The sequence below is a fragment of the Phascolarctos cinereus genome, unplaced genomic scaffold, assembly GCF_003287225.1.
Source record: "Phascolarctos cinereus isolate Bilbo 61053 unplaced genomic scaffold, phaCin_HiC Scaffold_7;HRSCAF=346, whole genome shotgun sequence".
In the NCBI taxonomy this organism is placed as follows: Eukaryota; Metazoa; Chordata; class Mammalia; order Diprotodontia; family Phascolarctidae; genus Phascolarctos; species Phascolarctos cinereus.
Window position 1 is genome coordinate 19,524,476 of NW_027556180.1, and position 144,179 is coordinate 19,668,654.

The window sequence follows — 144,179 nt, forward strand, 5'->3', positions numbered from 1 at the left end:
GGTTGGTCTGTGTTTAAATGGGGAATAATTTATATGTGATTTTGGCATTCAATTTCACCCCTGCTGGTCCGGAGACTCATTACAAGGTAGTAGTGATTGCTAATCAAGATGTCTAGGCTCCATTCCCCCTCCAACAAGCCTCCTCTTCCCCTCCTACCACTCCAGTATTTTACCCAATTTCTAGCTGATATCAGCATGTATCATGTCTGGCCATAAGTAATAAAACATTAGGGAGGGTTGCGTGGTCTTTTAAAACATAAATGAAGAGTTGTAAATCAACCAGAGTGGTGTTCCTTGTCTGGATTCTCCAATTATAATATCTCACCATGATGGGGGATGTTTGAACCATTTATAGTTGACTTTTAATTTATTTGCGTGAGATTATTAAAATGTCCAGTATTTAGAACCAGATTTCACCTCCTTTGTATATGAAAGTTTCAATACACATGCCTTGAACATCCATTTTGACACCTACTGTTGGAGAAGAGAAATAATGATCAACAGGTAAGAGGTAACTGTCTACACTGCAAAAGGTTTGCAGCTAGAACAGGGAGTTATTGGACAGAGATAAACCAAGGCACAGGTAAAACAAATGATTTAGAGCAGAATTATGTTGGGATGTTGTTTGTTTTCCACTTGAAATGACCAAGAAAGCGTATTTAGTAAAAAAATAAAAAGGTTAGTATGATGCACAAATATGAACACATTGAACTGAAACTATTTTTCATTAATCTATTTCTTAGGTAGAATAATAGCATTCATTTATTATTGTAAGGTGTGTGTTACCCCAGTTAAGATATGTATAGCTACATGAGTTATCTAAATGTATCTTGTGGGTAGATGTTGATAGATATCTCTAGAACATTGACCATTCTGCTCCAGTGGAGACTTTGATTTCTAACTGAAGGGGAGTAGCAGAAGGGTTCATAAGGATGGCTGCCCTCTTTTCCTTGGAGAGAAAAGTTAATGGACTAGGATTTATATATCTCTTTATATTCATATGTAGATGTATCTATATCTCTTCCCTCCTAAATATTGCTTGTATAGGGGCATGATTTCGTGTTAGATTCAAACAAACTGCTTTCCTGGTTGCTGTTACTTAAGAGGGAAAGGCCAACCCCAAACTTAGACCTGTCATCCTAACTCCTTCCCACAAAATGCTAGTTACACAAAAGACCATCACAAATAGTGAATAGTGAGTAAACCTACAAGCAGATACAAAAGTAGATGGCAAACAGAAATCAGGTGGGTTATTCACGGAACGAATGAGCTCTTCCACTGGAAGGGAGATAACTCAGCTCAACTAAGAAGGAGGATTTGATATTGTCCAAAGACAAAATCGCCAAAGTCACTTATGGAGACAAGGTGGAAATTAGGGATATGTTGAAATCTTCTCTCTCTTCCTGGTTTGCTTCCTGAAGGGTCTGGAATGACGCGCATCTCTCTCAAAGCAGGAATGAAGCCTGTCTTTCCTCTCTGACGCCTTTGCACCAGCTCTTCCTCCTCATGCAGATAATACAGGATTGGATCCTCATCCTCTCTTCCACAACAGTAGGACTCACGCCGAAGCAACGCCTTGTAAAATGTCTCAGCTTTTAAAACCCAGTTATGTTTGTTTTTGTTTGTTCACTTAGATTTGTGATTCTATGTGGGGGAATTTCTACCGTAGGAACTCTCATTATTAATGCTGATCACAGGATGATTTGATCTAGGACTGAGGAGCCCAGAAGCCATCATGCCTTCTTCTTTTACTTTTATATGTCTGGAAAACTGAGGCCGAGAAAAATGCCCAGGGCCACACAGATATTTACAGAGGTGAGATTCAAATTCACGTCTTCTAACTCTAAATTCAATGTGCTTCTCACTGTCCCACGCTGCCTCTGCAACTCAGATATAACTTATAGTATTAGAGTGTAATACTTGTGGAGATGGCCTGGAGGAATTGAGAAATAAGGGACTTGTCCATGGTCACACAACCTGTTTATGTCAGAAAAGGACTTGAATCCAGGTTTTCCTGACTAAAGCTGGCCCTTTATCCTCTGTGCCACTTGGCTCTTTGGTGGGCATTTATGCTTTATATATAATATAGTAATATAATAAATATCATATTAATAGAATATTAATTACATTAATGACATAATAATGCTATATATTATATAAGGGCTATGTGTCTGAGGAACAGTCTTGCTAAGTTTGGAGTGTCTCATAAGCTGCTTAGCAGAAGGGTGTTCATGGTTTTGGCCTTTAGCATCTACTAAGTTATTTTTTGTTGTTCAGTCATTTTTCAGTTGTGTCTGATTTTTTGTGACCCCATTTTGGGTTCTCTTGGCAAAGATACTGGAGTGGTTTGCCATTTCCTTCTCCAGCTCATTTTGCAGATGAGGAAACTGAGGCAAACAGTAAGTGACTTGCCCAAGGTCACACAGTTGGTACGTGACTCAGGCTAGATTTGAACTCAGGAAGATAAGTCTTCCTGACTCTAGGCCTGGCACTCTATCCACTGCACCACCTAGCTGTCCCCTACTAAATTATAGAGTGGTTATATTTTGTGGAAGCATAAGGACTACTCACATCAAGGAAATTCCATTCCTTTGAAGAATTAAAGAGGGTATCTTGCCAATAGAGGTATAATGGGTGTAATGGATAGAAAATGAAGTTGGAATCAGAAAGACCTGGGTTCAAATCCTGACTCTGACACTTGTTGGCTGGGTGGTTCTGGGCAAATCACCTAACCTTAAAAAACTTTCTAAGAATGTCAGTTTCCCAACACAGTGTCATTCTATACTGGTAGAGGTTAGGGGATCTTAACCTTATTTGCAGCATCAACTCCTAGGCTAGTCTGGGGAAGCCTGTAGACTTCTCCTCAGAATAAGATTTTTAAATAATTGAAGATAATGCTGAATTCCATTTAGAGGAAAATATAGATGTGATTCTTCTCCCACCCAAGGTCATTGACCCTCTGAAATCAAGGGTTCAATAGACCCCAGGTTAATAACTCCCAGTCAAGGCAGTTTCTTCTCTGAGAGCTTGATGAAATGCTGGGGAGACCCTGAGATGACTTTACTTTTATCTACTGCCGAGTCAACTTTCATAGGCATTTATTAGGGGGGCCCATCTCTGCCCTGGGCTTAATTAAACACCTGTCTGCTCTGCTCCCAGCACTGGGCCTTCCAAGATGAGAAATAACAGTCTTTACCATCAAGGAAGCTGCAAGTGGGCAAGCCCTCTTCTTATAATTACATGTTTAATATGTACTTATAAGTGTTTATCTAAAGGAAACTCAGAGGGAACGCTTTACAAAGCAAACTCTTTTCCTTTGTTTCTCAAAATCTATAACATTATACCTACGAATTACCTGGTACTCTGTTGGTACCTAGAGAGAGTATGAGAATCTGAGGCTAAGAGTCAACTCTTCGTGTGAATATTTTATGGAAGATAAAAATGTTTTATTGATGCCCTATGTTTTTATATCATAGACATTCCTGAGCTGCTTCTGCCTCCCCAACAAAACCATGTAACAAAAAAGTTAATAAAAGCTAAGTAATAAAATAGTCAGATAATAACACCGTATATAATAACCTTGCCTGGCAAAGTCTACAATACTCTGCTGTAGTAACCTTCCACAGTTCTGCTGAGAGAAAAGAGATCTATTTCTAAAATAAAAATTTCTTTGCTATCTTGTATTTTTACATGACCGTTATTTTCAAATATAGCTCTTCTTCCTTGTCCCCCAGTCATCATCATCTTCATCATCATCATCATCTTCTTCTTCTTCCTCTTCTTTTTCTTCTTCCTCTTCTTCCTCTTCTTCTTCTTCCTCTTCTTCCTCTTCTTCCTCTTCTTCCTCTTCTTCTTTCTCTTCTTCTTCTTCTTCTTCTCCTTCTTCTTCTTCTTCTTCTTCTTCTTCTTCTTCTTCTTCTTCTTCTTCCCTCCTCTTCTTCCTCTTCTTCTTCCTCTTCTAAATTCTCTACCTCCCTATTACCCCCTCCTGATTATTGAGAATCATAGACATATGTGGTCATGCAAAATCATGCAAAACATATTTCCATCTTAGCCGTGTTGCAAAAAAAGCAAGAAAAATAAAGTAAAAAAAATCATATTTTAATTTGCAGTCAGAGTTTATTAGTTCTCTGTCTGGATGTGGATAGCATTTTTTATCATGAGTCCTTGGGAATTGTCAATGAACATTTGTTATTGTGTTTGATGCTGGACATCCATCCAGAGACAAAAAATGAAATAGTGCCTTCCTGCAAAGGGTGAGCATTCTATCAGGAGAAATATGTATGTACATAAAGAGATGCCCTCACAATACATCCAAGGTATCCATGGGGCCACAATTATAATGTTCCACACGTACAGTATCCTGCTGCCCATATACCATCCCTTACCTCTTCAAGGAAGGAAGAAAGATGCATTTTCTCATCTTTTCTTTCGACACACATTTGGTCCTCCTAACTACCAAGGGTCCCTTTTGGTCATTTCCAGGTACAATATTGTAGTGTTTGTGTGTACTGTTTCGATGGTTCTGCTTTCTGCAATTATAAGTCTTCTCATGCTTCTCTGCATTTCTCATCTGTATGATTTGTTCTGGTGCAGTGATATTCCATTGCACTCATGGATAATTCAGATGGTGAGCTATTTCATTATCTTTCCCCTGGACCATGACAAGCTTTTCAGGTATTCAGAGTTGGGCTTTCTTTTAGCAAATATTTAATTTATATTAGTATAGTCATTTTCTAGATTATTCCTCTTGGTTCTGCTTATTTTACTCTTTTAGTTTATAAAAATAGTCCTATGTTTCTCTTATAACCCATGGTACCTGTCAGACATGGAGAAATAAAAGCATGATGCAGGATAGATTTCTGCTGGCAGAAGGGAATCTCCTGGCTTACTACCTTGAGAAAGAGTACCAGAATAGCTGAATGGGGGCAGGCTGTACAGGGCTCCTTCAGGCCAGCCTTTAGAGTAGATTATGGCTTGAGGAATGTTTTTTTCTTGGACAGCTGAGAAAAGAAAGGGATTGCCTTAACTCCCTTCCCCTCTTTTCCTTTGTTCCAAATGGCAAGAATTGACTCCAGTTTTACTGCTGTTTAAGTATGTCCAAAAGTTCTTGTTTAACTAATCCCTTAATGCCAACTTATTCTAGATAAAAATATGGCTGATCCTAACTGCTGGAGAAGTAGATATTTGTTCTTTGTAGGTAGGAAGTAGCAAAAGGGGAGGCATAATAACTGGGTATGGAATGAGTTAGGTGGATTGTCAGCAGATCTGGAGTGGGCTTGAGTGATGTGATGGAAAATTTTTTTATAAATAACTCAAATCAGGGGGAAAAGCTAGACTTGGGGTTCTTGAGTCAGTGGCCATTGCTATTGGGAAGGAAGTTGGGCTGGGCAGGTCACGAGTCCTTCTTTGTCACCCCTTCCCCAGCAATGCACAATGTAGAGGACTTTCTCTGCACTAGTAGAATCAAAAGTAGTAACTGGATTATTTCTTAAAATAATTATTGATAATTTTTACATTATCTTCATTTACAAATACATTCCTCCTCTCTCCCTTATTGGATGAACCATTCCTCTTTACACAGTGAGTAGGAAGTACCCAATGGGAATGAAAAGAGAGCCTTTGGACCATTTGGTAATGCCTATATTCCAAGGGTGGAGGCCAGAGAAGGGAGTGAATGCCTCTTTCTTTAGTTTTCCTCTTCAACTGCAAAGTCCAGAGAACACAGAGGCTACATTCTTGTCCCTCATACACCTCATTTCTTACTGCACAATAAATGCTATTTATAGAAGACTTACAAAAAGACAATGGTCATAGGTCAAGAGCTGGATGGGATCTTGGAGGCCATCCTCATTTTACAAATGAGGAAACCAAGGCAGACAGAAGTTAAGTGACTTACCCAGGGTCTCACAGCTAGGAAGGCAGGATTTTAACTCAGGTCTTTCTGACTCTAGGGCCAACACTCTATCCACTGCACCATACTGCCTCTCGATAGAATAAGAGCTGAAAGATAAGAAATCATAGAAGGGTGGTTGTTAATGAGGTCTCAGATGCACCTAAGTAAGTGCAAACAGATTTTTACAAGCTGTCTTTGTGTCAGTCAAGGGAGGATTGTAGGAGGTAAAGCCGAAGGGAGATTTAGGCTCATCTAGTCCAACTTCCTTCTTCACTGTCCCCTCCTTCTTTTGTGGATGAGGAAATTAGGACCTTGAAAGGTGAAGTTACTTGTACTAGGAAGTAAGGAACAAAGACAAGATTTAAACCCAGCTCCCCCAACTTCAAATCCTGAGCTTTTTCTGGGAGTCCCCTTTATTTCATACAAAAAGACAATGGAGTTTTAACATCTCAAGTTGGAGCTCTGTATGGAGTGACTTGGGAGAGAATCTTCTTATTTTAGCTTTAAATAGGAGTTGATAAGACATTCACAATTATTGTTTTTAAAACAGGAAATGAAATCAGAGGTCTATTCAGAATAATAGTTCAGGGACCATGAATAACATTTTGAGAATGGCTGAGTCACACCAAGCATTCGAGGCCCAGGAAGCCTCCTTGCCAGGTCTACTGCTTTGCTCTACTCTGCCAGGGAGAGCTTCCTGTTCATTTTCTCAAGCAAGCTTGTTTTCGACCTCAGCCTTTGAGCCAAGCTCAGTCGGGCTGGAAACAGGCCTGTGTTGGCCTGTGGACTGACACTCCGGGGGCCCTCATTACCATCTGCAAACAGGGGCTGCAATCACAGCTGCTCAGAATGGAAATCACAAAGTAGCAGAGGTGTTTTGACATTTGGAATTAAAAATAACCCCTGCTCTGAATGCTTCCCATAGCCAGGATCAGGCTGACTGAAAGCCAACAGTCAAGCACAGAGGGAGCAAAACAGTCTCTCACAAAGTGCCAATTTCCAACCCTGTGGATGTTTTGCTGATTTCAAAAAAAGTATATTACCACAGGACTGATGCAGACTGATTTCCATCTCATTTGGCATTTGATAAAAATCACAAAATCTGAAAACTGGAATGAGCTTTTGAGTCCATCTAGGCGAGGGGTGTCAAACTGAAGTAGAAATGAGAAAGTCATGAAACAGTACAGAAAAGTTAGAAAAATCACTCAGTTAACATTCAGTAACACTTTGAAAAATCACATTGTAACATTATTCCATTGTATTTTTATTAATTTTGTGAAATATTTCCTGATTTCATTTGTCTCAGGCTTTCCTCTCCTGTGGCCTTGAGGCCACATGTGGCCCTCTAGGTCCTCAAGTGCAGCACTTTGACTGCATCCTGTGGTTTCAAGGCCACAAGCTCCCCACCCCTGCTCTGGAGTATCCCCCCACAATGTTGCCTGAGGGCCTCATGTTTTGACACCTCCAATCTAGTACGACCCATATTTTAACAAGTATTCCCCTTAAGACATACCTGACTTTACTCAAAGGCCTGCTCAAGTACCCTATTCCATGTTGGGAAAGTTTTAGGCAGTTTACTCTCATATTGTCTAAATATGCTTCTTTTCAACTCCCTCCCGTGGCTCCTACTTTTGCCTTTTGGAGCCAAGTGAAATCAGTCAGTCAATAGTTGGTCAATAAACATTTATTAAGCCTCAGTGCTGGGGATACAAAGAGAGGAAAAAGACAATCCCTGCCCTCAAAGAGCTCACAGTCTGAAAGAGACAACAAAGAAGCAAATATGTGCAAAGAGGATAAACAGAAAATCATTAATAGAGGGAAAGCACTGAAATTAAGAGGGGTTCCTGTAGAAGACAGGATTTTAGTTGGGTTAAAGGAAGCCAGAGAAGTCAGGAGTCAGAGCAGAGGAGGGGGAATGTTCCAGGTGTGAGGTGTAGCCAGAGAAAATGACCAGAGCCAAGAGAGGGAGCGTCTTGTTCTTGGAACAGCCAGGAGGTCAGTGTCACTGAATCAAAAATAGATGGAGAAGAGTAAGACATAGGAAAACTGGAAAGATAGAAGGGGGTTAGCATTTATTGAGTGTCTATTATGTACCAGGCACCGATATAAAGACAAAAAAGTGACATAGTCCTTGCCCTCCAGAAGCTTCCATTCTAGGAGGAGACATGTACATGTAATCGGGAGAGGCCAAAGGGAGACTTGAGTAAAAGCATGGGTAGCTTGTGGAAGGAGGCTTAGGCTCATTAGGTTTGGCCCCAGAGGGTAACAATAGTTATGTCTACCTGGCCATCCCCCACCCTGAACCCCTAATTGGCAGCTTCTCCTACAAGAATTCCAGTTGTCTTGGGATCTCTGCGTGCCTTCTCAACTGAATTTGTCTTAAATTTGAATTTGAGGGTATATTTTGAGAAGTTTGACCAGGGGCCAGTATGGTAACTATGGTCATGGCAATCCCAAAAAAGTCTATAGCAATGTCTGGATAAACACTCATTAGGTGGGATTTTTTTTCTTTTTCCTTTTTTTTTTTTTGTAAGGCAATGGGGTTAAGTGACTTGCCCAGGGTCACATAGCTAGTGAGTGTTATGTGTCTGAGGAAGGATTTGAACACAGGTACTCCTGACTCCAGGGCCAATGCTTTATCCACTGTACTACCTAACTTCCCCAAACAACTGAGTTTCTATTTCTTTCTTTCTTTTCCTTTTTTTTTTTTGTGAGGCAGTTGGGGTTAAGTGACTTACCTAGGGTCACACAGCTAATAAGTATCATGTGTCTGAGGCTGGATTTGAACTCAGGTCCTCCTAACTCCAGTACCAGTGCTCTATCCACTGTACCACCTCATTAAGTGGGATTTAAAGAGGTATGCATTGGACGAGCTGGCTTTTGAGGTCCCTTCCAATTCAGAGATTCTGGGGTTCTATGAGCCTATCCAGGAATAGGAGAGTAAAAATTCTGTTAATAAAGGCTCTAATTTCAGGTAGAAGGGATCAGTTTTCTCTAGCCTCAGCAGATGACAATTGGCATATGTCTTGTTGGGGAAAAGGATCACCCCTAAGACAAGTATGATTTGAGCCATTTGTGGCTTCATAGACCATATGTGATGCTTTAACTTGGAATCACAAACCAATACTGGATGCTATGAAGTGGACTTTCCCTTTGGCTCAGTCTGTTTTAGAAGTCAAGCTTCTAGGGAATTGTATTTGCTTTATCTCCTGGGCCAATTCTATTCAAAGCCCAAAGACTCCTCAGTAGGGCTGGGCTCCATGTGTTGAGATGAGCTTAGGAAAAAGGAGTTGTGCTGGGTATGGTGGTGTAAACCTCTGGTACCTGCTTCTGGGAAGGCTGAGGTTGGTCGAGTTCAGAAATTCTGAGATGCCATAGGGTTAAAGCTAATCTATCAGGTGTCCACACTAAGTCAGGAATCAATATGGTGAGCACACTGAGAGTGAAGAGGTCTAGGGGTTTTGGGGTGCTGGGACCCCAAGATCGTGGTACCGGGCCCTGCCTGAAAGAATTCAACTCAAATCTTCTTCAGCCAGAGGAAAGGTTTATTGGTGGTAAAACATATAGGCCGGGTGATGCCTGTAAGGACTAGCGGGCATGAGAGGTTCTCAGCCTTTAGAGCGTGAGATTCTCAGCATCCAATGAGAGCCAAGGTGGATCTTAAATACTAAAGTAACTTTGGGTGGCCAGAGAAGGGGGTTGGGAAATGGGTCTAGGTAAGAATTCTAATTGGGGAGGTCAGAGAGATTGAATAGACAATGGGAATAGATAATGGAGGAACAGGAAGGCAGAAGTTTGAAAGGCATCTGCACAAAATCAAGGTGGGGCTAGGACTTTCAAAAGGAGATAAAGGAAGGCCTTTCTGGGGCCTATAGACAAGAGCCAGATTCTATTCAGGGCAAGGGTTGAAGGTGCATCTGAATAAGATCTAAAGGTAAGCTAGGTCTTTCAAGGGAGATGAGGGTCTGGGGCCTGTGCATCAGATTCCCTTTGGGGCAAAGGGTGAAGATCTTGGTTTGGGCCCCACCCTCATCAAGAGTATGTGTGGCACCAGGCTGCCTAAGGAGGGGTAAACTGGCCTAGATCAGAAGAAGGGGAGTAGGTCAAAGCTTCAGCAGTAATCATTATTGGTATGGAGCCCATAAATGGTTACTGCTCTCCCAATTGGGAGAAATAGAAAGACCCAGTCTCAATAAAAAAACAGAACAAAAACAAAAAGATTATTCTTCTCCAAGGTGTCAGTGTGAGGGAGGATTAGAAAAGAGAGATTGGGAGCTCTCACCTTGATGCCTTATACTAGCATACTGACAGCAGGAAGGCTCATGTAGGAAAAGCACAAGATGAATATCATTTGTGGTGCAAACTACAATACAAATTCCTTCTCCTGACTGCTCTCTTTGTGAGAAGGATGACAGATAGGTGTGACAAACACAATAGCGTCCAGTGAAAGGCCATTGGAAAAAAAAGGAAACAGATTTAAGAGGTGAGTGCTTCCTTTGGGAATATAAAGAAGGAATCCATTAGTCTCACAAAGTGTATCACAACAATGAGCAACAATACTTCGTCACCTCTCTTTTGAAATCCAGAGGTTAACAGTCTCCCAAGGAGAAAACTGGCAAAGGGTAATGATGACACTTTTCTGTGCTGCCTTAAGGATTACAATCATCTCCTCTGGACAAATATATGAAGTGTATGGTACCATTATTATTATCAACATTTTTCACAGTAGGAAGCTGAGACCCAAGGAGGTTAGGTGATTTATCCACAGTCATACAGCTGGGATGGGTCAGTGCCAAGAGTCAAGCTACATTTACATGATTCCAAATTCAGTCTTCACTTCATTATCTGATTAAAAATGGAACATATTAAGCCATTTTGTGAAAGATTAGATTAGATCTTTCCCTGCAAGAGTAGGACTCTCTGGACTCTCAGAAGTTCAATATTATTATTCAATATTATATCAGTTTAGTCAGATTGCACCCACCCTTGAGTTATAAGTGGAATTGATTTGAATGTAAGCGCTTTCTAAATATGGACTGCTTCCTTCTTTGTATTCCCATTGCCAGTGCCTAGCACAGTGCTGGGCACACACTAAATGCTTCATAAATGCTTGTTAATTGATGGCTGCCAGTTCTGGCTACTTAGCAAGTTAACCACATGCTTAGCAGCCTGGAACTAGTTACAGAATGTCCAGGCATGCTCCAGTGCCTCTAAGAAACATCATAACATGGCAGCACAGCTCCACAGATGTTGAGATGCTGTCCAAGGTGCTCCATGCCTGCACCAGTCTCATTTATACCAGGATTTTGTGATAATGTTTCCCAAAATTGTCTGTCAATTAAACCATATGTTAATTGCAACAGATGATCTGGCTATTTTGAGGAATACTATTGGTGTGATTGGTGTGTATGTGTGCACCTGTGTGTGTGTGTGTGTGTGTGTGTGTGTGTGTGTGTGTGTGTGTGTGTGTAGCATTCTTTTGTAAGGTGAATAATCACCCCTGAACATAGTGGCTTGCTAGGTCTAGGTTTTCATGGATTGATTAAATTTTTGGGTGAATGCTATAGTGTGGAAAGTCACTTATACAGATTAAAGGGATAGGAATGGTCAAGTCTGAACTAGCAAAAAGCCTGAAATATGTAATTAGCATAAAAAGTCAAGATTTATGGTTTTCAGGTATCGGTTGCACAGACATATCCCCATTAATGCAAACAATAAATTACCCTGAAGGGGTCACGTGTACTCAAATTTTCATCATTCAAAGTTACAATTATGTAAAACAGGATAAAAACAAAACCGTGGTTCCAGCCCAATGGAAATACACAGTGGGCATTCGAATAATGGGACCACCTCAGGGGATTAATTATTTGCACTTGTAAAGACCTAGAAGTAATGGCAACTTAATGACAGTGCCATTGAGTAGAAGTCTTTTGAACACCCAGTAAGATGAAGAAAATAAGTGGATCCCATGAAAGTGCTAAAGGATACTAACAATTGGTTAATTTCCTTAGGTGGCTTAACTATCTTTCTCATAATCTTGCTTTCACCTTTCCCAGATCACTTTTTAATCTACTTAGCACACCCTCTTTCTCAGCTGTTGTAAAGATAAACTTGAGTTTAGCCCCTGTGCTAATTAGCCCAGTTTCCACAGGGGTGGTGTGGGGTGGTGGGGAGGTGGGTTAATTAATAGGACTGTCCCTACTCTCCTTCATGTGAATGAACTTTAACTTCATGGGATTCATTTATTATGTCAAAAAACAGTGTCAGGAGTTATAAATAATGGCATCACCTATCTTTGAACTTGCATATATTTTGAAGTATTTGTTTAAAAGTTAAAATGACCTGATCTAGTGGTTGCCTAAGGAACCCCCAAATTCCTGGAGTTTAGGAGATATTGCTCCTGATTACATAAAATTAGAAGTTTTTGTATGAACAAAACCAGTGCAGCTGAAAGGAGAAGGGAAACAGTTAACTGGAGAAGAAAAAATCTTTGCAGCAAGTTTCTCTGATTAAGGTCTCATTTTCAAAACATATAAGGAACTGATTGATTCAAATTTATGAAAAAGAGCCATTCCTCAATTTATAAATAATCAAAGGATATGAAAGGCAGTTTTCAAAGGAAGAAATGTAAGCTATCAATAGCCATATGAAAAAGTGCTCTAAATCACTAATAATTAGAGAAAGGAAAATTAAAGAAACCCTTTAGATTAGAAAAGATGATAAAAAGAACAATGAAAACTATTCGAGAGGCTTGGGAAAATAGGTACATTAATGTACTTTTGGGGGAGCTTTGAATTGGTCCAGGCTTTCTGGAAAGTAATTTGGAACCCTGTTCTAAACTTTGCATAGTCTTTGATCCTGCAATATTCCTACTAGTCCTATTTCTCAAAGAGATCAAAGAAAGAGGAAAAGGCCTCTGTACAAAAAGATACAAAATATTGTACTTACATACAAAAATATTCATAATAGCTCTTCTCGTAGTGGAAAAGAACTGGAAACAGAGGCAGCTGGGTGATGCAGTGGATAGAACTCTGGGCCTAGAGTCAGGATGACCTGGGTTCAAATCCAGCCTCAGACACTTACTAGCTGTATAATCCTGGGCAAATCATTTAAAACTCTATCTGCCTCAAGTTTCCTCAACTGTTAAATGGAGCAATAAGACCACCTGCCTTGAAGGATTATTGTGAGAATCAAATGAGATAATATTTGTAAAAATCACTTAGCACAATACCTGGCTCATAGTAGGCATAATATAAATGCTTGTTCCCTACCCCACCCCCAACTAAGAGGGTACCTATCCACTGGGAATGGCTGAATAAATTATGGTGTATGCATGTACTGGAATACTGTTATATCTTAAGAAATGAAGAAAAGAATGGATTTAAAGAAACTTTGAAAGACTTTATGAACTGATACAGAATGAAGTGAATAGACCAGGAAAGCAATTTTTGCTATAACATCAAAATTATAAACGATTTCAAAAGATTTAAGAACTCTGATCAATGTAATGACTTACCATGACTCCAGAGTACTGAAAAGGAAGTCTTCTGTCCACCTCCTGACAGAGAGGGGATGGACTCCAAGTGTGGAATGAAACATGCATTTTTGGACATAGACAATGTGGGAATTAATTTTGATTGACTAGCTATAATTGTTACAAGACTTGTCTCTTACTTTTTCAATGAGGAGAAATGAAAGGGAAAGAAAATCAATGCTTGTTAATTGAAAATTAAATGTTTAATTTATTTATAAAGGATTATATATATAATATAATGTAAAATATTATATTATATACAAACAAATAAAGGATTAATTTAATTAATCCTTTAGTCCCACCAAGTCCATCAGAATAATAACAAGTGTTTCACCTCTGATTAGTGGCCACCTCCGCCACATAGTGGCCTGTGGGAACGTTGGCCTGTTATTTAACATTTGTGACCTCAATTTTGTCATCCTGTGCAATGGAGCAGATAATACTTGCCCAATTCAGAGAGATATTGTTATGGCCATATGAGATAATGTGTTTGAATGTGCTTTGTAAAAAGTTAAGCATGGCAGCATGGATCCTGGGCAAATCACTAAACTGATTGGTCTAGGCAGCTCTCTAAAATTCAAATAGAAGAGAATATACCAACCTACACTGCTAGAGGGAGTTTCCTCCTCTAATTGGTACATACACCATAACTCCAGTTTCTAAAGTCAATAACATATAGTACTAAATAAAACTTCTTCATTTGATGGAAGAACTGACTTAGTTAGCCATGCCCAACCAATATAAAGGGAAGCAAAGACCCCAGGGCTACATCAAGCCCACCAGAGCAGGTGCTCAACCAAAGTTAGTTGAGAATGCAATGGTATTAGGTTGATCACTTTCAAATGGAATGTAGGCAGAGACTACTGTATTTCCTTTTTCTTTTGGTATTCCCAACCTCTCTGATAGAATCTGGTGCATACAAGACACTTAATAAAATAAATAGAATTGAATCAAAATAATATTGAAACCTTGTCCAATACATGTTAAAGGATAATGTTGACAATTTCTCTTCCTGTATGGATCCATTCAGTGCAAACCAACCTTTGTTTGGTGTTGCCCTCCTGGCTTCCCCATTTTGGGGTCATATTTCTCAGCTGAGTTGAGAGGGGGTTATTTGCCTGTATTTTCTCTGTGAAGGTAAATAACACAGCTGTTGCTTTTAATAAAAGCTTTCTCTCTCGCACTGCTGAATATTTACCGATAAACAAAACAGCGCCTTCTGGACTTCATGGGGCAGCATTATAGTAACAAGGTGGAAATTTGTTTTCTTAAAAATGGCTTGACCCAGCTTCTTTTCTGTAAGAGATCTCTTGTATTTTTGGATGTATTTGTATTTTTGGCTCCTTTGTATGCAACAGGGCTCTGAAATTGGAGGTTGGTCTTATAATAGAAACACTGAAGCTGACAAATCTTTGGGGCAGCAAATGCAATCAGAGTGGTCTAGGCCCCAAGGTCATCTTTCCTTCTGACTTCAGACAAACTGTTTTTTTTAATTTGCTGCCTTTCTGACCTTCTAGCAACCAGTTTTTGAAATCATTTTCTGGTGTTCTCACCTTTTTTTCCCATCAAGAAAGAAAACTGACCTCCCCAAAGGTGTTAGAAAGGACATATTCAGTGATTCTAATCTAGGATTTCCAATATGTGATTTACATCCTTGCCTCCTCCCCTCCCCCCTCCCCCAGCCGGTGCTTCTACCTCATTTCTTTGTTTCTCTTGACCAGAGGCTTTCATTATAACAGGGAAAAGAGATGAATTTAAAGAATTCCATTGCATGATATTGTGGTCTTCAGGCACTAGCGAATAGAAGCCCCACAATAGTTTTCAGGGGGTAACTCAAACATGTTGGTATGTGGGGGTGTCTATGTAGCCAGTGCTAATGGTGCCTTTGCATGCTACTCAGCAGGGAGATTGAAATCCTAAGGGTGACAGCAAGAGATGGGATGCAGAAAGGAAATTGTGAGCCAAGGTGCTGGCAGAAGGTAGTAGAACATCCTAAATTGTTGTTTGCCCTTCATTCTTGAAGAGGACCGTGGCATCAGGAAGGTGATGCCATGGCTTGCAAGTGAATTGGATTTAAGTGAGGCAGGGCTGTGCAAAGTCACCAGCCTCAACTTTCTCCTCTGGAGCCATTGGGGTCCAATGGCAGCATATAGATCAGGAAGACTGGAGATGGCCCCAGATGTGGGGAGACCTTGGTCTTTTTAAGCTAAGGTCTTTCCCAGGTCTCAGTTTGACTGAAGCAACACCATTCAGTGATTAAGGGTAGGTAAGAAATGAGGCAAAGAATGGCCTCTTTTACCTAGTCAAAAAAATTTCCATTTGGGAGGGGAAGACCCTCAGGGATTCTGGCCAAAACAGAAACAATTGCTATTTACCCTCACTCTGAGCCATCAGAGCCCAAACAATAACCAAATGAGTCTTAGTCTGGGACCTATTGTTGGTCAATCAATGAGAGGCAGATTGATTTGGGTTTAAGGCATAAACCCCAAGGTATCTTGTATATAGAATGTCCTAAATATTAGTGAAGTGGAATCAGTCATTCAACAAGCGTTTACTTAGTGCCTACTGCAGGCTAGGCACCAGGGATACAAAGACAAAAAAAGAGACAATGTTTGCCCTCGAGGAGCTTCCATTCTATTGAAGGAGACAGCATGTGCACACAGAATAAATACAACACAAATACAAGATGGTTAGGGAGGCAGTGAGGTATGGTGTGTCCCAAAAGTCTTAGTGCACCTTTAAGCTTTAGTAGCTTAATTTCATGGAAAGTGGCCTTCATCCAGGGCTGCCCTCCTGGCCTCCCCCTTTCAGCTTTAGTGTCTTCAAACTTCACTAAGACTTTTTGGGACACACTGATAATGAAACCAGAAAGAAGTTGTGGCCAGCTTGTTAAGGGCTTTAAAAGCCAAACAGAGAAGTTTATATTTTATCCTAGTGGCAACTCAGATCCGCTAGTGAGAACATGACTAATGTGGAAATATGTTGGACATGATTGTACGTGGATAACGTATATCAGATTGCTTGCTGTCTTGGGGAGGGGGAGGGATTGGAGGAAGAGAGGAAAATTTGGAACTCAAAATTTTACAGAAATGAATGTTGAAAACTATTGTTACATGTAATTGGAAAAAAATAAAAATACCATTAAGACAAATCCTCTGGTGGGAACTGAAGAGGTCTAGAGGTTTTGGGGTGCTGCTGGAACCCCAAGATCGTGGTACCGGACCCTGTCTGAAAGAATTCAACTCAAATCTTCTTCAGCCAGAGGAAAAGTTTATTAGTGATAAAACACTTAGGGCCAGGTGACACCCATAAGGACGAGCAGGCATGAGAGGTTCTCCGCCTTTTGAGCTTGAGATTCTTAGCCCCGAATGAGGGCCAGGGTAGGTCTTATATACTTTGGGTGACCAGGGAAGGGTCTGGGAAAATGGTCTGGGAAAATGGTCTGGGAAAAGGGTCTGGGTGAGAATTCCCAGAGACTGGAATGTCTAAGAGATTGAATAGACAACAGGAATAGATAATGAAGGAACTGAAAAGTATCTGAATGAAATTAAAAGGTAGGCTAAGGCTTTTAAAGGGAGATGAGGGGCTGGGGCCTGTAGACAAAAAGGGGAGCCAAATTCCCTTTAGGGCAAGGGACCAAGACCTTGGCTTGGGCCACACCCCATCAGAACCATCAGCATTTCGCATCCGGTGTTTATCAGTCCTAATTAAGAGGCACATTGATTCTCATGTGGGTTTAAACTAGGCTGACTCCTTATCACTGAAGGCCTAGTCTCACCCTACCCTCTCTCATCATTCAAATTGCAGTAAAGGCTCTTTATGGTTGATGGAACTGGATTTCAATTAGAAGAAATTATATTGTTGTTTGCTGTTCAGTCCTGTCTGACTCTTGGTGACCCCCTTTTTTTTTGCAAAGATACTGGAGTGGTTTGCCATTTCTTCTCCAGCTTATTTTACAGATGAAGAAACAGATAAATAGGGTTAAGTGACTTTCCCAGGGTCACACAGCTAGTAAGTATCTGAGGCTGGATTTAAACTCTTGTCTTCCTGACTCCAGGCCCAGCTCTCTAACCACTGCATCACCTAGCTGCCCTTTAGAGTGGCATAACAGATAGAGTGTGGACTGAGAAAGACCTGGGTTCAGATTCTTCCTCAGATGCTTACTGTGGGACCTTGAGTAAGTGGCTGGGCACTTAAATTTAGTTTCCTCATCTATAAAATGGGGATAAAGGTAGTACCTTCATCACAGAGCTGTTGTAAGGATCAAATAAGATAACATATGTAAAGTGTTTTGCAAAGGGCTCTCTAATTAAGAACTATTGATATTTTTACCACCAGGAGGAGAATCTAGTGACAAGGCCACCTACCCATCCTCTTTCCCCCTGCTCTGCCCCGGGCCCCTCTTCTCCCCACACCTTTTGTCTTTGTTCTCCCTTCCCCATTTACCCTGCCTTTCTCTACTCCTTTCCTTTGTCCTGCCCCAGGTAGTCCCTTCCTCCCACCCTTTTTCTGCCTTCATTCATCCCTTCCATACAAAATTCAGTTACAAGTTAGGCTGGATGGCCTCTGGCATGGGATAGGGACAAAGGTGCTGGATTTGTGGAGCTTGGATCAGATTCTGTCAGTAACTATGACCTTTGTAACCATGACCAAACCACTATGTCTCTTTAGGCCTTACTTTCCTCATCTGTAAAATGAAGAGGTAGGACCAGGTAACCTCTGAGATCTCTTCCAGGTCTAAATCTAAGATCCTATGCTATTTTGGGACAGAGGGTCCAATCCGGTTCCTCTATTAATCACTTTACTGAAGTAGCCACCTGCTCACAAAATCTTCCTTGGCTGAGGAATGTAACATATTTTGGACAAGAGCCCAGAGGCAATATTCACTCAGTTGCTGCTCTGCCTGTCTCCTTAGCCTAAGTGTTATTAGATTGGCTTCCTACTGAGCAGGAGTAAAAAAGTCTCTGAGGACTTAATTGTGTATGTAAAGCATTTGGGGAAGGTCTATTTAGTTCCCTGATGTTTTCAAAGGGGATGAAATGAGCTTTAAATCCCACTTCTTCAAGAGACAGACCCATGGAATATCACTGTTGGAGGGACACTTGAGTTAGCATATCTACCTCGAGCTAGTCATTTTCCATGCAAGAGGAAATGATGTACCTGAGACAGTATATGCACTGCAGCTTCCTCCATGCACCTGTCCTCAGGGATACCAGATTCGAGGATGTTGTCTGATGAAAGAGCATCAAAGATGAAGGAGGTGATTCCCAGAAAATGGATGGGCATCTTTTTTTAAAATATAAATTTATTTATTTTTACTTTTCAATATTTACTTCCACAAGATTGAGTTCCAAATTTTCAACCCATCTCCCCCCTCCCCCCATCCCAAGATGGCATGCATTCTGAATATCCCTTCCCCTAGTCTGTCCTCTCTTCTATCTCTCCCCCTCTTCTCTTATCCCCTTCCCCTTCTATTTTCCTGTAGGGCAGGATAGACTTCTGTACCTCATTTCCTGTATTTCTTATTTCCCAATAGCGTGTGAAAACATTTTTTTAAACATATGTTTTTAAAACTTTAGGTTTCAATGTTTCTCCCTTCCTACCTCCCCACCCACCCTCATTGAAAAGGCAAGCAACTCAATATAGGTTATACATGTGCAATTATGCAAAACAGGTTCATAGTAGACATGTTGTGAAAAACTAACTCTATTTCCCTTAATCTTATCCTGCCCTCCCATTTATTCTATTCTTTCTTTTGACCCTGTCCCTCCTCAGAATTATTTGCTTCTGATTATCCCCTTTCCCAATCAGCCTTCCTCTCTATCATCCCCCTGCTGTCTTGTCCCCTTCTCCCCCTATTTTCCTGTAGGGTAAGACAGATTTCCATACCCAATTGAATGTGTATGTTATTCCCTCCTTAAGCCAAATCCTATGAGAATAAGATTCACTCATTCCCTCTCACCTTCCCCTGTTTCCCCTCCACTGTAAGAGACTTTTCTTTTGTTTTTTTTGTGAGATAATTTACCCCATTCTACCTCTCCCTTTCTTCTTCTCTGAGTATAATCCTCTCTCATCCCTTAATTTTATTCTCCAGATATGACCCCTTAACCTTCAACTCACCCTGTGCCCTCTATCTATCTCTATATACATACATATAATTTTTTCCCTCCAACTACCCTAATGCTAACAAAAGTCTCATGAGTTATATCTTTCCATGCAGGAATATAAACAGTCCAACCTTAATAAGTCTCTTATGATTTCTCTTTCCTGTTTACCTCTTCATGTTCCACTGGAGTCCTGTATTTGAAAGTCAAATTTTCTATTCAGCTCTGGTCTTTTCATCAAGAATGCTTGAAAGTCCTCTATTTCACTGAATGACCATTTTTTCCCCTGAAGGATTATACTCAGTTTTGCTGGGTAGGTGATTCTTGGTTGTAATCCTGTCTCCTTTGCCCTGGAATATTATATTCCATGCCCTGCGTCCTTTAATGTAGAAGCTGCTAAATCTTGTGTTATCCTGATTGTGTTTCCACAGTACTTGAATTGTTTCCTTCTGGCAGCTTGTAATATTTTCTCCTTGACCTGGGAACTCTGGAATTTGGCTAATATTCCTAGGAGTTTTCCTTTGGGTCTCTTTCAGGAGGAGATCGGTAGATTTTTTCAATTTCTATTTTGCCCTCTGGTTCTAAAACATCAGGGCAGTTTTCCTTGATAATTTCTTGAAAGATGATGTCTAGGCTCTTTTTTTGATCATGGCTTTCAGATAGTCCAATAATTTTTAAATTCTCTCTCCTGGATCTATTTTCCAGGTCAGTTGTTTTTCCAATGAGATATTTCACATTGTTTTCTAATTTTTCATTCTTTTGGATTTGTTTTACAGTGTCTTGATTTCTCATAAAGTCACTAGCTTCCAATTGCTCTATTCTAATTTTTAAGGAAGTATTTTCTTCAGTAATCTTTTGGACTTCCTTTTCCATTTGGCCAATTTTTTCTTTTTAGGGCATTTTTCTCCTCATTGGCTTTTTGGACCTCTTTTGCCATTTGGGTTAGGCTATTTTTTAAGGTGTTATTTTCTTCAGTATTTTTTTGGGTCTCCTTTAGCAAGCTGTTGTTTTTCATGATTTTCTTGCATCACTCTCATTTCTCTTCCCAGTTTTTCCTCTACTTCCCTTACTTGCTTCTCAAAATCCCTTTTGAGCTCTTCCAAGGCCTGGGACTGATTCATATTTTTCTTGGAGGCTTTGGATGTAGGAGCTTTGACTTTGTTGTCTTCTTCTGGTTGTATATTTTGATCTTCTTTGTCACCAAAGTAAGATAATATAGTCTGACTCTTTTTGCTGCTTGCTCATGATCCTGGCCAATTACTTGAGTTTTAAACTCTTTGTTAAGGTAAGAGTCTGCTTCCAATGTGGAGAATGTACTGTCCCAAGCTTCAGGGGTTTGTACAGCTGTTTTCAGAGATACTTGTAGGGACCTGTAAATTTTCAGTTCTTCCAAGGTGGTATGATAAGGGGTGGGGTGTTTACTCCTTTCCCTGCCTGTGACCACAAGTACTCCTTTCTGTCCTGTAACTGTGAGGAGGGGTTCTTCTCCACAGCCACTACAGGCTTCACCAAGCCAGAGCTCCTCCTCATCCCAGGACCGCCACCTAGAACTGTGGCCCAGATCCAAGCAAGGGCAAAGCAAGAGATTCCTGCCTCAGCACTGGCAAAGAGATCCCCTCAATTCCTCTCTGATCAGCCACTGGATTCCCCCTCAGTCTATGGGCCAGAAGCTCAGGAGGCAGCTGCCCCCCCCGCCCAGGGCCATGCTCTTGGGGAATGGATCTGAGACCCTGTGTTCCTCTCTCAGCACTGCAGAAACAGACTTTTCCCACTGACCTTCTAAGTTGTCTTTGGCATTTGTGGATTGAGGCATCTGGAAACCACCACAGCTGCCCGAGATTCGGTCCCCTGAGGGCTGTTTCAGGTTTGCTGCAGCCTGTGCACCCACACCGAACTGCGCTCCTCTACCAACCCAGCATGATATACCTTTTTGATCAATCATCCAGGTTGTTTTGGGCTGGAAATTTGTTTCACTCTGTCTTTTTGTGGGTTCTACTGCTTTAGAATTTGTTTAGAGCCATTTTTTATAAGTATTTGGAGGGGTTTGGGGGAGAGCTCAAGCAAGTCACTGAATTCACGCTGCTGTCTTGGCTGCCCTCCAGAAAATGGATGTGCATCTTAACTGGACAACTCGAACTCTCCCTTTGTTTCTCCATTGGGTTTGGTTTCTTGGTATAAATAATGACTCATGTAATGCTTCAAAGCTTGGGAAGAAGTAAATAAACCTCACAACAACCCTGGGAGGTAAGTCATGTGGATGTTAGCAGAGAAGGTAAGTGATTTATCTCTAAGGCTTACTATGTAGGACCTTGGGCAAGTCAACTAACCTTCATCAACCTCAGCTACCTATTTGTCAAACTGGGATGGAATGAGACAATCTATGTAAAGTTCATTGTAAGCCTTAAAGTTCTCAATGGCCACAATTACGTGACAGGGGCAGGATTGGAACCCACGTTTTTCTGACTCCAACTCCAGTACTCTCTGCACTCTACCACATTGCTCCTTAATAGCCTATAAAGAAAATTTCAACTTGTGATTAAAATAATAATGGACATTTATATAGTGCTTTAAGGTTTGCAAAATGTTACACTTGTTATCTCATTTGATTCTCACGATAGCTCTGTGAAATACATACTCTTAGTATCTTGATTTTACAGGTAGGGAAACTGAGGCAAAGAGTGGTTAAATGACTTGCCCAGGGTCACAGTGCTAACATCTGAGGCAAATCTTCCTGACTCCATGTATAACATTCTATCCACTGCATTGCCTAGCTTCTGAGACATTGATTCATTCATTCATTACCCTCCCTGCATGCCCCCCCCCCCACCATAATACACATATTTAGCACCTACTTTGTGTCTGGAATTGTACTAGGCTCTATTAAAACAATTAAAAAGAGTTGGGCTCTGTGTTTAGCTCTGCTGCTGAGTATAGTTATTGATACTCAATTTTTCTGCCTTTTGAAGAGTGATATTCTATATCATGGGGGAGCTTATTGTGGCTCAGAAATTATGCCTTGACAAGGGCTTTGAGCTCTTTGTTTCAATGGGGGCGGTTCCTGACCTGTGAATGAAAGTCATCCACATGCAGAGTGATTTGTTGTAATATTTAGGAGACTGCATGGGGGCTGGGGCAATTGAGCAAAGGAACCCATGCAGATCTCAAATTGCTAATCACCGCTTTCACCTTGCAGATCCTCTTTTGTGGGTCATAAAGACAAGGGCATCCAAGAATTAATTTCAGGACCTGGAAAAGAGGAGACTTAAGGAGGAGACCTGGTTTCAAGTATTTTAAGTCACATGTGAGAGAGATAGTATGGTGTAGTAGGTAGACAGCTGGCTAGAAAGCCAGGGAAACCTGAGTTCAAGTCCTGACAAAATCTGGGTTCAAGTCTTGACACATTCTAGCTATGTAAACTTAAGCAAGTCATGTGCTACCATTTGGAGCAAAACACAATAATAATTCTTGAAAGGAAATGATATTGAAGATTTTTCTAGTAAGATTATATCAGTACTCTAGACAACTCTTTAAGTTAGGTTTTTAGTTCCTTGAGGGCAAGGCCTGCCTTTTGCCTCTTTTTGTATCCCCAGTATTTAGCACAGTGCCTGGTGCATAGCAGGTGCTTAATAAATATTGAATAATTGATATTGGCTGTAAGTTGCAGAAAAAGGGCTGACTTGCATTGTTAGTGGGAACTGGGAGTTCCCTTTGCCAATGAAATCACAGGGTCAGACCCTTTCTATCCCCTGACAGGCAAAGGAGGGATTACACTTTCTGTGCTTGACCCCAGAGCTAGAAACAACAGGTGGAAGTCACAAGAAAGCCAATTTAAGCTTGATTGGAAGAAAAACCTTGCTAACCATTCAAGTGTCCATAAGTAGGACAGAAGCTCATGCATTAGAAGGTCATCAGTTCCCTTTTCCTGAGGTCTTCGTGTCCAGGCCAATTACTGGGGACATTAAAAATGAGGATTCTTGTTCAGGTTCAGGGGGTTGGATTGGCCTTTGAGTTTCTGTGATTCTGTAAAAAGCAGCCCCATGAGGAGGAGTGAGGATTGGCCATTTGTACCAAGCAAGTCTGCCATGTTGATTTCCTATGGCAGTGGCAGCTCAATGGATTATGGGTGCTATTTCATTCTGACAAAGCTTCTCCCCGGAGGGAACACACCATAATTCACCCCTGAGTCCATCCATGAGCAGTGCCAAATGCCTGACAGGCAGGTAACAAAACACAGAAGGGGAAGGAGTGTCAGCAGAACCCAGTGACAGCCAGCACAGCTTCCTAATTACTCTCACTAGTGACAAAAGCTATTCATCAATCTGGAAAGAAAGTGGTTTTAAAAGTCAGAAATTTATATGCCCACCTTGCAGAGGTTGTAATTTTTGGGGCAGTGGTTTAAAGGGACATAAACTCAGGGAAAAATGAATCTGATCCCTGAGTAACTTTATGCACATCACCTGTGTCTCCAATAGCACCTTCCTGCCTTCTTTGACTTAACTCCCCCCCTGCCCTCAGTCTACAGCCATATGTATGCAATAGCTATGAAAAAGAGTCAATAACCACGGCCACCCCTGACAATGAAAGGAAAATATCCACAGGTCTGTTAAATCATCAAGGTCAGGTTAATCTTATTTTTTCTTTTCTATTTGAAATGAGATGTTTCTGGATGTTATCCATCTTTCTTATCTAATAAGCACTCCTAATATGCTTAATTCAGGAAGTTGAACCAAATATCTTTTGAGATGGTGGTCAGTCAGTCAGTAACCAAACATTTATGTGGTACTTACTGTATACCCAGCAGCATAGTGCTAAGCACTGAGGATATAGAAAAAGACAAAAACAAAGTTCCTGTCCTCAAGTAGGTCACATTTGAATGCAGGAGATACCATGGAAAAACTTTGTGCAAGATATAAACAGAATACATAGCAAGTGATCTCAGGGGAGAGGCACTAGTGCTGGTGGGGGTGGCCTTCTGAATAAATGGATTTAAACAGAGTCTTAAAGAATGCAGGGATTCTAGAAGGCAGAGGGTGAGGAAGAAGAACATTCCAGGCATGTGGGACAGCCAGTGAAGAGACGTAGAGTTCTGGATGCCATATTTTAGGAAGAACATTGATATAATTGATTGATTGGCCAGGGTAGCGAAGGGTACAAAATTCACGGTATATGAGGGTCAGTTAAAAAAACTGGAGATGGTCAGCCTGGACAAGAGAAGGTTTAGAGGTGACATCCATGGGAGTTGTCTTTGAAGGACTTTTCCCTGTATGAGAGAGTAATGCTTGTGCTTGGCCCTATTAGAGGCAAAGGGCAGAAGTGCCAGGCAGGAAAAATTAGGCTTGATGTCCAGAAAAATCTGCCTAACATTTAGAAATATTCAGAAGAGGCATAGGCTGCCTTAGGAGGTAATTTATTTGCCCCTTATTGAGAGTCTTCAAGAAAAGACTACTTTGGGAATGTGTTATATGTTCAGGGAAGAGGTGGTCTAGGTAGCCATGGAAGTCTCTTCTCTGTGATTCTGAGATGCCACTGAGGAAGTTAAAAGTTAAAAGTTAAAAGTCTAGCTTGTCTTTGTCAACTTAAATGTCTTCTATTCCCAAGGTTCTTTAGAATGGAAAAAAACCCAACTTTTAGAGGCGGGAGGTGGCTTATCCTATTGACAAGTCAACAAACATTTATTAAAGGCCTACTACGTGCTAGGAACCATGCTCAGTGCTGAGGAGACAAAGAAAGGGAAAAACATTCCCCTTCACAGTTTCATGGGGGAGACAGCATACAAATAACTAGGCACAAACAAGATAGCTAGCTAGAGTGATAGATCAATAGATAGACAGGATAAATTTGGGGCAATCTCAGAGGGAAGGCACTATGATTAAGGAAAATGATCCTTAGACTATGGGGGCCTTCAACACTAGAAGCACCCTTACTGCTAAGAGTCAAGAGTCATAGGTTTCTGGGTGATCTGCCAGTAGTTTCTGTCCCTTGCTTGACATTTAATTTGATATTAAAATAGTTTGGATTGTGCCATCATGTAGACACTTTGAAGCTCAGCAGTGAACCTTACACACACTAGATTGAAGTATAGGCTTGAGGTCAGTGGATGGTGCTGCCATCCATTGGTGTCCTTAGGGAGGGCCCCTGTATATCTTCCATTTCTTTCTCTGGGTCACATTGCTTGAGATTCTATCATTACAGATTCATCCCTTTAGATAAGAAGCTCTTAAGATGAGGTCTATGAACTTAAACAATTGGTAACTACATTTCAATCTAATTGTTTTCCTTTATAATCCTATGTTTTTATTTCAGGCATTTAAAACATTCTGAGAAGGATAGTTGGACTGCCAAGGGGTCTCTGGCACCAAAAAAGGGTAAGATCCCCTGCTCTAGATTATCCTTTCCTCTTCCTAATTCCCTCTTTTAAAATGTCTATGACACCAGGGAGATTGACATAGGAAGGCATTTACACCTTAGTGCAAATGAGTCTATCAGATTGCTTTGCTTAAGAATAAAGTAGTCAACTTCAGAAGACCATGAAGATGCTGGATGGCAGGGTAGAGTGAGAGAAAGGAAAAAAGGAAGGAGAAAGCTTCTTGGTAACTTCCGTGTTCTCTTCTCCATATGTACATCAGAATGTATTTTTCAACTCTGTGCAAATGAATGGTCCTCAGGTCAGCCCTCAACTCCTCAAATAGTATTATGTGATTTGAGTGGACCACAAGATTCAGAGCTGGAAGGAATGGAAGCTGAAACCCTGAAAGATGAAATTATTTGTCCAGGGTCACATAATTAGCAAATAGCAAAACCGAGATTGGAACCCAGGGCATCTGAGCCAATGCTCATCCCACTATGGCTGCATTGCTGTCCTAGAGTTCAGCTGCCTTAGGAATTAAATAGGATTTTGTGCGCCACTATGTAAACCTGGCCACTTGGAATCAGTCAGTCAGTATTTACATGCCTACTATGTGTCACGTACTGTGCTTGGCTGGGGTTACAAAGCCATGAATGAAACACAAGGTATCTCAAAGGTCTTAAACTATTAAAAGCTTAACACTTCCCTAAGATTTTTGGGGTACCTGTGTTGCCAGTCCTCAAGGATCATATGTTCTATGACTGGGAGACAACATGAACATATGTGAGTATATACAATGTAGGTACAAGTAGTTTGTAGGGGACAGGGAGAGGTAAAATTTGGAGGCAACTGGTAAAAGTTTCATAGGAGGTGATGATGACAATGACATTGAGTTTTTTTAATAGGAAAATCCATTCTGAGGTTCGAACAACTGACTTAGAAGTGAATTTTTGATACATAATTTATGGGAAACTCTTTGTAGCCAGATATGATTATGGTAACTAAAAAGTTAAATATTTATTATTTTATATTTTAAATTTTAATAGAATCACAATTTTCCTTCCTTCCTTCCTTCCTTCCTTCCTTCCTTCCTTCCTTCCTTCCTTCCTTCCTTCCTTCCTTCCTTCCTTCCTTCCTTCCTTCCTTCTCTTCTTCTGTCTGTCTGTCTCTCCTCTCCCTTTCTCTCCCTCTCTTCTCTTCTCTCTCCCTCCCCCCCTCCCTCCCAGTGATTTTATTAGAGTAGGTAACTCCTAAGGAAGAAATCTCCTCACTCAGCAATATTCTGCAGCTCATAGTCTTAGGGAGTTGCACTCTCAGGGGCACTGGGAGGTTGCCACAGTCATTATATAGCAGAGGAAAGATTTGAACCCAGGTCATCTTGGCTCTGAGGACATCTCTATTTATTGCACATTGCTGACTTTCGTTCCAGACCATATTAGCTGTTAAACCAAACCAAACCACCCCAGTGGTAGTCATTTCCATATTTGCTGAGTCCTTTTATTTTTTTCCCCATGAATTTGAATGTGATTTTCCCCTCACAGATCACTCATTATGTCTTACAACTGAAACAAAGTAGGCACAAATGTACTAGAAATAGTTTTCCTCCTGGAGACATTAAAATGAAAAGTTAATTAAATGTCCTTACATCACAATTTAAATGTTCTTTTAATAATAACTGAGCCATGTGAATATATAAGAAAATGTTCAGGTCTAAAATCAACTCATGTGAGGACCTTTTCAAAGCACCACAGTTACAACTGACAGCATCCCTTGGACATGATTTTATTGTTGGTCAGTCATTTTCAGTCATGTCTGACTCTTTGTGACCCATTTGGGCTTTTCTTGGCAGAGATACTGGAGTGGTCTGCCATTTCCTTCTCCAGCACATTTTACAAATAAGGAAACTGAAGCAAACAGGGTTAAATAATTTGCCCAGTTTGCCATTTCCTGTTCCAAATCATTTTGCAGGTGAGGAAACTGAGGCAAGCAGGGTTAGGTGGCTTGCCACACAGCTAGTAAGTGTCTGAGGCTGGATTTGAACTCAGTAAGATGGGTCTTCCTGACTCCAGGCCTGGCACTCTATCCTATCCACTGTGCTACCTAGCTGCCCTAGACATGATTAGTTTTTAATTTCTTATTCATTTAATTAATTGAAATATTGAAGGGTTTGATCTATAAAATTAGGAGTGTTGCAGAGGCCTGGTGCCCTTCTGAAACAAATCTTTACTGTAAGATTGTGGTCCTTACACTACATGGACTTACTGAAGGGTCCACATTTCCCCACATTCCCCCAGCATTGACATTTTGAGCTTATTTAGCTCCAACAATATAATGCAGTACGACTCTAGAATAGAATAGAATAGAATAGAATAGAATAGAATAGAATAGCTTTGTTACATAGTAGCATCTCAGTGAAACTCTTATGAATAGTCAGCACCATGGACAACAGACATTAATCAATCCAATCTAACACATTGCCTACTGATAGTAAGCCACCTCTCTGCTTTTGGGCCTGTTCTTATCTTTCTAGGAATATGATATTTTCAGTCTCTTGGCTTATGCCCCCATTCTATTGGCCACATTTGTTTTTCCTTTGTGCTATTTCATTTATCGCTTTTTCTCACTGGTTATGATTAAAAAGTTTAGTTAGTTTAAAAGACACATGGGAAAACCAGAAGCATTAACTACATATAACTTAGTCCTAGATCCGGCCTCCATCCTTCATTCGGTTGGCATCTATTTTTCCTAGTCGCAGCTTCTGCAGCTGATGTCTGGATCCTGGGTCCATCGGACATCAGTGTCTGCTCATAAAGGTCTCCCAGCCATATCATGGCTGTAAGGAGATACTGTCCAATCTCAAAATAAGTACTGCATCTGAGGTCTGGAAATCCCATTTTGCTCTTCCTGGGGATCATCTGCTGCCTTCCCTTCCACTTTTGGCTTTAGAGCATTCTTTTGCTTGTATTGTGGCCTGTGGAGACTACTTGCCTCCATGACTCCAACACTCAGCTGTCCTTGGATGGTAAAGGTTGATGCTTAAAGATTCCTTAGGCTAGTATGGCCTGGAGTACAGCAGAAAAGAGACTGGCAAGGCTTATCTTTGGAAAACCTGCTCCAATCCTATGTTTGGTATCACCACTTTCATTCTGTCATGCTCACCAGCCTAGGAGCTTAGGAGGCCAAAGAAATGAATGTCAGTGTATTGGCAAGAGGGCCAAAATGCCATATGCATATGTATATATGTACATGTATGCATATATACACATATACACACATATGTAGGTATGTGTGTTTACATTATATGTGTATATAGATACACACACATATATGTATATAATTTCAGTCCTTTCCATCAAAGTATCCACATGGAAGGCATTCAACTTAATTCAATTCAATACACATTTATTAATGTCTGTTATGTGTAAGACACTATGCTAGACCCCCACAAATCCATTGATTTATAGAGATGTTTCTATGACTAATAATATACAAATTCATTTCAAAGTCATTAAAATTAGAGATTTTCCCATTTTGAATTTTTGGATACTAATAATGCAACTATAGTCATGCAAGAAGTCTGAAAGAGACGCCCCTGTGTTTGAAAAGGAACCAATAATCCAGGCATTAAAATTCTTTAGTATTTTAATCAATCAATTAATAGCGTTTATTAAACATTTGCCTTGTGCCTGGGTGGGAATACAAATATAATGGATGTAACCATCCTTAGTCACAAGTAACTTACATTCTAATGGAGAAGACAACACGTAAAAGGAAGCTGAAAAGGGGAAGGGGGAGGAATGATAGAAAAGTCCAGAGAGTCAATGGCACACTCTGGAGAGGCATGAAGACATGGTTGGCCTGGGGCTGAGTATCCTTCTTAAAATGGTGGTTCTAGGAGGAACCAGCCAATCAGAGGGAGGCCATGGGGCAGAGGGTTCTTTTATTGGGTGAAAAGAGTAATTCTGTGGTGGAGATGAGGAAGGAAAACATCCTGATATGGGGAAGTGGTCAGGGAAAAGTCCCAAAGATGGGAGATGGAATGCTTTTATGTGAGGAACAGAGACAAGGCCATTTGGGCTAGATTGAAGAGTAAGGAGAGGGAGTAGTGTTCACTAATGTTGGAAAGATAGGCTGGGGCCAACCTTAATTTGAAGGACTCTGAGGGTCAGCAATTTGCCTGAGGTCATTCAGAAAGCTGATGGCCAAATCCGAAATAAGTTCCTGAATTTCTGCTTTCCAAGTGTTTGATTAGGTTGTCTTGAACTACCTGCTGGTTCTGGGGCAATATATGCTTGATATCCAGCCAAATTGAATCTGGTTTTCCCTTTTAACTCAAATGGCAGGCTTTTGGACTGGGTGATGTGGAGCTAAATTTACATCTTGTTAAGTGTGGGGGCCTTCCAGGTGATAAACAACCCGGGTTTGGTGACAAAGCAATTCTCTGCTTTTTCCCCATGCATCACCTAGAACAAAAATCCTCTGAATTGTTTTTCTGCCAGGAATGTTGTGAAATCTGGTAAGTTATATTTATATGTACATATGCAATTTTATTCCCTTCCTACCCATGGCCTTTGTCTTGTCCTCTGTCTCATAGTCTGTGTCAGGGTGGTCTTTTCAGTGAAAGCACGGTGGTTTTGGAGGCAGTATTGCTGTTGTGGTTGTTGAGATGTTTTCAGTTGTGCCCAAGTCTCGGTGATCCCATTTTGGGGTTTTCTTGGCAAAGGTACTGGAGTGGTTTGCCATTTCTTTCTCCAGCTCATTTTATAGATGAATAACTGAAGCAAATAGGGTTAAGTGACTTACCCAGGGTCACACAGCCAGTAAGTGTCTGAAGCCAGATTTGAACTTCTTTCTGATTCCAAGCCCAGTGCTCTAGCCACTGCACCACTTATCTTCCCTTTGGAGTCAGAGTACCTGGTTTTAAATGTTAGTTCCATCATTTTGTCACTTCAGCTTTTGAGGTCTCAGTTTACTTATTTGTAAAAGAAAGGAGTTCAAATTGGTGACCTCTCACATACTCCTTAGCTCTAGATCTGTGATTCTATGGTCCTATGAGTAAACCTGGCCCTTATACCTTATGAGCAAAGATGAACAAAGAAAATACATGTGGTGATTGTTGAGTACTTTGTTAGAATTAGACTATTTTCTTCTGTCTGTGACTGTAGTAAGGTGGGCATAGGCACACACCTGTGGTCTCCTGACTTTTCTGGCCGTGGAGCCTGAGGGGATGTCTCTACCCAAGATCTGCCTTAAGGAACACTACTCCAATGTATATATCATTGGATAGTTGGTTATTTGAATGCTAATTAGCACCCCCCTCCCATAACAGGATGGCTCTTTTTATTTAAGGAAATTATTGGTCAGAAGTAGATGTGGAACAGGCTACCCTATCCATTCACTGTGAATTTGGAATTCTCTATTCTAGCCATAGTACAGGGATTCTGGGTTCTTGAATGGGAGCTCCCATCTGGAATAGTGTGAACTCATCCTCTAGGCAAACTCTCAAAGTCCTTGCCTTCATTTAAAGTTCAGTTAGTTAGTCCTTTATTTTTCAACTCTACTCAACTAAATCCTATTCAGTAAACCTCTATTAAGGACCTTCTATGTGTAAAGTACTTTTATTGGTGCCAGGAATATAAAAATGAAACTATCCCTGCTCTCAAGGAGCTTATACTCTACTTTGAGGAAAAAAAAGTATTGCAGAGAAGTAGATACAATACACATATAGGGTGGGGAGTTTGAGTAAATCAGTCAAATCACCCCATCACACTTACAGTAAATGATAAGATGCTCTGGTACCTTAACCAGATGGAAACAATCAATCAGTATCAGTCATAGGCTTTAGTTTCAATCAGTAAATTAGTCATTGTCTTTAGAATAAATGTAAAAAGTCCTTGGGAACTGGGGTGTTATTGCACAGAGAAATCATGTTCAGATTGGCTGAGGAAACTTGGTTATGACCTAGTGATCATCTTTTAAATAACAAGCTGACTGAGAACAAAGTTATTCTAGAGATTGGAGTAATTCCAGCCACCCAGTAAAAACCCCAGGGGAGAAAGGTTAGGGGGTGAAGAGAAGATGCTTCAGGGTAGCCTTAGCCCAAGCCTCTTCCCTGCCCTCTACTGGCCAAAGGAGGATCTTTTCAAGCTTCAAAGGATGTGGACTTCCATCTCCCCATCAGCATTCTAACATCATCCCCTGGGATACCAGTGGTTGGTGGCCAGGTCTGTTATCAAGAAGTAAGAACAGGCTGGCTGGAGATTCCCAACCCTCCAAAGAGCCCCTCAAAGAAGGTAACCATGTTTAAGGGGGATTTCTCAAGCATACCACGAAAGGGAGAAATAGACTTCCAGCAGCTAATCACTGTGAACTACCTCTTTGCCACATGTGCTCTCTAAACCTGAGCCCCTTTCCCTGAATTCAGTATATCCTGGTGGGAGAGTGTGTCATGGACTTTTTGGGGGATAGTTTATACCAACTGCCCTTATTGTACCACGTTGGTAAATAACACCTTGTAAAAGGTACTAAGTTGGATTGCCTAAATTGCTATTCGATTGATTGATATTTGAGAGAACACACCTGAATGGGTGCTCAGGCCAATAACATTAGGTTAGGAGACCTCCAACTCTTCAGGGCTACCCCTAGACACTGAGGGGGTATAGTAGCTCTGGAGAACCAACTCATGAGTTTACACTGAGCAGGAGTTGAGATAAATAGATCCAGAGCATATGTTATATATACAAAGTACTTTATATGGGGTAAAGGACATTAGCAGCAGGGGTGAGATAAGGGAAGGTTTCCTGTAAGAGGGAACACATGGGCTGAGCCTTGAAGGGAGCAAAAAGGTTTGAAGGAGTGGGAGTGAGAATATATTGGACATGAGGGACAGGCATGGAGGCAGGAAAGATGGAATGGTGTGTGAGGGGAACAGTAATCAGGCCATTTTTTTTCTATCTTGGAGAGTTCATGAGGGAGAGTAAGAGGAAATCAGCCTAGAAAGGTAATTTGGAAGAGGACCGTGACAGGTTTTCAATGCCAATCAGAGAAATTTCCATTTTCTCTTAGAGGTAATAGTAAGTACTGAAACTTCTTGAACAGGGACATTCCAACATCAGACCTCTTGGCAGCTTTGTGGAAATAGATTCATGAAAGAATCTGAGACTAGAAATGGAAGATTATTTAGGAAGTTGTTCTAATAGCCCACGTGAGAGGAGGTGGTGGTGGCCATTTGAACGCAGGTGGTGGCTATTTGAGCAGAGAGGAGGATGCTCATTCTAAAAAGTGTTTTGCAAATCTTTAGAACACATTCTCGCTCTGTTCAGTTCTTTCTTTCTCTAAGAAAATGGTGATTTGGCTGTGTGAAAATAATGGTGAATCTTGTGGTCATTTGCACAAAATGTTTACTATTTTTTGGGAAGCCCAGTATGGAGATCTGGACTTTGAGTCAGTAAGACCCGGGTTCAAGTCTCGCTGCAGACAGGAACTGGCTTTGTGATCCTTGGCAAATCCCTTAAACCTCTCAGAGCCCCCAAGTCACTCTCGCAACATTATAAATTGCAGAATGGTTGTAGAACTATTGTAATGTGAACCAGTAGAAGGAGTTTCCTTATCCAGAGTTCCCTACCCCAATAAAATCACAGATCTAGACTAAAAAAGTATGCATACTTGGTAAATTTCCTTTTCCAATGCAGAACACACTTTGTTTGATCTTCAGTTTGCTGTTCCAGAGAAAGGAAAAAGAACACATGTACTAGCAAACTGGGATCGTTAATGTTAGCTCACATTTATGCACTGCTTTGCAGTATATAAAACATTTGTGAGCTTTGTAAAAGTGAGCTATTATTATTAATGGTCCCCAACTGCTCACTGCTGCTGAAGCCCAGAAATCCACCTTTTGCAGATTCACAAAATCTCAGAATGTCAGAATTGGAGCTGTTCTGACAATCTCGTGTATAAAGTATCCAGCAAGAGAAGACCTTTAGTAAGTAAAGAGGAACTCATAATCTTTTGAGGAAGCCCATTCCATTGTGAGATAGCTAAAACTGTAGGGGAATTTGTCCTTATGTTGAAAAGAGACCTGCCTTTTTGCAGCTTTATTCTTTGAGGTTGTATGACCTTGAAACAAGCAACATCGTGCTCTCCGGAGAATCCAAATTGAAAGTAATTAAAAGGACAACAGAAGGATGTTTGATGGACATAAGTAGGTTGTAGGATATTACTAATGATGATGTATATACACAAAGGAAATATGTGGTGCCATAGAAAGAGTTCTGGATTTTGTTTCAGGGGACCTGGAGACAAATCCCAACTCATTTACTGTCTTTAGACAAATCACTTGACACTTTGGGTCTCAGTTTCCTTGCCTTCAACATGAGGTGGTTGGATTAAACATCAAAAGTTCTTTGTAGGTCTAACTGTATGCTCACATTATCCTATAAAGATTGTAAGTTATATCAAGGACACTTGAAAAGAAAATTGACCAGACATATAGCAAAGATAAAAGAGAACAGATAATCTGAGTGCTATATTGGTATCTTTAAGACATTAAGGTCTCTAGTAGGTTGGATATCTCCTTTATAGTGGCTTGATAGGACATAGAAAAGACTAATGTGGGTTGAGGAGACATGAAATGGTAATGATCTGTTAGCATGGGTGGAAGGGGACCCATACTCATGAGATTACAATTCTATTTAAATATTATTATTATGACCAATAATAGAAGGCTGTCTACCAGTTTTACTAAAAAGTGGATTGTCATGAGAGAATTTGTTAAAGTCACTTGGAAATTGCTTTCAGATGCTCGTTAGTAAGGAAGAGTTGACACGGTAAAAGCTATGATTTCCCAATTACCGTCAGCATGTGTGGCTTCAGAAAAACAATGGAACAAAGTGGTGATTCAGCAATAGTGTTTGACGTGTGATTTTCTTATCAATGCAGTCATGTAGAATAGGGTCATCAGATCATAGATTTATAGTTGGAATGGACTTTAGAGATCATTTATTCTAAACTACTCATTTTAGGATTGAGGAAACTGAGACCCAGTGAGATTGAGACTTGCCCATTATCACACAGATTAGAATTTGAACCCAGGTCCTTCCTCAGACTCCAAATCCAGCATGATTTTTACATATCACACATAGTTTTTTCTGCAGGTCAGCACTGGTGATATGCCACATGGTATACCCATCATGTGTCTTTCTAGTGTTTAGCTAATCCAACCTCTTCATTTTAGAGATGATGGGATTCTTCTTCACTTATGATTTGTACTAGACAGCCTCTGAGCTCCCTTCCAAATCTGGGATTATGTGTTACCATGGTCCTCTTAAATATACAGCAGGCCAAGCCCCAAGGTTCGGGAACTATTTGGATCAATCTATAGCCTTGTCAGCTCCTGGTTGGACCATGTATGTCCTATGGATGTCAAGGTCCCCCATTGCATCCTGGGCCATCTCCAGTTGTCCTGATCTATATCTGGCCACTGGACCCAGATGGCTCTGGAGGAGAAAGTGAGACTGGTGACCTTGCACAGCCCTCCCTCACTTAAATCCAATCCGCTTGCATGTCATGGCATCACCTCCATGCTGTCATGGTCCTTTTTGGGAATGAAGGACAAACAGCACCTGTAATCAGGGCAAAGGAGACCCAGGTGACTGTCACAGATTGCAATGTTTCCTCTGTTCTAACATCAGTACATTATAGCTAAGGAGTCATTGGCATTGTGGATAGACTGGCTTTGAAATCAGGATCAGACGGGTTTGCATCCTGCCTCTGACATATCCTGGCTGTCTGTCCCTGGACAAATCTTTTAGCCTCTCAGTGACCTAGGCAGCCATCTAAGATGATAAGTTGTGAAGGAGGTGCTGCCCTGCGTTGGTAAAAGGAGTTTCTCCATCTGACAGTGCTCTATCCTAAGGAAATCACAGGACTAGTTCCATACCTTTACTATAACTAGGTACATTTGCTACATTTGCTGTGAATGTGAACAGGGCTTCTCTTCCTTATATCCTAAAAAGACCATTATAAAAGATAAGAGAAGGGTAGAAACCCTCATTTCAGGGAGATGAGAAAGGGGCAGAAGGACAAGCCATTATGAGCCTGAAACTCAAGGTCAGAGAAAGCCTGACGACACAGTGTTGGACATTACTGTCTATCACAGGGTTACCACTTAGGTACAAGTCTGGCTGTGGTGCTATTGAGTAGGGCTGAGCCTACAGGCAAAAAAAAAAGTCAGCAGATCCAGGGTGTAGGTACTGAGAGGCAGGAGGGCCAGTAGAAACTCAGTGATTGGGAAGATGTACATTCAGCATTCAATTTCCCGTCATATTTCTTTCTCCTTGTAAAGCAATCCTTCTCATTCTTCCATTTCTTTCCTTCTCAGAACACCCACCTTCCCTGATTCCATTGTTTGTATTCATTATAAGCTCACTGAGAGCAGGAGCTATGTCATATCTTCCTACTCTCAAAGGCCTTGGACATTTCATTTTCAGTCCAAACTTATGATTTCATTGATGTTGGGAAATCCTGGGGTGGGCAGTCCCTCCACTGACACCGACTGGCAATTTATCTGTAATCTATCATCTAGGAGAGTCTTCCGGGGACACTGAGAATGAAAGTAGTATATGGTTTTGAATGCAGGGCTTCCTTCTCTCCCTCTGTCTTGGATTAGGCACTGTTCCACACACGCACATGCTGGCCGCTCCATTGCTGTATTTTTTCCAATGGCTTTCCCCCATGTCTGGAATGCCCTTCCTTCTCACCTCCACCTTTTAGAATCCATGGTTTCCTTTAGGACCCAGTGTTTCCTCCAACTGCTAGTATGTCCCATCTACCTTGTACTCATTTTGTGTATGTTATATAAGCATGTGGTACGTCCCACATTAAAATATGAGCTCCTGGAGGGCAGGGGTGGGGTTTCACCTTTCTTTGTCTCTCTGGTACATGGTAAGTGCTTAATAAATGCTTATTGTTGATAAGTTGGCTCCTTCCAGCCCAGCACTCTCTCCACTATCCGATGCCCCTGACACCCAATGCTACACTACCTTACACTTAATAAGTATTTACTGAGTTGGATTGAATTGGTGGAGAGACCATTGTTCTGGAAGTCAGATGACCTGGGTTCAAATCCTAGCTCTGCTATTCAGTGCTTTTGTTAACCTAGAGTGAGTTTACTTTAAGCCTGAGTTTTTTTTATCTGTAAGATAAAAGGGTAAGATTAGATGATCTCTAAGGTCCTTTCTACTTCAAATTGTGTGATCCTATGAATTCAGTCCATTTCCATGAGGAGGGATTTTTCCCCTGCTCAGAAAACATATGCACCTGTTTGGCAAAATGCAGTCACTCAGGAGTGAGGGAGAGGATTTGGAAAAATAAAGGTAAAAAATGAATAAAGAAGAAAAAAAAAGGAAAAAATTCAATTCAATCTCTTCCCCTGCCATCCCCAAATACAATGACTCTAAAGTTGTGTGATGTTGCTACAGAATTCCAACATGGGAGGGCTGGCTGTCACATGAAAAGGCATGGGTGGTAAAGGGAAAGAATACTGGCTTTGGGATCAGGAGACCTCAGTACAATACCCCTTTCAGTCAAGTAACCAAACCTCTCTGGTCCTCAGTTTCTTCATCTTTAAAATGAGCAGTTTATAGCCTTGTTTCTGACCTTCGAAGCTATGATCCTTGGTACAGAACCCTTATAGATCTGGAGTCTAGAAGTCCAGGGATGATTGATTGTACTTTTATGGAAGAAGCTTCGCAAAGGGCAATATGAACATAGGATGAGTACGTTTTCATAGTAATAGCTATTCTATTACTTTTCATTCAGACATTTGTCCAGAGAATTCATTATTCCTGTATCACACATGGCAGGGCTCTTCTGGGCTCCCTTGCAAGAAACCAGTAAAAGTGTTTCTAAATTGCTGAGAGAATAATAATAATTATTAATTATAATAACTAATACTGAAATAACTTTAAAGTTTACAAAGCACTTAACATGTACTGACTTATTTAATCCTCACAACAGTCCTGTGAAGATTGGTGCTTTGTTCTCTTTATTTTATAGTTTTGGAAACTGAGGCTGAGCAAGGTTAAGTTGTTTGTCCAGGACCACACAACTATTAAGTGTCTAAGGCAGGATATGAATTCCCAAGTCCAATTCTTCAGTGGATCAAATTTGAAAACCCCCATGAGATTGGTGGCTCTGTTTTTTTTTTTTTTGTTTACCAACATAGAAATTATCTTTTACTTCAGGCGTCTGTTTGGCTGAATAGTGTGTGTGTGTGTGTGTGTGTGTGTGTGTGTGTGTGTGTGTGTGTGTGTGAGAGAGAGAGAGAGAGAGAGAGAGAGAGAGAGAGAGAGAGAGAGAGAGAAGGAGAGAAGGAATATTTCTGGGTTATCTTCCTTCTCACTTCTTATCTGCTCCATCTGGTTCCCCTAGGTGATGCTGCTCCTACTTGGGTTCCTCCAGTCTAGGCTGAACTGAACATCTGGAGTAAAATCCGACTTTTTTTGGACCCTGGCCACAAATCTATGTGTTGCTCAGAGTCACAAATACTGGCTCATGCTTCAGAGAAATCTTGAGCTGCTTTCCATGCACTGGGGAGATGATTTCCTTAGCAAATAGTCATATTTGTAGGTAGCTTTCATACTCCCTGTGTGTTGTGAAGCAGGATTTTGCATGGAATCACCCCCTAGAGCAGGATGTTGCCTTTTGTAGGTTCAATTCATATCTTGGGTCACTGGCCACTGAATACAGAGGGAAGATCAATAATCACAGTGAACTTTGTTGGTAAGTGTAAGAAGGGTCATAGGCTCGTAGGACTGGAGATGGGAGGGGCCTCAGCAGGCATATGGTTCAACTCTCTCATTTTACAGTTGAGGAAACTGAGACCCAAGGAAGTTAAAGAACTTGCTCCAGGTCACATAGGTAGGAAACAAAAGAGATTCCTTCCTTCCATTCTTCTTTCCTTCCTTCCCTCTCTCCCTCCCTCCTTCCATCTTTCTTGCCTTCCTTCTTTCCCTTCTCCCTACCTCTTACCCCCCACAAAAGTTCTCTTTCTACTGTGCCGTACAGCTTCCTTGGCCACTTGCTAGCCAAGTGACCTTACCCAATTCACTCAGGCTCCTTCAGCCTCAGCCTCCTCATTTGCAAAATGAAGGAGTTGTACTAGATGACGTTTAATATCTTTTCCAGCCCTCAATATATGATTCTTTGAAGTCACTGTGACTTGCTGGGTCTCAGTTTCCCTCTTTGTAACATGAGATGCTAGGACCAGATGAATCAATTCCAATACATTCAATTTAATTCAATTCAAGAAATATATATTAAGTACCTACGGTGCCTGACATAGTAGGTGCTTAATAAATGCTTATTGATTGATTGACTGATAGGCACTGTGCTAAGAGATGGGGATGCAAGACAAAAACCACAGATGATTTGACAGTATATAGGGAGATATAGCCTACACATGAATAGAAATATGACACACAGTAGTATTATGAGTAAGAGTTCACTTACAATGCAGATCAGATAAAGTCTAATGCCTTGAGGTAAGATATGGATTCTGAGAGTAGCAAAGTATTTTAGGCATGGGAGTTGGCTTGTACAGATTCACGAAGGTGTGAGATGGCATGTTGGATTTGGTCAACGTAGAATGCGGGGAGGAAAGAAATACCTCAATGCTCTAGAGTTAGGGAGATTGGAGCCAGATGATGGGGGCTTAAATGCCCGGGCAAATATCTACTATAACTTGGAAGAATGATCTCTAATATTCCTTTAATATCTAATAGTGGTAGCTTCTCCTCCTCTTTCTCCTTCTCCTCCTCCTCCTCCTTCCTCTTCTTCTCTCCTCTGTCCCCTTTTCTTTCTTCACTATCTATTCTTTGCCCCTCCCCCCAAATGCCACCATAGACTATTTTACAATCTAGCAGGTCTACCAGAGGGGAAGAGAATAAAGGAGAAAAGAGCATTAATTCAAGTTAATGAAAATCTATGAAGTTTGACTCCAGCATATTAAAGAAGGAATCTTAAAAGAAACTGTCCCTTCTTTCAAGGCTTTCTCAGAGAACTCTCTACTCTCTGATGTAAAAGGTTTCCCACACTCACTGTACCACAATATTTCCATCTAGTATGTATTCTCTGATGCCCAATAAGGTGGAACTTGATAATCACTCCTTTCCCATAGTAATTACATTCATAGGGTTTGTCTCCAGCATTAATTCTTTGATGTTCAATAAGAAGTGAAATCTGATTGAAGGCTTTGCCCATATTAATTACACTTGTAAGCTTTCTCTCCTGTGAGACTTTTCTGATGTTGAATAAGGAGAATATTGTGTGAAAGTCTTTCCAAATACATTACATTTATAGGGTTTCTTTTCATTCTTTCTAGCACAAATTCTCTGATTTGAAGACATGAAATCTGATAGAATGATTTCCCACATCTATTATGATCAAAGGATTTCTTCCGATGTGAATTCTCTGATGTTCAGCAAGAGAGGACTTGTCAATGAAGTCGTGGGTTTTCTTATGCCATGAAGTTCTCTAATGTTTAATTAGTTCTACTTTTCGTATTGATTGTATTTATGGCATCTCACTCATGTAGGAATTCTCTGTAGTACACCAGGAATTGAGCTTAGGTGAAAGCTTGTTACTATGCAAACTAAAGTAAATTGACCCAGTCCCTGACCTAGAATGTCCAATCTAATCATGAATCACATTTTGGTGTTGGTGACACAATTGCAGCCACATAGGCTCACATTGGCACCTAAGCCACAATTCTAGAGAGCTCTCTAATACCATCTCTGTTCATGAAAATCATACTCATCCTTGAAGGCTAAGCTAAAGTATCAGCTCCTCTATGAAGCCTGTCCTGATCACCGCAGCTAAATGTGATTCTTCCTGTCTCTGAATTCCTGTTAATTTTACTATATGTGTCTTTCATTTGGTACTTAGCATCCATTGCTTTGTAAATAGAGTTTTGTGGGTATGCTTCATTCCTGTTACTAGTTTTAAGATCTTGGGTTTATAAAATGCCTACTATGTATAAGGTGCTGCACTAAATGGTGAGGATACGAAGGGAAAGCAACTGGAGCTCTACTTGCTTCTGATTGGTGACATTTGCCTGTGTCTACCCATATCCACACTCACCATGCTGCCTACTGCTCCCACCCTCTTCATGCCACGTAGCCACCTGTATACCCTTCCAGACCCCATTGCCTCCACCTTTCCTCTTTTTATAATGGCAGCAGCAGCTACCATTTATATAATACCTACTATGTGTCAAACACTGTGCAACGTGCTTTATAATTGTCTCATTTGATGCTCACAACAACCCTGGGAGGTAGGTGCTATTATCACCCTCATTTTACAGATGAGGAAACTGAGGCAAACAGCGGTTAAGTGACTTGCTCAGGTTCACACAGCTAGGAAATGTCTGATGCTGTATTTGAACTCAGATCTTCTTGAGTCCAGGTCCAATTCTCCATCCACTGAGCCACCTGGCTGCCTAAAAACAACTGCATCAACAGTGCACTTTCTGAAAAGGCCATGCCAATAAATTGTTGTATGACTCCTACCCCATCCTGGACACTTCGATGTGTTGTCTTCTCTTATTAGAATGGAAACTCCTTGAGTGTAGGGACTTTCTTCCTTTATGCATTTTTAGTTCCAGTATTTAGCACAGTGCCTAGCACATAGTAAGTGCTTTTTCATTTCATTTACTCATTCAAAGGCAGGGATTGAGAATTATAAATCTTTCTCACCCATTGTACCTAGGATTATAGATCTAGATCTGCAAAGGACCCCAGAAGCCATGTAGTCCAATCCTGTCATTTTATAGGTGAGGAAAGGCTTAGGCAAGATTAAGTAGCTTCCCTAAGGCCACACAAGTAGTAAGCATCAGAGCAAAGATTTGAACTCAGTACCTCAAACTCCAGTGCCAGTGCTTATACCACACTGCCTCCTAGTGGTGTCTTGCACACAGTGGAAACCCAATAAATGTTGGCTGGATGACCCAATGACTGAATGGAGACTGCTCATATCTTTTTCCTTCATACATTCTATTCTTTGCTTCTTTTACCTGACCTCTATTTTTTACTTAAGGCTGCCGCAGATAATGAAAACTTTATGAAGTACTAAAGGGCTCCACTAGCTAGCTCTCTCATTTTATGAAAGGTAACAGAGAGACACAATTGTTTCTCAAAAGCACTTTACTGAAGCATGTCCCTATTGGCAGCCCTGGTCTAGAATCTCACATCCAATCAGATTGTTGTTGCTCAGATATGCCAACGGGCACACCTTCTACCCGGTGTAACCGAGAGGGTCTCCAGAGAATCCAGGCTCCTTTACTTGGGTAGATACATCAGATGTAGTTGAAAATGTTCAGTCAGGACAAAAACTACTAGGAGGTTTTTAGCCTTGAAGCATATTTGTGAGAATGTGTGATGTGGTATGATAGGAAATTTCTCTTGTGGCTTTTAGAAGGAAAAAAAACAAAAGAAAACAGACAAATCCCCAGATTGTTGTATGCTATAAAAAATGTTTTCAGCCTGTCTTGGTTCTGTCCAACTTCGCAAATTTTTGTGGAGTTTAGTCTATGAATCATGCAGTTGGAAGGGCCCACGGAGGTCACTTGACCACCAGGACCAAGCATCCCCTCTAGCATATCCCTGATAAGTGAGCATCTGGTCTCCACTTGATCTCGAGGGATGGGGAAAATTGCTGCCTCCCTGGGCAGCCAGCCCACTGTACTTTTGGATGACTCCTCATTAGTAGCAAGTGCTTCCTTCCATCAGATTGAAATCTGATGCCCTGAAAGTTCCACTCCTTGCTTCTAATTCTGCGTCTGAGTCTAGTTTATCTCTCAAATGATGGTCCTTCAGATAACTGAAGATAGCTCTCACATTCCCACTGAGTCTTACATTGATTCCAGATATTCTCATCATTCTGGTTCCTGCATATCATCAATGTCCTTTCTAAAATGTGATACCCAGAGTTGGATGTGATGTTCCAGATGTGGTCTGGCCAGGGCAGAGTGCAGGGGTGAGGGTTGGAGGGGAAGACTATATTCTCCCTTTTTCAGTTAATTCAACAACCATTTATGAAAGGCCACCTACATGCAAGGCTCTGTGACAGTCTGGGGACAAAGATTAAAAGAACAAGACAGTGTAATATATGTACTTTCTGTTCAGGGGAATGTGGCATGGATGCAGATAAGCATGATTAGTATGAGGGATGTGATGGGGACAAAGGAGAGATCTAGGGAAATTGCTCAAGGAGAATAGAGAGGAATGGAACATTTTCCATTTGGGGGAACCCAGGAAGGTTTCGCTGAGCTGAGTCTTGTCTTCCCCCATGAGAGGGAAGTAAAAGATAGGCATAGGAGATAGCTTACATGGATGCATGGAGGTGATGGGTAGGAGGTGATAGTTGAGTTTGGAGACCAGTTTGGTTGCAATGTGAATGATTAAATGGGCATCAAATGAAATCAGCCTGGAAAGGAAGTTAGATCTAGTTTGTGGATGACCTTAAATGCTGGGCTAAAAGGTTTGAATTTTAATGTACCTAGGTAGCATAACAGAATGCTAAACTTGACATTAAGATCTGAGTTCAAATTTTTCCTTAGACACATGAAAACTGTGGGACCCTGGGCATATCACTTAAATTCTCTTGACCTCAGTGTCCTCATCTGTAAAATCTGCAAAAAAAAAAAAATAATGGCCCCTCTCCCCACCCTCACCCCAGGGTTGTTGTGAAGTGAGGCCCTCCCGTGTTGAGAGGCTGATCCCTATACATGGTATGGAGGTGTGTTGTGTGGGTCAAAGGAAAGCAGAAAAGATGTCTCTAATTTCTTTTCCCTTCACCCTTCTCCAGGGTGGACGCTATTCCCAGAAGGGAAGCAGGAGGTTGGGGCCAGAGACCACTTTGCTTTCCTCAGACAGAGGGGTTAGTGGGATAGAATCATATCTATCTCCTCCCTTAAATATTGTTGGTCTAGGGGATATGATCAAGTTCAAGCTAACTTCTGATTACTTGGTCAGTTTTTTGGGGAAGATCTCAATCTCTGTAGCCAATCCTTTTCCCACCAAATACCAGTTTCAAAATTAACACACAGTGAACAGTAAGGAAAATTCATTTATCCAAGTCAGTAGCAAAACAGAAATCAGAGAAGATATACATAGGAGACTATATATCAGACAACAGAGAACTCCCATTGGGAGTGAGAACACTCAGTTCAACCAAGAGAGATTGTTCTGGATCTAACCCAAAGGGAAATCTTTGGTATAATAAGCTGGTGATGGGGACATGACAGAGATTGGTGATTCCTTTTGTGTTGTCTCAGAGACTTTTCATTCCATAACTTGTAGCAGGGTTGTCCTCTTCCACCTTCCCTCTTGAAGTTGGAAGAAGTGAATGCAGGGCCCAAGGCAACATGCAACTTGAAGAGAATGGAAGATTTCTCCAGTCTCCCACTCTAGCTAACTCTGCCCCACCCTTCATGCAGGGCAGGATATTAATTTCCACCAAGGAACAAAGTTCCGTACTAATGGGCTTTGGAACTGGGTTAAACATGTAAAGCCCCCTATAAATCATAAGATGCTTTGTAAAAGTTAGTTATTCTTTATTACTGTGAATAACAATAATCAGTTAATAATAGCAATAAGTATAAATAATAATTTATAAGTATATAAAAATAAATAAGTATAAATAATAATTAATAAATAGAAATATAAGAGGTACATAATAACATTAAATATTACTTAATAATATTAATAAGTATGTAACAATAACAAGCTAATAATAAGCCAGTAATGGCAATGTGTATAATGATTAATAACAAGTATATATTAAATATAAATAATATTTATAAGTATAATATCAATGATATTAATAAGTATAAATATAATAATAACACTGACAATAACAATAAAAATAATAATCTAGAATAATCTGAAATAGGGGGCCCCTAGAGGCTTTTGAGCATGGGAGGGCCATGGGCAGACTTGTTCATTAGGAAGGTTATTTTGGCAGCTGTACAAAAGATAGATTGGAGAAGGAAGGCACTTATGGTGATGATATCAATCAGGAGACTTTCACAATTGTCTAAGCTGGAGGCAATAAGGGCAAACCATAGTGGGACCAAGTGCAGGGAAGGGGGTGGATGCAAAGGACGTTATGAATGTAGAATCTAGAAAAGGAAGCCATGATGTCCAAGAGCCATCATGGCTTCCTCAAAACTGGTCATACCAGACTAACCTCAGTTGTATTTTTGAGGATTATTAGATTATTAGATAGCGGGCTGGCATTCACATAGCATTTCAAGATTTGCAAAAGGCTTTAGAGGTGTTAACTCACTTGATTCTCACCACAATCCTGGGAGGTAGTTGCTACTATTATTCCCATATTACTGATGAGGAAACTGAGCCACAGAGAGATTAACTGACTTGCCCAGGGTCACCACGGCTAGTTACTGCCTGGGACAGCACTCAAACTCAGGTCTGATATAGAATAGTTTAGAACTTACTAAGCATAAGATGAAGTCTCTCGTGATCTTGTGAGCAATGTGGAGAGGAGGCAAGACAACATTATAATTAGGTGGATTTGGAACTGGTTTAATGACCAGATGTAAAGAGTCATCATTCGTGGTTTGATGGCGACCCAGACGATCTCCAGGGGAAGGTCCCGGGGATCTGGGCTTTGTCCTGTGCTATGTAACTTTTTTTTTTAATCAGTGATTTGTGTAAATGACACAGATAGCACATTTACCTGGTTGGTAGATAACACAAAGCATGGAGGGATAGCTGCTGAAGTGAATGAACAACATCAGGACCCAGACAGATTTTGAGAGGCTAAAACATCACATTAAGCCTAGGAAGACTAAACTGAAAGGAAGGAATGTAAAGTCTTCTCCCTGATTTAATAAATTTAGCTTCACAAGTCCCAGGCAAGTCCAAGTGGGCTTGGGAACAATTTGCTGGCCTAATACATAGGGGTCTTGGTGTGCTGATGGCTCAGTAGGAGTTATGGAGGATGTGCAGCCAGAGACTCTAATGCAAACCTAGGTTTGCTGTCCTTCAAGGACCTGGTGTCCAGGACTGGACAGTTGATAGTTGCACTGTATGCTGGGTAGTCAGACCCCAGCTGTACAATGGTGGTCAGTTTGGGGTGCTGCATGATAGTGATAAGCAGGAGAATGGTCAGATGAAGGCAACCAGGGTGGGGAGGGGTCTCAAGATCCTACCAAATGAACATCACAAACTTGCAGTCATTGTCTGCTCCTTACTCTCCCTTTCCCCACATGCCCCTCACTTGCCAAATCTTGTCATTTCCAACTCCAAACGTTTCTTGAAGGCATTCTCTCATCTCCTTTCACACAGTCATCTCTCCAGATAAGATCCTTAGCACCTCTCTCTGCCTCTGGTCTTTCTCTTTTCTAATCCATCCTGCAAATGGTTAAGGTGAAGGTCTGATCACATCCACCTCTTACTCAATAAATTCCATATTACTTTTAGGATCAAATATAAACTCCTTTATTTGTCATATAAAACTCTTTGTAAACCTGGCCCCTACCTACCTTACCAGTCTTTTTACACATTACTTTCCTCCTCACTGTCTGTGGTCCAGCTCAAAAGAACGTCTTCTTATTCCTCGTACATGGAGCACCATCTCCCGTCTTTTGCATTGGTTATCCCTTGCCTTGAATGTACTCCCTCGTCCCTTTTGCCCCTTGGAATCCCTAATTTCTCTCAAAATATAGCTCAAGTATTACCTTTTGCATGAAGCCTTTCCTGGTCCACCCAGCTGTCCCTTCCCCCATTGCTACTTTGCATCTATTTTCTATGCGTTTTCTATATTCTTCCATCATGTGCATGTTGTCTTCCCTATTAGATCCTTTGAGCGTGGTCATGTCTAGCCAATTGATAAAACCAGCCAACCATTTTATAGCCTACTCTTATCTTTCCACCTTTCCCATAAAGATATCATGGGGAATTTTGTCAAATGCCTTGTTGAAATAGTTGGTTACCAGTTTGACACGTCATGTTCTCAGTGAACTCATGCTGGTTTGAAGTGATCACAATTTTCCTTCCTAAATGCCTGTGACTCATTCCTTCAGAAATATCATCTATAATTATGTATCAATTTTTGGCTCAAGTTTCGTAAGCCCTTTAGAAACAGGACAATTGTACATAGTTTTTGATCGTAGACTTACGTGATACTTTGCAAAAGTTACTAGCTCTGGTTTTCTGGTTTCCACAAACATTGGATTTTCAAGAAATTAATTCTGGACTTTGAAAAAGACCAAAGCTCCATTTCCTGACAAGTTCATCTCCTCTCCAACAAATCTAAAGTGGCAATTTATAAACATAGACTTAATTTGGCCCTTATTTCTAAGACTGAGGTCTCTCCACCCAGCAGCCCCAGCTCTGTCCCCAGAGACCAAATGTTATTAAAGGACCAAAGACTGCCTCATTGCTTGTTGGAGGATGAAATCACCTTCCTTTTGTATCCTTTTCTTTGTAGTTTTTCTTCTTATTTAAAAGCCAGAAGCTAAGGTCTGACACTTGGAAGGTGAATACTTACAATACCCAGAGAACACGGATCCCTTAATTACTTCCTTGTGTGTATCAGTTCCACAAGGAAGGTAGGCCCAACAGATAATGGTCCCTACAACCTGAACCCTTTTGCCTTTCTTTGATAGCTATAAAATGCACTGTCATGTTATATTGCGAATTACTTCTTAAACCATTAACCACAACCTGAGAAAGAGACATTTTGACAGAACAAAATGGGAGAAGTTATTTTTGTGTAATGAAAAAAAAAACATTTATGAGTTGACATAAAAATACAATTTAACTGACAAATCTTTTGTCTACTTCAGCATACAGCATATATTAAGACAAGCTTCTCCGTGGGACAAATTCAGCACTTTTGAATCTTATGTAGTACCCTGTGATAGAGCAATCAATTAATTTTTAGCACAGACTTTTCTGAAAGAGTGATGCGGCTGGAAGACTGGATGGCTCAAGAGTTTGGCAAGGAGGCATTAACAGCAACTCTCCCCACTCCCCATCCTCCACAGGTCAGTAGGACTTGAGTGCCGGGGCCTCTTAAGGGAGTTTCAGGGACATCTATCCATTTTTAAGACAGTTACTGTCCGGGAAAGCTTGGATACTTCTGAATCTCAAAATAGAAATGCCAGACAATTGCCTTCATTAGGCCATTCTTGGGTAGTCGGGAACAGAGGGCAAAAATGAAGGCACTCACATAGAACCAAGTTATATTCGTGTTGCAGTCTAGGTTGGTGAAGGTCTTTTCAGTCATCTAATCCATCCCTGGGTATTGGTTTTTATTATGATCTTATCAACAGCTGTGGGAAAAACACAGGGGCTATAAAACTATGAAAAGAAAGAAGTCATAAGCAAGCAAGACTCCATTTTGCCCTCTGCATATGCAGAATAATTCTGAACAGAGCAGATTTGTCCTTGTGTTCTGTAGACTGTCCAGGACTGAAATGAGGAATCTCTGGCACATGTAGTAGAAATGGTTTGTGGACTGAATTTCCTCCCTTCTTTCCTTACCTTCTTTCCTTTTTGTTTTTCCCTCTTCCCTTCCTTTCCCTTCCCATAACCCTTCCCTAGCCTTCCCTCCTATTCCTCATCTATTTTTTTCCTTCCATTACTCACCTTCCGCTTCATTTAATAAAATTAGAATTCCAGAAATGGAATGGATTCCCTTGGGAAATCATAGAATCCTAGATTTAGAACTGTAATGATCATGGATTTAGATCAAAGTTTTTTCGGCTAAGCCATGGGGTTAAGTGACTTGCCCAGGATCACACAGCTAGTAAGTGTTATGTGTCTGAGGCCAGATTTGAACTCAGGTCCTCCTGAATTCAAGGCTGGTTGCTCTATCCACTGTGCCACCTAGCTGCACCCAATGTTTTTTCTTAACTTTTTGTGTGTCTTGGCTGCTTTTTCAGAATAATGGTTTTAAATGCATAAAATCAAATGCATAGATTGCAAGGAAACCAATTATATTGAAATGCAGTTATCAAAATACATTTTTTAAAAAAGCATCACGGGCATTAGAGTAAGGCCCCAATTTAGATCTTGAAAGGTCATTCAGAGCCTTAAAGGTAATGTAGATCCTTACGAATCATTTAATTCAACCCAATAATTTTCTAGATGAGAGAACTGTGCTCAGAAGAGGTTAAGTAAAAGGCTTTAGGTCACACAAGGAGTAGAAGTCAGGGACAGGATTTGAACCTATGTCTTTTGGCTCCAACTTTGGTACTCTATCCACTTTGCCTTTCCTCCCCTCCATGCAGTGCTTGACCACTTAGGAATTTTGTGGAAGACTTCTTTTTGGGTGATGAGTTGGACTAGAGTTTGTGATTCTGTTTGCCATACAACCTTCACAGTAAGCACTTATTAATACACCACCTCTTGAGACCAGAAAAGCAGACATTATACCTTTTGGTTTCCTACTGTTGAAAGGTTGCTGACCCCAGATCTGGGTGCTGTTCATTCATTTCAATAAAAGCACTTTTAAAGTACCTACTATGTGACTGGCACTGTACCAAGTGCTGGATAGACAAAGACGAAAACAAATATCATTTGTGCCCTCAAAGTACTTATATTCTGTTGTGGAGAAACAATATGTATGTGGCTAAAAATATAAAATGTATTCAAAGTAATTTCATTGGGAGAGGAAGGAAAAAACACAAGGGATTCATGAAAATTACTTATGGGAGATGACACTTCAGCTAATTTTTGAGAGGATTTATCTGGCATCGGACACTTCCTAGCTGCATGACCCTGGGTAAGTCACTTAACCTCGGTTTCCTCTTCTGTAAAATGAGCTAGAGAAGGAAATGGCAAAGCACTTCTGTATCTTTGCCAAGAAAACCACAAATGAGGTCATGAAGAGTCAGACATTGAAAAGTGACTGAATAATAACAACAGAGATTCTAAGAGGCAAAGATGAGGATGGAGGACATTTTCGGGCATGGAGGTGGAGGTTGGACTATTAAATATCAGGAACAGCAAGTGTGACAGCCTGGCTGGTGGATCAAGTATGTGACAGGGAGTTTAAACAGCCTGGAAAGATAGTTTGGAGCCAGGCTGTGAAAAGCTCCAAACGCCAAATAGATGAGTTGGTGTTCTGTCTTGAGGGCGATGGGGAACCATTGAAGGTTTTTGAGCTAGGGAGTGGCATGGTCAAATCTGTGCTTTTAGGAGATCGATTTGACAGTTGTGTGAAGGCTGGATGGATGGTCTGTGGAGAGGGGAGAGCCAGGATCCTGGGAGACCTATTAACAAACTATTCCAGTTGTCCATTTGAGAGGTGACTAGGACCTGAAATGTGGGTGGTAGCCCACATGAGTGGAGATGAGGAGCAGCAAAGAGAACGATGTTCCTAGGTGCTAGGAAACAAAAATTCCTCACATTTCTACTCTTCCCTTGATTTAAAGCAGAAAACCACTCTAGAGGCTCAGGGGCTGGGCTTGAGCTCTAAGTGCAGGAAAGGGTTAACCAAACCCTCTTTCCTCCTCCTCCTCCTCCTGCTTCCCTCCTCTGTGCCCTGAAAGTGAACAGATGGCGCCTTAGCCAAGGAGTGTTCTCATTAACTTCAGTTAAAACAAGCACAGAGGACAAACTCTGCTGAAAACCACTTGATTTCTGCCCTCCATCCCCTCACCCAAGAGTGATTCGGTACCTTTTTGACTGAGACAAAATCACCTATTCCTTGTCATGCTTTGTTTTTCCTTGGTTTCTGGTTAAGGAGACTGAGAAAGCTAAGGGGCATTGTTTTAAGTGGGAATTTCCATTGTATACCTGTAAACTTCTTTGCAGTTTTTTAATTAGTTTCTCTCTGTATGTAGGGGGTACTGGTTTTGTCAAACTGACTAATAATAGACATTAAAACTGAATTACAAAGCAGGGGGCCACCTTCTAAAATTTTTCAGAATGATTCAGTTTCCAATCTGACATCTTGAGGTCAGAGAAGAATAATAAATAACATTCGTGTGACAGGTGGGTCCTGTGTCTCTGGTTGAAACCTCTCCTCCTGCCCCCACAACTCAGGCAGGCTCAGAGGGTAACCGTGCCCAGGAAACTGAGGCACTGTGAAAAGAGCCAAATAGTGACAGCATAGAAATGAGGTAGGTGTGGCAGCCAAGAGAAGTCAAGGGCATAGGGGGACACAGGAGGCAAGATGGTGAACAGGGCCCAAGAGCAGCTGGCCTGCCCTTGCTGACACCCTCCTACTCCATGAGTGATGAGCCAATGATGAATAGAAGCAGTTGGAGGTCCGTGCCAGGCACAGGAAATAAATAGAAAAACTCTGGTCACTGAAGATTCTGTCCACACCCGAGTCCTTGTCCCATTCTATGAGGGGGAGCTAGCTTGGAGCTGGATCCAGAATTCCCAAGTCCTTCATCTAATAGCTGGCTCTATCAGTGCATTGGCTGGGAATGATACTCTTTCCTAAAGTCTTTCGTCTGCTTGAAGGAAGAATGGTCATGAGGCTAAGGAAATTTTACTGTGTCTTTCCCTGAACTCCTGGGTTTGGAACATGTCTGTATATGGTCTGGGGCTAGTTTGTATCAAGGAGTAACTGTGGACATGCAGCCACATGGTATATGTTCTATTTTGTATAGTTTATTCCTTTTATTAACATTAGCCAATCAGTTAACTAGCATTTATTAAGCACCTACTATGTGCTAAGCACAGAGAACAGAAAGAAAAGTAGAGAGAAAAGTAGGTCTTGCTCACAAAGTGCTTATAGTCTAACTGTATCCAGCATACAAGTATGACTGTCTGTTCCTGGGTTGGGGGTGGGTGGGGAGAGTGTCTGTATTATGCTAAGATCATGTGGAATATGATATTCAGGGAGTGCTGGGGGCATGTGTTAGTAGGTGGGGGCTCAGAGCTATTCTGGGTATTTTGATCAATGGTTACTCAAACTGTGGGAACCATAGAGAAGTTATTACTTCTCTACTGAGGTGGAATACATTTTATAACCTCCGGGGTGAGTACAACCAGAGCTTGATCCTTCTTGCTGAATAAGACCAGGAGAGTGGTTAATAAATGGTAAAAGTTATGTCATGATGAAGTTTGCATAATGTTTTACTATAATGTCTTTTTTTTTTTTGAGAGAGAGGGCACATAGAACAACTTTGTTCCTGTGAGCTAAATACAAGTACTATTATTCCTATTTTGCTGACAGGGAAATACTGATCCTTGTCATACAGCTGATAAAAGACAGGAGTAGGATTTGAACCTGTCTTCCTGACTCCAGTTGTAGCACTCTATTTCCTGCAACATTCTGTTTATCACTAGAATAAAAAATGATATACATACACATAGCCCTTTGTTCACTCACTTCACCACAACCCTGTGAAGTCAATCATGCAAATATTATGATCCCATTGGGAAGATGAAGAAACTGAGACCTGGAGCAATGAAATGACTTGCCCATGTTCGCAAAATGAGGCACTATATGAGGCACTATTTGAAGCCAGGTCTTCTAATGCCAATCATAGTTCACACTCTGTTCCATTATACTTCCTTTAGGTGGAGCACAGGATTTAGGATTCATATGATCTCTTGACCATATGATTAGAACATAAGTCTTAGAGATCACAGAATACAATCCTCTTATTTTGCAATAGAAAGAAACTGAGGCCTAGAGAGGGTGAAGACAGAATTTGAACCTAGGATTAGAAATCTAGTGTGTGTTAAGTTATCTACAGTCTATGACTGGATGAAAACTGAAAATTGGGTCAATCATACATATAGTTTTCTGCATATCAATGATCATTGATTCATTCAATTTTCAACACATGTTTATGTGCAAGGAACCGTGTTCTGTTTTGTGAGGGAGAAAATGTGATGGTTGGAAGAGGATATTGCCTCCTTGGTAATGGTGCAAATTCAGTAGTCATTTGAGGCAGGCAAGTTACAGAGGCAGCTTAGAGTGCACGGTATAGAGGGCTAGGCTTGGAGTCAGGAAACCCTGTGTTCAAATCTAGCCTTAGATACTTACTGGCTGTGTGATCCTGGGCAAATCACTTCACCTCTCTTTGCCTCAGTTTTCTCAACTGTAAAATGGGGATAATAATAGCACCTACCTTGTATGGTTGTTATGAAGATCAAACGAGCTAATCTTTGGGAAGCACAGTGTCTGATGTAGTGGGTGCTCTATAAATGCTTCTTCACTTCCCTTCTTCCCGTTTAACTTTTCATGCCTCAGTATCCCCTTTATAAAATGAGGGGTGCCTTCGGTGACCTCGGAGGCCATTTCCAGATCCAGTTTTATGTTTCTTCTTGCCTGTGATTGGGTCCATGGTGGAGGGTGTGGGTAAGACAAGGGATAACACCATCCAATGGGTTTCAGATGATGGGAGTGAGGACAGAATGGGAATTCAGTATCGTTGAGTGATTATGGGAAGAAAAGAAATGGAAAATATCCTGTCAAAGGGCATTTAAGTGGCAAAGGTTGTTCCTCCACACCCAAGCAAACACCTACACCCTGTACCTTGGAAAACTTTCCTTTAAAGCTTAGAAAATCAAGCCTTTCTTCTCACCACATTCCTCTGATAAAATCTTATTTTGATGCCTCATCCTGTCATGGAGATGACCCCAGATTCCCACAGGCTTTGCCAGGGAGCAAAACTCCTGGCACAAAACAGAGCATCAAGGAATGTAGATTTTGAGTGGAAGGGGCCTTAGAGGCCATCTACTCCAGCCCCTGAGGCCCAGATTGGTGCATAGACTTACCTAGGGTCATGCAGATAATAAATCACAGGCAAGATCAGAACCCATGACCGCTGATCTCAAATCCAGGGCTGTTTTCCATAGTACTGCGCTGTAGAGCTACAAAGCCTTCAAATATGGGTCTACTGATGGATTAGGCTCATGGAAAGGCTGGCTGCAGGGTGAACTTTTAAGACTATCTACTAAATTGTACCAGAGTTGCTATCTTCATCTGTGGAGTGACTATTTACACTGGCAAAATCCTTGGCTTTGGAAGTCTTGAAACTCTAAAAGTAGCTGATTTAGTTGCCATGTCATTCTAAGCATCTGAATCCCTAGCATTTGTATCTGTTTGAAAGGAACACGTATTTGTAATTCTTATGTTTTGTTTTTAAATAGCCATTGTCATTGTTATGAAATAGTCGAATATCATTGGTTGGTTTGTTCTTTAGTCACCAGGGCAAGGATCTTAGGACAGAGGGGAGTTTGTTCACTGAGGCACACTAGTCCTGTTGAACTTTGTCAGATGAACTGCTGGAAAATGCTTTCAAATGTCAAAATCGAGGCCCATCTTGACAATGGTTTCATGGAGATGGTGGACAGATTTCTGTGATCATGAGGCAATTCTTACCAAAATCTGTAATTCAAATGCTCATCCCTCAAACAGATAAGAACAAGGCACCCTGAGCCAGTCACGGAGGATAATTTTGAAGGCTGCAGATAGGATCCAGAATGTTGAAGTTTCCTATCAATTTCCCTAGCCTGTGAAATCTTCAGCAATTATTCCCATCTTTAAGTCCTGTTGACTGTAGAGCTGAAAGGGACCTCAGAGATGCCAAAGGAACTCTTATTTACACAAGGAATTAAAGATTTAATGTCATGAATCAGGTTTTTCATTTTATTTAAAACTTGCTTTCTCAGAGAATGATTTCTTTTTAGATTCTAAGCCTGGGGATTGGTGCTTTTTTGTATAGCATGTTTCTTAGATTTCAGGAAAGAGAGGAAAAAAAAGCTCCTTAAAATATGTGATATATATGTTGTGCTGGCAATACACACACACCCCTACATATGTTATATGTATATGTATGTGTGTATGTGTGTATGTATGTGTAGGTTATCCCAGAAAGTCTTGGTGTAGGTTAAATTTTAATAACATAAAGGGAGGGTCACAGTTAGGCACTGACCTCTCCCCTTGTTTTTCTCTAAGAGGGGTTAAGTAGAATTATGTCTGTCTACCACATGTCACCTATCTGGAAGTGTTGGGACCTGAGATAATGTGCCATTTCCTCTGATTGCTCTCAAGAGGACAGTAATAGTTAATTTACAACATCCATTGCACATTCTGTCACCAAATGTGGGTGACGAAGAAGACCATCACGAATAGCAAATGGCAAACACTTATTTATCCCAGTGCAACAGTACTTACACATCAGGGAAGTTACACAGATTGTTGTTCAGTTGTTTTTCAGTCATGTTTGACTCTTTGTGACCCCTTTTGGGGTTTTCTTGGCAGAGATACTAGAGTTGTTTGACCTTTCCTTATCCAGCTCATTGTATAGAAACTGAGGCAAACAGGGTTAAGTGACTTACCCAGGGTCACACAGCTAGTAAATGTCTAAGGCTGAACTTGAACTCAGGTTTTCCTGATTCTAGGCCCAGTGCTGTATCCACTGCACCACCTAGCTGCCCAGATTAGAATAGACTAAAGAAGACACAATAGGAAAAGAACTCTAAGTGGAGCTGGGAAAAATATTTCAGCTCAGCCAAGGAAAGAATGAATGATCTTGCTGAAGGGAATCTGCTCTTAGCAATCTTTAGGCTTACAAGCACTAGAAGTCAAGGGATATGGGGGGGGGGTGTACATGTGTGCACACACGCATGTGCACATGCACATCTTTCCCTACCTGTCTGTCTTTGGGGGTCATGGTATCCATTCAAAAATCCTCACTTGTTACTCACAACCTCCTCTTTTGAAGTCCATTTCCAAAGCGGGTCCTCCAACAAGCTCCTTACGCAGGTACTTTGTGCTTTCTGAGCTAAACAAGTCCCCTTCCTTTTCTGCAGCTCATAGCAGGGGCCATCTCACAGAAAAAAACTGCCCACCTTATCTGGGTGGGAATGGGTGTTACAACAATAAGGATGATGGTGATAACTCACATTTATTGTCTTTTAAAGTTCACAAAGCACTTTCCTCCCAATAGTCTTGTCAGGTAAGGAGGTAGAAGAGTTATTATCTCCATTTTAAAAGGAGTAAGCCGAGGTACAGAAAAATTAAATGACTGGCTCCTGATTGCACAACTAGTAAGCAGATGAGATTTGAACCCAGGTCTTTTATTCTGTGGTCAGGCCTCTGTCCACTGCATTAATGGAATCTAATTATGCTGTATTTATGGTAGGGCTCCATGTGCCAGGTAAGACACCTCAGAGCAAACCATTTCATTGCATTCATTTCTTCTAATTGGCAACCTTTCTCTGACAGGATCTGAACACATTATCATTCATACTTTAAAATTTTCCACTTAGATATTTGTCACTCAGCCAATTATGGTGTCTCTATTCTGAGAGTGCTTGGCAAATAGAAAACATAGTCACTTGAGGGCATAGGTCCCAAATAGAAATTTGATAATCAGCTTCAGTGACACACTCAAGTTAAGGCATTGTGAAAAATACATCATAAGACCTATATCCAGCAGAAGCCTCCTGGTAGGTATTGCATGTTTAAAACCCTTAGTCATTTAATATTTAGAAATCTATCAGCATTTCTACTTCTATAAGGAAGCTTCTCCTAGTTCATTCCTCACCAGTAGCAATTAAGCTCCATTTTCCGTGTCAGTGATTAATAATCAAGAAATATGATGGATGGTGGCAATAAATCACCTTCTTATGAAGAGCATGAAGTAATTGCAGACAGATCAGTTCTCTTAGAAATCTATGCCCTGCTCTTCTCCTGAGCAGATAATGGAGTAAGGCACTAAAAAGTAAGTTACAAGATGCTTGCCAGGGTGAGGAAGGAGGAGAGGAAGTACGAGGTTCAAATCCTAGCTGTCCTTGCTAACTACCAGCTGTGTGACCTTGGGCATTTAATCACTTTTGCTTATGAGGCAGAGAGCTATTGAATGTCAGAGTCAGGAATTAAACAGAGATCTTTTTGACTCTAAACCCATCACCATCTCTACTAAAATGTGGCTAGAGACTTTTTAGGGTTGTGGATAGCATGCTAGACTTGTAGTCAGGAAGACCTGTGGTGAAATCTGACTTCAGCTGTGTGACCTTAGGTAAGTCAATGATTCCTCTCTGTGCCTCAGTTTCCCCAACTGTAAAATGAGAAAGTTACACCTAACAGACTCTAAGATCTCTTCCACTTCTAAATCTGTGATACTATGCTAGACATTGAGGGATATAATAGATATGACAGAAATCTTTCTCTCAAGGAATTGACCATGAGGAAAGAAAGGAAGAAGGAATGTATATAAACAATTAAATGCATGGGAGAAAGAGATATGTGCAAAGGAGAGACTTTGACCTAGTGCTATGAGAGTTTTGAGGAGGGAGACACATAGAGGGAATTCTTGGGGAGGTATTGGTTGGATGCTGGGATTTTCTAATCCTATTATTTTTACTTGAAGGAGAGAAGAAGGGAGGATCTGTGGAGGAGGAGACATCTGAGATGGACCTTAAAGGAAGGGAAGGAATTTAGACAAAGTGTGTGTGTGTGTGTGTGTGTGTGTGTGTGTGTGTGTGTGTCTGTGTGTATGTGTGTGTGTGTGTAGGTAGTATGTTACTGTGGGATCATTTTAGGCATAGGATAAGAGACAATCGAAGGCAGAGAGATGAGAAAAGGCAACAGGGTAATTCAGTTTAACAATTAATTGTGAGGGTCTAGTTGAAGTTGGATAGCAGATTCATGCTATCTGCCCAATGTGAGTGAAAATGTACTAAATGCTAGGCAAAGTATATAGAGAATATTGACTTAATTCATTTTATTCCCTGCCTGACTTCTGCAGGATCTTGCCTTTAAAACGCAATTATAACATTGACAGTTAATAAACACAAGTTGGGAAGCATTTGGTATTTATTGACAAGGTAATTGCATAGTACATCAGATACATTTCTAAAGTTGCTTTTATATCTGACTTTTCCATTCGTTTTTGGATGCTATTATAGGAACCTCTTCCATCTTGTGTCTCGGCTGACTTCATGTTCCATATTCTACCCTCTTCTGGCATGATGGAAATTGGGTTTCTTTTGGATTATAATCTTCTCTCTTATCTACTAGGACCAAAACTTTCGTTGTCAGATCTGTCGTGGATACCAAGATGTGGAATAATGGTGGATTGTTCTAATTTACTTGGCATAATAAGTTAGAGTTCAAATTTGTTTTAAGGTCTTATCGATAATATTTTGATATTGCAAGGTGTACAATTAAATTGCCTTCAGATAAAGCATTGATTCAGCAATCCTGGACAGGTAGGTGGCAAAGTGGATAGAGCACTGGGGCCTAGAACCAAGAAGACTCATCTTTGTGAGTTTAAATCTGGCATCAGACACTTACTAGCTGTGGGCAAATCATTTAACCCTGTTTACCTCAGTTTCCTCATCTATAAAATGAACTGGAGAAGGAAATGGCAAACCACTCTCGTATCTTTGCCAAGAAAACCCCAAATGGGGTCATGAAGAATCAGACATGACTGAAATGACTGGACAACAATATCAATCCTAGTCACAATGCTACAGAATCTTGCATTACTGGATGGATGCTGTTCTTATAGTCACAGGGAATGGAACGTTTTGGTGGCAAAGTCTGAAGTGGTACATTGAGTGCTTTTGTTTGATTTGACACAGATCCTAAGGACATATTTTAGGACTCAAATGGTTTGGAGACCAATGCTTCTGACAAGAAGAGAAGCATCCCATCAACTAAACGCTGTCTGTTGACTTTGGTGTATTTACTTAATGGAAACTAAGGCTCTTTCTATAAGACAACCGATTAACAAATGAAATATTCTTAGCATCAATCAGTTTTGTCCATTCCATGCTTCAGTGGAGTCATGGTCTCACCAGTTCAGAATATAAACACTTTATACCTTCTTGTCTCATGTGATTCTTGTCATGGCAATTCAACTTAATTCCCAAGAGTCTGTGCTAGGCACCAAGGAGGCAAAGACAAAGCAGTCCCTTGCTACAAAGAACTTAGATTCTCCTAGGACATATACCAATTATCCAGAGAATGAGGAAAAGTAGTTTACAGGAGAGATTGTCAATGACTGACTATTGAGTAGGAGGCCACATTTAGAAAAATACCTCATCTAGGACAGGATGTAATGCCCGAGTTGTATTGAGGGAAGCAAGAGATTCCAAGACAAAGTGAGGAAGGAATGTCTTCCAAGCATGGGGACCACTTTACAAAGGCATCAAGACAGGAAAAGAAATGCTATGCATGGGGAACAGCTAGCTGACCCGTTTGATTCCAATGGGAAATGTTGAAAAGAGAGTCCTATGAAATAAACCTAGAAAGGAAACTGGGAGCTAGGTTGTGGAGGGCTTTCTAAATTCTTCACCGAGATTCCATTAAGTGACCATAGTCTTCCTTTGGCTTTTTCCATTTTTGGTAAATTCCTGTGCTGCCCTTGGCCTTTCTATTCAATATGTTTTTCTAAAGGCTAAACTGATATTTCGGTTCAAATGGATGATTCTTTTCAGGGAATTGTTGGGCTGTTTCAGCATCATATTGACAAAGCTATTTGTTGTTTGACTTCCCTGATCCTGCTTCAGCTGCCTCCTGCTACTTTGTCCTAAGGTCTAGCAGGAATGGATTTATGGGTAAGTTTTCCTGAGTGTAGGACCCAAACTCCTTACAAAGGGGATAGAAAGAGTCACACTTAGGGGGAAACTATACCAAAGAAGATGACAGATGTTGAGATTGAGTTGGTTTCATCTTGATAAATAAAATTAAAAATAAGAGTCAACAAAGAATCTCTCAGTCTGTGCTTCCTACCAAGGGGCAAAGTCAGCATGAGAATGTGACAGGAAGGAGGAGGATCAGGGCAATTTTGACTCCATGAGGGCTTGAGTTGGCAGCTGACATGACCTAGAGCCTTGGAGTTGTGAGGGACTTAAGTATTCTGTCATCTGACCTCTCAGCCTGACATATTTCAAATTCTACACAGGCAGTTGTTGGAATTATGAAAGCTTATAAAGTCATTTTCAAAAGAAGCTTCACAAGTGAAAACATCTGCTTATAGAAATGCACATCTAAAACATTTCCATCATTTCAATAGTCATATCAATTAGGGTGCAATGATTTTTTTTTCCTGAAGATTGATGTCTTAAGTTTCAATATTCATCATAAACATTTTTATTATAGAACAGTGAGGAAATGCTTTCATGAAATGATTTTTTTCCTATAATTCTTTGATTGTGGGACAAGGGAGGAGAATTGACTGTTACGTGGGCAAACTAACAGAGGCAAAACAGTAGGCTGAAGTGTGGAATAAGTACTAGTTGACAAAAACTGAAAAATGCATTGGGAAAATAATTTTTTGTAATAATTTGTCCTTCCTATCCCTCAACATGGGCAGCTAGATGGTGTAGTGGATAGAGTGCTGGGCCTGGAGTGAGTAAGACTTATTTGGTGAGTTCAAATCTGGCTTCAGACACTTGCTAGCTGTGTTACCCTGGACGAGTCACTTAACCCTGTTTGTCTCAGTTTTCTCATCTGTAAAATGAACTGGAGAAGGAAATGGCAAACCACTCCAGTAACTTTGCTTAGAAAACCCTAAATAGGGTCATGAAGAGTCAAATATGACTGAAAGTGACTGAATAACAAATCTCCCCATTTGAGCAAATTAGAAAGCATAAAAAATACATAGCTGCAAGTCTGGGAAAGCAAATCCCCAAATCGGCCATGTTGAAAATGCTCATCTCTTTCTGCTTGTTAAGTTCAGCACCCCTCTGACAGGAGGTGAGAGGCAGAATACATCTTTCTTTTGGGCTCATGCTTTAGCCTTGTGTTGATCAGTGTTCTAAAGTCTTTCAAAGTTGTTTGTATCTATCATGTTGTTATCATTGTTTAAGTTGTTCCCCTAGTTCTGCTTACCTTGCTGTGTATTACTCCACAGTCCTCAGTTTACCATGAAATTGTGTTTTTCATCCTTTCTTATGACACAACAGTATTCCATTATAGTCATATCTCACAATTTTTTAAAGCTATTTCCCAATTGGAGGACAATCCTTTAATTTTCAATTTTTGGCTACCATGAAAACTGCTGTAAGTATTATTGTACACATAGATTCTTTTCCTCTTTTTGTGATCAAATGGTGGGGAGGAACGGGGTAGGGAGTAAGAGTGAGGGAGAGGAGACAGAAGAGAGAAAGAGAGTAGAAGAAGAAGGAGAAAGAGGAGGAGGAGGACTAAAAAACTCAAAGTGGCCAATTTAATCGATGAATCAACAAACATTTATTAAGTGACTACTATGTACCAGGCACTATGCTAAGCACCGGGAATGCAAAAAGAGGCAAAAGACAGTCTCTGCCCTTGAGAAGCTTACAATCTAATGGGTGAGACAACATGTAAACAAATATATACAAACAGCTAAGTACAGGATAAATAGTAACTAATGAACAGTGGGAAGGCACTAGAATTAAGAGGCGTTGGGGAAGAATTCTAGTAGAAGATGGGATTTTAGTTGGGACTTAAAGGAAGCCCAGGAAATTCATAGTTAGAGCAGGGAAGGGAGTGACCCAGGTCCGGGGGACAATCAGAGAAAATGCCCAGAATTGAGACATGGAGTTTCTGGTTTGTGGAACAGTCAGGAGACCATTGTCACTGGATCAAAGAGTATGCATGTGTAAGAAGGTTGGAAAAGTAGGAGGGGCTGGGTTATGGAGGGATTTGAATGCCAGACAGAGGCAATAGGAAGCCATTGGAGTTTATTGAGTAGGGGGTGATGTGACTGGACCTAAAGTTCGAGAAAATCACTGTAGTTGCTGAATGGAGGATGGGTTGGAGGATGGAATAGAGAATGGGGAGAGTGTTGAGGCAGACAGACCCATTGGCCGGTTTATGCAATAGTCCAGGTGTGGAGTGATGAGGGCCTGCACTAGAGTGGTGGCACTGTTAGTAGAGAGAAGAGGGTGTATTTAAGAGTCATTGAAAAGGGGAAATGGTAGACCTTTGCAAAATACTTGATATAGTGGGGGTAAGAGGTAGTGAGGAGTCTAGGATGAGTCCTAGGTTGTGAGCCTGAGGAACTAGGAGGATGGTATTGTTCTCTATAGTAATAAAGAAGGCAAGGTGTTGAGGGGTAGTGTTTAGGGGGAAAGATAATGAGATCTGTTTTGGATATTTGTGTTCAAGATGTCTGCTAGACATTTCCATTTGATATATTTGAAAGACAGTTATAGATGCCAGGTTGGAGGTTAGCAGAGAGTTTGGGATAAGATAGGTTCATTTGAGAATCATCAGAATAGAGATAGTAATGAAATCCATGGGAGTTGCTGAGATCACAAGTAAAGTAGTGTAGAAGGAGAAGAGGGCCCATGACAGAACTATGAAGGACACCTACCATTAGATGGTATGATCTGGAAGAGGATTCAGAAAGGGAGAGAAGAGGTCAGATAGGCAAGGAGGTCAATAAGGAGAGAGTGGAAAACCTAGAGATGAGAGTATCCAGAAGAGAGCAAACAACAGTATCGAAGGCTATAGAGAGGCCAAGGAGAATGAGGATTGAATAAAGAGCCTTGGATTTGGTAACTAAGAGATCATTAGTAACTTTGGAGAGGGCAGTTTTAGTGGATTGATAAGGTCTGAAGCCAGATTGTAAGGGGTTAAGAAGAGAATGAGAGGAGAGAAAGTGGAGACACCCACTGTAGATGAGAAGGAATTTAGCTATGAAGGGCAGAAAAGATATAGGACTATAGGAAATGACTTGATTGGTCAAGAAGTATAAAAGATCAAACTGTCCTTTAAAAATAAAAAGGCAGTGGACTTGTTGGAAATTCATCAAAGGACCGTTAGAAGACCATAATATTCTGAAAGTTGAATATTATGGCGTCTCCATTCTCTCTACTCCCCAAAATTCATTTAGTTCCCTGTACCAAAGGGTGTTTACTACAATGTGAATTATATTATCAAGTAACTATCAAATTCGATTGAGAAGGGTAAGAATGGCATGAATTCATTACTGATAGAACTGGGTATGAAGTAGGATGGGGAAGGCAGGGAAGAGAAGAAGAGAGCAATAAAGAAATGGGGAAAGGAAGAGAAGGAGAAATGGACTCTCTGTGTAAGGCGGTAGAGAGAGAGAGAGAGAGACACACACAGAGAGAGAGATGAAGGAATAGGTGAGAGGAGGGAGGGTATGAGGGAGTGATAGAAAGAGGGAAAGAAATAGGATAGAATTGGGGAGAGGAAGGAGAGAAGAAAGGAAAGATGAAGGGAAAAAATGAGAGAGTAAATGTGTGAGGGGGTGGGAGAAAGAAAGACAGAAGAGGAGAAGAAAGGAGAAGGGAGGAAAGAGATAAATGCTACTATGGCTCCTCAGGGACTCTTGGTTGCTTGGTTGTCTCTCTCTCTCTCTCTCTTCTCTTCTCTTCCTCTCTCTCTCTCTCTCTCTCTCTCTCTCTCTCTCTCTCCTTCTTCCCTCCCTTCCTCTTCCCTCCCTCCTTTTTCTCCCCCCCCAAGCAAATTATAGTCTCTAAGCAGTCTAAATTACCCAGTTACTTCAAGACCTATTCTTATTCTGGAGGAAGTTTCTTTGTTACAAAATCTGCATATGCAGGTTCATTATTTATGTATTTATCTCCTCAGTCTCAATCTCTGTACTGCAAACTTAGACCCCTGAGTTGTTTAAGATTTCTTTGTTAAGTGAGTAAAATCCCCCAAGGAATCTGTAGGAAAAGCTTCATGCATTTTCATGCTGGTGCAGAAATTGTAATTCACTGAGAGCATCAGTAAACAAAGAAAGGACTTGGGACAAAAGCAGTGCTGGGCTTTATAAGTTCCTGTTGGCCCAACTCCTCACATCTTTTCCCCACAGGATCTTTGGGAAATACCTGACCTCCAGTGGTCCTGACAATTTTGACTGTAGCCTTTTAAAACAATATTGTTCTTGAATCAAAAATGGGGTTTCAAGATTCTAAGTCTGTGGTATGCAACCATCCCATAGAGAGTCAGAGGCAGAACTTAATAGACTTCCAAGCTAGATAACCTCACATTAAGCAGACCACCTAGTGCTGTAGCAAGGTATTGTAGCCTAGCACTATTAAATATGGAAGGCAGTGCAATAGGAATAATTAATAATAATAACATTTATATAGCACTTTAATGTTTGCAAAGCATTTCACATGTGTTAAAAGAAAAAAAAGAAAAAACACTTAATATAGTTCTTACTATGTGCCAGGCACTGAGCTAAGCACTTTACAATGATTATCTCATCTGATCCTCACAACCACCCTGGGAGTTAGGTGCTATTATTCCCATTTTAAAGATGAAGAAACTGAGGCAAACAAGTTAAGTGACTTGCCCATGGTTAAACAGCTAGGAAGTGTCTGAGGCTGGATTTGGACTTAGGTCTTCCTGATTTCAAATCCAGCACTTTATCCACTCTGCTGCCTACTGATCCTGTGCTATTAATTAAGAGACCCAGGTCTGGGTCCAGGCTCCATTACTGTTTAGTTTTATGACCTTGGGAAAGGTTTCTAACTTCTTTGGGTTTCTGTTTCAACCTCTGTAAAATGAGGAATTTGCACTTCATGATCTCTAACTCAATATCTCTCTTAGACTAGAATTCTGTTTATAAATAACTTGACAAAAGACTGTGGAATGCATTCCCTTCTCATCTTTGCCCTCTAGGAATCACTAGCTTCCTTTAAGACTTAGGTACAAGTGTTACTTGCTAAGGAAGGCCTTAAATAAACCCTCTTGTGCTTATAGCCCTCCACCATTAACATTTCTTCATATGTATTTTATATTTATCTGTTTACATATCATCTCTCCCCAGTAGAATGTAAGTATCTTGAGGTATACACCAGTTTTTTTTTTTGGTCTTTCAAGAACTAGTATAACTAGTACCTTGGACAGCTACCAACACCTTGTAGACACATAATGGAAACTGACTGAATGAGTGAATGATTCAATGAAACAATAGGAGAAATTCCTATGGTGTGTAGGAAGGATAAAGAACAAGTCGGCAAAGAGAGCCTGAAACTGGGCAAATGCTCTAAAGAATTGCAAAAGTGTCCTTTGTAAATAACCCCTGGCATGCCAAGGACTTGACTGTTACTATAACCTTTTTCTCCTTCACCAGAAGTTTTCAGATCTGTCTATTGATGGATCTGCTTTATAGAAATTCACCTTCCTACCACCTTTTCTGTTAAGAGAACTGTATTTTTTTGAGGGCAGGGTCTGTTTCCTTTAATTTCTCCTAGAATGCTACTCCCTCCTTCAATTATTTTTTCTACACTCCCCCCCCATCACCTCAGATATTGGCAGCATCCCTCAACCTCATATGAAATAGGGGGCTGTCCTGACACCTTCAGATGACCTCCAGAGAAGCTCTTGAGCTGCCATCATTCCATAAGTGAATCAGAAGCCTCGTGGCAAAAGTGTTTATCTTTTATTAATCTTCAAGGTTCTAAGTCAATCAAATTCTTATCTGCAACAAAGGAAAAAAAGAGGTGTATTATAGCCCTTGAAGAGGAATGGAACTTCAAATTCGTGGGGGTACCCCATGGTGGAAGAAGTTCTCATCCTTCTGGTTTGGGTTCAGGTGGGTGGGAGAAAATGTCATGTCAGGAACAAGTGATAAGACCTACTTTTAGTAGAATGAATACACCAATGATGAAGGCAATTTGCTGATTGTCTCCAAAATTAAGGAAATAGTTTGCCCCCCCTCCCCATATTGCTTTCTGTCTTCTGGTTGATAAACAGGATTTGATTTCAAAATTAGAAAATGCTAAATGCTACTTACTTGGTACTCATGGTAGAGCATAGGAACTGAAGTCAAGAAATCTTGGGTTCAAGTGAAAAAAAGCATAAGGTTCAGTGTTTTTCTCTTTGGATCCCCAATTATTAGCACAGTGCCTGGCACATAGTAGGCTCTTAATACATATTTACTATGCACAAAATTTACTAAACTGTGCATAATCTTTGACCTAGTGATACCACTACTAGTTCTGTATCACAAAGTGATTGACGAAAGAACAAAAGGTCCTATATGGACAATATATTTATAGCGTCTTTTTTTTTTTGTAGTGGCAAAAAACTGGAAACCAAGGGGTGCCTATCAATTAGGGAATGGCTGAGCAAATTGTGATATATGAATGTTAGGAATAGTAATGTGCTGTAAAGAATTACAAAGAGAGTGGCTTCAGAGAGATCTGGGAATACTTGTATGAACTGACATAGAGTGAAGTGAGCAGAACCAGGAAAACAATTTGTACAATAACAACAACATTGTAAAGGCAAATGACTTTGAAACACTTCAGAACTCTGATCAACTAATGATTAACTATCATTCCAGAGGACCAGTGATGAAGAATGCTCCCCTGATTGGGAGGTGAGTGATGGACTAAATATGCAGAATGAGATCCAAATTTTGGACATGGACAACATGAAGGTGCATTTGGCTTTGTTTATTTATTTATCACAAGAGTTTTATTTTCTCCTTTCATTTTTCTATTGGGTAAAAGAGAAAAGAAATTCTTATTAACTTAAAAAATAAATTTTAATAAAAATTTTCTTGTTGAATGAAATTGTATCTCAGGCCCTTACTGGCTGTGTGACCCTGTGCTATCTGTAAAATATGACTATTAACCACTCCTCCATCCCAGGATTTTTGTAAGGATAAAATGATGTAATAAGTATAAGGGACTTTGTAAACTTTAAAGTTTTATGTGACTATGAGCCATTATTAGAATTATAGCCTAAGTGACATTGGGCAAGTAATATCATTTCTCTGGGCCTCAGGTTACACTTTTGCAAAATGAAAGGAGAGGTAGCATGGCATAAGGGTTACAGGACCTGCTTTTGAGTCAGAGAGATCTGGGTTCAAGTCTTGCCTCTGACACATACTGGATGTGTCAGCTTGGACAATTCACTTAAACTCTGACTGACCAAGTCAACTTTGTAAAATTATAGGTCAAAAATGAGTTGTTGAGAATACAATATTCCCCAGTTGGTAAATGGTCAAAGGATATGAACAGGCAGTTTTTAGATGAAGAAATCAAATCTATCTATAGGCATATGAAGAAGTACTCTAAATCACTTTTGATTAGAGGAATGCAAATTAAAATAGCTCTGAAGTATAATCTCACACCTATCAGATTGGTAATATGACATAAAAGGAAAATTATAAATGTTGAAGGGAATATGAGAAAATTGGGACACTAATGCACTGTTGGTGGAGTTGTGAACTGATCCAACTATTCTGGAGAGCAATTTGGAACTATGTTCAATGGGCAATCAAACTGAACATACTCTTTGACCCAGCAATGTAATTACTAGGTCTGCATCCCAAAGAGCTTAAAATAGAGGAAAGTGACCTATTTCTACCAAAATATTTATAGAAGTTCTTTTTGTGGTGGCAAAAAATTGGAAATTAAGCAGATGCCCATCAATTGGAAAATGGCTGAATAAGTTGTGGTATATGATTGTAATAGAATATGGTTTTGCTATAAGAAATGATGAGCAGGATGCTTTTAGAAAAACCTAGAAAGACTTAGAAGAACTGATACAGAGTAAAGTGAACAGAACCAGAACATTGTGTGCAGTAACGGCAATACTGTATAATGAACAACTCTGAATGACTTAGCAATTCTCAGCAATCCAAGGATCCAAGATAATTCTGAAGGACTCATGATGAAAAATGCTGTCCATCTCCAGAGAAAGAACTAATGGAGACTGAATGCAGATTAAAGCATACTATTTCCATTTTCTTTATTTTTTGTATGTGGGTTTTTTGGTCTATGTTTTCTTTCATAACATGACTAATATGGAAATAGGTTTTGTATGATTGCATATATATAACCTATATCAAATTGTTTGCTACATCAGGGAGGAGGGAGAAGAAGGAGAGATGGAGAGAATTTGGAACTCAAAAATTTAAAAGAAAACAAGTGTTCAAAATTGTTTTTACACATAACTGGAAAAAATAAATTATTATTAAAAAAAAAAGTGAAAAGCATTGAAACCAAGGGGGAAAAAGTGAGCTTTGGAGGGAGTAGGGTATGTGTGTGTGTGTGTGTGTGTGTGTGTGTGTGTGTGCATAGGGGGTGAGGAAGTTTGACTTGATGACCTTTGAGGTACCTTCCAGGGCTAAATCTATGATCTTCTGATTCTAGACCCTTAGCCTGGCTCTAAGTACCTCCTTGCCAAGTCCCGATCCACCTGAATACAAGTTCAAACTTGTTTTCAAGTTAGTGTTCGGTCCTTAGCTCAACACCTGGGAAAAGGAATGCATATTTCTATGAGAGACAGACAGCCTTTTTTACATGTTTATATATTTACCCAGAAGATGGTTGTCCATCCAGGCCGGCCTGTCTTTACCTCAGTGATTTCCATCTTTAAACCTCATGAAGAATGGAAGGTCTGACCTGCTGTATTTATTGCAGTGATGTATCTGCAAATCTTTTCAGCTGATGGGTGCAGGCAGAGTAGGCCTAGTGAATTATCATGAATGGGTTTGGTGAAAAGGAATAAGTCACTCTGAAGGGCACAGATGTTGAGAGTTACTCAGGCTGATTCGAGTTTTCAAAATGGCTTGTGTCCATAACAGCGATTTCAGAAGGAAAGCCCATTTAACTGAAGGCAGTTTACATGAAAGACATGTCACTTTCTCTACATTTTAGGAAGTCTTGCCTCATGAAAAGTCAGGCAGATGTCCAAAGAGAAGTCAGACTTTCACACTTTTCAAGAAGCATTTGGAAAAATGCTCTAAGTCACTAATAATAAAATAAATGCAAATTAAAACATTGAAGTTTCACAGCATGCCTTGAAAATTGGCAAAGATGATAGATAAAAGATGGGAAATAGTCAATGCTGGAGTGGGAAGTCAGACACATGAATTGTATCTGGACCTTTAAATGGATTCAACCATTCTGAAAAATAATTTAGAATCATGTGAGAAAAGAGGCAAAAGCATTTATCCAGCAATCCCACTATCCAGCACATATTCTATGGAAGTCAAAGACAGAAAGAAGGCTCCTATATATACACCAAAATATTCCTAGCAGCAGTTTTTGTGGTAGCAAAGAACTAGAAGCAAAGTATGGCCCATTCATTGAGGGATGTAATGGAATATTATTGCACCATAAGAAATAATGAATACAAGGAATTCAGAGAAACATAGGAAGAATTACATGAACTTTAAGTAATTTGTAAGTAACTATAATCTGTAAAGTAAGCAAAATCAGGAAAATGATTTGTGCAATGATTAAAACAATATAAATAAAAACACACAAAGAAAACTTAACTCTGAACAAATACAGTGGCCAGTACTGCATCCAGAAGTCAGATGCCAATGGAGACTCAGCATGGAGGAGATGCACAAGTACAGGACTGGACTGGTCAATTTTGTTTGACTGCCTTTCTGTATTACAAGGGAGGATTTGGGGGATGAAATGGCAAAAGTATGTGGAGAAATGACTGTGACGTGAATAATATAAATACATTAGCAAACATTTAAAATGAGAAAATTCAAGGCAAAGGCCTTGAAAGCTTGGTATTTCACTATCATCATAAAATCGATGTCACTTTTTGACATAGCACTTCAGTTATAAGTAATATACATTGAAAGTATTGATAAAAATAATAATAGCTAGCATTTATATAGCACTTTAAAGTTTGCAAGTTACTTTATAAATATTTTATTCTCTCTACCATCCTGGGAAATAGGTGCTATTATTATCATCTCCATTTTACAGATGAAGCAACTGAGGCAGCAGAGGTTAAATGACTTGCTTAGGGTAACGTAATAAGTGTATGAGGCCAGATCTGAACTCAATCTTCCTGACTCTAGGCAGAGTGCTCCACCTATGATACTAGCTGGCATTTATATAGCACTTACCATGTACCAGGCACTGTCTTAAGCACTTCATGAGTATTTTCTCATTAGATAATACCTAGCTGCCCAAGTATTGTTGAAAATGACAATAAAAAAGCTATATCTTCAAATATCTCTATGTCATTGCAAACCAAAGAAACTAAACCTGGAAAGCAATCTTGTAAGTGTCCAAAGGCGGTGTCACAGTGAAATGAATTGTGGTTCATTAATATCTACAAGGTCATGATGTAATTTAAATGGACAAGTGTTCAGTAAGGAGACGCGGCTGGAGCTCTGTGACTGAGACGAAGCCGGAACAAGAGAATAGACGCAAGGCCTCGACAACCTATGAGGATAAGAGGAGAATTGTCCAGAGACGACCAGAATTTTGAGGTAGTGATGAAAATTGTTGCTTTATAAATAGAAATAAATGAAATAATGCTGGTAAACTTGGCTGAGCGAATAAAGTGGGTTGTCTTGCTGTCTAATAATGTTTTAAATGAAATATTTAATAAAAATGTGAATGTCCTGAGGTCAGAAGCCATGGTGTTAGTTGCTGCCAATTTTGCTGTAGAAACCCTTCCTTTGGGAACTTTCAATAGATGAGTAGAGCCATTCATCCTTAACATAGGAAGAGGATCTACAGGGCATTTATTTACAATTGCTTTTGAAGGACTGGAAATGGGCTTTCTTTTTTAAAGTTTTTAAAGTTTTTACTTTATTTTTGTTTGGTGAGGCAATCGAGGTTAAGTGACTTGCCTAGGGTCACACAGCTAGTAAGTATCATGTGTCTGAGGCTGGATTTGAACTCAGGTCCTCCTGACTCCAGGGCCCATGCTCTATCTACTGCACTGCCTAGCTGCCCCTGGGTTTTCTTTTCTTTTCTTTTTTAATTAAATCAATTTTTCGATTAACAAAAACTCTTCTCTCCCTTGCCACTGAAAAAGAAATGAATACAAAGTAGCCTGACTATGTGCACGCAGGCAAACCAAGCCCTAGCAATGACCACGTGCTAACACATACATCTACATACATGCACATCTGCACACGCGTGCACTCATGTCTCGCCGTGCACTTTTAGTCCGCCGCCTCTTTGTCAGGAGGCAGATGGCACTTTTCATCCTTTCTGGTCTCGTCATGACAACATTGCTGCTGCACATAAGTCGTTCTTCTGATTCCGTTTACTTCATTTTCCATCGGTTCATTCAAGCCTTTCCTGGGCTTCTCTGAAACGATCCCCTTCGTGATTTCTTATGGCACAATAGTAAACCATCATGTTCGTATGTCTTAACTTCGTATTCTTGTTCAGTCTTTTCAGTTGTGTTGGACTCTGTGACCCCATTTGGGGCTTTCTTGGCAGGGTTACTGGAGTGGCTTACCGTTTCATCCTTTAGCTCATTTCACAGATGAGGAAACTGAGGAAAGCAGAGTTAAGTGACTTGCACAGGGTCACACAGCTAATAAGTGTCTGTGGGTGGATTTGAACTCAGGTCTTCCTGACTGCAGGCCTGGTGCTCTTTCCATTGTGCCACCCAGCTGTCTGGCCATTCTTGAATGGACGGGCCCCCTCCTCCACCCATCTTCCAGTTCTATGCCAGTCCTATGCCACTCCTCCCAAGAGATTTTGTGCCATAAATGTTTTTTAAACATACTTTCCCTCTCTCTTTGATCCCTTTGGTATAGACTTAGTAGCAGTAGTGCTGAGTCAAGGGGTATTCACAGTTTAAAAGCTCTTTGGGCATAGTTCCACATGGCTTCTCAAAATGGCTAGACAAGTTTATAACTCCACCAACAGTTCATTAATGTACCTATTTTCCCAGGAAATGTTTTTTCTTTTATCTTTTAACTCTTTCTCCTTTGATCCCACCATGTAGCACTGTGTATTTCTAGCTAAAAGTACCTTGTGTGATCATCTAGTCCAGCCTCAACAGTTACTTCCTTTTTTCTGCTTGGGAATCCTTCACTTTATACACACACACACACATACACACATATATATTTTTTGTACTCCAGTTACATTTTAAAATGGCTAAAAAACATTTTTAATGTTCTGAGTTCCAAATTCTATCTCTGTCTTCCTCCCTCCCCTTCTTCCTCCCTGAGATGGCAAGCAATCAGATGTAGGTCATACATGTGCAATCAGGTAAAACATTTCCATATTAGTCATTTTGTACAAGAAGACTTGAATAAAAGAAAAAGAATGAAAGTGAAAAATAGCATGCTTCAGTCTGTATTCAAACGCTGCAGTTCTTTCTCTGGAGGTGGGTAGTATGTTTCATCATGAGTCTTTTAGAATTGTCTTGGATCATTGTATTGCTGAGAAGAGCTAAGTCATTCATAATTCTTTGTAGTACAATATTGCTCTTACTGTGTACAATGTTCTCTTGGTTCTGCTCACTTCACTTTGAATCAGTTCATGTACATCTTTTCAGGTTATTCTAAAATCATCCTGTTTGTCCTTTTTGTTTGGTGAGGCAATCAGGGTTAAGTGACTTGCCTCAGGTCACACAGCTAGTAGTGTCAAGTGTTTGGTCTGAGGCCGGATTTGAACTCAGGTCCTCCTGACTCCAGGGCCTGTGCTCTATCCACTGCACCCCCTAGCTGCCTCCTGCTTGTCAATTTTTATAGCACAATAGTATTCCATCACAATCATATACCACAGCTTGTTCAGCCATTCCCCATTTGATGGGCATCCCTTTGATATTCAATTCTTAGCTGCCACAAAAAAAGAGTTGCTATGGATATTTTTGTATGAATGGTTCCTTTTCCCTTTTTTATGTCTTTGTAACCTCATCATTCTCAAATAGTCATTCTTCATTCATTCATTAATTCAACAAGCATTTATTCAAAGTCTACTAGGGCAGTGCAATCAAACCCAAACCAGTCACTCCCCCTCCCCCAATGTGGCGTCTTAGTCTTTCCTCCTAGGAAGGGACCAAGGCTCATATTTTTAAAGAATAGTCCTTCTAGCATGGACAATAGTAAGGAGGTGGGGGAATTTAAAAACATACAGAGGAGTACAAAAGCTAGTTATAAGATATGATCCTGGAGCAGCTAGGTGGTGCAGTGGATAGAGCACTGGCCCTGGAGTCAGGAGGACCTGAGTTCAAATCCGGCCTCAGACACTTGACACTTACTGACTATGTGACCCTGGGTAAGTCCCTTAACCCCACTGCCTAGCCAAAAAAAGATATTCTCCTGCCATATTTTGGGGGATGCTATATAAAAAATATAGCATTATGGTATCAGAAGATGGAACTTTTATCCACAATCCTCTCTTCCTTTGCCTTCACAGATTCAGTGACAGGGGCCTAATGGTGCCCATCAGGATCAAGGCTTGGGGTAGGGACAGGGATGATGCTCAGTATAGGAAGTAAAGGTCCCACCACCCTTCTGGGAACAAAGGATTACAACCTTGAAGCCATCTCTTTCATCTTCCAGCCAGACTGTTGCCAAGTCTTCGTGGGTTCCACCTCTAGAACATCTATCACATTCCTTCCCTTCTTTCTACCTCTATGGCTACTAGCCTAGTTTGGGTCCTGAATTCATTTCTTCTGATCCCAGGATATGCCATCTATCAAATGAGTAGATTATCTCCCAGATCCTACCCTGATCTAAATTCTTTTGGTATCACACTTGACCTTAAAGAAACGATAGATGAGTAGCTGTTTTTTTCTGAGATAACTAGTCTCGAATTGGGAGGATATTAATATTTTAAAAAATCATGCTCTCTCTGTTTTCCTTCTTCATCCTTCAGAAAACTTGTAATATAGGTATTGTTATAAAATAATATTAGGGCAGGAAAGCCCTCAAGTGATCATCTAGTTCTCCATGTTAAAACTACTACTAAATTAGTCTATTTTAGCCCATTCTACAACAGATGACTCATCCAAATATTAAATAGTAAACATGACAACAGGTGGCAATTTAATCCTAATATTCAAAACAATCACAGAAGGAGTTCCCAAATGTGTTGTCTCACCTGTGATAACTATAAAACCTATACATTTAAATATTGGCCATTGAACTGCCCTCATTTTTATCTATTAGTTAACCCTGGTACTTAGATGAAGCAAGTTCATTCTTAACCTCTTTGACTATATGTTTTCATAGACCAACTTAAACATGGTTATAAATAGAATTAGAACCAGGGTGGACCTGTAAGGCTTTGTCCAGGGTGCTGAATTCAGAGAGCTCTGGATATAAAGGGCATGGGTAGTACTTTCAGTGAAGTGTACTAAGGAGAGTTACTTTCTTATCATGTCCTTCCCCATGGTCTTCCTAGTCCTAACCTTGCACTATTTTCCTCCTCTGCCCTGCTTCCCTTCATGTCCCCTGTCCAGTGTGGTCTCCGCTCCAGTTTCTACTTTAGGTTACCTTTTGTGACATTTGATACCTAAATGGGCTTCTTGTGGGTACAAGAACCTCTATGTATAGCTGTGGTTCTGAAATCAGCTAAGGAAATTGAGGCATGATGTAAGGGAATGCTGAAAATGCTGACCCACAAAAGAAACTTTCACATAAAGCTGATTGAGTCTTCAAGTTGCTTTCACCTTGAAAACCTCTCTTTTTAAAGACTCAGTTGATTATTTACATGTAACTACTCAGATCTGGATAAAGAAGACAAAAACCCCAACCCACCTGTGGCCACATTTCAGGAAGAGAAGCAAGGAATATAATTGTTTTGATTCGCTCTTCTAGTGGTAAAGTACCATTGAAATAACAGAGCCAATTGCCTCGCTGACACAAAGAATGGTTACCAATTCCCATGTTGTCCTGAGACAACAAACTGGTAAGACTGAATTATCCTGATAGTTGGTACCATTTTAAAAGCACTTTTCTTTTCAACAGCTTTTAAGTACATCATTCTTGGTGCCTTTCATATTCTGAATTTTCTTTGGAATCCTGGGGCAGCTGCCCAGGGTGGACAGTTTCACCCATGGTCTTTATTGTCCCATTAGAATATGAATTTTTTATTTGCATTCCAATCAATTAGTCAATCATTTATTAGGCACCAACTATATGCTGTGCAGTGGTGCTTCAAAGACAAAAAAGAAACAGTTCCTTCAGGGGGCTTATGTTCTATCAGGGGAGTCATGTACACATAGAAATGTATGCAAAATATATTCAAAATATATACATGAATATAAGGTTTTTTTGGGGGGAAGGCAAGAGCTTCTGGGGGAAAAGGTAAACCCTGAGGGGGTGACTTAAGGAAATTAGGGATACCAAGAATTGGGTGTAGTCCATTCTAAGCAAGAATGAAAAGTATGAGCAAAGACTCAGAGATCAGAGACGCAGCATTGTGTATGAAGAAGAGTAAGAAAGCCAGCTTGAATATACTGTAAAGTGCATGGAGGGGTGTAATGTATAACACAGGAGGTGAGGGATGGATTGTGATGACCCTGAAATGCATAACAGAACAGTTTGTATTTGACTGAGAAGCAACAGGGAGGCTCAGGAATTTATTGGTCTGGGAAGTGAGTAGTCAGGTCTGTGCTTCAGAAATATCCTTTTTGCAGCTGTGAGGAGGTTGGATTGGAGTGGGATGGTACTTGAAGCAGGAAGACCAATTAGAAGACTATTGCCTGGCACACAGTAGGTGCTTAATCAATGCTTTAGTTCCCTATTAATCAATGCTTTTACTTTCCTCTCCTCTTTTATTGGGAATGTTTTACAACATGGAATTCCTTATAGGAGAATCCAGTTGAAGTAATTCTTCAACTCCTCGGGCTGTTTCACGTCTGCATATTAATGAAGAGTAAGTTATTATTAGACAATGAATTATCAGTTGAGTAAATTTAAAACACACTTATGAAGCATTTACTAAGTGCAAGAGCCCTCCTAGATATTGGGGAAGGAAAGACAAAAAGTGAAACTGTTTCCTGCTCTCAAGTGGCTTGTATTCTATTGGAAAATAGAATATCATAAATAGTAGGCTAATTACTTAACCCCATTTGCCTCAGTTTCCTTATCTGTAAGAAGAGCCGAGAAGGAAATGGCAAACCACTCTAGTACCCTTGCCAAGAAAACCCCCAATGGAGTCACAAAGAGCCAGACATGACTGAAATGACTGACCGATAATGACAACAATCAGGAAGTTGAGTGGATTGAAAACTCAATATGAGGCAAGTGTATGGCGTGGCAGTCAAACCACAAACACAATTTGAGGCTACATTAAGACAGGCATAGAAGTGTTCAGAATGAGGCAAGAGCTAGTTCTGTTATACTCTCATGGCTCAGACCACATCTATAGCATTGTCTTCAATCCTGGGTGCCTCATTTTAGGAGATTCAGCATGCAGTATCAGGAGCAGTGAGAACACCCAAGACCATCTCAGAGATGTATCTGTTGAAAGATCAGCAGTTTAGCTGGAAGAATGGCAGATTTAGTGGGTCTTAGACTACAGATCTATGCGGAGAAATGCTTCCAAACAGAGCTATCCAACAATGCAATGGGCTGCCTCTGGAAGTAATAGACTGTCCTTCACTGGAGTTCATTAGCAGAGGTTGGGGACCACTCGTTAGGGTTGTTCTGGGGGGATTCCTATTTGCCACATCTTGGATTTGGTGATTGGTCTCTGAGGACCCTTTGCAGTCTTAGATTCACTGATTTGGCTTCTAAATTGATACTTTCTTTAATAGATGTTTTCCAAGTTGCATGTAAAATCCAGCTTTATTTTTAGAGGTTTGCATGATTAAACATATAAGTGTACTGTGTTTGGTTCTTACCATTTGTTTATTTGTGGGTTCTGATTTTGGACACTGAAAATGATGTTAAGGAGGTGGCAACATTTATGCGATGGAAGTTGTTACCAAATCTATTTTTTTTCCTGGTGGAATAAAATGGTGGTAGCTTTGATGAGTTTATGCCATTTGGTAAAGAGAAGGAAGTCATTAAGTTAGACTTTTCCTAATTTTTCCTTAGTAGTAGTTTGGTTTTAGAAATCTCAGTCCTTGGAGACCTGATTACTCTAACATTTCTCTTAATGATCATCATTCCAATCAGATCACAGAATCATCGTCAGGTCAGTATTTTAACTTTTTTCCAGCTTGGTAGAACATGCCAGAGCTTACGATGCAGTCGCAGCCTTCCAGGACCCAGGGCCACCTCTAGGCCACTGTGATACACGCAAGTAAGACTTCAGTGGAAGAAGTCACAAACTAAAGAGGTAAGAGCACACTCTATGACTGTTATGGTTCTTCCTTCACTAGCTATAAGATTATGGAGAAGTGTATTGAAAGTTGGGGCACTGTTAATGACAGCCCACCAAAATGGTAAGAAACTAGGAGGCCTTGCATAAGCTTTGTTTTTTGGTCTAGGCAACAGGGTTAAGTGACTTGCCCAGGGTCACACAGCTAGTAAGTGTTAGGTGTATCCACTGCACCACCTAGCTGCCCCGGCCTTTCATAACTTTTGGTGGATTATATTTCAGAGTAGGTCAGAGGGAGGAGGGTCAGTGGGACTACTCAAGGAGCTTTTTCTTTCAAATTGTTTTATTGATGCTATTTATTTGACTCCTTTCTCCCAACCACACTAGAAGCATCCTTTGTAAATGAGATAAGCAATTAAGTGAGACGAATCAAAACATTGTCTATGTATTGCATTAACATATGCCCCATCTTCTACCTGGAGCCTAACCTCTTGACTGTGAGGCGAGAGAAATGAACGCTTCGCCATCATTCTTCTGAAGTTGTCATTGGTCACTGGCCAGCAGAGTACTGAAGTCTTTTAATGGTGTTCCCCTTTACATCATTGTGGTCACCATGTGAATTATTCTTTTGGTTTTACTCACTTTGTTCTGCATCATTTCATGTAAGTTGATGGAATATTTTATAAGACACTTTAAGCTGGTCAAATTCTTTAGGAAGGGCTGGTTGTTACTGGATTTGTGATTCTCCTACCCCAGTCCCAGGATGTGACAAGGCAAGGAATTCTATTGACACTTTGATATTGTAGAGATTAATAATGATAATAATAATAATACCTAGCCTTTATGTAGTGTGTTAAGGTATGTAAAGGCCTCCACATATATTATCTTACTTGATCCTTTCACTGTGAATAGGTACCGTTATTATCCCCATTTTACTGAGGCTGAGTTTGGGTAAGTGACTTTCCCAAGGTCACGTAGTTAATAAGTGAGTGAAGAAAATTCAAACTTAAGGTCTTGCTGACTGCAAATCTACTATGTTACCTAGATTGGAACAGACATAGGAGAGAGAGCAAATACACATGTGCAGAGCACCATTCTTTTCCAGTGATATGACTTTAAAAATGAATGCAGTATGGGGTATTGATTTTTTTTTTTGGCAAGGCAATCAGGAGTAAGTGACTTGCTCAAAATCACACAGCTAGTAAGTGTCAAGTGTCTGAGGGCAGATTTGAAGTCAGGTCTTCCTGACTCCAGGGCTGTTGCTGTATCCACTATACCACATTGGGTCTTGATTTTAGCTTTTTACTTCAGTGGTCTTTCTTTCCCTTATATCATCAATATTCACTAAGTATCTAGCATGTTCAAGGAATTTTAGGCATTATAGAGAAGAAATATGTCATAATCTCTGCCCTCAAAGATATTTCCTTCTAGTGAGGGCAGAGGACAGAAGCAGCATACAGAAAGAGTACACAGAGTCAAAAGCTCTGAGAAATTGGTGAAAGGAGGACTGACTTGAAGTGAGGCTCGTTTGGGAAGGTAATCTTCTGGGTTACAAATGACACAATCTGCTTCTTAAACTTGGCTATATTCTGAATCTTGGTGCATTTTGCTTTTAATTACATTTTAACTTGGAGAACTATCTGCATGGAATTAAACTAGACACCAATACTGTTATTATCTCATTTTATGCAGATGCCTAAAGAACAATTCCAAAAGGCTTCCTTTCTGCCCTGGGAAACTGGTTAGCTTTTCTTTTTTTAAATACCAATAAATAATTTCCAAGTGTTGATAATGTTCTGTGTTTTCTCATTTTCAGGAGTAATTTAAAATTAATTTAATTTATTTATTAGAAATGTGTGCTGTTTTCAGCATTGCTGAAAACCCCCTTGCCTTGATCAGGAATGACTTTCTCACTGGCATATCAATCACGGGAACCGTGAAATGTCTTCATGCTGCTTTCAAGTAAGGAATAGTTGTCTTCTATATTCGGGAAATGTTTAGAAAACAAACATGTGAATTATAAGTGCTGCACAGGCACAGGGCTCAAATTATTCATGTAATGTTTCAAAAATGTAAAATGCTAAATGTTCTGCCATTGTGTGATAATTGCTCTCCTAATATATTGTGTCTACTAAATCTTTCTGCAAGCGTGCTTAGATGGCAGTGATATACAGAAGCACACGTTTCTTGTAAGAATAAATCATTCTTCATTGAATTAAGACCCAGGAAAGGGCTCTGAGGGAATCTTAAAGTGATAGGACAGTGCAGGGCTGTTCTAATTAGAAAAAAATGTAGCAATGTTTGTGAAAAAAAGGCTAGCAGTTCACCCAAAAATCCTTTCAAGGAGAACTACAATCAGAAACTTCTCATTGAAGCTGTTTCCAGAAGTGAATAGCCACCTTTCAGTAGAGCTGGTTCCAATGTGGATTCCATTTTAATTTCTCATCTAGATTTATATGACTACAACGATTAAGGCTACCACCATTTTTGTGTTTCTCAGAATGTAAATATTCTTTCCATGCTTCACAGAGTTGCTGAATTTTTTTTTATTGGGAAGGGACATCAGTGACAATCTGGCTTGACTCTTCTGTGACAAAGCATACATTTTGTGATATACTTGACAAAGAGTCATTCAGTCTTTGCTTAAGGACGTCTAATGATCCCTTTACCTGCCAATGCATTCCATTACACTTTGGGACAGCATGAATTGTTAGGGAGTTTTTCCTGTTTAATAAGGTCTGACACATGTGTCTCCCCACATGGAAAGCCTGGAGAGCTTACTTCCCAGAGAGTCTAGATGAAGGGTAATAAAAATGCCTTGGAGAGACCTTCTGTAATTGGTTCTGGTCATGTAACCACACAAAGAATTGATCACCTATGGAGACATTTAGAAAGGCCCAAGTTAACTTCAATCATTCCCTTCAGCTGTGCTGTGGTGGTTTGACTCTTGCTGATGGCATCTGATAGAGATAATGCTGCAAGGGATAAGGCCTTGGGCGCCTGCTCCCCTCTGAGGCCATGTGGCTCCATGGAATCAGCCTTAGTCTTTGGCCTATGTGTTTGTTCTTTTTTATTCTAGGTGAAGGTATTAGGGTCTTTGATCTTATGAGTTTCAAAAGATCAAGAGAGTGAGTGTCTAGGCTTTTGTGATTCCTAATATCCCAGTATCCCAGCATCAGGGTTTATAGTCAGCTCAGCATCAGTACCCAGAAAGGCAAGGAATAACCTTTGTGAGTGATGTTTGGGATCCATCCTAGTGGAGTCTAGGAAGATGACTCATCTGGTAGCCATGTGACATTGGGATGCTAAAGTTATATGGGACTAATGTTGTACAGGAACTGAGTTTACTGTTTAAGCTCATTATCCCCAGAGACTGAAATGGGATAGGGGAGAAAATGCCCCTGAAGTGATTGGAGAAAATATTTATAGTGTTGTTCTTGCTCATATCTGTGAAGCAAATATACTGTTGTTAAAGGCAATTTATGTGAAGTAGCTAAGTGAAATTGCATTCCAAACTGACAGGTAGTGGCGGGAGGGGTGGGGCATAACTAGTAGGGTCTTGGGCTGATGGCATTTGAGGGGAGATGCATTAAATCCCTCAGAGTTCCCTTTGTAGTTGAGAAGGAGCTATAGCATCTTGCCTCTGGGAGTGGGAGCATTCTTGTTACATCTAACATTAAGTCTAAAATCACCTCATTTCCACTAATTGCTCCTAGCTCTATCTTGCAAAGCCAGGAAGCATAAGATTAATCCTTCTTCCACATGACAGCCCTTCAAGTACTTGGAGACAGTTATCACGTCCCTCCCAGGCATTCTTTTTTTAGGACAAATATCTCGCTGTTGATATATCAGGACAAATGTCCACTGCTTTTCACATGGAGTATTTCAAGGGTCTTCACCCCTAATCATCTTCAGCTGTACCCTCTCTGGATTAGCAATATCCTTCTTACAATGAGATGCATTGAACTGTGTGCAGAACTGCAGATGTAGGCTGACCAGTGGTAACATGCTATAGCTTACTTACCTGCATCATGCATCCATCCTTCTGTTATCCTTTGAGTGGGTTGTTATTCTAACTCTTTTAATCTCAAGGCTCTTCACAATTCATAACATTGTTGAGATGGGCTTTGCAGTGGTATTCAAGCTATTGTCAATTATCTTAATTAGCCAGTTTTGTACCAATCAAATATACTATCTATTTCAGCTATCATCCATTTTCTTATCTATCTAATCTATTTTTCCTATCTAGCATTTTACTCTCTCTCTCATCTCTCTTTTTTTTTTAGGCAGTTGGGGTTAAGTGACTTGCCCAGGGTCACACAGCTAGTGTCAAGTGTTTGGTCGAAGGCCGGTTTTGAACTCAGGTCCTCCTGACTTTAGGGCTGGTGTGCTATGCACTGCGCCACCTCGCTGCCCCTCATCTATTATTTTTGTATATAATCTATCTATAGATGATATTTCTATAGTGCCTTGCATGTAAAACACTTTCTAAGTCTGTCTATACATCTGCCTGTCTACCTGGTTCCAACTATGGGTCAAGTGACACCCACTGAAATGGTGAATGCTTCATTAGAATACAGTGGTTCCCTATGTTGTGAGAGTATGGCTGTTGTTCCAATATGAGCAACGTAAAAGTCACACACTACAAAGTGATGTCTCTAGAAGTAGATTTCTTATGTAGCGTATTTATGGTATTTTAAAGGATGTATAAGAAGCAAACAATAAAGGAACAATTAGCATGAATGAAGTGGCAAAACTCCATGTACCCTCCCTGGCTTCCCTCATCCCTACTAGGTGCTGACATTTCCAGTGGCCCTGCACTTATCTTTTTGGTCTTGGCTAATGGAAGAAGTGCTACAGGCCTGTGCTAGCAGAATGTACCATGATTCTGGGATTTTGTGGGATTAGAGGTTAACAGCAGATTGCCAAAAATTTGAGATGTTGGTGGATGCCACAGTGTTTTAGTTCTTTTGAAAAGAATGAGACATAGGTGGCTTCGCCACTCATCTCTGCATAACCTAGGGCAGTCAAATCATTTCTCTACGTTCTCATTTTTTATATATATGGAAAATGAAGGGGGGCAGCTAGGTGGTAGAGAGGCTGGAGCACTGGCCCTGAGTCAGGAGGACCTGAGTTCAAATCCAGTCTCAGACACTTGACACTTACTAGCTGTGTGACCCTGGATAAATCACTTAATCCTGATTGCCTTGCAAAAAAAAAAAAAGAAAGAAGGAAAATGAAGGGATTGGCCTAATTAACACTAAGGGACTTGACTTGTTGACTTGGGACCAGATTACCTTGGAGGTTCCCCCTACCGTAATATTCCGAGAGTTGATAGTTTTCATGTTGAGACCTTCATTTCCTACAATGTCACAGAAGACATTCAATGTTCATGGCAACAAAAATATTCAGCTTTTGGTTGATTTTGTGGTTTTTCTCTTTATAAACATAGGTGAGTCCTTTGAGGTTTTCTTAGAACAAAAACTTGGTAAAATAACATCATTCCCTGAAAAGAAAAATGAAATTTAGCCCTTGTAATTGGAACCAAATGTCACTATCAGAACAAATAGGAATTTAAAAAATGTTATTTCTAAGGCTGAATTGTGGTTCCAGGTGGGAGTCATAGTAGGGTTTATCTCATGTCTAAATTTAATTGAAGGGCAAATGAAATGAGGTTGAGGGTTTTTTGCTGAGTCATCAGTTTACAGAAATAACACAGAGGGTAAGTAATGGCATTTTAATGGAAGAGCAGAGTGAAGAGCCCAGATTTGTGGACCAGGGGCAGATGAGAAAAAATAGGGGACTTAGGAGCTCATTGCAGAAGGTAGCCTTAGTTCCACAGTGTGATTGAGGACACAGATCAGAAGAAATCAATACAAATGCTTTGGTTTCTTTTTTCCTCAGTTTTCTTTTAAGTACTGGTCTGTAATAAGAGCAGGTACAAAACATACAGGAAGGAAATAAGGCAAATGGTCTGTGAGGTAATAAGAAGTGAAAAACATTGTGCAATGCTTCTTCTGAACCCATTGAAGCCTTGCTACGAGATTCCATCCTCTGACCCTGGATTTGAGTCTAAATAGCTTCTCTGCGGCAGTGTGGTCTAGTGGATGGAGCCTGGACAGAGTATAATGGGCTTGAAATCAGGAGAACCTGAGTTCAAATTCCATCTCTGACACTTACTAACAGCATGACCCTTGGCAAGTCATTTAACCTTTAGACGTACCTCAAGCTGCTAACCCTAAGACTTAGGGTGAGGCAGTGTGGCATGATGGGAATGGGCTCTCATGTAGAGAATCTGGCATCCTCATCCTCATCATTACTACTAGCATTTATATAGCACCTCAAGGTTTGTAAAGCACTTTACATAGATTATCTCATTTGATCCTCTTAACAACATTGTGAGACAGGAGCTATTATTATCTTTATTTTACTGATGAGGAAACTGAGACTTGTAGAGCTATGTCTAGGGTCACACAGTAAGGGTCTGAGGCAGGATTTGAACTCTTGTCTTTCGGATTTCCAGTCCAGCACTATGCCCCTCAAGATTCTAGGGGATGTCCTTGAGGGCCTCCATTCTGTTGTGTTCCCTGCATGTTAGCTGCCAGTTAGCTGCCCATCTCACCTAACCAATGAACATCAACTAGCTTTTATAAAATGGATAGATACTTCAAACAACAATGATCACATTTACGTAGTATTTCCGACGTGCCAGGCGCCATTCTAAATGCTTTACAATGATTATTTCATTTGCTTCTCATGACAACCCTGTGAAGTAGGTGCTATTATTATCCCTATTTTGTAGTTGAGGAAACTGAGGTTAAGTGACTCACTCAGGGTCACACAGTTAGGAAGTATTGGAGCCTGGATTTGAACTCAGGTCTTCCTGACTCCAGGCTCAGTGCTCTATCCACTGTACCACCTAGTGACTTCAAAGACATAGTAAAGACTGAAGTACAAACATTTAACAGCTACATTTTGGGGATACTCCCCTTTTCCATCTCTGTCTCTGGGGAGAGTGGGCTCAGTTTCTACATAGCATTAGTCCTAATAGTTCATATCCAACTGTGGCATTGATGCTAAATAAGTCCTTGTCTCAGCTACCAATGGGTCTTCCTTGTAATATTCCACTTAGGTCATACTCTGATGCTTCAAGCTCCTTTCCAGATGCTAGTAACACACACACACACACACACACACGCACACACACAAAGTAGAAGGTCAAGACTGGTTTTCACTTTCATCCTTATCTCTTTGGTCTCTATCTCAGTGTCTCTTGCATAGCAGGTATTTCACAAATCTTTGTTGAGTGGATAAATGGAAAGACCACATGTACAGCCTGAAAGGAGAACAATTTCTCCATCATTCATCTGAATAAATCAGGCTAAACCTAGAGAGGGTCATCACCAAGATGGCTAAAGTGCAATGACTTATTCAGCAATAGAAACTTACTATCTGCATCACCTTGACTCCCAGGGACAGTTTTTTTTTTTTAAATATAAAGGGTGAGAATCTGGCTCAAGAGTGCAGGCATCCTCACCAATGAAATCACAAATGCTCAACATTTGGAAATGCTTCTTGTAATAAATCTCTTTGGAAAAAGTACATAAATACAAAGTGCTAAGCATGGTGCCTGGTTCAATATTAAGCAGAGTATAAATGTTAGCTATTATTATTATTATTAAATATCTGGGGACAGGGAGAGAAAGAAGGAGGGAAGGGAAAGGAGAAGAAAAGAGGGACGGGGGTCCTGTCATCCATATTGTAGCCACAATACATATTAAAACAGAGTCTTAGGGACTTGGAAAAATCTTGGTGCTCATCTGGTCCAGCCTTCAAATCAACACATGAATCTCCTTTATGATAAGCCCAACAGGTAGTCATTTACATTGCCTCCGGGATCAGATTTGTCCCAAAGAAAGATTTGAATGGGACTAAGCCTGCATGTGCTAGGAGGATAGTATACTCATGACCTCTCCCTTGTAGAATTCCTTTCTTTCTTTAAGATGCACTTAGCCACCATCTTCTGCATGAAACCTTTCTTGATCCCCCATTGCTCATACCTTCCCACCTGAACTATCTTGTATTTAACCCCTCTCTCATTATTATTTCCTATATATTGTATACTGAATATTGTATTTCATATATATATATATATATATATATATATATATATATATATGGGTTGTTTCCTTCTTTGGCCTTGAATTCCCAGTGCCCAGCACATAGTAGGTACATGATAACCAATTGTTAATTGATTGCTAAACTTGTAAATGTTTCTTGATTGTTTTCTATTGAAATGTCAGGGAGGCAGGCTGGGCCAAAGAAGCAGACATAGCTCTCTGACAAAGCTGCCATCTGTGCTCCTTGTGGCTGTGTGCTTGGGATGGGGAACGAACATGGAGGGAGTAAATGGATGATTCTCAGACTGCATAGATGGGAGGTTTACATGAGTATCCTCTCTGACTTTCAGGTTCAGGCACATTCGTGCTGTATTTGTTAGTGGAATCATATCACAGGTCTAGATATAATCAGTGGGGCTTAGCATAAGACTGAATGTGTAACTGACATTCTGTTCGTAGTTACTGAGTGACTGATGTCCTCCTTCAGCCTAAGGGAGGAAACATCCTGTAAAGCTCATGCATGTGACATGTTCCCAACTATGAAGATTAATTCAGAGAGTCAAATACAAATTGGTTTCTTCTTTCAGCGTTTTTAATTAAGCATTTTGTTTCAGACAGAAAATGATGACATTTAAATTTCAATATGGTCTGTCTTTTGCAATAAATAGTGGTTTAGGAAGGCTTTATCCTCAAAAACATAGGATTGTAGACTTATTTGTCTCATTAGTAATGCATAATTCCTAATCATGACCTTCAGGATTTTTAATCAATATTTTCCACTAAGGGGAGAACATTGTCTAATGGGGAAAATTGGGACTAAGGTGATGTGGATTGTGATCCTGAGGAAAGCAGATGTATCCCTTTGGGGAAAAAAAACCAACCTCTCTGCCTATAGTTTTGATATAGCAACCCAGTTTTCCTCCACAGTACAGGCCCCAGAAAATCTACCCACAGGTTCAAGGTACTCTGTGGGGCCAGGGTCCACTCATTTCACAGATGAAGAAACGGAGGCTTGTAATGTGTCCCATTGTAGTTTGTTCCAGGTCATAGACGTAGTAAACAACATTGACTGGATTTGAACTCTACCCCTCCGATTCTCAATCAGCTGTACCCTTGTCACTGTAGAGCATGAAGTCATAGAACGCAGATCTCAGCAAGGAAGCCTTTTAATGTGATCTGCTTGGCTCATAGTGGTATCTATTAGTGCCACGTAGTTTCAGACCCATGAGGGTTTGTTTCTATTATAAGTTTCTATTTCATATACATCAACCAAGCTGTCATTTCTGCCAGCTAGAGATAGGTTGGCCAAACTATAGCTCAGCAGCAATTTGATTACTTCCTAGACTCTTAGTTCAGGGCATGGCTCCTTCTTGCTTGTAATAATGAGATGCAAGAGTTGTGCTTGCAAATGGCAGATTGAATTTACCTTGACATTGATGAAATAGCAGGGCAAATAAATCCTGGTCTCATCCTAAAGTAGCCTTGGTGAACTTTTAGTAAACAAGGCTAAATTGTTGACTCCCTTTCAGGGAAGCAGGTGCCTGGACAATGCTAGGATGTAGGAAGTTTCTGCAGCAGTTTGGATCTAGGAGCTGGTGGTCTGGATTTGGGGTGTGCTTCCCAAGCACTCCTTTCCTTAACTTGCTTTCTTTTAATACCCCCACACTGTGATTGGCTTTTAGGAAGCGGAAGGAAACAAGCATTTACTAAGCATCTACTTTGTGTGCCTTAGAAATATTATCTCATTTGATCCTCATAACAACCTTGTGAAGATAGGTTCTATTACTATCATTCCCATCTTGCAGTTGAGGAAACTGAGCAGTCAGAGGTTAAGTGAGTTGTCTAGGGTCCCACAGGTAGTGAGTATTTGAGGCTGAATTTGAACTAGGGTCTTCCCAACTCCAGGTTCAGTGCTCTGTGCACTATGGCACCCTCTAGATGCTTGGTTGAGCAGGTAGAGAGAAAGGGAAGGGCTATCCAACCTTTTAATTTCTGAATGGACAGATCTATAATTTCAATAACAATCTTTGATTAAGCACCTGCTACTTTGTGCTCAGCTATTTACTCCTTGTATGAGATTGGCAAAACCTTGTAGCCTCTCTGGGTTATGGTTTTCACATCTATAAAGTAATGGCCTGGGTAGGGGGGGGTAGCAAGCTAGATAACCTCAGAGGTTTCTTCTAGCTTTAAACCTGTAAGTTCCCATGGATCTTCAATTATATAAGTGACTAGTAGAAGCTGAGATTCAGGAAAACCAAAACCAAGAACTCACATAAAATTCTACAATTCTAAAGCTCGAGGACAGCAGAGGAAGCAGGAATAAATAGTAGGGCTGAGATTTCATGGAACCCTCATCTTAATTTAGTAGAGAGTTCTATGGGCTTTTTTGGGGTGAGGGAGAAGGCGAGGTCTGTAATTCCTTTGGTTTAAGGAATTCCTGGTGTTCCTGGCAATAATGAGAGGTAGGCGTGGTGATGCTGGGACACTGATAAAACATGTAAATTCCATTAACCAATGTAGACCATCAACTTACCCATTATCTGCCATTTTAGAGAGTTGCCTTGGGCACAGAAAAGCCACAAGAGCATTGGAGGAGATTGACTCTAGATCTATGATCCCCAATTGCTTTACTTCTCTAGGCCTCAGTTTCCTCAGCTGTGAGAGGAGGAGGTTATGCTAAGTGACCTTCAGAGTCCTTCCATCTCTCCAAGATGCTGGTGACTCATTTTCTTTGCTTGCTGAGCTTGCATAAGCATGACCCTGGCCTTTGCCTGAACTCTGGATAATTCAGCCATAGAGCATCAGCAGAGTGAGCCTGAGCCCATAATGCCATGATTAAGGCATTAATCAATAAGCATTTATTAAGCATTATGTGCCAGGTACTGTGCCACAGTTTAGACATGGTTTTTTCCAATCAGGTAGGTAACTATGAAACCCAACTGCATATTCACTCAACAATCACTTATTAAGTACCTACTATATGCCTAGCAGGGGCAGCTAAGTGACACAGTGGATAGATTGCCTGGCCTGAAGTCAGGAAGTCTCATCTTTGTGAGTTTAAATCTGGCTTCAGACACTAGCTGTGTGACCCTGGGCAAGTCATTTAACCCTGTTTGTCTGTTTTCTCATTTATAAAACAGTCTGGAGAAGAAAATGGAAAATCACTCCAGTGTCTTTGCCCAGAAAACCCCAAATGGAGTCACAAAAAAGTCAGACACAACTGAAATGACTGAAAACCACCACATATGCTCAGCACTGTATTCAGCCCTGGGGCTACAAAAAGAAAATCCTTTCCTTCAAGATTACATTTTACTTTCAGTCTTTATCTGCCTGATCCTTAAACAGTAGATAAATTTGGTGTCTTCAGTCAATTCAGTGAAAAAGTTTGATCGAATGATCAACTGAATTGACAAGACCCTGAATCAGTCAGCAATAGTTGGTTGCTTGTCTTCAATGTGGTCATATTCTTCTTATGGAAGCGCCAGACTGGTGCTTCAACATTGGGCAGATTTGGGATTTAAGGGAGAGAGACGGACGCCTCCCACTCAGAGGACTTACCTAGGTAGCTTCTGTCATCATCACCCCAGGTCCATTTCCTTCTCCTTTTGGCACATACCACAATACATGTGAGGTCTTCCCAGGAGCTGGCCAGCTCCACCAAGACCACAAGCCTGTTGTCAGTGACTCTAGAATATACAGCTTTATGCTCAGAAGCAAACAAAAGGAAATGGTACCCTTTAGAAACGCACCCACGTTGGGTTAGCAAACCCCAGGCACCTTTGAATGTACCAGTCATGAATTGGCTAGATTAGGATGCATGCTGGGATTGCTGCTATTCCTTTTGGGGCTCAGTGGTTAGACCTATGGATTCATCAGTCATTTTGGCTATTTCAATCTACCTGTCTCCATCCATCCTTATGGGGGAAGAGGTTAAGTTAACCAGATTGTCAGTCAGGTGACTCAATAAACATTTATTTAGCATCTGCTGTGTTCCAGGCACTGTGCTAAGTGCTGGGGCTACAAAGGAAGGCAAAAGACAGTCCTTGCTTTCAAGCATACAATTTAATGAGGGAGAAAACATGCAAACAACTCTATACAAATAAGCTATAGACAGAATAAATTAGAGATAATCAACAGAGATAATTAACAAGGGGAAAGCATTACCACTAAGATATTAGGAAAGGCTTCCTGTAGAAGGTAGGATTTTAGCTGGGATTTAAAGGAAGCCAAAGAAGCCAGGAGGTTGAGATGAGGAGAGAGAATTTCAGGCAGGGAGCACAACCAGAGAAAATGCCTGGAGCTGGGAGATGAAGTGTCAAGTTCTAGAAACAGTAAGGAGGTCAGTGTTACTTCATCAAAGAGTGTGTGTGTGTGTGTGTGTGTGTGTGTGTGTGTGTGTGTGTGTAAGAAGGCTGAACAGGATTGTCATCGTAGCCAAAACAACTGGACAATTAGTTCTACTGGTTGAGTCAAATTGCTCAAGATGACTTTTGGTCTTGCTTTTTTCCTTGGCTTTTCAGTTTCCTTGGAGGTGGGCACCGTATCTGCAGTTTGTATCATTGCTCTTGGGCAAAAGAAGTTGTCTGATCAATGCCATGGCCAAGACATTGGGACTTCTGAAAGGTTCTTTAAGACGTTAATTGAGAACTCAGAGCATTCAATTCAGTCAATTATAAGTTTTTTTAAAACTAAAAATAGGCCAGAGATTGGGCTGGGACTTGGGATTTTATAGTTATAGGGAATTCCCCAGTAAGAAAACTCCCTCTGACAATATAGGTTGCCACCTTCTTGAAATTTATGGTCTCAGAGAATTGCATAGAGCAGTGATTCTCAGATTATGGAACCTTGAAACATCCCAAGTTCATTTTTAAAGAAAATGGACCTTATGTTGTTGTTAATAGACATGAAAAAATAATTTTGAGGATTTTGCTGTAATAAACTGGAAATCAATAATAATAATACTAGCATTAGCAATAATAATAGCATTTATATGGCACTTTGGTGTTTGCAACTGTATTTGCTAATATTACGCTTTCCCTCCTAAAACAACAAAATTTTCCCGAACAAACCATAGTCAATACAGTTCAGAAAGCATTGCAAGTGCTCTCTGCCTTGGGGAAAGAGACGCTAGTGAGATGGGAACCGTGGGAGGGGAGACGGCTCCTTTGCCCAGCCAAAGACGCCAAAAAGAGTGACATTTTAAGGAAGGCCAAGGATATTTGTTGATTTCCTTCTAATTTGTCATGTCTCATGGTGGAGGAGAAATGCTCTTGTAAGGAGAAGCAAGGAAAATCCTCAGGAGCTGTTTTTATGCTATGGCAGTTCCCCAATCAGTGCAGAGAATACTGGGGTGTTTTCCCTTGTATAGCAGAGAACAGCCTGTTTTGACATACAGTCTCATACTAAACTTCTGGACCTGATCAGCTGTATCTTCTCTGAGCAATCCAATTCATCCCTGTCAGCTATCTGATAGAGGCCATAGAACGTAGAACGCGGATCACTGTTGCTGTCCCCTTCCTGTAAATCGTCATGTTAATGTCATCACTGCTCTAAGAGTCATTGCAAATGGAAGTATTTGATCTGCATCCTCTTTTCTTCACACTAAACACCCCTAATTTCTTCAACCATTTCTTATATGGCATGTTCTTAAGATCTTCCGCCATCCTGGTTGACCACCTTGGATCATATCCAATGTCTTAATCAGCACAGAATATTGAAATGAACACGTACTATTTGCTAACTGTTCATTTGAATAATATGGAATTTGCTCAGTGCATCCTGGTGCATGTGTGTGTCTCTACGTCTATATCTATATATAGATAAATGCCTATATCTATATATAGCTTATGCAAACTCAGACTCCTATCTTGGTGTTCTAAGAAGATGCTTTTTTTTAAACCATTGGATTGTTTGGCTGACTGGTTACAAAAAGCATTTTCTAAGTGCTTACTGTTATGTCCCAAACTTTAACTTTCAAATTTGTGTTTCCCATCCACTTAAATACCACATGGGCACAGAGACTATCTGTTCATCGGCTGTTCCTTCTTTGTGCAGGGAAAGAGGTTGTTATGACAGAAAGCTTTTGGAGAGCTTCCTTCCATTGGCACTTGCAGGGGAGGTAGCAAGAGCAAAGATGCAGGTGGGAAATCGAGTCAAGTCAACAGATGTCTGCTAAATGTCTACTATGTGCCAGGCATTGTGATAAGTGCTGGGGATATAAAGAAAGTAAAATTTTAAAAAATGGTCCCTGGCCTCAAGGAGCTTACAGTCTGCTGGGGGAGACAACGTGCCAGCAGCTATGCACAAACACAATATATGCAGGATAAACTGAGAGAATTTCAGAAGGAAGGCCCTAACATTAAGGAGGACTGGCAAAGACTTCTTCAAGAAGATGAGACTTCAGCTGAGAGCTTCCTGCATAGCCAGATATGAGAATGGTGACTGAAGTAAAATATTTATCATTTTATATTTATAATTTTAATAGAACCAGATTTTCCTAGACTTGTACTAGGGTTTTCTTCTTTTTTTCTTTCCCTCCTTTTTTCTTTCTTTTTCTTCCTTCCTTGCTTTCTTCCTCCCACCCTCTTTATTTCCTCTGTCTTCCTCTCTCTCTCCTTTCCTCCTTCCCTCCCTCCATCCTTTTTCTTCCCTCCCTCCTTCCTCTGTCTTCCTCTCTCTCTCTTTCTCTCTCTCCTTCCTCCCTCCCTCTCTCCTTCCTTCCTGTCTTCCTTGCTCTCTTCTTTCCTTCCTTCCTATCTTCCTCCCTCTTTCTTTCCTTTCCTATTTCTAGCTTATTGAAATAATTTCTGTTTGGCCCCATTGGTTGGTATTTGAGAATCAGACAGTTTCTTCTAAAGCTTGGAGAATAACACCTGAATGAATGTCATGGCAGAAATAGAGAACTGAATGTGTACTTGGGCAAACCTGGATTCAAGTCTTGCCTCACACTGGCTATGTGACTATGGGCAAGTCACTTAACCTCTGTTGTTCTCAGGCAGTTCCCTAGGTCTTATATACTAAATCATAGATGGAATGTGATCTCCATCAATGAGGACTTCCCCACGTCCCTGAGCAAGTCACTCAACCTGTATACCTCAGTTTCCTTATCTGTAAAAAGTAGAGAATAATAGCTATAACACTTACCTCTGAGTGCGTTGTGAGGCTCAGATGAGACAATGTTCATTGAGTGCTTCAAACTTTAAGTAATTTAGAAATATTCATTGTGTTATGAGTTTTACCACTTCTTTCCTTCTTTCTTGCCTACCTAGAATTCTAAGCTTTTGTACTCAAACAATACCCAGAATCACATCAGGTCATTCATGCACATGCCAAAAATCCAGCTGATTTCTCCTCTTGATTTCTGAGCTTTTCAACTATTTGAAAATAGGCAAGCAGAGGCCTCAGTCCCTGATTATTTGTTTAATGGGCACCAAACTTAATCATTAGGACATTTCTAAAAAAACATGCTATTATTAAAAAAGAGAGAGGATATTATCTTTAGTGGGGAGTAGAGGGTAGTTCCTGTAATAAGTTCTAAATTTCTTGCAAAATTTAATTGAGAGGCCATCTGGTTCGGGGAGAGGGGTTGTTTCCCTATCCTGGTATAATTTTATTACTTCTCCATCAGTAGTGATATCCTCCTTAGCTAATTGAGTCATCTCACAATTTCTGAAAACATTTTGATTCAGTGCTCATTCTGAATTCAAGGAGCAGAATGATGATATTGTCTAGAAATCAAACGATTCTCACAAAAAGAAATTAAATCCAAATCTCAGTTATGTAATTTTTGCTAGTTGTTTCTTGACTGCCCCTGGGATGGTTCTTTGGGAGTGGGGTGGGGGAAATGTAGAATGCCATTTCCAAACCTGTGGAGAATTATAGCCAGAATTTGTATATTGGAAATATAAATGGAACAGGAAATAATTTGGTAATAGTGAGGAGAGACTAAAAGGCTTAATTCAAATTTTCTGTTACTGATTGATAAGTGGGGAGGATTTTGGAGAGGGGGGTGATGGTGAAAGAAAGAGGGAGATATATTTAATTAATGATGAGTGCCCAGGAGAGTAAGATTATAGCAACAGTAGGAATAAAAGGACTGGAGACAAAGCCTGGAAATTTTGCTGAGGGAAAAAAACAAGAGCCAGGAAAAAACTCCAAACAGACTATAGACTAAAGAAAAAGAGAAACATTGGAACCAGAATGAAATGAGGAGATCTTCTAGGAAGCAAAAGGCCACAATGCTTTGGACATAGTAGTCACTTGTGTGTTTGCTGAATTGAATGAGAAAAACAAAATTAGATAGCCTCCGGTTGAATAAATTTTTTAAAAAACTTGCATCTGTAATTATCCTGTGTATCTGGAAGAAAGAGGAGACAGAAATAGGCTGTCTCTGTGGCAAGACTCCCTTAACCATCACAGGAATTCTATTTTTTATTTGAAACATGCCAGATGACCTGGTGACCTCAAAAGAGTGACTTAGAGACTCAAGACATTGAATCCATTAACAATTTCTTCAGTCACCCAAAAGAAGGTAAACCTATAGGACAAATGAAACTTCTGGAGAATTGCTTAGCACTGGATAGAGACAGAGACAATCAGAAATCTTACCTTGGGAATGGAAAAGTCGATCACACATAGGGATTTTCTCCAAATATTTCTCATGTGGCATGAGAAATAGGGCTAGTTTGGATAAATCTTTAATAAATTACCAATAATAGATCAACAATGTCACATTAATAAATTAATAATATTTTTGTAACGTTGCTGAGCTTGCTTTCTTCCTCAGAAGCTCAAGCTGTCTTGCCATAGCAACTGCATTCTCTGTATATTTCCCTTTTTCTCTTTTTCTCTTTGTTTTTTTATCTCTGTCTCTTTCTCCATCTCTGTCACTCTTTCTCATGTGCATTCATGTGACTGGGATTTTTGAGGTTAGGTTTTTCCAACATTGTTCATAAATAGGAAAGATATTGCGATTATTTTCCCTATAAATGATGACTTTAAGTAGAGAGAGCTCTTCAGAACCCTTAGAAGGTTTTGCCTTTTTTTGAACATCACACACCGAAAGTACCTATGATGGAGGAGAATCTTTCAAGATGTAATGAAAGACCATATAAAGTTAGATCTGTATCTTAGATGCCATTTAGTCTAACCCCTTTTTTTTTGACTGATGAGGGAGCCAGGGTCCATAAAAGTGAAATGACTTGCCCAACATCCCAGGGTCATTAGTTACAAAGTTGTGAGTTGAGCCTAAGAGATTTTCTTGAGCCCTGGTCTAGGGCTGGTTTAGTATACCACACCATGGTAATAGTAATGTTCAATAATAATTCAGAGTTTTCAGAGTGGTCTACATGTATTATCTTATCTCATCTGAGGTAAGACTGCAGATATTACTATTCCCTTTTTCCAAATAAGGAAACTGAGCCCAAGAGAGACTTGTTCATAGTCACATAACTGTTGGTACTGGGAGCAGACACTGAGTCCTGGCTTTCCTGTCCATACTCTACCTCTTAGGCCACACTGCCTCTCAATGCTGTTCATATTTTATCATGACTCGTTTCTCACACCCACAGCCTGTAGTCATCAGTATTTGTCTTAACATAAATATATAACTTCTAGCTCAGAGTTAGCATTATTGAGTGTCAATAGAATTCTGGTAGGTGGAGTTAAGCGTAGAGTGGTCTTCCAGTTGGAATTCAATATTAAGCTCCCAAATATTTTATATTGAACATCTTTTTTTTCTTTTTCCAGAATGGGGGGAGGGGAATTGTCAATTTAGGTTCCTACTCTGGGACTTTTTCAACTGAGTTAATTAAATTCACATTAAGGCTTATTTAGAGCTTAATGTTGAATGAGGCTGGTGGGGGAGGGGACAGTTGTATCTTCTGTCGGCATTTGGTGACAAATCAAAATGGAATTAGCTAGAACTCTGGACCTGACAAGAAATAACTAGGCTGACCAGAGCTATAACTATTGTGGGGTAAGTGGGGATTCATCCAAGGGCATGAAAATGTACATGTTGAGTTAGAAACAACTGAGCTTAACCTGGAGTTGGCTGAGCTAATTCCCAATTGGAATGTAGGCCCCACTCGGCCTATCCTACCTTCTCTGTGATCCTGTCAATGGCCTAAGGCTTTTTTGAATTGCCTGTTATAGCTCTGAGGATGGTACCTTTAGAATAACCCTCATTTAAACCCTATTGTAGAATAATTCAGGACATTAGAAAAAAGAGATTATCCTCTAAACACAGCAGAGGCAACAGCCCCTCATTAGGGAAGGTATTAGCTCAAGCACATTCAATCAGAATTGGCTTTTGTTTTATGCCTACTAGTCTATGATAGGTCGGTTTCTTTCTTTTTCTTGTCTTTTTTTGGGCCCTAAGCTGAACTCGCAGCAATGCTAGGTTTAAGGCACTTTTGGAGCAGCTGCTTTTGGGCCTGAGTGTGCCGAGGGGTCCTGCTATCCTGAGAATGAAGATAAACCACCATTTACTTTGAAAGTACAAGCCTTTTAGTTACTTAGAATGGTGATGCTCTAAATAGCTGGAATTTTCTTTCTAAGTGGTGACTTATCTTCATTGCCCCTGCCATGGAATCCCATCAATAACAGCCAGCTTGGAACCAGGGAGGGAGGGAGCCAGAGAAGGAGGGAGCTACAGGCCAGTGGCAGAGGCTTCCAGGAAGGAGACATGTCATTTGCCCAGTCCCTGGCACTCCATTCAGAGGTTGGGAGTGGGCAGGAGCTTGGTTAGCATGACTTCATCAGAGTCTCTGTGGCTGCCTGGCACGTTGTTGGGGCATCATAACTGCTTGTGTATCGATTGCTTTGGGAATCTATTAAATCTATGATGAATCTTACTTAAGAGACATTAGTGAGAACAAGGTGGTTTTCTGTTGGTTTCTTTTTCTTTGCTGGAGCGGCCAGTTCTCAGATCTAGCCCAGATGGGAGTTAAGAGGAGTTAAGAAAGAGAACATAGTGCTTTTACTCTCATCATTGGCTTATTAAAACATTTGTAATATATGGCATGTTGTGGATGCTGAAAGGGTCTTTAGACTCATCTAGTGTGACTTTCGTTTTATGCAGTATTATAGAGATTAAGCATGGCACACTGGTGTGTGAGTGTGTGCGTGTGTGTGTGTGTGTGTGTGTGTGTGTGTGTGAGAGAGAGAGAGAGAGAGAGAGAGAGAGAGAGAGAGAGAGAGAGAGAGTGAGAGCGCTGGCCTCAAAGCTTGGAAGACTTGTGTTCAAGTCCTTCTGACATATATTGGCCACATGCTTCTGGACCAGACCCTTGACCCCTCAGTGTGAGCTGCAGAAAAGGGCCAACCTGCATTGGTAGAAGATATTCTATCACCTGAGGTTTCCTATGCTGGTGAAAGTACAGTTCTAGTCCATGCTTGGATTTCTCTCCAGATTCTTCCTTTTTCTCCTTGCCTGTTGTATTGGTACCCTGAGATATCTCTGTCCTAGGGCTCTCCTCTCCTCCTTGGTCACTCCTCAGTTGGACAATTTAAGGACTCCAGTCACAGTTCACTTCATTCACGCCTTGACTATATTCTTGGAACCCTTCTCCTTTTCTTCATCTGCCATATGTCCTCTGAGCAGGCATCCTGCCTTCCCATCTCCTCCTAGTTTCTCTTGACAGGTTCTCTTGCTCCATTAGAATGTGAGCTCTTTGAAGGTAGGGACTATTTTGTTTGCTTCTGTAAGATGAAATCAGAGCAAACTCAGTTTAAGCTCAAATTTGTATTCTTAGTGCTTAGCACAGTGACTGGCACATAAGCAAGCTGTAAATGCTATCTATCTATCCCTTTATCATCTTACTACCTCTTTATGTATTATATATGATCTCTCTATCCATCTACTCATTTGTCTATCATCTACTATCTATCATCTATCTACCCATGTATCTATTATCTGTCTACCTATCTATGTATCTGTTATCTATTTTTCTATCACTATCCCATTGGATAATAGTTTTAGATCTAGAAGAAACTTTATACTCCAGTCCAACTCTATTTTACAAATGAGGAAACTGAGGCCCAGAGAGAGATGAGGTGACTTGCTCATGGTCGCACAAGGAGTATTTGGTAGAGCCAGGTCCTCATCTGCCCCAGACATTGCCTTCCCCCTTGCACCATATGTGAGGTTATTGTTTCTGTCAGCTGTATCAATCGGCTTCTCAATATTTTGAAATCCAGAGATCTAAGCAGGAAGTCCTATCTGGAGGTAATAATCAGGCATAGTCCAAGAAAGAATTAGCTTTAATTCTTAAAAGGAGGGCTGACCTTTGTCCAAATTCCCAACCTGGCTGTCTTTTTTCTTTTCTGACTCTCCTTTCAATGGCACTCCAATCTGTAATGTCACTTCCCACTCCCAGATACACACACACACACACACACACACACACACACACACACACATATAAATTTATTTATTTTTAGTTTTCAACATTTACTTCCACAAGATTTTGAATTCCAAATTTTTACCCCATCTTGCCTCCCGCCCCACCCCAAGATGGCATGCATTCTGAATACCCCTTCCCCTAGTCTGCCCTCCCTTCTATCTCTCCCCCCCTCTTATCCCCTTCCCCTTCTATTTTCCTGTAGGGCAGGATAGATTTCTGTACCTCATTTCCTGTATTTCTTATTTCTCAGCTGCATGTGGAAACATTTTTTTTTAAACATGTGTTTTTAAAACTTTGGGTTCTAAATTTTCTCCCTTCCTCCCACCCCACCCACCCTCATTGAAAAGTCAAGCAACTCAATACAGGCCATACAAGTACAGTTATACAAAACACTTCCATAGTTGTGAAAAACTCTATTTCTCTTAATCCTATCCTGCCCCCCCATTTATTCTATTCTTTCTTTTGACCCTGTCCCTCCTCAGAAGTACTTCCTTCTGATTACCCCTTTCCCAATCTGCCCTTCTCTCTATCATCCCCTGCTCTCTTGTCCCTTCCTCCCCTATTTTCCTGTAGGGTAAGACAGATTTCCATACCCAATTGAGTGTGTATGTTATTCCCTCCTTAAGCCAAATCCTATGAGAATAAGATTCCCTCATTTCCTCTCACCTTCCCCTGTTTCCCCTCCACTGTAAGAACCTTTTCTTGTCTGTTTTGTGCAAGATAATGTACCCCATTCTACCTCTCCCTTTCTCCTTCTCCTAGTATAATCCTCTCTCACCCCTTAATTTTATTCTCCAGATATCACCCCTTCATCTTCAACTCACCCTGTGCTCTATCTATCTATCTATCTATCTATCTATCTATCTATCTATCTATCCATACATATAATTTTTCCCCTCCCACTACCCTAATACTGACAAAGGTCTCATGAGTTATAAATATCATCTTTCCATGCAGGAATGTAAACAGTTCAGCTTAATAAGTCTCTTATGATTTCTCTTTCCTGTTTACCTCTTCATGTTCCACTTGAGTCTTGTATTTGAAAGTCAAATTTTCTATTCAGCTCTGGTCTTTTCATCAAGAATGCTTGAAAGTCCTCTATTTCACTGAATGACCATTTTTCCCCTGAAGGATTATACTCAGTTTTGCTGGGTAGGTGATTCTTGGTTGTAATCCTATCTCCTTTGCCCTCCGAATATTATATTCCATGCCCTGCGGTCCCTTAATGTAGAAGCTGCTAAATCTTGTGTTATCCTGATTGTGTTTCCACATACTTGAATTGTTTCTGTCTAGCTGCTTGCAATATTTTCTCCTTGACCTGGGAACTCTGGAATTTGGCTATAATATTCCTAGGAGTTTTCCTTTGGGGATCTCTTTCAGGGGGAGATCTGTGGATTGTTTCAATTTCTATTTTGCCCTCTGGTTCTAAAATATCAGGGCAATTTTCCTTGATAATTTCTTGAAAGATGATGTCTGGGCTCTCTTTTTGATCATGGCTTTCAGATAGTCCAATAATTTTTAAATTCTCTCTTCTGGATCTATTTTCCAGGTCAGTTGTTTTTCTAATGAGATATTTCACATTATTTTCTAATTTTTCATTCTTTTGGATTTGTTTTACAGTGTCTTGATTTCTCATAAATTCACTATTTTCCAATTGCTCTATTCTAATTTTTAAGGAAGTATTTTCTTCAGTAAGCTTTTGGACTTCCTTTTCCATTTGGCCAATTTTTCTTTTTAGGGCATTCTTCTCCTCATTGGCTTTTTGGACCTCTTTTGCCATTTGGGTTAGGCTATTTTTTAAGGTGTTATTTTCTTCAGTATTTTTTTATGTCTCCTTTAGCAAGCTGTTGGCTTGTTTTTCATGATTTTCTTGCATCACTTTCATTTCTCTTCCCAGTTTTTCCTCTACTTCTCTTACTTGCTTCTCAAAATCCCTTTTGAGCTCTTCCAATGCCTGGAATGGATTCGTATTTTTCATGGAGGCTTTGGATGCGGGAGCTCTTCTGGTTGTGTGTTTTGATCTTCTTTGTTACCAAAGTAAGATAATATAGTCTGACTCTTTTTGCGATGTTTGCTCATGATCCCAGACAACTACTTGTGTTTTAAACTCTTTGTTAAGGTATGAATCTGCTTTCAACGTGGAGAGTGTACTGTCCCAAACTGCAGGGGTTTGCACAGCTGTTTTCAGAGATACTTTTAGGGACCTGTACATTTTCAGTTCTTCCAAGGTGGTATGATAATGGTCGAGGTATTTACTCTTTTCCTGGCCTGTGCTCTGGTCTTTGAGTGACCGGCCATCAGCAGTCTTTTCTCTCTTGGAACTGTGAGGAGAGTTTCCTCTCCACTGCCACTACAAGCTCCACTGTGCCAGTGCTCCTCCTCACCCCAGGACCGCCGCCAGTCACTTGATTGCCCCTCAGTCAGTGGGCTGGAAGCTCAGGACGCAGCCACCACGCTGGCAACCATGCTCTGCACTCTGCGCTCTGCACTCTGGAGCTGGCTCTGACCTAGCTCCTCTCTCAGCACCGCAGAAACAGACTTTTCCCACTGACCTTCTAAGTTGTCTTCAGCGTTTGTGGATTGAGGAGTCTGGAAGCTGCCACAGCTGCCTGTGATTCATTCCTCTGAGGCCTGCGCGCCCACGCTGAACTGCACTCCTCTTCCCGCCCGGCGTGATATGCCTTTCCAATTAACCATCCAGGCTGTCTTGGGCTGGACATTTGTTTTACTCTATCTTTTTGTGGGTTCTGCTGCTTTAGAATTTGTTTAGAGCCATTTTTTTACGGGTATTTGGAGGGGTTTGGGGAGAGCTCAAGCAAGTCACTGTTTTCACACACAGCTATCTTGGCTCCCCCCCCCCCCGCCATTTCTACCTGCCTTCAAATTGCTTTTGGCTGCTGTAGCTTTTTCTCTAAATCTGCTCTGCCCAGGAAACCCACCCCTCTCCATTTTCCCCTCCCCCACATCTTCTGGGACATCTCTCTTACTATCCCAGCCTACTCTCAGCTGTCTGTGAAGCTGGAAAGCATCTGATAGTCTAACTCACGCTAAAGTGTGAATGATTGCCAATACCTTAATAGCTTACCATTTTCCACAGGCATGCATAGAGGGTGATATTTCAGTCCAATGAGATGAAGTTCTTTGGGTGGAATTTTAGGCATCAGACACATGGCAGGAGGGCTAATTAGAGGGTGGTAAGGCAGATCCTCAAATGATACCTACTCCATTTAAGGCCAACCCTGCCTTGCTGTTACTATTTTATTTTTATTTTGGGTTTATTCAAATGGAATGGGATCTTTCAAGCGGAATGATCGCTAGCTGCCTAGTTGTGGCACTGTCTCTCAGAGCTAATCAGATGCTATCTCCCTTTTAGTTTCTCAGGTGAGGGGCCAATCAATTCAATGTCTTCTACCAAAGAAGAGTTGTGGTCTTATGAAGAAATCTCTTCTCTCACCCCTTGGGCACACCTTGTGGGTCTCTGCATTCATTTGTGATCTTTTGGTTCTCTCTGTGTGTGAAACTGCAAGAAGCAGAACGCGTGAATCATGAAGTGGCTGCTGCTTGGCTCCTGTCGGGGCAATCATTCTTCCTTGAATGTGCAGGCGTGCATGAGGCCCTGCTATCTCTGGTGGCTGAGAACATCTGCTCAGGCTAAGCCTTCTGTCTCACCAATACTCAGGATGCTTTCCTTTTGTAGACGATTTAGGCTTCTTCCTGGGCTCTTGTGGATTCCGGAAATTTGCCAAATGTTTCACTAGTTTCTTGGTGCTTTGGGGTGTGTATTTCCTTGTTGTTAATTGCTGGAGACCCTATGTTTTATAACTGTCAAAGCAATGGTGAAAAGCTAGGTTAGCAGATGTTTCTGATTTACAGTTTAGAGGGGAATATGCCTTCCACAATAAAGAGTTCCTTTTTGAACCACTCAATCTTTTGTTTACTAAATTGTGTTTCGAGGTGAGAGGATTTTTTTGGGGAGGGGCATGTGCCAGGTCCCTGCTGCCCAAAGACCAGGAAAACCTTCCCCCAGGTTCTCCATTCCTCCAAGGGGTGGGGGAATCTCTCATCTCTGCCATTGGTTAGAATCCCCACTGACTTTATTTCTAATTTTAGGGATCCCCAGTACCTCAGTTCCATTTTATCACTGAACAATCAGATAAGCTTTTACAAAGGAATATTTGCTTCCAAGATATAGCAAAAGCAAACATATACACATGCATTCCAGTACCAATGTTCCATAATTCCTTGGGCCACACCCTTATCCTTCTCCTCCCTTCTGCCTAGTACCACTTCAGTTTCTGGGGAAGGGACGGGGATTTGGTTCATAGTTTTATTGTATTTTTTAAGTAAGACAATTGGGGTTAAGTGACCTGCACAGAGTCTCACAGCTAGTAAGTGTTATTTGTCTGAGGCCAGATTTGAACTCAGGGCCTCCTGACTCCAGGGCTGGTGCTCTATCCACTGCACTACCTCACTGTCCCTGGTTCATAGTTTCAGTGCAGTTCTATATAGCATTAGTTACATCAGGCTCCAATTCCAAAGCAACTTGGCTCTTCAGGGTTTTCCTATTGGGCTGGCTGCAGCATTCTTCCTGGAATCCTGACTCCAATGTCACCAAGACGTGAATTGTTGCAAAGGGAACTCCCCTCTCTGTACATAGGACTGAAAAGAATGACTTCCGTTTCAGCCCCCTGGCTTGGGGATGGCGGTGGTTCCCTTGGGCTCTCCTACTCCATATTGTTACCTGCTGTGAGAGAATGAGTCTTCCCTCTCTGAATGCCACCAGAAAAAGAGAGAGACTCTCTCCATCAAGTGATTTTAAAGGCCCAGCCTATTAGGCTCTGTGGTCAATGGAAAAAGGCTCCTTCCAAGCACATGGTTAGCCAAGGCCTAATTTCCCCATACTTGCCAATTCTCCTGCCTCCAAGTAGGTCTCTGGTGTCTCCTACATAGGTCCGTCTTTTTAAGGAGGTCTGGACATGCACCATACCCCCATTAGATAGAAAAAAGTTATGTGACTTGCCCAAGGTCTAACAGATAGTAAATATCAGAGGTGGCGTTTGAACGCACATGCCCTGATTCTAGCCTAGTGATTTCAAAAAATTTTTTGATTATACATCCCTACTAGTTAAAAAAATGGGCAAATGTCCCATATTTATATACATATGTATGTTTATATGTATACTTATTTTGAGTAATATGTCAGTATTACTATGCTAATTTATGTGTATTATAAAACATACACAAAAATAGAAATGAAAAAGGATGAGATAAACACAACACAATATTCAAGTCAATTGGGAGCCCGGACTGGACTTTAGTGGGGGCAGCTAGGTGGTGCAGTGGATAGAACGCTGGGCTTGGAAGACTTATCTTCCTGAATTCTAATCTGGCCTCAGACATTTATTAGCTGTGTGACTCTGGGCAAGTCACTTAACCCTTTCTGCCTCATTTTCCTCATCTATAAAATGGCAAACCATTCCAATATCTTTGCCAAGAAAACTCCAAATGGGATCATGAAGAGTTGGACATGACTGAGATGCATGAATAACAATGAGGATTTTTTGAGTAGGAGAGTTACATAGTCTGTCCTATGATTTGGAAAAATCACTGTTGGAACTATGTGGAGGAAAGATCAGGGTGGATTGAGATGTGAGGCAGGGAGATCAATTCAGAGGCTATTTCAAAGGCCAGGCAAGAGGTGACTAAATCAGGATAGTCTGACTATGTGAACAGAGAAATGAGGTCAGGTGCAAAACATGTTGTGGAAAGAGAAAAGACAAGATTTGGCAACTGGATATGTGGAGTGAGTCAGAGTAAGGAATAAAGGTTGACATGAAGGTAGCAAACTTGGTTGACTGGAAGAATGCTGGCTCTTTTGACAATAATAGGGAAATCTGGAAGAGGAGTCAGTTTTGGGGGAAATGTAGTGTAACGGGATCTGTGGTTTAAGACACAAGCCACCATTGCCTGCTTATCTTGTGTGACTCATTCTTTCTGACTGAAATGGAAAGGGGAGAGCCTCTTATCCACTGGCCATTGCCTCAGAGCCCAGAACCATTAGAGAGGTGGCTGCTGTAGCCTGGAAGTGGTCTGGAGGTCAGGGTGTGGCTACACTGGGGATGGCATTTTCCTGCTGGTACCTCCCCAGCTGGTAGCTTGAGTGCCTCAGGTGAGGTTAGGTTCTAGTTGCCCTGAGGGATCTGCATTGGGAGAGAGAGGAAGAAGGTAGGAGTTTGCATGGCTCAGGAGAGGCAAGAGTGGGGTCACAGTTAACCCTTTACCATAGGAGATGATGAGTGAATGGGGGTATGTGTTTGTGCTGGAGACAAACCTCATAACTGATGGTTGGGGGAAGGGTGGCCGTGGACCATCTTTCCACTTCTTTATTGGCTCATTGTTTACCCCTTGGAGTCATTCCATAACCTTCCTCTAAAACTTCAAGACCACTGGGATAGAGTACTGGGCTTGGAACAAGGACAATCAGGATGCAGATGCTCCCTCTGAAACTAGGGAGTTACTTCATCTCTGCTTCTCAGTTTTCTCTTCTGTAAAATGAGAGATTTGACTCAAAGGCTGCTAGCATCCTTTCCAGGTCTAATCTATACCTGTATGATTGTTTGATTCTTCTGCCCTTCAGGTGACTCCCTGAGATCTAAATACTAAGTCATAGATGAGTTGGGCTAGGATGCACACTTTGAACAGCACTGCTATGCCCATGACACCATGACTATTAAGTAAAGAAGTTAACACCAATTAATGCCTCCATACTTGCTTGTGGAGCTATAATGGGGGCAGGAAAACTTGGAATCTTCCCTAGGCTGCTGAATTTAAAATATGCTGAGAACAATTGCATTTATTTCCCAGCACAGGAACTTAATAAGATGGGCCTGGAACCCAGGTCTTCATACTATGATGCCAGCTCTCTAAATGCACCATGCCAAGCTGCCTCTCTTGCATCTGATGTGTAAGAATAATGAGTCAAAATAGGAAATTCACAGCATCACATGGAGAGCTAAGTCCACTCTGTCCTACCCTGTCCTGCTCAAGGGGCTTCATCTCCCCTCCCCATGAAGCATTCAACCAATCAATATTTGTCAAGTATTTATCATGTGCCATCCCCATCTCCACACCCACCTAGGGCTCACTTTGTGCTGCTGGCGTCAGGTCTGGTTGGTGATGCTTTCCCCAGGCACAGAAAACCCCTAGTTATGCCTTGACTCACTTACGTTATAAAAATTTTACAGGGAATTTGGCGGGAGGCCTTGTAGGTTACTGACAACTCTTTCTCTTAAGTTGCCTTTTATAACTTGTCTTTTAGTGTTAGAACAAGAGGATGGTTTTAAAGATTATTGAAGCTTATAAATGACATCTAATGCTAGTAACCTTGATTTATTTGAAGAGGTGACTCACCTTAGCCATAAACTTAATGGCAGGACATATTTTCCTGTAAGATAACTTGAATTTTGCTTGGGAAATGACATCGCTTCTTACATGTCAATGCATGCAAGACACTCCTATTGCTTCATTTATTTGCTTACTTGCTGTTCGTTAGGCTCTTTCTGTACACGGTGGTTCTCACTAAAGATGAATGACTTTCCATGAGTATTGTTGGCACATCTCTGGCTAATTTTACAAAATTACACTGAAATGAGTCCCTGATGAGAAGACCTGTAGCTTATGTTTCTTTCAGTAGATGTGTTAGCCACCCTGAATGCTAAAATTCCCAATGTGGCTCTCTTTACTCTTCCTATGTGTGATTGCTGTTCTCTATCAGTCAATGCATTCCTGGCCTCACTTTGGGGCATTAACATTAGTTGTGTCTGCTTGGGCTTGGGCAGAAACAGTGGATCTTTTAAATTGCATCTCAGCTTTGTTCAGACTTGATGTAGCTTTTTGTGTACTTAGAAACATGGATCCTTTGAAGGTTCATGTTGGTTGAGCAAATTTGAATAACCAAATGGTATTTCAATGTATATATTTCTTTGTATTTTTTTTTCATTTGACTATTTTTTGGTGGGATGGAGAATGAGGTAGAAGAAGGGCTAGGGAGCACAAAGGCTTCAGAGTCTGATTGCTCCTTGGAGTGCTTACATGGTGGTGCTAATGTTAAAAGCCTTCCCTCTTCAGGAATAATACTGGGCCCCAGAAAGCCCCCTATTAACCCTTATCCTGAAGTCCCTGGTTAGATTTGTTTTTGGATATTCTGAGCACTCCCTTTTGCAGATTCAGGTCTGAGCCCCCACCAGTGCACATTATTTTCAGACTACAAAAATAAAACATTAAATAGCAAAAAAGCATATGAGACGTAAAAACAATGTGAATTACAATAAAGAAATAATTAGGCTGTAGAGCAATTCTAATCCCCCATAATCGAAAGGGTTTAACCCTTTGTATTTTTAGTTTTATCTATTTCATTTTAATCTATTTGACCTTTAATTCTTCTGATATATTTATACATACATATAGTAACTTCAGAAATAATGACCCAGTGGTAAAAACTTAGAATTTGATGCCATTTATCTCATGGTGACCTGCTAAAGCTTCTCAACTAGGTTCAGGTCCTGAGAATTCTCTCAGTATTTCTGGGTTCAGAGTTATCACGCCCTTACTGCAACATGTGCTCCCTTTCCATCTCATTGCTCCAACCACAACCAAATCTTGCCCTGTAATCCCTACTTATCTCCTCCTTTGGTTATCCTTTCTTTTAAATTACCTCCCAGAGCACTTCCTGCCGATCAGATTCTTTGTTTCATGAAATCACCTCTTTTGCCAGACAAACAGCTTTCTTGGGAATTTTCCCCAGTGGATGGTGTGGTCTAGGTTCAAAGAATCATGGAAAATAAAATGCTGGGAACTTTTATCTTTGTCCTTGCCCACTGCATGGGACACATTGGGAGAGGTGGGTGGGCTATTATGCTGACTTGAGAGAGTTCAGATTGGAATCCTTCTGAGGTCCAGAAAAGTTATATGACTTGCTAAAGTTGATAGAAGTAGCAAGTGATGGGGTGCTGTTAAAACTAAAGACCTCTGATCCCAAATCCCACAATCTGTCTACTCTGCCACTTTGGTTACTACCCAAAAGACACCAAGAGTTTTAAAGATTGGAATTTTGGGTAGAAAACAGGAACAACTCCCTTCACTTGACCAAGATGAACCAGAGCCTTACAAAGGATCACAAGCTTTAGAACTGAATTGTGACTTTGTAATATGATCCAACCGTTCCATTTTACAGATATGGAAACCAAGGCTTAACAGGGTAAAGCAGCTTCAAAGTCAAAGAAGAGTAAGTCATAGACCTGGGAAAGGAAACTAGCCCCTTCAGCTTCAGATCTAGGGTTCTTTTCATTTTATCACACCACCTCAATTTTGGTCTTGTCCTGTTGAGTAGAGAAATTTTGGTCATTTTACCTCTCAATTCTTACATACACAAAACAAATTATTGAAAAGTCCTTGGAATGTGGGCATCAGCTTTCAATCTCCCCTGGTGGATGAAGGTCATTTTACTCTCTTACTGACACTTCTTATGTTGAAGGAAGGAAGTGTTAGCACAGCGGCATTTAATCACTTCTACACAAATACCTAGGCCAGTTCCCCAGAACAAACACTGCCTCCCAATAGGGATGGACCAATGCGTGAAGGTCTCACAATTCTGTTATGGAGATAGGTCATCCAAGCAGATCCCCAGTTAATCAGGACTTAAAAGCATTCAAAAGTAGCCAATCCCAATCCTTTAGATGAAAAATAAAGCCATCTGGAAGTCAATTCATAACACATTGAACTGAAAGCAAGGCATAAGTAAGGGCCTAATTGAACTTGACATAATAACATCTTTGTTATGGGAAGGTACAATCTTTACCATTTGTCTGTGATTTCCCAATGGCTTCTGAAACCAGTATGGAAAATAGGGAAATTGTACACTAACTTGGGTTGACTGTGTAATATTTCTGTTTTTGCCAGAGCTTAATGACTGTTATCTGTATTGCAAATATAGGCTGATCTCCCTTCAGAAGGAGAAAGTGAAGGGGACTCAGAGAATAAATACCTCTCCACACTCCAGGATTTTAGGAAGAATCATAATTTCCTAAAGGAAGCGTAAAGTTTCAGTGGGAAGAGGGGGATCTGAAGTAAAAGGGAGACTTGATCCTTCTCAAGATATTGGTGAGTGGAAGAAAAATACCCAAGAGAAGGGCAGGATAGCTATATGGTAAGAAAGTAAAAACAGGTGTGAAGTGCTTCCAAAGAGTGTGGAGCTGGATACTTTAAGAATAAACACCCTGCATATCCTCCTCAGAATGATATAGCAGAGCTCCAGAAATTCTCAGGTGAGAGGCCATCTGGTAAAGAGTAGAAGAGGAAAAGCAGTAGAAACTAGGTGGAGTAGTGGCTAGAGTTCTGGGCTCAAAGTCAGAAAGACCTGAGTTCAAATCTGACTTCAGACACTTGTTAGCTGTGTGACCTAGAGGAAGTCACTTAACCTCTTTCTGCCTCGGTTCCCTCAACTACAAAATTAGGTCAATAAAAGCACCTACCATGCAGGGTTGTTTTGAGGGTCAAGTGAGACTATATTTATAAAGCACTTAGCACAGTGCCTGGCACATAATAAGAGCTTAATAAATAGTTGTTCCTTCCTCCTGTTCCTCGAGATAACTATTTGTTGACCTGATAGCTCACTTGAGAGGTCTGTTATCTTTCTGGTGCTCGTATCCAGGATTTAATAGGGAACCTCTCCCAAACTTATCAAAACAGATGACAACTCCCCACGTCTGGTGATTTGTGTGGGCACAAATGACAGTGCCAGAAGGAACCTAAAAGTATCCTCAACAATTATGAAAACTTGGGAAAAAAATGAAGAAGCTTAAAGGCACAAATTGTATTTTTTTCATTTTTGCCCATTGAGGCAAGGGATAAAGAAGAGGAAAATTAGTCGAACAGCAAGCAAGGAGGTTGGTGCCTAAGAATGGAATTTTCTAGACTATAGCATAAAATCTAGGGTTGAGAGATTTCTGGTCATGGATGGAGTATTACTAAAAGGGTTGATGATAATTTGTTAGGTGTCTTGAAAATCTGATCCAAAGATCTTTAATCTAAAATGGATGGAGGAAGAAGAAGACCTCTGCATGTCCCCTAAGTTGGATGCCATAGGCTACAAAGAAGGAAGAATAACTTCCTTTTTTGTGATACCCAGAAATCCACAGGTGAGACAAATCCAAGGAAGGAGCCAGTGGTAAGATCTGTGGCCTCAAATTTCTGTAAACAAATGACTGAAGTTTAAGCAATTAATGAGAGGAAGTAGAGGTCTTAACAGAAATTGGCAAATTTGACCTCAAGCTACAAATGAGACAACGTGAGATTAAATGCATGACTGGACCATGGCTGTGGATAGGTAAGCTTTGTTCCAAAGAAACATGTTATGAAAAAGGGGCAGTGAGTGGAGGGACTTTATACATTAAGAAGGTGTACATGGGAGGAAATCCAGGAAACAGAAGGGGAAGCACTCAGAGGAATTTGGTATCGAGAGACAGAGAGAGAGAGAGAGAGAGAGAGAGAGAGAGAGAGAGAGAGAGAGAGAGAGAGAGAGAGAGAGACAGAGAGAGAGAGACAGAGAGAGAGAGACAGAGAGAGAGAGAGAGAGAGAGAGAGAGAGAGAGAGAGAGAGAGAGAGAGAGAGAGAGAGAGAGAGAGAGAGAGAGAGAGAGAGAGAGAGAGAGAGAGAGAGAGAGAGAGAGAGGAAGAAACAGAAATGATTTTGTCACTGCAGTATGCGCCAGGATACCAGAGGAATTGGAAGGGTAGTTTGGGTAATAGATCACAAGCATTTCACACAGCTCTGATGGAGAAGTGATGAGGGGTTTCAATTATCTAGACATCTGCAGGCGCTTCCTTTCTGCCAAAAGCTCAGCAGCTTGTTGTTCCTTAGTGATAATTTAATCCTTCAAAAGGTGTAGGAGCTAACAAAGGAAAATACTATTCTGAATCATCTTCTCACTAATAGGAAAAAGCTGGTTGTTGGGACTAGAAATTATGGGAAATCTAAGGAAGGGGGAGAAGGGACCACTTTCTCCTAACATTGCCGAAAGAGAAAAAGGGGAAATCTGGGCATAGTCTTATATGGACTCCTCATTTGGGGAAAGCAGATGTCAAAGTTTTCAGACAAAAGCTAGGTAGGATTCCATGAACTAAAATACTGCCAGGGAAGTCAGCCCAGGAAGGATGGGAGATACTCAAGAATGAAATTCTTAAGACACAAATGGAAATATTCCATTGACAAGGAAAAATAGCATTCATCTGGAGAGAACAGCATGGGTGCACAGGGGACTTACTAACAGACTTCGATTAAAAAAAATACACAGATGATGAAGGTAAGGTCAAGTAACAGTATGAATATAAGAAAATGTCTCAGTGATATAAAAGTGACTTCAAGATTGCTGAAGCTCAGAAAGAGCTGAAGCTGGCAAGGGAAGTCAGGGACAAAAAAACCCCAGGGTTTTTAAAAAAGCAATATTGGGTGAGAATGTTGGACTAAAGAGAGGAGAGGATATTGGGATGGGGGGGAAGGGAAGATAACACCAGAGAGATAACAGAGTGAATGACAGAGCTGCTCAATCCTTCTTTAGCAGCCAATGGGGAAAAGATTTTTGCATAGGAAATGACAAAATAAAAGTGTCTAACAGGGACTTGATAGCTAAGATAAGGAGATAGGAAGAGAGGACATAGGTGTCTTCCATGACTTTTTTGCTGAGCTACCATCAGTGATATTTGGGAGTGGGAGAAATCCTATAAGATTCAAAAAGACCAAATGTTCTTCCAATTTTCAGAAAAAGGAAGAGAATAGAGTCTGCAAATTTGAGGTCAGTGATTTTTGCTTTGATTCATAAATATCCAGAAAGGGGAGCAGTGATTATAAAGAGCCAGCCTGGCTTCATCGAGAACAAGTCATGTCAAACTAACTTCCTTTTTCAAACAGGAATTACTAAACTAGTCGATGAGGGGAATGCTATGGACATAGTTTATCTAGATTTAGGAAAGCTTTCAATAAAGGGTCTCACACTCTTCTTGTGGAGGAGATGGAGAGATAAGATAATAATACAATCAGATGGATTCACAGCTTGTTAGATGGGCAGACTCAAAGAGTAGTTACTAATGGTTCAATGTCAACATGGTAGGAAGCCTTTGGTGGGGCACTCCTGGAATCTGTGCTTGGCCCTCTATTGTTTAAAAATTTTTATCAGTGAGTTGGATAGAGGCTCATGTTGCTATAGCAACAAAGAATCTTCTTCCCCTTCTCTAATCTTAACCATCCTTCATGGTTCAGGTCAAGTTCCCGTCCCTCCTTGAGGCATTTCCCAACGGGTCTAGCCATTACTGCTTTCCCCTCTCTCTGAAATCCTGGGGCAGGGTGTGGATTATTTGAAACATTCACTTTGTTGTTTAATAATGTATAGTTTTCATAACAGTTGTTTAATTTTATAATGTTTAATAATAAGAGTTGTTTAATAATGTCGTTTAATAATACATAGCTATTACTCAAAATTACTTCCATATCACTGATAACATATGTTTCTCGGTTTTACACAAGGCCCTCTTGGTTTCCTAACTAGATTCTGAGCTTCGTGAGGGCAGTCCATTTCTTTTCTGGTTCCTCAGTTCCCAGTAGTGAGGTAGTATGGCTGTAAGGAAGGTTTTCTTGACATAGAGCCCAAATTTGTCTCTCTGAAGCTTCCAACCATTGTTCCCCATCTGCCCCAAGGAGCCAAATAAAAAATAATCATACGTCTTCCTGCGAATAATATAGAGATCTTGGAGCATGATGCTTCAAGAATATGTACTTTAAAGAAAGAACTGGTCTCCAGGTCAGGAAGTTCAGAGTTCAAGATCTGCCTCTGATGCTAGCTGTGTGATACTCGATATGACAGCTTAATCCCTCCTTATCCCAGGCAACTAAAACCAGAAATTGAAAGCCAGATGTCAATCTGTATGGGTAGAAGGAATTTCTTCCCTGGGAACTCCCTAAAACAGCAAAATCACAGATCAGCACCTGTATCCAGAACAAAGTAGGTGCTTGTCACATCCTTGACACATGACTATTAAATGATTGAGTTAAATATCACTGTGACTGAATGTCAATGTGGCACTGTGGAAAAAGGCCTGTTTTAAAAGCCTGAAAGATGGGTTCAACACTCACCTCTGATAAACTGGTTGTGTGACCCTAGGCAAGTCAATAAACCTCTCAAAGCTCTAGACAGCTAGGATTGTATGTTACAAGAAGATCCCAACCTACATCCCAACCTATGGTGTCAAACATGTAGGCCCATGAAACACAACACTCCTGAATGTGGCCTAAACCAGAATAACATGTAATTGGAAAATATTTTTCAAAATAAAAATAAAATGAAATGTAGATAATATTAATATGCAGTTTCTAAAGGTGTACGGGGTGTTCAGGGAGGATTAGCTCTGGTGTGAGGGCTTACCAAATCCTTTTTGGTGTTTCTCATCCACCTTTGATATCCACCTTCACACAACCCTCACCTGTGGCTCCAAGAAGCTGTAGCATGCACAGCAGCCCTGCCATGGTAAACCATCTCGGCAGATGGGCTAGATCAGGCTGAGGGTAACTGACAAGCCTCACACTTGTTGGTGAGTTTGGGGGATGTCTACCCCACCCAGTGGAATGACCAGATGAGAACAGTTTGTTCCAGTGGCCGTGAAGATGGTGAAGTAGGCTCTGTGGAATGCTTAGAGCTTGGTCAGACATTGAAGATGTCAAGGTCATCCATTGCAACCCGGGGCCATTACCAGTCACCCTGACTTTTGTCTTGCCACTGGACGTCTATGACTCTGGGAGAGTGAGGCTTATGACTTTGTGCAGCTCTGGCTCACTTAAATCCAATGCATGCACAAGGCAAGGTGTCACCTGTGATATCACTGGTCCTCTGAGAAAATGAAGGAAGAACAACAGTGTGGTTTCTCCATTAATAAGCAGCCCCTAGGAATCCTTATGTATGCTTTAGCGGTCTCCCTTACTATTTCAATTTGACACCACCACTCCATGGCATTGAAGTCACATTTACAAAGCACTGCCCTCACAACAACTCCGTGAGTTTGTTATTATTATCCCTGTTTCAGAGATGAGGTCACTGTGAGTCTCCAGTTAGCAACTGGACAATTCAGTTAACCAGAGCAACCCCAATGATCCCGGTTGACTGATGTGCTCCTGACATCCTTTTGAAAAGGAGGAACTCTTCCAGACCCCTGCAGAATTCTTTACTGTCAAAGTATTGGAGGATGACTACTGTTTTATTTGAAAAGTAGAATGCTTATGAGGCAGTTGCCTTAAATTGCCCATGAATTCAATCAAAAACTGGACAGGCTCTTTCCATGACAACATCAAATTTAGCTTCTGATGACTGGAGCTTGCAACTCAGAATTGATGAGGCCTCTTTTAGTCTCCAGTGTAGCCTATTCAAAGATATGGATTACTGCTTAAGAGGAATGGAGGTCGTTAAGCTTATGGTCAGGTTACAGTGCCAGAGCCAGACCTGGCTGTTTTATGTTTCAGGTTAATCAACCAGCCCTTTTATGACTTTAAACAGAGGGTGATTTGGAGAATAAACACCCTGGTAGTTAGCCTGGAGGAGGGGGAGGCATTTGCTGTTTGTACTATTGTGGTCTGGGGAGAGTCCTTCCATCTACTACTCTTTAAAAAACCCAGAGGTAAAGCCTAGTTCCATCCAAGAGATTTGATTAAAGGCATCCAGTAATTAGGATTAATTTCCTTCCTGGGGTATTCAGTTAAGGCAATTAATATGGCATTGGGCCTGGGTCTGGGGGTAGAAGTTGAAGGGTTTCTAATACCCATAAACTGGGGAAATGCAAGTTTGGGATTGGACTTGGAGAAAATAAGTAAAATAATACAGCCATATATGGATTCCTTTTTTTCTGGGAGGGCAGCTTTGTTTAGAAGTGCTCTTCCCCCATCTAATACTCACACACCTTTACTTCCTTATTCATTCATTCACCCAACAAGCACTAATTAACTGCCTAGAGTGCACAGTGTGCACAAAGCCTTAATTCCAACCATTACTAGCACAAGTCATATGCATGCTGTAGCCAAGGTTGAGCAGTTATACCCCTGCTTGTGTTACTGTTCACTGAAGGCTTTGAGTTTTCACTGTCATAGAATCAAAGACTAGTAGAGCTGGAAGGAGCAAGGAGGAGCAAATTCTTTCCATGGGTCATCTAATTTAAACCATTTACCACCTCCCCCTGAAAATGCCCCAAACTACTCTGCCACAGAATCATTAGGGTCAAAGATTTAGAACTGGAAGGGCCGTCAGGAGCCTATAAATAGCCCAACCTGCACATTTCACAGATGAGGAAACTGAGGCTTACAGAAGTGACATGCCTTAGGTCACACAGGTGATGCCAGGTGCTCATCTAGCTTTGGCTGAAGATTTCCAAAGGATGTGCCAATTTCATCCCAAGGCAGACCATTCTACTCTGGGGCAGCAATATGGAGGAATAGACATGAGCTGGCATGGAAAGTGCCTGAGAAATTAACCAGGACAGGGTCGTACAGTTTAGATGTATCAGAAGTGGGATTTGAACCCAGGTCCTCTGATACCAAAAGCCATGGTCTTTCCACTTTACCTCACTGCCTCTTAGGAGGCAATGCTGAGCCCAAAGAGATGAGGACAGTTGCCTGAGGTCCCACAGTGAACTAGACTTAGAACTGTTACTCAGGTGTCCTGCCTCCCAGACCAATGCTCTTTCTATGAGCCCAAACGGTATTTGGTCTATAATAATACCTGCCAGCTCATATGGTCGTAACGCCCTACCTTTAAGATGCCAAGATGATGTGTAAAGGTAATTACAAGTTTTTACTTCTTGAATTTCTTAAATTCCTTAAACTTCTCTCTCCACCAAGAGAATGCTTAGAACATTGTCCTCAGTCTCCAGCTCCTGTCTCATTGGTTAAGTCCATTTTCTGAAGGGTTAAGGTGTTAGAGCTTTCTGAAGTAATGATCGATCAGGTTGGTAGCATTAAAAAAGCTACATTTTTCATCACTATGTTTATTTGAACAAAATGCATTTCTCAACAAACACCCAAGCCAACCCCATACAAAATGCAACCGTCCTTGCTCTGTAGACACGTGTTTTTACAAATGTACGCTTTAACGGACAAGGCAATCCTAAGAGCAGCAGCTTTGGAAGGAGAGGACCTGCGCTCCAATCTCACCTCCACTGCTAACTACCTTTATGACCTTTGCCAAGCAACTTGTCCCCTCTGATCCTCAGGTTCCTTATCTGTAAAACGAACAGCCTGAGCTAGAAGGCCTCCAAAGTTCCTTTCAGTTCTTGCTCTATGATCTGGGGACGGTTTTCTTCTAACTGTAGGGACTCCATTTCACCATTATAGATCAATTCTTCCTTATGGCAAGCAGGAAACTTGACCATTGCTAGAGAAGTAGAGATGGACATAGATGAGGGAGACAATGTGAATGGATGGAAACAAGGGTTAGAAATCGCAGAGAGGTAAGTTTAGACTCCATGTTGGGAAAAACTTCCTAACTTTTAGATCAGTCCAAAATGGGAACAGGCTGCCTGGAGAGGTGAGGGGCTCCCCCTCCATCTTATTTGGGAGGGCATAGTGGGAATTCCTTTTTATGTATGGCTTGGACTTGTTGGCCACTGGGGCTTTTCCAACTCTCAGCTTCTCTTATTTAAAGTGGGAATTCAAGGGCACCTGTGGCTGTCTTAAAAAAGCCAGGGATTGCTTCTTAGGCTGAGTTTCTCAGGTGAAGCTGCTTTGGGTAACCAATCCTGAGATCCCTTATGAAGCCTCAGAAATTATGAAGCCACACTTAAAAACTACACGGCCTGCAACAGAACACATAGCAAAGATGAAGATTGTCATTCATTGTCCTTCACTTTTCCACCCTCACTTTCTCACTCATTGTAGTCAGCCATACACTGACTCCATCTTCTTATTACCTCTATATCCACAATCCTGTCTTTTTCTCCTTTGGGTGATTACTATTCATGATTTGTTTATAATTTGGGTATAATGGGGTAGGAAAGAGGTAACTTTAGGAGGCTTCCAGAAATTCCCCACAATTTCCCCATTAAAGTGAATAGAAATAGACTTTTTGTCATACAGACTTTTTATCATATTTTTTCCACATAGATTTTCATTGAAACATTTAAGCAAAAGCACCGCTTTCCACTTTTCTAGCTGACTAATTGTTAATAGAAAGCAAGCACTTTAATTTTGGTAGTGGTATAGGGCCTGGACCTTTGATTTCATTTTTTCCTTTTGCAGGAAGAGAAACTCCCTGTACCAATTCAGGAGGGCACCTTTCCTGCAGGATAGTCACAGAGGATTGCCTAGAGCAGTGGTGTCAACTCAAATAGAAATGGCGGCCACTAATCCATACATAAGGATCACTGCAGGCCACATACTGACTTAGTTTTAAAATGATGCATTATCTATGTTTTGTTGTTGTACTTTTATTCATTATGTTAAATATTTTCCTGTTACAGTTTAATCTAGTATGGGCCACACTCAAGTATTACAAGCATGTGGACCATGGATCATGTGTTTGATAAGTCTGGCCCAAAGTATGGCAAAGTTAAGTGACTTATATTCCAGCTCACACATTCAGTAAGTGTTCAATGCAGGGCTAGAACCCAGATTTTCCTGGCTTTGAGGCCAGCTCTTTATCCATTATGCCACCTGCTCCTCATTGTTGATAGTAAGGTACCAATATTACTCATTCCCTCTGACCCAAGTTTTATTGACTCTGGGTTATCCTTCTTTTTAAAAAACACCATTGCAGCCATCATGAGTGCTGGGGTTGATTAGGAGAGTTCCCTGTATAGCTTAATGAGCCATATGATGTTGAGGTTTTGTTAGAGCCTCTGAGTGTAACTCCCTCTGGAGGAGATTATGGACATGTCCCACGGTGACTTTTGGAAGGTGCGTTTCATTAATGTTCTCTTTCATGGTTGGCTTTTGCTGTTCCTCTGCTGGGGGTACCATCTCTGTGCAGGTTCGTAAAAGAGAATCTTCATTATAGATTCAGCCCTTTTTTCCTTTCTTTATGAACAGATCTTGAAAGCTTACTATAACTAAGAGGAGAGCTGGATCCTGGGAAGGAACATTTTTCTCCATACTTGTGAACTATTTCTGGTTGTCTGAGAGCAGAGGTAGGTTTCCTGACCCGTGTGACCTGGGGGAAAAGTTCCTGAACAGAGTTATGTTTTGGACCCCAGTATTGGCCTGAAAGTGGCGTAATCTCTCAACGACTTGGCAGATGGGGAGAGAGGAAGTGTGGCCAAATGCTTTTAAAAAGGGTACAGGGCTGTTCTGTATGTCTGATGGTCTGCATGTGTCCTTGTGGAAACTGAACATGTGGGGGTGTTGCTTGTCCAGAAAACTCACGTTCAGCTACCTTCCAAGGAGAGTTCCAATTGCCAGTGGCACTATGAGCCTGGAGAGGTAAGCACTCTTGGGAAAAGAACTGGAACATCATTGGAGGGGGAGAATTCGATTGGCAGTGTAGGGGCTCCCATGAAGCCTCAGTTATTTTTGTATTTGGGGGGATGGTGGATGTGGAATAAAGCTTATATTTTAGCCACTATCTGCGTGGTTCCACTTAGTGCTTTATACTAGTGCTAATATGAGACCTGGGAAACCAGTTACCCACATCTGTGGACTTGTTGATGGAAGTTATATTCTTAGATTTCCTGGAACAAACTCTAGCTTGGGGTAAAATGAGCCAAAGAGAGGAATTTCATGGGATCAATTGAACCTAGTCTGTACAGACCCAGAGCCTAGGCCACAAATTATGTCAATTTTGTTCTTTGGGGGGGGTTCTTTACTTCCTACTAGTATTCCCATGTTTCTTCAAATTCTTGATGTTTATTTTTTTTGTGACACAATAACATCTTATTATACTAATATACCATAGTTTGTTCAACCATTTCCCAATGATTATGCATACACTTTGCTTCTTTTTGTTATAACAATATTAATATGCTTATTTTTGTACTCATGAATTTTTTTTGGCTGTCAATAACTTCGTTAGGGGTAGCATCTCAATGGTGGGATTCCTAGGTAACAAAATTGGCACATTTTAGTAACTTGTATTATAGAATTCCAAGCTGTTCTTCCAGAATGGTGGGATCAATTCATAGCTCTACTAGGAATGAATTAGCATTCCTGTCTCCATAGTGAATTTTATGTTGGTGGCATTTCACAAAGTGTCATTTCTAATCTCTATCTTGTGTTTTCTTCTTCAAGACACTGGAATTAATTAAAAACCATTGGAAAGATTGAAAAGCTCATCATTCTACACAGACTTGGGTTTTTTCTCTTAACAATAACAGATGTTGAAAGATTTTAGCTGACTGCTGGTGAAGTTGTTTTAATGGAAAGGTATGCCACCTGCCTCCTGGTTCTACTATTCTGAATGTTGCCTTTTCCCCCCTTTTACTCCAACAATTGCTACTGAACAACAACATGAATTAAATAAAATAATTTAATTTGCTTTGAAAAGTGGCATGTCTTAAGACTGCTAATATCTCTGTTAGACAAATATCATTTCTGGATGGTGAAATAATGGCCCTAATCCTATTGGCAATTAGGGAGTGAGCTCCTCACCTTCTGAGGTGAATTTCCCTTTCAATCCCTTTCAATCCCTTTGGGTGGCATTTAGTACATTGGTGGCCTTTTATGATGACTGCAGCATGGCTCGCGCCATATTGGAATGACACCCAAGAGGTATCATTTCATAAACTGCTAATTATGCTGACAAACTCCAACTTGCTCCTTGGAATAGACTAGGTAGAATTACATGACATGTGTCATGGTTCTTTGGCTTCTCTGTTCTATTTGTTATCCAAACCAGAGCAAAGGTGGGAACCTGAATCATTTGGTCTCAAACATTAATCTGTGAGCCATGCCCCATCAGAGGTTACATCTTGAGTGTGAATGTCATCTGAGATATTTACTGCCTACATGACCTTAGGCAAGTCATTTTACCTTTATGGACCTCAGTTTCCTTATTTGTCAAATGAACGGGTTGTATGTGATGACTCCTAAGGTCCCTTCTAGTTCCAACTCTATGATACTATGACCCTAAGGATCACTGAATCCTGATACCACACATAGGCCAACTGGATCCCTGAAAGTGTCCTGTTTTCTAGGGAATATGAATGTTCTTGACCCTGTGTTAAGGTATGTGAAAATCACACAGCAAGAACATATGGGCTTAGTCCCCCAAAACTTCAGGAATAGTCTGCTAAGGCTCCTGTGGTCCTTCCAAGTGATTGTACTATTATTACAGTTTAAACTCAGAGAATTAAGGTAATCAGACACGTAGAGACAGTTAGCTAGCAACGTGTAATTATTGACTTCATATAGTGCCTGCCACCAGATAGATATGCAAGTGACATCTAAGAGGGCTTTAGCATCTAAGAGGTCTAGCACCACCCTGCCAGCAGGCTTGTCTCCAAGTCCTTATTACAAATAGATGCGGCTGTTGCCCAGACAATAAATATTTATTAAGCACATACTATGGGCAAGTCACAGTGCTAAGCACAAAAAGATAGTCCCTGCCCTCAAGAAACTCCCAATCTAATGATGGAAGACAATACACAAAAGGAAGCTAAAAATCGGGGGAGGGGATATGATGCTGGGTGGGAAATGAAGAGCTGGCTAGCCTGGAGCCCTCTTTAAATGGAGGCTTTAGGAGGAGCTCTTTGTTCCACCCTTCAGTCTGACCAGAGAGTCAGAGGGGCAGAGGATACTGAGGAGGTATTAATTTCCTGATCATGAGGTTCCTGGAGGCATCATGGAGTCTTGTCCAAAGGTGTGCAGCTGAGGAGGAAGTGAGGCTCTGTGGGTCATCACTGTTCCCACAGAATCACTGCCTACCCTGTGTGGAAGCTATAGAGAAGATTCAGACATGGCTCTGCTGGAAATATAATTAGTGATATTTCTGCCTAGTCACAACTCCCACAGGGCAGATGGCCTGAGTTCAGGTCCATTGTTCAAGGCAACTATTTGACTTAGGGCCTAGAGGTGAACTTAAAGAGGGGAAGGCCAGAAATTGTTAACAGAGAGAAGGTCTACAAATAGATGCCCAGCAGAGGTGCCCAGTTGAATGACACATCCAGTGGTGAGACTGGTGGCATGAAAGGCCTGGTAATGATCAGCAGAAGGATAATAATATTGGGTATAACACACCTACGATATTGGAAACGTAAGTCTCCTTGGCCACAGAGAGTTCTGGGATGTGCTTCTTCATGCATGCTTCTAGCCATACACACAACTTCATATGTGTTAGCTGGTCATATACATTCTTTGTATGTGTGCACCCCATAGTGCTATGGTATTAGATAGAGTGATATACCTCATGTTCACATGGTCTTCACACTTTCTTTTCTATGTTGTTTGATTAAAGGTCTTTTATTTGAACCAGTCAAGGAATATGTCCTTAGCACCTATTATGTTCTAGGCATTGGCCTCAACTTGGAAATACAAAGACATAATAAGTGCATTTGTTCTGCTCATAAGGCACTTACATTCCATTGAGGTAAACATGTACATATATGGGCACATACAAAGTGGGGTGGGGGAGGGCACTAACAGCTAGGGAGCTCAGGAAAGACTTGATGTAGTAGGTTGTGTCTGAGCTGAAATTCTAAGGATATTAGAGGATTCTAAGAGACAGAGATGAAGGTAGGTAGGGTATTATTCCAAGCATGTTGACAGGTGCAGTCAGAGATGGAAAAAGGAGTATTGGGAGTGATAGCAAAAAGGCTAGATTGACTGGGAGGGTAGCAATGTGTAACAACAAAGGAAAGTTAAGTTGGGGCCTGGAGGTAAAGCCCTTTAACTGCCAAACCCAACAGTTTATATTTGCTCTCCAAACTACGAGAGAGTATTCAAAGGGAGAGTAACATGGTTAAACCCAGGCCTAAGAAAAATCACTTTGGCAGCTGGTGGGAGGATGGATTGGGGTGAGGCGAGATGAGACAGGGAGACAAATTAGGAGGCTATCATAGTGGTTCAAGAAACAAATGCATTCGCTGGTTAGCTCTAAAAGTAGGCATGGGAGGGACTCATGAGCCACGGTCTTGAGTGAGGGCTGAATCATAGCATTTCAGACAGAGAGCAGCCTTTCCGGGAGGCTTTTAAGAGGTGGTGCCCCAGGGGCTTTCCTTTGCACATATAGCATGTTCTATGGAGATAAAAGACTCAAGTAGATACTGTCCCAAAAGTTACCAGTTGATGACAAGTTTATACTTGGATTTCTGGGACTGTGCTTATCTTCTGGGAAGATTCTGGGAGACAGAACAGAAGCTAGACAGAGAGGCCATTCATGTTGCCAACCACAGAACAGGAAGGGATGATGAGGTCGAGGCAGGGGGCACCTGATCTCCAGTGCCAGCTCCCCTTCTTCCTCCAAAATCTGAGAAGCAGAAAGTAGTAATCAGAAGCTGGGAAGCATTAGATGCTCTTCCTCACTCTCCCCCCCATTGAAGACTATAGGACAGCCAAAGAGAAATGTGCATTCCCCTTCATTGGGCTGCTGAAGTAGGGTTGCTCAAAGCTCCTGCTTTGTTAAGCTGGTGGAGGATTTCTTTTCTCTTTTGGAGAAGGCTGATGAACCCAGAAAGAGAAACTGCTACTGTCTCTGCAGCCAGCAGTGCAAGCCACAGCCATCTTTGTATCCAAACAAAAGTTTCCCTCCCATTATTCATTGTTCTTTCATCGCTATCATTTAACTCTCCCTTTTATATAAGGGAAGAGTCTATTAGTCGCTAGTCCTTGTGTTCAGTGCTGGCTTGGGTAGGGGTTTGGGGAAAGATTCAGATCTCTGCAGAGGAAGGTTTCACAGTGATTCCATTCTGAAGTCACCAAGGCAATGAAGGCCCATTGCATTCATAGCCCTATTAAGTTCAAGTTTCTATAAACAAGGGAGTCTATGAACAGAGAGAGAAACATGACATGGGTATAAATGTACTCCTAGATTTAGTAGAGATAATCCCTTGAGGGTAAAGAAAGCCACACTCAGTAAAGAAGGATGTGTACGGCTGCTCAGATCTCTGATGGGCTACCTGGTTGCAGGGAAACACACACTGTATGTGCTCCATAGGGTAGTGACCTTCCTGTGGAAACACTACCTAGGCCATATCCCCATTCAGTTTTCTATATAGAACCTCTCCCCACCCACAGGTGTTACCTGTGGTAAATGCTTGTCTATTTCTCCTAAGTACAATGGATTTGCTTACATAGGCACATGGTTTTTTTTTCCTCCCCAGTAGACTGTAAGCTCCTTGAGGGACAGGCAGTGAGTGGCAGATGATATATTAGTGGAGCAAGTACAGCTCTGGCTATGAAGAGCATGCTCATGTTTTCAAATAGAACCAGAGAAATCACACCCACAATCTGAACATCATTGTGGTATCATGGGAAGAGAATGGGATATGGGGTTAATGGGCGTGGATTCAAATCTTGCCTCTGACACCTAGATGATTCTGGGAAAGTCAACTAGCCTCCTGAGTCCTCAGTTTCCTAATTTATAAAATGGGGGTTTGGACTTGACTTGAGGTCCCTTCTAGTTATAAGATCTGTGATTCTAAGAGTGTAGGATTTATACTCAGGACACTCAGGCTTGAGTCCTGGCTCAGGACTAGCCATATGATCAAAAAGCAAGTCATTAGGACTTCCTAAAGATCAATTTTCTCCTCTGTAAAGTGGGGATAATATTTATATTCTCTACCTTGTGTTTTGAAGGGTAGCATTTGGGAGTGATATGCTTCATGAACCTTAACATTCTATAGAAATGAACTATTCCACTCATCTGCTCTTTCAATTTCTTTCACTGGGTTGGTCAATTGCAAGCATTCATATGGTCAAAAGAAAGGGTAAAGTAAAACACAGAGACAGATGGAGGGCATCACCTTATTGAGGGATGGCCAGATACACCAGTACCCCATCTCCATCCTCATGACACCATAATGCTTTATGAGTTTCTGACAATGGAAGACTCTTGTTTATGGTTCTAGTTGGGAGTGAAGGAAGGGTCTGATCATTTCCCACAGCTGGATTCACCAGGATGCTTTGGAAGATAGCTTACCGAGTTAGTGAGAATAGGTATTTGTGAGAACCATGAAGGCTGACCGTGTCTAGATTTCTTCCTCCCTGGCCTGGATCAGTTTGCTTGATTAGAGGCAGTGCAAGATGAGCCTCTTAAGATGATGGACTGGCTACATATTCATAAGAGTAGCTCCCAATGATTTCCCTTGGCTAACTCCTGAAGGCGTCTTTCTCATGGTTAGGCAGACAGGTAGGTGGTGGCTATTTGCTCTGATCTGAGAAGTACCAAGAACAGCTTTACACTCACTCCATTCCCACACAGAACAATCTCCTTTTCTTGCTCATTCTCCAATGCTCTGAATTCAGTCATTGATGATAATAATGCTTCTTCTAGTGTTTTGGAGTCAGAGCATTTTGATTCAAACCCTTGTTTTGCTGTTTGCTGTCTGTAAAGCCTTGGGCAAGTAAGTCACCAGAGGTCTTTGCTCTTCAGTATTCTAACTTCTGAGGCCTCTCCTAGCTCTAGCATCTATGGACTTGGGTCATTCCCACAAATGACTTTATTTCATCCTCTCTAGGAGGTGGCACAAATATCATTTTGCCCATTTTACAGAGAAGGAATTAAAGCTCTGCTACCTTGCCTAAGGTCACATAGTCAGGAAGTGGCAAAAATAGAATTTGAATTCAGATCTCATCAATCCAAACAGGACTTTCTTTGTTTATTATACCACATTGCCTCATCACATTCCTTTTTAATATAGGGATTCTGATTTTTAAAATTTAAGTACTGTGAGAGGAATATTAAGATAGATAAAGGCTTTGTTAAGTATTCACTTACATTTCAGGCACTGTGAGCCTCAGGGAGCATTTTCCCTTCACTCCTAAAATTCTAGTGGGGGTAAAAGGGAACTGAAAAACAGAAGGTGAGAAAGAGACTCATCCAGAAGCACGGGAGAGAAGTAGTCCATAAAAGTAATAGCGTGGTCTGCATTATGAGAGAATAGTACTGGTGGGAATCCTTCCTCAAATGGAGTAAACTGTCAGTCACTAAGGATACTCAGGAGGAAGTCTTTTGACTAATATCTGCAGTTGGGTACATGACCATCAGTATCTAAAAGCCTACGTACTGTCATTGGACAGTGGGCTCAGAATGGAACAGAAGGTAGACAGCAGTCGGAATTGCTTTGGTGATAGTGCGTGATGCATTTAATGATCCCAGGCTTTCTCCTGAGGACAAAAGGCTATCTTTTTTTCACACTCACGTTCTTCTGGTGGTATATGGCTGTTAGTCAAGCTTTGGTCTCTGAAGAATTGCAGCTGGGCTTTACTCAAAGGGCAAAGAAAAGGTTCAGGGTTGGCAAGAACAGGTGGCAGCACATTGCAAATAAGCAGCTGCATGGGTGAAGTAGCACAAAAGATGTTAGTAGGGAAATGTGGGACCTGCAAAGAATGTGACTGAGAGAAGCTATGGACAGTTCTTGAACTCCACTGGGTTCTATGTCATGTCAAAAGATCCAGAGGACAGCTGCTAGCTTCTTGGGTGTATTTACAGGCATACGTGGCCTAGGATGGCACTAGGATTGCACAGGATGGGAAGGCATGGATGTGTTAGTTTTTCCTTTGGGATGAGGTGATAGATTTATCCAAGTACTTTTCATGAAAGCCATAGCAGAAGCTAGCAAGTGAATTCATAACAGAATCGAACAACTCTCTGAGAGTCAAGTGAAGCCAACTAGCATTTATTGAGTGCTTCCAATATGCCAGGCACTATGCTAAGTGGTGGGAATACAGATATAAGCAGAATGGACAGTTCTGGCTCTGACAGAGCTTACCTACTAAGGGGAAGACAATACATGAAAGGAAGCTAGAAAGGAGGGAGTGGGAAGGTACCTGGTGTGGAGGCTTTGTAGGGAAAGTCTGGGAGGAGAGCCAGGAGTGAAGCCTGGAGAGGAACTAGAGCCCAAATGGACTGGGAGACTTCCTTGAAATGGAAGTTCTGGAATGAACCCGCCAATCAGAGAGAAGGGCCTCATGGGTAAAGGTACCTCCAGTGTGTAAAGTCCAGGGCTAGAGGGAGCTTCTAAGGTGAAAAGGTTTCTGGAATATAATAAAATCTAAGAGGACAGCCTGGAAAATGATGCAGGATTTGGTCAGAAAGAATGGGCAAAAGGAACATAAATGGCCCTGGGTGCCTGGTAGGAGGGCAGTGCTGGGGTTGGTCATACCCCACAAAGAAGGAGGGGCAATCTGAAAGGATACAGGGAAGCCAAATTCCCCCATCTTAGGGCTTTGCCAAGGGACTGCCCTGCCTGGACTACAGATGCTGCTCCTGCTACATCCCTCTTACGTGCCCCATCTCTTCCTTAGCTACCTGCCAGGTCCAACCCTGACTGGCATCGCAGCTGCCCAGACATGTGAGCTCTGTTGCTTAATGTGAATAATGATGCACTGTTGCTGAATAATGGGAATTCTGTCTGGTGTGTTTGTCATTTTTATTCACAACATGCAACAGGAAAAAAGAAGCCCCTTGTTGCAGTCTGAGCTGTTGGGAGATTTTTTCCCCAGCTCTTTCTTTTGCTCTTGAGCTAAAAGGATATATTCTATTTTGAGAGGATACTTTAGTCCTATTTCTGTGAATTTTACCTGAAAGATTCTAGGGACCTGTGCAATAATTCTTTTATAGCTTCTCATTCCAGGTTATGTTGGGGACAGTTTATCTGGAGGCAGCGTTGTCAGTGGAAAGCAGTTCAACCTCATGGGAAGAGCCCTGCGTTTAGGACTGGAGATCTAGCTTCCAATTCTGACCTTGATACTTCCTACTACTGCTGTTACTTTGGGCAAGTCCTTTGACATCCTTGGGCCACAGGCTCCCTACCTGCCTATGAAATGATAGGTTTGGGATGCATCATAGGAGATATTGTTGTTATTTTAGAGCTAGACAGAACATAGGTTGCATTGGCCTCTATTTTGAATCATGCTGCAGGTAATTACAAGTTGTTCAATACTGGTCAAGCCATATAACCTCTCTCAGTTTCTTCATCTATAAAATGTGGAGAAAACAGCATCTACCTTACAGGGGCTTATTGAAGGGTGAATACATGGATAAAAAGTTTTTTAGTAAGGTCTTACTATGTGCCAGGCATTGTGCTAAGCTCTTGAAATACAAATGGAAAAATCAAGGTGGTCTCTGCTCTCAAGGAGTTCACATTCTACTTGGAGGAGACAACATATTAAAAAAAAAAACTTGCAAGGCAAATGGAAAGACCCAGAAGTCCTAAGGGTGCAGCTGCTGGGTAGATAGCAAGGCCGAGAGGTTCTTGAGTTATATATGTAGATCACATGGTGGTGCAAATGAGAATATGTGTAATGCACCTTGCAGATCTTAAAATGCAATATAAATGCCAGGGCAACACCATCTTGTCATTTTTTTCTCTCCAAGTTTCCTTCCAGTTTTTGATTCCAGGCCGCATAAGCCAAGGGGGCACAGGGCCTAGAAAATCACACTGAAATCCTTGTCTCTCTCTTTCTCTTTCCACCAGTATTTTTAGAATCAGGTTAAAATGAACAACAACAGCTTTAAAAGAGAAAAGACTAGGAAGAGATATAAAAAAAAAGGAAAAAAAAAAGAAAACATGCATCCTGAGGTGATGGTGCAGAATGAAGGGAGACAAGTCAATTTACCCCAGTCTGGCCTAGACGATAAGCATTTCAGGACTGTCCCCTGGATTCCTGCTCAGCCCCACTGCCTAGTTCCTTCATCAGCACAGATGATAGAGCTATATTTTCAATAAGCAATGTAAGGCGGTGTCCATGGTTCTGATTTCTGCTGTTAGGTTTGGTGATGCTTAGATCAACATTGCCTTCAAGCTGAATATTGATCCTGCTTAGTAAGGAGCTGGAGGCTGTCTAATGAGAGCAGCACTGACACCACAGATGGTAAGGAACAGAATATATTACACTTAGACTCTTTGGGAAAGGATGCCAGGATCTTGGGGGAAGATGTGCCAGCCACTAATTACTAATACATATTTTGAGAACATCTGAAGTTGTATTACACCACAAGCAGGAACTTGCTTCGCTTCAGATTCCTGCAAGTCCCAAATTGGGAATCTAATGCCCAGTGAGAACTGTGGCCCTGAGGTGGGTCTTCTCAAATGGTGACCCATTTTGACACAGAAAATATGAAATTCTTCCTCCCCTCTCATTTAGTTAGTCCAGAATCAAGGACTTTCTTGAATTTCCCTTGGAGCCAAAATTCTCTCATTTTGATTTGTCTGCCAAACACAGCTTATCCAAGTACTGGCAGCTTACTGTTGCAATGTCTTTCTTTTAATCAATTCAATCTGGTAGTTGGATTTCTACAGGGTTGAATTTGGAGAAAGAACCCTATGAATCTGCATGTGAAGTCAACTTGCCAAGGCTAATAATTCATAGAACTCAGTCTTTATCATGGATTTTGATTATTTTTGTTGCTTTATTTCAAAATAGCAAGAATTATGCTTCATATTCATCATTTGAAGGATTTGGGTTTTGCCATTTAAAAATAAAAGATAAAAAGCATATCATATTGAGTCCTGAATCACAAGAATTCAGAGTTGAAATGGGTCACATTGGATATGTACAGTCCAGTCTATACCTCACAAAGAACATACCTGGCCAGTAGTAATCTGGACTATTTGCATAATGATCTCCAATGAGGGCAGCTGGGTGGCACAGTGGATAAAGTGCCAGGCTTAGAGTCAGGAAGATTCATCTTCCAGAGTTCAAATCTAGCCCCAGATACTTACTAGCTGTGTGACCCTGGGTAAGTCACTTAGGCCTGCTTGCCTCAGTTTGCTCATCCTTAAGAAATGAGCTGGAGCAGGAAATGGCAAACTACTCCAGCACCTTTACCAAGAAAACCCCAAACAGGGGTCACAAAGAGTCAGACATGATTGAAAAATTTACTGAACAACAACTCCAATGGGGAGGAAACCATAATAAAGCACTCCATTCTACCTGGGATGGCATTAATTATTATTAGAAAGTTTCCCTCTTATATTAGATCCAAGTTTGCCTCTTTCTAACTTCCTCTCATTGACCTTATTTCTGAACCTTGGTGGGGGAAAGTGGTGTCAAGTCATTCCTTTCCCTGACAACCCTTCAAATAATGAAGATAGCAATTCTATCTCTCTGCCCCACTCTGATTCTTCTCTTCTCCAAACTAAATATCTGCTATTCCTTCAAAAAATCCTCACCTGGTGTGAAAGTGAAGGCTCTTTACCACCCTGGTTGTCCTCTAGTCTAGATAGTTTCTAGATTATCTATAACCTTATTAAAATATATTGCCCAGAACTGAACACAACACTCTCCATGCAGTTGCTTAAACACCCCCCTCCCCATTTAAAGTCCTACTTGGTTTATTTAACATTATGTCACAGAGGTGACACAGGGTCTCAATTCCAGTAGAGAACGAGTTCTGGCAGGTGCTAACAGGCTTTGAGTGGGGGGAATCTTGTCACTCTTTAGAAGTGAATGTTATGATAATGATTAAAAGACAAACTGCCTGGTGATGAAAATGGTCAATTCAAATGCCAACCTTTGAAAAATCCATGGATCTTAGGGTTGTATTTGTGGGAGGTATTTTCTCTCTCTTTTTAATTAGAGAGATGGCTGACAAATGCCTAGAAAGAGAAGTAGTGATTGCAAAGAACCAGAATGACTTCATCATGGAAAGAGGGTGCCAGACAAACTTCATTTCCTTTTTTTGACAGGATTACTAAAGTAGTAGATGAGCGGAATGTTGTCAATACAGTTTGCATTTTTGGCAAGCCTTTTTTGATAAATCCTTCTTTACTATTATTGCCGAGATGGCAGAGATATGTAGACTAGACAGTGACACATTTGGATGGATTCTGGACTGGCTGGATGGCCAGACTTGAAATGCAGCAATTAACAGCTCAGTGTCAGCATGGCAAGAGTTCAACAGCGGGGCACTTCACGAATTTGTCCTTGGTCTTGTGCTGTTTAACATTTTGCCAGGGACTCAGATAAAAGAATAGCAGGACCCAAAAGGATAGGACATTTGGCTGAATCTAACAGGATGAAAAGTTCAGTAGAAACCAATGTAAGGTATTTCATTTGAGTGCAAAAGATCAATTTCACACACACACACACACACACACACACACATACACGCAAACGCACACATGATGGGAGATGTATGGATCAGAAGCAAGTCAGAAAAAGATCTGGAGATTTTGGTCAACTCTAAGTGCCATGTATAGGGCCAGTGTGATGGAGCAGCCAGAAAGTTCCTGTTATCATGTGTGTAAAGAGAGGCAGAGCTTTCAAGAATAGGGAGGTCATCGTTACATTATTCTTTGCTTTCATCAGACCTCATTTAGAGTGTGGTCAATCAGTCAATCAATTAGCATCTCTGAAGTGCCTACTTTGTCAGGCACTGCCTGGCATTGTGTTCAGTTCTGCGTTTAAAAAGGGCATTGATAAACTAGAAACTTTCTAGAGAAAGGTAACATAGATTGTAAAATGCTTGTGTTCTATGAGGATTGGGTTCGAAGAGCTGGGTACTTTTAGCCAGGAGAAAAGACTGTTTACAGTGGACATGAGAGCTAGCTACAAATATCCAAGGAGCTGTCCTAAGGATGAAGGACTGGATTTAGTGCATTTAGCCTCAGTGGGCAAAGGCAGGCATGATGAGTGGAAGCTACAGAGAAGCAAATTTAAACTCAGTTTCAGGGAAAACTTCTTAATGATAAGATCTCTCCTAAGGTGGAATGATTTGCCTCAAGAGGTGATGATTTCATTTCTCTGGCATTTTCCAGCAGAGGTTGGGTGATCGCTTGATAGGTATGGATTGAGGACCTTTCCAATTCTTCAATTCTGTGCTTCTTTCTGCCTTTCAGGACCAGGCCAGTCAACTTCAAAGAAGCTCATTATCAGGAGCTTGGCCACCAAGTGAAACATTGTTTTGGCCCCTGACTCATGAACCAATCAAGCAAGCAATAAGCATTTATTAAGCAACTACTGTATTCTAAGCATTGGGGATACAAAGACAAAATTGAGACAGTACTTGCTGTCAAGAAGCTTATATTCTATTGGGAAAAACAACCTGAACACATGTACGTTAAAAAATACATACAGAATTCAAATTTTGTCATTGAAATTTTGGTTGTTTGACCCTGGGCAAGTCACTTAACCCCTCAATGCCTCAGGCAACTCTCTAAGACAATAAGTTGCAGAGCAAATGCTAATTTGCATTGGATTTACATTGGAAGAGGAAACTTTCTCCTCCTGGGATTGCTATATTAATGAAATCTCATCGTTGTCATTATTTAGTCATTTTTCTATCATGTCTCACTCTTCATGCCCCATTTGGGGTTTTCTTGGCAATGATACCGGAATGGTTTGCTTAAGTCATTTGCCCAGGGTCACACAGTTAAGAAGTGTCTGAGGCCAGATTTGAACTCATGAAGATGAGTCTTTCTGACTCCAGCCCAGCATTCTATCCATTGCACCACCTAGCTGCCTCAAGAATGAAGTCACAGGTACAGTTTCAAAATTATAAATATGAGGTAACAATGATGATGTGTATACGAAGATGCTAGCTCTTGGTGGGAATCAGTAAAATCCTTTTGATTGAGGTGGCACTTGAGCTGAACTTTGAAGGAAGCTGGAGGCTCTAAGGAGCACGAATGAGGAGGACTGCCTTCCAGGAAGGGGGGACATCCTGTGCATACTCATGGAGATGAACAATAGAGTGTCATGAAGGTACATCAAGGGTAGTCAAAAACCTAGAGGAAAAAGGGGCTGGAACCACATTACAAAGGGCTTCCCATGCTAAATAGAAGTAATTATTTTATCTAGAGGCAATATGAATCCACTAGTGTTTTTTTGAGAGGAAAGTGGCATGGTCAGACCCATCAATTTGGCAGCTATGTAAAGGGTGGATTGAAATGGGGTGGGATTTGAGGCAGGGGGGCCAACTGGGAGGCAATTGCAGCCATGCAGATGATTATGACATCATGTGCTGAGGGTGATGGCTGTGTGAGAAGCCAGTAATGGGAAGAATGTCAAGATAGAACTGACAAATATTTGACAACAGAGTAAATATATTGTGAGAAGGAGGGTGAGAATGAAGGACTATGAGACTATGAACCCAAATTATGGAAAGAATAGTGGTGCAATTGACATAACTAGGCAAGTTTAGAAAATAGGTGAGTTTGGGGAGCAATAATAAGTTATGTTTGGGACATTTTGAATTTGAGATATCTACAGGATATCTTGCTCCTAGGGAGACCAGGGTGAGATATGTAGATCTGGGAACTCTTGCAGTAGGAATGATAATTGAGCCCATAGCAACTGATGAAGTCACTGAAGGAGTATCTAGAGAAAAGTAACAAGCTATGTCCTGGGGTATACCCAACAGATGAAGTAAGGAGATTAATTATACTCCTAGAAAGGAGGCTATGGAATGATCAGAAGGGTGGGAGGAGAACCAAAGGGAAGAGGCTATGGAGGAAGAGAGAGGTGAACAGTGTAAAATTCTGCAGAGAGGCCTCAAAGTCCAGAAATGAGAAAAGATGACTAGATTTGGAGATTGCGATCGCTGGTGACTTTGGAGAGAGCTTTTTCAGTTAAGTGCTGAGATCAGAAACCGGATTTCGAGGGTTCAAGAAACGAGTGTAAGAAGAAAAAGAAGCTAGGACCGCAGACGATTTTCTTGAGGATTGTGACTGCAAAAAGGAAAAAAAAAGATATAGGCTAATGGTAAGCTCAAGGGTCCTCTTGTGTGATTTTTGTACATGGTCTCCCACAGACATCCCCACCCCTACTGAAGATTGAGTCAATTTGATGAAAGCCTTTCTGTAGGTCTTCCTCTCCAATTCAGTTCCCCTACCACTATTTTCTGGTTACTAGTATACCATTCAGACTATCAATTCCCTCTCTTTCTACATGCATAGACTACCTGAATTTTAAAGTATCAAGCCTCGTATAGTAGGCACTTAAATACTTGAGTTGAATTGAAGCTAATTTCTGATCTTCTGGTCCACTCATCTTATTTTGAGTGTTCTAGATTTTTATTTTTTTCATTTATATTTAAAATTTTTCATTTTTGCTGCCAATATCTTTTGGGTAGATGATGATGCAGAGGAGCTTGGCATTGGAGCTCAAATAAATAGAGAAGAAATTCCTAAGAAAGGCAATTTCATAACATGGAAAGAGCATTGGATTTAGGGTCCGATAATGTGGCTCCGGATCCCAGCTCTCATACTTATTTGATATATGACTTTGGAAAATCTCTTCACCTTTCTGCACCTCAGTTTCTTCCTCTGTAAAATGAGGGAGAAGGAGAATGGGGGAAGAGAACAAGTATTTATTAAGGGTCTACTACATGCCAGGTGCTGTGCTAAATGCTTTAAAGATATTATCTTATTTGATTCTCATAAGAACTCTGGGAGGTAGTTGCTGTTATTATCCCCATTTAACAGTTGAGGAAACTGAAGCAGGCTAAAGTTGAGTGATGTGCCCAGGGTCATACTGCTAGGAAGTGTCTGAGGCTGGATGTCATATTTTCTTGACTCTAGGTCCAGTGTCCTATCCACTGTACCCCCTGCCTAGGGAAGTTGGGCTAGATGATCTCAAAGATCACTTCCAACTCTAAATCTTATGATCTCAAGACTCAATTTTCTCTAGTTGACAAGCAGGTCTAATTTTTGCTCCCAAAAGACAATTGTAAAGTTCTCTTTAAATTTTTTGGAGTTTCTCTCACTATACACTGTTCTCTGTAATATGTTCAGTATATCCTTTGAAAAAAAAAAAGGAGAGAGGCTCCATGCTGTTCTCATGGAGATGGACTTAGCCATAAGCCTTGGAAGCATGCTGAGAAAAGACAAGGCAAAGGTGATTTCCATCTGTTTGGGAAATATGCTTGAGTCAGACCAGGATCTGTGCTTTTTTGTCTGATGTTCTTTGACCCCAGAGATCTTGTTGGGAGTAATAACTGGCTTTCCGTTCATTCCTGACCTAAGGCTTCTAGTTAAGGCCTCCTTCATTGTGGTATAAATAGCTGCTAAGTGTCTTCATGCCAAAGTAGGCATCATTTATTTCTTACTATAGTAGTTTCAGTTCAATCTGGTTTCTCTCTCTCTCTTCTTGTCTCTCCTGTGAAATTTCTTTTAAAAATGCAAATATGGTATATGCATATTTAAAATGAGATTTGCATCGAACAAATTACATATGATCTAATTCCCAGAGCAATGCTGCATTAGTTGAAAAAAGGAGAATGTCACATTTAAATACTTTAATAGAAACAAACTGCATTTGAATAATAGTAACATATTTTAAGCAGAACTTGAGGGGCACATTAATTATTCACAAGTGTTCAATATTACAGAGGCAAGAGAATCTCAGACCTTAGTGATGGGAGAGATCTCAGAATCCACATCATCCCAGGGCCTGGGACCCATCTTCACACTGTATTACCTCTCAAAGGCCATGGACTTGGCTTGCTGGAGTCCCTTTTGCCATCTCCTATGCTTCTTGGGCTCTCCATCACCAAACCTGACTGGCTAGAGGGAAACAGTCCTATTTTCCCATATCTTTCTCCTGCTTCCTAGAGATAGAATATGGCTCTTCAGGGTAAATTGTCTTAAAAATAATTCTGGATTTGAAATTAGAAGATCTGAGTCTAAAGCCTATCCTTTCTACTTTCTATCTATATGACTTCAAGCAAGACATCTCATACATCTAGAATGAAGGGGTGGGACTATGGGCCTCTAAACTTCCTTCCAGTTTTGAGTTGGTTACCTTACGATACTACTAGACATATTACAGGGAATTATATGGTATGCAAAAGAGAGAGAGAGAGGTGTTTGGTATCTCAATCTTTCTAGTACCTCTTCCCCAACCAGTTCTGGGTGTAGACACTCAAGATCTCTGGTAGGTAGTTCTCTCCTTGGGACCTCTCTTCAGCTAATCTCTACCTATGCTGGGGAAGTTCCAAGAAGCTGTAGCCTGTGCAGCAGCCACATCCCAGTAAACTGTCTCCATTGATGGCCTAGATCAGGTTGAGGGGTAATCTGCTGGTGAGTTAGAGGAGTGTGTGTGAAGATTTCCCCCAGTGGAATGGACAGATGAGAACAATGAATGCAGTTGAAGCACTTAGAGTTTGGGTCAGACGTCAAAGATGCCAAAGTCAGCCAATGCTGACAGTGGGCCATTGCCAATCATCTTGACTTTTGTCCTGCCATTGGACTTTGATGACTCAGGAAGAGAAAGTGAGGCTGATGACTTTGTGCAGCTCTGCCTCACTTAAATCCAAATCCCATAAGGGAAGACATCAACTGTGATACCATTGATCCTCTTTGAAAACGAAGGACAAACAATAAGCTGCGCCAGGTATCCTGAATCTAAAGAGTAGAATGAAACAGACCCTGACCTCAAGGAGCTCATAGTTAAGTCCTTCCTCTTGATTTTTATGTCTTTCCTTGTTCTGGACTTTCTGGTTATTGGCCAGGGAAAAGCAATGCCCATGCTCCATGTTACCATGGAATGGAGAGATTCCAGCTATCTTCCTAGGCCTTATATTGCTAATAGCATATCCCCTCACTATGGTGTAACTGGTTCCATTCTTAGTAGTTATTTTGCTGTCTCTTTAGACTAGTATTGGGTTATGAAATTGTAAAATCAGTTTCAGAGTGCTCAGTGACCTCCTGCAATAGCTACATTTAGTGGCCTGGTCCCGAGTAGGCGTGGTCACCATGATTCCTGTGTTTCAGTCTGTGCTCTTTTTGACATGAGGTTCCCACCCCAGGGGAGCTTCCCTCGGTTATCATAGGATCACAGATGTAGAGTTGGAAGAGACCTTAGGGACCAGTTGGTCTAACCCCTCATTTTACAAATTAAACAATTGAAGCTCAGGCAGTGGCTTGAGCCATGCCAAGCATTTTGCCCGAGGCTCCAAGTAAGTATTAGCTTTGGTTTTGGAACCCAGGTCCACTGACTTTGAAGCCAGTTTTCTTTCTTTTTTTGCTGTATGATTTTACATCCTGTCCCTACCTTCCTCCTCACTGGAAGAGGTGTAATCATACAATTGTGGATTTAGAGCTTGTCCTGGTCTCAAAGGCCCTCTAGTAAAAACCTGTTACTCTGTAGAAAGAGAATGGCCCGTGGAAGCTGACTGTCTTTAAGTTTAGTAGACACTGTGCGCTTGTGGCTATTTCCATCTGCTTCTAGCACTTTCCCTCTCTTAGGGTATTGTTGTGCATAGTTCATCTCCCTTCCCACTTCTTGCCAGAGGTTAGGGTTAGGGTTAGCATCGAAGTTTACAATGGGCCTCCAATAGAAAGCGTGTATTAAGAAAGCATTTCCCTATTGCCGTATCCTCTCCTTGCTTTCACCCCTAGAGGATGGCACAACACACGTCATTGAGTGTAATCTACCAGGAATGCCCTTTGTAGCATAAATGACAGGTGGGACAGATAATTTCATAATGTCTGCTATGTATAAATTTGGAGACTCTTCTTATCAATTCATTTAATATGAATTTCAAATATCAATGTTTGAAGCCAAGAATAATCAGGGCAAGCAGTATCTATGGAACAAAATGCAACTGTCGTGACAGAACTGTATTTTAAAAATCTGTGTGTCCAAGATACAAAGGAAAGGATTTAATTGTATGATGTCCTATTTAAACACAGAATATAGAAATATAGGATCATTTGAGCTGAAAAGGACAGTCTTTTGGCTCTAAGACTGTCCTTGTCTCCACTATGCATCCCAGAAACAATTCCATTAATTCCCTGCATCAGAAAGGTTTTTTCCTTGACAACAACTCTCTGGCGCAGGAGACAGGATGCTGAACTTGGAGTGAGGAAGGAATGAGTTCAAATCCTGGCTCAGACACTTAATAGATATGTGATCCCAGACAAGTCATGTTACCTCTCTCAAGCTCATTTTCCTCATCTGTAAAATGAGGGAGAAAAACAGTACCTTACTCACAGGGTGTTGTGATGATCCGGTGGGATTACATAGGGAAAGAGCTTTGCAAACTTTGAAGAGCTACATAAATGCTAGCTGTCTGAGCACCTGAGAAGGTGTTAACTATCTGGGAGGAAGACTGTCTTAGGACCTTTATTGCAAGGGCAAGAGCCCTTAGCTGCTTTGAGGACCACAAAATATATGTGTTTTCTTCTGACCACCACCTGCCCCAATCCACCCTTCCTTCTACCAGTCCTGCCTTCTCTTAGTCTCTTCCCTTCTCACTTCCCTGTAAGGTAAGATAGAGTTTGATACCCAACTGAGTGTGTATGTTATTCCCTCTTTGAGCTAATTGTGATGAAAGTAAGGTTCAAGCATTGCCTGCTTACCCCCATTTCCCCTCCACTCTAAAAGCCTTTCGCGCCTCTTTTATGTGAAATAATTTACCCCACTCTATCTCTCCCTTCTCCTAATACATTCCTTTTTTTCACTCCTTAATTTTATTTATTTATTTTTTCATATCACCTCATCATAGTCAACTCGCACCTGTCCCTTTTGCCTATGTCTAACTGCCCTAATAATGATAAAGCTCTTAGGAGTTACAACATCATCTTTCAATGTAGGGGTGTAGTTTAACCTTATTGAATTTCTTATGATTTCTCTTCTCTGTTTACCTTTTCATCCTTCTCTTGAGTCTTATATTTGAAAGTCAAAATTTCTATTCAGCTCTGGTCTTTTCATCAGGAATGCTTGAAAGCCCTCAGTTTCATTAAATGTCCATTTTTCTCTCTGAAGGATTTTACTCAGTTTTTGCAGGGTAGGTGATTCTTGGTTGTAATCCTAGCTGCTTTGTCTTCTGAAATATCATATTCCAAGCCCTCTGACCCTTTTAGAAACTATTAAATCTTGAGTTATCCTGACTGTGACTTCATGATATTTGAATTGTTTCTTTCTGGATGCTTACAATGTTTTCTTTTTGACCTGGGAGCTCTTGAATTTGGCTATAATATTCCTTCAAGTTTTCTTTTTGGGATTTCTTTCAGGAGGTTATTAGTGGATCCTTTCAATTTCTTCCTTACTGTCTGGTGCTAAGATATCAGGACAATTTTCCTTGATAATTTCTTGAAATATGATATCCAGGCTCTTTTCTTGATCATGGCTTTCAGGTAGTCCAATACTTCTTAAATTATCTCTCCTGGATCTATTTTCCAGGTCAGTTGTTTTTCCAGTGAGATATTCCACATTTTCTTCTAGTTTTTTGTTCTTTTGATTTTGTTTTATTGTTTGTTGATGTCTCATTAGCTTCCACTTGCCCAATTCTCATTTGAAAGGGATTATTTTCTTTAGTAAGCTTTTGTACCTCCTTTTCCATTTGGCCAATTCTGCTTTTTAAGAAATTCTATTCTTTTTTTTTTTTTTAAGATTCATTAATTAATTTATTTTTAGCTTTCAACATTCACTTCCACAAGATTCTGACTTCCAAATTTTCTCCCCATCTCATCCCTCCCCTAGCCCCAAGACAGTGTGCATTCTGAATACCTTTTGCCCTAATCTGCTCTCCCTTCTATCTCCCCCCTTCTCTTATCGCTTTCCTCTTCTGTTTTCCTGTAGGGCAGGATAGATTTCTGTATCCTATTGCCTGTATATCTTATTTCCCAGTTGCATGTGAAAACAATTTTTTTATTATTTGTTTTTAAAACTTTAGGTTCCAAATTTTCTTCCTTCCTCCCTCCTCACCCACCCTCACTGAGAAGGCAAGCAACTCAATACAGGTTATACTTGTGTAGTCATGAAAAACGTTAAGGAATTCTACTCTTCCGTGGATTTTTGTGCCTCTTTTACCATTTGGCCTATTTTTTTTTTAAAGGTGTTATTTTCTTCAGTATTTTTTTGTGTGCCTCCTTTGCCTCCTATCATGATTTTCTAGCATCACTCTTGTTTCTTTTCCCAATTTTTCCTCCAACTCTCTTATCTGATTTTCAGAATCCTTTTTGAGTGCTCCCAGGGTCTGAAACCAATTCACATTTTTCTTTGAGGCTTTGCATGTAACTATTTTGACATGTTTTCTTTTGTGTTTGTGTTTGTCTTCAGTGGTAACTTTCTATAGTTAGGTTCTTTTTTTGTTGTTTGCTCATGGTTCTAGCCCATTTCTTGACTTTTAACTTTACATTAAAGTTGGGCTCTGCTCCCAGGATATAGGAGGCACTGTCCCAAGCTTCAGGTTTTTTGTGCTGCTGTTTTCAGAGCGAGTTCTGGGGGTCTCTGAGTTTTCCTTTCTTCCAAGATGATATGATCTAAGGAGAGGTATGATCACTACTCTCCTGGCCTGTTCTTTGGTCTGTGAGCAACCACAAGCATTCTTTTCTGCCCTGGAACTGTGACCAGTGTCCCTGCTACTGTTAGTCTTCCTTCCTACCCTGGGGCTATGACCTGGAACCACATATGGGATCCCAATACCAAAAAAGGACCCCTATAATTTCCTTCTGACCAGTCATCTGACCTCTTTACCTTCTGTGGGCTGAGAGCTCTGGAAGTTGCTATTTTTTCAATGGTCCCTGAGGCTTGCTGATGGCTTGCCAACTACACTCCACTCTCACTCCAGTGAGACAGACCTTTTCTGCCAACCTTGTAAGTTGTCTTCAGCTGGAAAGTTGTTTTGCCCCTCCTTTTGTTGGTTCTACTGCTCTAGAATTCATTTTGAAGCATTATTTTTAACATTGTTTGGAGGGGAATTTGGGAGAGCTTAGGTGAGTCCATTCCTTTATTCCACCTCGTTGCTTCTGCCTCCCACATAGTGTGTTTTCACTAACCAATTATCTGTATTAGTAGAGAGGCAGCAGAGCCATGGTTAAGTATATATGGACATACCCTACATTTATATATCTTTGCAGTTCTGAGGTACTTTAGACAGGGTGTCACCAAAGCTTCAGTGTGGTTTTGAGAGATTAAAACTTATTTAAGACGTTAAATCTCATAAGTTCACTAAGCCTTTTGTGACACTCTGTATATGCATCATTCTATTTGATTCTCATGAAAGCTCTGTGAGGTCGTCAGAGGTTCACATTATTATTCCCATTTTATAATGAGGAAACTAAAGCTCATGTTGATTAAAGTGGCTTGACCAAGGTCACATAACTACAGTACAGCAGACCTGAGACTCAAACTATGGCTTTCTATCTCCAAGTCTAGGGTTCTTTCCACCATACCATAAAACGTATACCCATTTTTTTCTTATACCCTCTTGACATGACTCAGTATTATTCCCTTCTCTCTTCCTGCCTGCTCCAAACATGAAAACAGGATTAGGAAGAGTGGGGAGCCCTTCTAGTTCCTTTTCTCCTATCTTAAATCTTTCATGAAGCCATTTGTGCAATTCTTGCCACTGGCCTCCCTGAATGGAGAAGAATTGGAGGTGGGAATTGACAAAACCCAGTCCTACTGCTGCCAAAACATTTTCCCCTCAAAGTCTGAGGAAGCAATAAGGACAAGTCAAAATTAGATGCCAACTTCTGATTATAAGTCTAAGTTGTTCATTAGGTCTTTGTTTATCTTGTTTATATCACAGATCCCTTGAGCAGGGACTGGGTTGTTATTTCAGGACTGTCAACACTACATTGAAAAAAAGTAATATCCTTGAATGGCATCTTTTGATCTCACCGTCTTCTCTGCCCCCCCAACCCCACCCCCTGCCCTTGGATTGATAAGTATAAGGTAGTGATGACATTATTAAAAAGAACTGAACAGAAACCCCATGGGAAGTTCTTGAGAAAATTCATTTTCTCTTCCTGATGTGGACTAGAGAAGACACTAAAGTTGTAAAACCCAGCTTGGCAATGACTAGATTAATTTTGGAGCACGTTTACACAGCTGCTCCCCTGGAAAAGCCTACTTTTATTGTAACTCTTGCTCTGGGAAGCCTTGCCTTTATTTAATTAAAAATGATCGGCACTGTAGGCTTTTTATAAACCAAGGTCCACGATAAAACTGCTAGGCGGGAGTGCCATTGCATTAGCTCCTTGACATTCTCCTTTATTAGCTGTCAGTTTATAATTAAAGGTTTGAGTGGCAGAACTCTGTGTACCAAGTAAAATGGTTTTGAGGATCTTAATTATTTCTAACTATCACCCTAGCAAATGGATGAGAACAGAAGCAATGCCACAGAGAGGGAGTCATTTGGCTATGCTCACAGTTTCCCTTTTGAAGCATGCAGATATGCTCTAGGGCTCGGAGTGTTTGTGAAAGAAATTTGTGTTTGGAAATGACACTGAAATATGTTTGGAGCAATAAACATTAGAAGCAAGACAAAGGACATTGGGTGTCCTAACAAAGGGGATTGTCTTTTGTTATGAGTTCATTAGAAAAACAACAGTAGACCTTGTTGGGCAGGATATTGCATATGTCATGATTTTTGTCTTATAGGGAAATACCTTTCCCATTGTATTTTGATTCATCAGAAAACTTTTGGATGGATTTCTTTGCATTATTAGAGAAATAAATATCCATTTCTGCAACTCATCAAAAGTGCAGATTTTCTCTAGAGTTATGAAGTTGTGAGGTCATTGATTTCCTTTGACTTAGAAAATCTTTAAATGGATGTCACTCATTGTGTGCAGTACTGAGCCAGTTAGTAATGACCTGAAGCCACTCAATAGAAGGGCAAAACCTGTGAGTCAATGGTAATAATACAATGGCTCCCCCACTCTGAAACTCAGTTTACTCTTTTGTAATATGAGAGCATTGGATCAAGTAATTGTCCAGGGTCCTTCTGTCAGTTGTTTGTGTTGACTGTTCCCAGCCACCCAGGTTAGAAACTTCAAAGTCTTCCTTGGTTCTTCCTCTCTCTTATCTCCACATCCACTCAGTTGCCCAGTCCTACTGATTCTGCCTCTACAAAATGGTTCTATACCTGTATACCATATGTGTGTGTGTGTGTGTGTGTGTGTGTGTGTGTGTGTGTGTGTGATATATATATATATATATATATATATATATATATATTATGTATATATAGCTTGAAAGCTCACCTCTGGTACCATCTTCTCAGCTGTTCACATTTTCTTTCTTAGATACTTTTGTAGTGTTTTGTCTTAGATCTCTTTTGCCCCCTTCCTTTATTCCTCTGTCTTATAAAAATATGTATGTGTATAATATCTCCCTGGGAAAATATCAGTTCCTTGAGGGCAAGAATTGTCATGTTTTTTGTATTCTTAATGCTCAGCATAGAGCCTTGTGCATAGTAGATACCTAATAAATATTTATTGAATTGAATGACCCACTATGATTCTGTGAGTACTGATGTAGGCCTTCTATGAATTTCCCAATAATAATAGTTTTAATTTCTTGAAAATTATTATTTTAACACTTCTATATATAAAAGGCATGACATAGGGGATAGGGAATTGGCCTCAGAGACAGAAATATCTGGTTCAGATTTTATCTTTGATACATAATGGCTCTGTGACTTTGGCAAAGTCACTTAACTTGGGCAAATATCTAAATCTCTAATAATCACAAAATGGATATGAATTGATAAAGAGTTTCCTTACCAAGATCTCTAGATCATAGTGAAATCAGGTATGGTCTGATAAATGATCTAAAAAGATTCTTTGGGAGTGTTACACTGAAGTTGTGTGTCCCAGTGGATAGGATAGGCCTTGGAGTCAGGCACTTATGAGCTGTGTAATCCTGGGAAAATCACATAACCTCTCTGGGCCTTCATTAAATGAGGCGTTAGGCTTATTGACTTCCATGGTACCTTCTAGCTCTAAAACTATACACTCATAAGGACCTATGAGGGAAACTGATTAATATAGCATAAAATATGCTACACTCCCTGTCCTCGAAGTTTCTAATCCAGTATAGATATGACTTAGTCAGTCAGTAAACATTAATTAAGTGCCTACCATATGCTAGTTACTGTGCTAAGTGCTGGGTATTCAAAGAAAGGTAAAGTGGAGTGTGAAATGCACATGGGCAGATTAGACACAAAGTGGAATGAGAGATCTCTTCTGCCCTGAGTTGGCTGTGGGGTAGGTCTGGTTGAAAATCAGCAAAATGAGGTCCTTTCCACCTCAAGGTTACCATGTTATGTGATGGTCAATGGCCGGCAGGCTTTAGTCTCTTTTATGCAGTCATGTGGCACATACAGTTGTAGTTCATCCTCTGTTCTCGAAGAGGACCAATGGCATCATGAGGGTGATATCTTGACTTATTTCAAGAAGGAGGCTCCCTGACATTTGTCTTCTGCTTGGAATTTCATCATCACCCCTACATTTTCCCTATGGGTATTGTTCTTAGGGGTGAAGATTTGGTTTATTGTATCTAGGCCCAGACCTACATATCACCTTCCAGGAGGCCATTTCAGCAGTCACATAATTCATTCCTTCCTCCCTTCCCCATCCACCTATCTATCTAGTCAATCAATGAGTATTTAGAGGCAGCTGGGTGGTATAGTGTATAGAGTGTTGGGCCTGCGTTCAAATCTAGCCTCAGACACTAGGAGTGTGACCCCGGGCAACCACTGAAAGTGTTTATCTCAGTTTTCCTCACTTGTAAAATTGAGATAATAATAGGACCCATTTCCCAGGGTTGTTGTGAGGATCAAGCACTTAGCACGGTGCCTGACATACAGTACATGCTTAATAAACCCTTGCTCCTTTCCTTCCCTCTCCCTCCTGATTCCTCATGAAGTTCTCACTGTGCTCATCTTGTGCTGGGAATGCCCAAACATGCAAAACAAAAGAAAACTCATCCTTCCTCTCAAGGAGCTCCCATTCTAATGGGGGAGACAACATGCAAACAACTATGGGCATACGCATTTATTCTATCTTTAAAAAACTGGGACGATTAATTCTTTTGCTTTATGTAGTTTCATTTATGATTTCTTGAAATACAGCGATGGAAAAGCAGGCTTTGATAAAGGGAATTGGGAATCAAATGGAGCTACCTGACCATGCCTTAAATCCAAATCACTCTGACTCTCACTGATTGGCCAACACTATGTGGTAGCCAAGCCTCACTTGGTAGTTGTTTGGGTTTTGACGGCTCAGAGTGAGGGTAAATAGCAATTGTTTCTGTTCTGGCCAGAAACCCTGAGGGTCTTCCCCTCTCAGACTGCTTTTTTTTTTTTTGAGTAGGTAAAAAGAGCATGTTTTGCTTCATTTCTAACTTAGCCTTAATTACTGAATGGGTATTGCCTCAGATAAACTGAGACCTGGGAAAGTCCTTAGCTTAAAAAAGACAAGGTCTCCCACTGCATCCTGGGCCATCCCCAGTTCTTCTGATCTATATCTTGCTCCTGGTCTCAGATGGCTCTGGAGGAGAGAGTAAGGCTAGTGACTTTGCACAGCCCTGCCTCACTTAAATTCAATTCACTTGCAAGCCAAGACATCCCTCCTTGTTATCATTGGTCGTCTTTGAGAATGAAAGACAAACAACAATAGCATATAGATATAGATATAGATATAGATATAGATATAGATATAGATATAGATATAGATATAGATAGATATAGATATAGATATAGATATAGATATAGATATAGATATAGATATAGATAAGTACAGTGCAAATCTCTCTCCCTCCCTTCCTCCCTTCCTTTCTCCTCCCCTCAATAAGATGTAAGGATCAGCTTGATATATTACTTTCATTGGGCTATTTAAAAGAAATTTAAGAAGGGTATTCAGAGAAAGAATAAAGTTCATCTTCTATTTTTCCCTTCTTGTTAATGGCTATAATCACGCAATCTGAATATCATGGACAGGCCAAGAAAACATTTTAAATTGAACTGATTTCCATTAACAACAAAATGCAGCTGTTTCAGAGCTGTAGAGTGACTTCAATCTGGATAGGTAAGCTACAACTTTAAATGATCACATATGGAGTGCTTTGAGATCCCCGGGATTGTCAGCAAGCAGCTCGGCACTAATTAGCTCCCAGGAGGTAAGTTTTTTCCTCTCTCTTTTTTTTTTGTTCTGGGTTCAGCTTTGAACAAAGGGAACCAGCAATGTTGGCCTCCCATTGGCATTCAGGGAAGGTATCGTTTCAGATGCAGACAGAGCTGGTGACCACAAAAGATGAAAATGCTACATGGAAGGTAGCATGTGTGTGGTTTATGAAACAGATTTTTGTTTTTCTTTCCAAAAGAGCTAGATTACACTAACGACACATTGTTTGTTAATTCTTCTCCTGGGTAAAGGCTAAAGCGCCATGAAGCTATAATTTCCTGTTCCTTAATAAAAATCTGCAGTGACATTTGAAAAATGGAATTTGAGACTAGTCTCAATGCTATTATGGTTCGTTCTGTGCTCTGTGCATTCATTCTTTGTACGGTTATTACTGGAGAGAGATTTTTGGAGACAAAAAGCCCTGAAAGTTGGAGAAAACAGCATTATGATGGCTGAAGAGCCTATTAAACACATTGATGGAGAATTTATGACCCTGCTGTTCCAGAGTAATGTCAGACACAAAAAGTCCTTCTCCAAATTTGGCACTGCACTTGCCAAACTCTGCTAAATCCCTCTCATTAGGTTAATTAGTAGTGTTAGGAAAATAAAAGGCTATTGAAGAAATGATTTATCTTCAGTAGTGAGTGTAAAAGACCAGATTTGGCTTAAATGTTCTCGGCTCACAGTGATTTTGTGCTATGGAGTTCCACTTTTGTCTAAAACATAATGTGCTTTTAAGTCTCTACTCTTCATCTCAATTGAAGTTATAAGCAAAATCTTTTTTAATAAGTATAA